General features: G+C 42.2%; 2 protein-coding genes and 5 pseudogenes across 2 annotated transcripts; 4 read left to right on the plus strand and 3 right to left on the minus strand.

Annotated features, from left to right (window-relative positions):
* Positions 1-10397: 10397 nt before the first annotated feature.
* On the plus strand, positions 10398-20146 carry LOC136160943 (intelectin-2-like). Its single transcript, XM_065925245.1, has 8 exons — positions 10398-10409; positions 10624-10687; positions 11303-11413; positions 12347-12594; positions 12757-12915; positions 13321-13441; positions 14433-14536; positions 19994-20146. The coding sequence occupies exons 1-8, from the start codon at positions 10398-10400 to the stop codon at positions 20144-20146; spliced, it is 972 nt and encodes a 323-aa protein (XP_065781317.1).
* A 3097-nt stretch (positions 20147-23243) lies between these two features.
* LOC136171945 (voltage-dependent anion-selective channel protein 2 pseudogene) lies at positions 23244-35722 on the minus strand (annotated as a pseudogene).
* An 81-nt stretch (positions 35723-35803) lies between these two features.
* Positions 35804-42914, plus strand: LOC136160950 (intelectin-1-like). Its single transcript, XM_065925258.1, has 8 exons — positions 35804-35815; positions 36075-36138; positions 36766-36873; positions 38008-38255; positions 38607-38765; positions 39162-39282; positions 40304-40407; positions 42762-42914. The coding sequence occupies exons 1-8, from the start codon at positions 35804-35806 to the stop codon at positions 42912-42914; spliced, it is 969 nt and encodes a 322-aa protein (XP_065781330.1).
* Positions 42915-46443: 3529 nt separating this feature from the next.
* LOC136172030 (large ribosomal subunit protein uL13 pseudogene) lies at positions 46444-47051 on the minus strand (annotated as a pseudogene).
* Positions 47052-55290: 8239 nt separating this feature from the next.
* LOC136172120 (voltage-dependent anion-selective channel protein 2 pseudogene) lies at positions 55291-73224 on the minus strand (annotated as a pseudogene).
* On the plus strand, positions 73223-74100 carry LOC136160955 (protein phosphatase 1 regulatory subunit 14B-like; annotated as a pseudogene).
* Positions 74101-106924: 32824 nt separating this feature from the next.
* On the plus strand, positions 106925-110228 carry LOC136172184 (intelectin-2-like; annotated as a pseudogene).
* The last annotated feature ends 18230 nt before the right edge of the window (positions 110229-128458 follow it).

Below are 128458 nucleotides of genomic sequence, written 5' to 3' on the forward strand. Positions count from 1 at the left end.
CCCTTTTGAACCTCCCTCACATCTCCTGCCCCACCCACCCCTCTAGATTGATACAGAGCCACTGTTTGAGTTTCCTGAGACATACAGCAAATTCCTTTCAGCTATCTATTTTACATATGGTAATATAAGTTTCCATGTTACACTTTCCATACATCTCACCCTCTCTCCCCTCTCCCCATATCCATAAGTCTGTTCTCTATGTCTGTTTCTCCATTGCTGCCCTGAAAATAAATTTTTCAGTACCATTTTTCTAGATTCTATATATATGTGTTGGAATAAGATATTTATCTTTCTCTTTCTGATTCACTTCACTCTGTATAGTAGGTTCCAGGTTCATCCACCTCATCAGAACTGACTCAAATGTATTCCTTTTTATGGCCAAGTAATACTCCATTGTGTATATGTACCACTGCCTCTTTATCCATTCATCTGTCAATGGACATCTAGGTTGCTTCTATGTTCTAGCTATTGTAAATAGTGCTGCAATGAACAATGGGATACATGTGTCTTTTTCAATTTTGGTTTCCTCAGGGTATATTCCTAGGAGTGGGATTGCTGGGTCATATGGTGGTTTTATTCCTAATTTTTTTAAAAAAGAATCTCCATACTGTCTTCCATAGTGGCTGTATTAATTTACATTCCCACCAACAGTGCCAGAGTGTTCCCTTTTCTCCACATCCTCCCCAGCATTTACTGTTTGTAGACTTTTTGATGATGGCCATTCTGACAGGTGTGAGGTGATATCTCATTGTAGTTTTGATTTGCATTTCTCTAATAACGAGTGATATTGAGCATCTTTTCATGTGTTTGTTAGCCATCTGTATGTCTTTGGAGAAATGTCTGTTTAAGTCTTCTCCCCACTTTTAGATTAGGCTGTTTGTTTTTCTGGTATTGAGTTGTATATTTTGGAAATTAATCCTTTGTCAGTTGTTTCATGTGCTATTCTGAGGGTTGTCTTTCACCTTGCTTATAGTTTCTTTTGCTGTGCAAGAGTTTTTATGTTTAATCAAGTCCCACTTGTTTACTTTTGTTTTTATTTCCATTACTCTAGGAGGTGGGTCATAGAGAATTTTGCTTTGATTTATGTCATTGAGTGTTCTGCCTATGTTTTCCTCCAATAGTTTTACAGTTTCTGGTCTTACATTTAGGTCTTTAATCCATTTTGAGTTTGTCTTTGTGTATGGTGTTAAGAGGTGTTTTAATTTCATCCTTTTATATGTAGCTGTCCAGTTTTCCCAGCACCATTTATTGAAGAGACTATCTTTGCCCCATTAAATATTCTTGCCGCCTTTGTCAAAAATAAGTTACCCATAAGTGCATGGGTTTATTTCTGGGCTTTCTATCTTGTTTGATTGGACTATATTTCTGTTTTTGTGCCAGTTACCATACTGTCTTGATGACTGTAGCTTTGTAGTACAATCTGAAATCAGGAAGGATGATTCCTCCAGCTGCATTCTTCTTTCTCAAGATTGCTTTGGCTATTAGGAGTTTTTTGTTTTTCGATATGAATTGTGAGATTTTTTGTTCTAGTTCTGTGAAAATGGTATTGGTAATTTGATAGGGATTGTACTGAATCTGTAGATTGCATTTGGTAGTATGTCATTTTCACAATATTGATTCTTCTTACCCAGGAACATGGAATATCTCTCCATCTGTTTATGTCATCTTTGATTTCTTTCATTAGTTTCTTATAATTTTCTGTGTGCAGTTGTTTTATATCCTTAGGTAAGTTTATTCCTAGATATTTAATTCTTTTTATTGCAATGGTGAATGGGATTGATTCCTTAATTTCTCTTTATAATTTTTCTTTGTTAGTGTGTAGAAATGCAAATTATTTCTGTGCATTGATTTTGTATCCTGTAACTTTGCTAAATTCAGTGATTAGCTCTAGTAATTTTCTGATACCATCTTTAGGGTTTTTATGTACAGTATCATGTCATCTGCAAACAGTATGAGCTTTACTTCTTCATTTCCAATCTGGATTCCTTTTATTTCTTTTTCTTCTCTGATTTCTGTAGCTAGAACTTCCAAAACTATGTTGAATAGTAGTGATGAAAGTGGACACCCTTGTCTTGCTCCTGATCTTAGAGGGAATGCTTTCAGTTTTTCACCATTGAGAATAATATTTTCTGTAGGCTTGTCATATATGACCTTTACTATATTGAGGTAGGATCCTTCTATGCCCATTTTTTGAGGAGTTTTAATCATAAATGAGTGCTGACTTTTGTCAAAGGCTTCTTCTGCATCCTTTGAGGTTATCATATGGTTTTTGTCCTTCAATTTGTTAATATAATGTATCACATTGATTGATTTGCATTTATTGAAGAATTCTTGCATCCCTGAAATAAACCCAACTTGATAATGGTGTATGAGTTTTTTGATGTTTTGCTGAATTCTATTTGCTAAATTTTATTGAGAATTTTTGCATGTATGTTCATCGGTGATATTTGCCTGTAGTTTTCTTTTTTTGTGTTGTCTTTGTCTGGTTTTGGTATCAGGTTGATGGTGGCCTTGTAGGATGAGTTTGGAAGTGTTCCTTCCTCTGCAATTTTTTGAAAGAGTTTTAGAAGGATAGGCATTAGCTTTTCTCTAAATGTTTGATAAAATTCTCTGTGAAGCCATTTGGTCTTGGGCTTTTGTTTTTTGGGAGATTTTTGATCACAGTTTCAATTTCAGTGCTTGTAATTGGGTTGTTCATAATTTCTACTTCCTGATTCAGTCTTGGAAGATTGAACTTTCCTAAGAATCTGTCAATTTCTTCCAGGTTATCCATTTTATTGCCATATAGTTGTTCATAATAGTCTCTTATAATCCTTTGTATTTCTGCATAATCTGTTGTAACCTTTCCTTTTTCATTTCTAATTTGTTGATTTGATTCTTCTTTTTTTCTTGATGAGTGGATAAAAGTTTGTCAATTTTGTTTATCTTCTCAAAGAACCAGCTTTTAGTTTTATTAATATTTACTATTGTTTCTTTCATTTCTTTTTCATTTATTTCTGCTCGGATCTTTACGACTTCTTTCCTTCTCCTAATTTTGGGGTTATTTTCTTCTTTTTCCAGTTGTTTTAGATGTAAAGTTAGGTTGTCTAGTTGATGTTTTTCTTGTTTCTTGAGGTAGGATTGTATTGCTATAAACTTTCATCTTAGAACTGCTTTTGCTGCATCCCATAGGTTTTGAGTTGTCGTGTTTTCATTGTCATTTGTTTCTAGAAAATTTTTGATTTCCCTTTTGATTTTTTTCAGTAACCTGTTGGTTATTTAAAAACGTGTTATTTAATCTCCATGTGTTTGTGTTTCTTACAGTTTTTTTCCTTTTCATTGATACCTAGTCTCATAGCATTGTTATCAGAGAAGATGCTTGATAGAATTTTAATTTTCTTAAATTTACTGAGGTTTGATTTATGGTCTATCCTGGAGAATGTTCCATGCGCACTTGAGAAGAAGGTTTATTCTTGTGCATTTGGATGGAATGTCCTGAAGATATCAACGAGATCCATCTCATCTAATGTATCATTTAAAATTTGTGTTTCCTTATTAATTTTCTGTTTTGATGATCCACCCATTGGTGTGAGTGGGGTGTTAGCATCTCCTACTATTATTGTGTTACTATCAATTTTTCCTTATATGTCTGTTAGTGTTTGTCTTATGTATTGAGGTGCTCCTATGTTGGGTGCATAGATATTTACAATTGTTATGTCTTCCTCTTGGATTGATCCCTTGATCATTATGTAGTGTCCTCCCTTATCTCTTGTAATCTTCTTTATTTTAAGGTCTATTTTGTCTGATATGTGGATTGCTACTCCAGCTTTATTTTGCTTCCCATTTGCATGGAATATATTTTTCCATACTCTCACTTTAAGTCTATATGTGTCTTGAGGTCTGAAGTGGGTTTCTTGTAGACAGCATATATATGGGTCTTGCTTTTATATCCATTCAACCAGTCTGAGTCTTTTGGTTGGAGCATTTAATCTATTTACATTTAAAGTAATTATTGATATATATGTTCCTATTGCTATTTTCTTAATTGTTTGGGGTTGATTTTGTAGATCTCTTTTCTTCTCTTTTATTTCTTGACTACATAAGTCCATTTAACATTTGTTGTAAAGCTGGTTTGGTGGTACTGAATTTTCTTAACTCTGCTTATCTGAAAATTTTTTATTTCTCCATCAATTTTGAATGAGATCCTTGCCGGGTACTGTAATCTTGGTTGTAGATTTCCCTGTTCAATACTTTAAATATATCCTGCCATTCCCTTCTGGCCTGCAGAGTTTCTGCAGAAAGATTAGCTGTTGTGCCTGTGGGGTTTCCCTTGTATGTCGCTTGTTGCTTCTCCCTTTCTGCTTTTAATGTTCTTTCTTTGTGTTTAGTTTTTTTTAGTTTGATTAGTATGTGTCTTGGCATGTTTGTCCTTGCGTTTATCCTGTGTGGGAATCTTTGTGCTCTTGGACTTGATTGACTATTTCTTTTTCCATGTTGGGGAAACTTTCAACTATAATCTCTTCAAAAATTTTCTCACACCCTTTCTTTTTCTCTTCTTCTGGGACCCCTATAATTCAAATATTGGTACATTTGATATTGTCCCAGAGGTCTCTGAGACTGTCCTCAGTTCTTTTCATTCTTTTTACTTAATTCTGCTCTTCAGAAGTTATTTCCATCATTTTATCTTCCAGCTCACTGATTTGTTCTTCTGCTTCAGATATTCTGCTGTTGATTCTTTCTAGAGTATTTTTAATTTCAGTAATTATGCTGTTTGTCTCTGTAGGCTTATTTTTTAATTCTTCTAGGTCTTTGTGAATTGATTCTTGCATTTTCTCCATTTTTTTTTCAAGGTTTTAGGTCATCCTTACTATCATTATTCTGAATTCTTTTTCAGGTAGTTTGCCTATTTCCTCTTCATATATTTGGACTTCTGTGTTTCTAGTTTGTTCCTTCGTTTGTGTAGTATTTCTCTGCCTTTTTAAAAAATTATTTTTTAACTTATTGTGTTTGAGGTCTCCTTTTCCCAGTCTTCAAGGTAGAAATATTTCTTCCTTTTGATTTCTGCCCTCCTAAGTTTGGTCCAGTGGTTTGTGCAAGCTTCCTATAGGGTGAGATTTGTTCTTCTTTTTTTTTTAATTGTTTGTTTTTTCTCTGATGGCCAAGGCTGAGTGAGGTGGTCATCCTGTCTGCTGATGATTTGGTTTGTATTTTTATTTTGTTTGTTGTTTAGATGAGGCATCCTGCACAGGGTGGTACTGGTGGTTGGGTGATGCTGGGTCTTGTTTTCAAATGGTTTCCTTTGTGTGAGTTCTCACTATTTGATACTTCCTAGGGTTAGTTCTCTGGTTGTCTATGGTCTTGGAGTCAATGCTTCCACTCCAAAGGCTCAGGGCTTGATCTCTCTCCAAACACCAGCCTAGGTCCAATCTACCAAGAGGAACTTCACCCAAAATGAAAGGACCTTTATTTGAGTTCCAAAAGCCAGTGCACAAGAACACAATGGAGATCTCTGACTCAGCAGATCTTGTGGACAGTCGTCCTTGGATTCTAAATAGCTTCTTGATGAGGGTAAAGAGGAGTGTGAAAAACCTAGCTTAAAACTCAACATTCAAAAAACTAAGATCATACCACATGGTCCCATCACTTCATGGCAAATAGATAGGGAAGAAATGTAAACATTGGAAGATTTTGTTTTCTTGGGTCCCAAAATCACTGCTGATAGTGACTGCAGTCATAAAATTAAATAATGCTTGCTCCTTGGAAGAAAAACTATGACAAACCTAGACAGTGTATTAAAAAGCAGAGAGATCACTTAGCTGTCAAAAGTCTGTATAGTCAAAGCTATGTTTTTTTCCAGTAGTCATGTACAGATGTGAGAGTTGGACCATAAAGAATGCTGAAAAAAGTGAACGTGTTAGTTGCTCAGTCATGTCTGACTCTTTGCAACCCCAGCTTGCCAGGCTCCTCGGTCCATGGAATTCTCCAGGCAAGAATACTGGAGTGAGTTACCATTCCCTTCTCCAGGGGATCTTCCCAACCTAGGGATCAAACCCAGGTCTCCTGCATTGCAGGCAAATTCTTTACTGTCTGAGCCACCAGGGAAGTCTCCCCAAAAGGCTGAGCCCCAAGAACTGATGCTTTCAAACTGTGGTGCTGGAGAAGACTTTTGAGAGTCCCTAGGATTGCAAAGAGATCAAACCAGTCAATCTTAAAGGAAATCAATCTTGAATATTCATTGGAAGGACTGATGCTGAAGCTCCAATACTTCGGCCACCTGATGCAAAACACCAACTCGTTGGAAATGATATTGATGGTGGGAAAGATTGAAGGCAGGAGGAGAAGGGGGCAACAGAAAATGAGATGGTTGGATGGCATTATTGACTCAATGGGCATGAGTTTGCTCTAACTCTGAGAGATAGTGAAGGATAGTGAAGTCCATAGGGTTGCAAATGTCCATGAGTTCAGACTTAGTGACCAAACAACAGCATCACATTCTTGCGAGTTTTGAAAAATCTGCATCTGTTCAGTTTTACTTACTTATTAAAAAGGCATTTTGGGGACAATTTTGCTGAAGAATTCCTGTGCTATGAATTGTGATAAACTCTGAAATGGATTAAAAGAGAACGAAGATATGTTCATTGAGCTGTGAGTACAGTGGAATGGAGGGTGAAGCCAAGGGAATGGCAGGGAGAGACATACAAGTAAGCACATTATTTAAACTCTGTGAGTACAAGTTTTCCCTACAATCTAAGAGATTAACACAGTAAAAACAGTTTATATTTCTGGATACACAATATATAAAGATGTAATTTTTTGACATCAGCAACAGAAAGAGGTGGGACTAGAGCTATAAGGAAACAGAGTTTTTGTGTGATATTGCAGTTAAACTGTTAAAATTCAAATATGGTGTTATAATTTTAGTAGGTTACATGTAACCTCTATGTTAAGCACAGATAAACTACTATAGAATATACACAAAAGAAAATGAGAAAAGTGTTTAAAAGTTTCACTACAAAAAATTATCAGCTAAACACAAAAGAAGCCAGTAAGGCAGACTATGAGAAAGGAAAATTTTTTACATATTTTTAATTGTAGGGTAATTGCTTAACTATGTTGCATTGGTTTCTGCCATACAACAATGGAGAAAGGAAAATTTATAAGGCATAGAGAAAACAAAGCAAAAGGACAGAAGTAAATTCCCACTTATCAGTAATTACTTAAAACTAAAATGAATTAAATTCTCCAATATAAAGACAGAGATGGCAGAATGGATTAAAAAATCTTGATCAGGATTTCCCTGGTTGTCTAGTGGTTAATATGCCTACCAATGCAGGCGACATGGTTTGTTCTGTGGCCTGGAAAGATCCCACGTGCCATGGAGCAAGTAGCCCTGTTCACCACAACTACTGAAGACCCTGTGCCTAGAGCCCAAGCCGCAAACCAGAGAAGCCACCACAACGAGAAGCTCATGCACCACATCCCTTGAGTAGCCCTCTCTCACCACAACTAGAGAAAGCCCATGCACAGCAACCAAGACCCAGCACAGCCAAAGTTAAAAAAGTCTTGTTCCAACTCTAGGAAATCTCCAAGAGACTCATTTTAGATCTGAAGATGCAAATAGATTGAAAGTGAATGAAAGGGAAAGAAAAAGATATTCCATGCAAATATTAAAAGAGACCAGAGTTGGTATACTAGTATCAGACAAAATAGACTTTAAAAAAAAAAAGTAGTTGCAAGAAACAAAGGACATTATAACTTTAAAAGTGTTCTGGACAGCAAAAAGATACAGCAATTATAAACATTTATGCAACTAATAAAATACCTTTAAAATATATAAAGCAAAGATGGACATAATTGAAAGGAGACATAGTTCTACCATAGGCATACAACCCAAAAGGGTGGGAGATTTAATCATCAAGCCAGAACAGCCCCTGAATTCTCTTTCCAAAGGGTGGAGGAGCTTTCCCTTATTTGTCCCTCATTTCATGAGCTTCTTGGGATGAAGAATTCCCTGCTATGTCGGGATCCTTTGCTTGTTTTATAAAGTCCCTGCGGATTGCTGCTGAGTCCTTTAGGGGAAAAGCCCAGTGCTACCTCTAACCAAGTATTTTGCCCCATGGAGTTGAGGACTTAGGTTTTCTCAGGCCTATACTAGGCTAAACACAGAATCATTGACTTAGAGCTTGTCACGAAGTTCATATACTTCTATGGGGAATGCAAAAAAGTTACAAAATTAAAAAAAATCCCATTAAAGATTAAAAAGCAAAAACAGAACATCTGTTACCAATACCATTTTAAATGAAAGGTACTTTAACAACACCAAAATAGAAAGGCTGTAATCACAGAGTAGATGTAGTTTTTTAGCTTGAATATATCTTGTTCCATAGAAAATCCATATTTCTGTTCTTATATTTTTTATGTTGTATGTCAACCACTAGAAATTGTATTGATCTGCCCCAATCTTCAGAAGGCAATTTGTGAAACTTTGATTTAGTACAAATCCCTCTCATGATAAAAAATGTGACATTATTCATACTCTAGAGTCAGTGAGCTCTGTGAGAACAAATATTTACTTCCCTTTTCGGTGACAAGCTCAACTACTTCCTCATAAGTACTTTTATAATTTTGAGACAAGCTTGTACTATTTAACTGTATTGCACTTCAAATATTTATTTGTCTATTATGGCAATTCTTAAGAAAATGTTGATTGTTTCCTTTGTTTGCTAAGCTAACATTTTCCATATTGAGGATGTCAAGGAAATGAACTTCTCAATAAATCCATAACATTAAAGTTAAAGTCTGAAGTAACATTAAAAAAGAGTTCTCAGATGTATAGGAGTAAGAATTTTAAAAAGTTGCTAGAATAGACCATTACTAGGTCTAAAATCTGGGTCTCCCACAAGGATGTTGTAACTATAAAACAATGTTTCAGTACTCTAGTACACTGTGATATTCTGTAGGATTGAAATGCTAGTGTACTTACTAGTGTAAAACCAATATGGGGTTTGAAGTGAGCAAAGAGTGTGGTGACATTTTTTAAAAAGGAGCATAGTTTTATTCAATTGGAAATTTTAATGCAAATTGTTCCTCTCGTTATATATTAAGATGAACAAATTCAGATTTCATATTTTTGAAAAACACTGAAATAAGTTTATTATACCCAAAATATTGGGATTTTGGGATTTAAAAGCTCTGTGTTTCAGAATGTCAGCACACAAATAAGCATCTGGAAACACACTCAATCTAAATGTAGTTAAAAAGGTATTGCTTTATTCCCTCAACTTTACTAGTTAAATTTTAGAAGTTTGATATACAGTGTAGAAACAATATTTCTCAACTTCCTCAGCTGCTAGATTGTGTCTTTATCACTAGTTACTATATCGCACATGAGATACCAAAAAGTAAATACTTGCTCTTGACTGAGGGGGATGAAGAAAAAGATGTTGGGAGTGATACACACACACGTATATATTAATGTATATACAGTGCTTGTGTGTGTATGTGTCCTGAAAGAAGATGATTTAACAAGGACAATTTTCCCACACCATTTGCCTGTCGAAGACCCAGAAGCAGTTATTCCTTTCACTCCTTGCAAGATGACCACCTTTTCTCCCAGACCCTCCCCTTTGTAACGCAGAACCAAGTCAGCCGCCTCGCAGTGCTGACACTGTTTCCTTGAGGCCTTCCTTTAATGCCCCAGTGCAGTCTGTACATCTCACAGCTCCTGAGACACCACAGGCAGTACGTTTAACATTCCCCCTAAAACAGAACACAGAATGCCATCCTTCCAACCTCCAAGATAAGTCATCTCATCAGCTATAAACATACGACCAGACCAGTGTCCCACGTTTAAGCTATTTTCTAAGGCTCAGAAAAGAAGGATGTAAAGTTGTGTCCTGTCTGGTAAAGCCTTCAGCCTGAAAGTGACCCTTTCTGCTTACATTTTTGACTCAAACAGGTCTCATGGCCTGTTTACCTGCACCCAGAAGAGGAAGAACTGTAACGTCCATCCTGAGAGCCTGGACGGAAGGAACACTGTGTGTGCTCTGACCCAGCAGGGCTCGCCCTGCTCATGGCGAGTGTCCCCTGCGTGCCCAAGAGCGCTGCTCCTGCCTCGCCAGCCAGTCACTCACTCCTTCTCATTGCCGGGGCGAGGCCCTACAGCGGAAGCTCGCCTGAGGGAGGGGCCTGCAGCCCGAAGTGGGCAGGGCTGGGTAGGGCCCGCATGGTCCTTTTCCTGCATAAAGGCTCAGCCCTTCACCCATTGCAGGGCCCTGTAGAGGCAGGAGCTCTGAGTCTCCACCTGGCTGGGAACTCTCAGCTCCTGGCATCTGTGAGGAAGGAAGGAGGGAGTTCTCCATGCTCTCAGGAAGTTGTTTCTGAGTCTGAGACAAGATCCGAGTGTGTGGGGAGCCATGATGCCTGCTCAGGTCTTGGTCTCAGGAATGGGGAGATTTAGAGAACAGAGCCCATGGTCTCTGTTTGTAGTGTTGGATGGGTTGGGGGCTATTCCAGGAGGTTCCAGAATGCCCAGAATCCCATCACTTTCTATCTGAGGTTTCCTAACTCAGAAAGCTCAAAGAACCAGGATACAAGGGAGAGAAGGATGAATCTGCCAATGACTTTGTGCATCTCTTTTCTTAGAGTACTGGGGTCAGATTCTTCCTCCTGCTGTTCCTCCCTGTGGCCACTAGAGAGAGGTATGCAGGTAAGTCAGGAGCAGCAGTTTCATCAGCTCACCCAGGTGTGCAGTGGGGCAGAGGGAGTGGAGCTGGGCTGGATGCTGAAGTCCTGGCCCAGAGGGGAGTCACGGAGATGCAGTCAAGCCACACTTTGCATCTACATGAGCTGTGACTTGGGTGTTGATTTTTGGCCCCTCTTGAGGTCCGATCTGAAGATCTGTCCTGGGGCCCCGATCTATGCCTCTGTGTGGTTGAGGGGGCTCAGAGGAGCCGTGGTGAAGACTGTGCTCCCTTCTGTCTGCTCCTGCTCCTATGGCCTTGGCTTTGGGGTTCCCAGAGGGAGCTGGGTGGTCAGGGCTGTGTCCAGGGAACATCCTTCCCTAGTCCTCATCCTCACAATTCCCTTCCTCCTAGTAGGCATTATGATAGCTTTCATTTTTAATTAGTTGAACAGAAGAATGCAAGTGTCAAGCCTGTACTAAACGGAGGTCAGCTATTTTTAGCAGAGAGGATCTTTACCTCTGGGGCTTCACAGCCCAATGAAGAACCTGTGAAGTGGGCCGGGCCTGGGAGCTGATGATCAGGTTGGCTGGTGTGAGTGGCACCAGACTGTTAATGAGAATTATCCACACATTGTTTAGCAGCGACTCCTTCTGTTGAGAAGTTCTGGGAGGAGGAAACCTGCGTCCCTTACCTGTCTTTCCTGCCTAGAAGCTGCAAGGAAATCAAAACAAGTTGCAGCAGAGCAGGTGGTAAGTAATCAACTGACCCAGCGTCTTCCCCTTTCAGCCACTTTTCAGTTAAACAGATCCCAGTCATGGAGAGCAAGAGGAGTGTGTCCACTAGTGTCTGCTGCTCTGACTCCCAGCTTCCAGCCAAGGAGATTTCCAGTGGGAATTTTGAGGCTTTTCATTCCTATCTAGTTGTAGGAGACATGATCTTCAGAATACAAGGAGAATGTGATGTTCCTGGTGGCTCTTACGGTGGTGACCAGAGCTGCAATGAAGATTTTCTACTCCTTTTAAGTTAAAGTGTTAGCCTGCTACAACTTTATTGATGGAGGCAGAAAACCTGAGCCTCCTGAGGCTGAGACACAGAAATTTGTTACTCACAACCCTAGCAGTAGGCAAAGCATCCACTTTTTATTGTGCTTTTTATTGATTCCCATCTGAACAGGTTAATGTTAAGAGGGCCAGGGGACATTTGCACATGTATTTTGTTTTTCAAGCAGATGACAAATTGGGCTGGTAAAGAAACTACGAGCCTTTTGTAGATTAGTTTACTCCTCTCTTGTTCGACAGGAACTCTGTACTTATGGAATCTGAACCTCATTCAATGAGTAGTGCAATGCCCGCCCTTTGCTCTGAGTTGCAGAGGCCACATCCTGATGTAGACTTGAGATGTGGTTGAGCACTGATTTCTGGCCTCGAGTGGTCAGAAGGAGGGAGATACCATCTCTGTCTCCTAGCATGTTTGCTCTACAATGTGTTTGAAAAGGTAGCATGGAACAAAGGCAGTCAGTGTCCCTGCTCTTAGATGACCCATAGAGAATTGTCCTCCAACAAGTAGGTATGTGTGGGAGCCTCCAGGATATGTTTCTGACTTCCCAAGTTCTTTCTGGTAATGGTGCCTGACAAGGACTCCCTGCTCTCAGACAGAGGGTCTCTGACTGGTTCCCTCTGCAGATGGCCTGTATCACCTCCGCACTGAGAATGGTGTCGTCTACCAGACCTTCTGTGACATGACCTCCGGGGGTGGCGGCTGGACCCTGGTGGCCAGTGTGCATGAGAACAACATGCGTGGAAAATGCACTGTGGGCGATCGCTGGTCCAGTCAGCAGGGCAACAGGGCTGACAACCCAGAGGGGGATGGCAACTGGGCCAATTACAACACGTTTGGGTCTGCAGAGGCTGCCACCAGTGATGACTACAAGGTACTGAGCACCCAGGTGGGAAAGGGTGGGAGCTGAGTGTGGCTGGAGCAGAGGATGTGGAAGGGAGAGTGGGAGATGGGGACAGCCCAGAGCTCTCAGTTCAACCTAAGGCCGCTCCTCTGGGTCTTTGGCCGGTGAGGCTGAGCGTGCGTCCCTCTGCAGAACCCTGGCTACTATGACATCCAGGCCCAGGACTTGGGCATCTGGCATGTGCCCAACAAGTCCCCCCTGCAGCACTGGAGGAACAGCTCCCTGCTGAGGTACCACACCAACACTGGCTTCTTCCGGAGACTGGGACATAATCTGTTTGGACTCTACCAGGTACATGGGGCTACTGGCTGGGGGTTAGGGACACGACCTTTGGTGAACAGAGAGTCAAGTGTTTGGGATGGGGAGTAAGTCTGCTCTGTGCATATCACTAAGTGCCTCTGCTTGGCTTTCTACTATCTCTGGGTCACTGTGAACTAGTGCGCTGCCTCTTTCAGAGGAACTATGAGCCAGGAAGGGGAGGAAGCCTAGGGGAGAGGATTGGGTGTAGCTAGATAGTGAAAAGGATAGGGGTCTTGAGGCTGGTTAGGGTCCTAGCTATGGGTGGTAGGGGGGAAAATGCATCAGCATTATTCATACTGTTTCCTGAATAACGTCACATGGGGGCATTAAATCCTCTACTGCCCAGAATGGCAGTATCTCTATTGTCTGCCACAATCTGTATTTTGGTCCCTGCAGAAATACCCAGTGAAGTACGGAGCAGGGAATTGCTGGACCGACAATGGCCCAGCCATTCCTGTTGACTATGACTTTGGTGATGCTGAGAAAACTGCATCTTATTACTCACCATATGGTCAGCGTGAGTATCTGCTTCCAAAGCCTAGTCGTCAACCCTTCTCTGCACTCTTGGGGAAAGTGTAAATAAGAGAAGTTAATGATTGTTAGCATTTATTAAATGTGTACAACATGCCAAGCTGTTTTCTAGGAATGTGACATGGATTTTTGTTATGTCACAAAAATATTTATCACCATCATGAAAAAACTATAAGCTCAGGCTTCTTAACTAATAACCCTGTTTGATTCTTTTTCCCCCTTAGTTTATTTATTTTTGATTTACTTTCACCTTAGTTTATTTATTTATTTTAAACCAATACCATATTGTGTTGGTTTCTGCCATACATCAACATGAATCAGCCATAGGTATACATATATCCCCTCCCCCTTGAACCTGCCACCCCATTCTACCCCTCTAGGATGTCACAGAGCCCTGATTTGAGTTTCCTGAGTCACTGTAAGAATCTTATAATAGTTAAAAGCTAATTAATGTGCACAGGTGAGAACAACTTGCAAAGTAGTGAGAAAAATTTGTTTTTGTTATGATGGATAGCTCTTATTGTAAGAAGACCTTTTTTTTAGCATGATAAAGCCACAGAACTTGTCTTTGGTGGGAAAATAAGAGTCATTTTACTTTAAAGTCATGGTAATTGGGTGAGCAGAGTGCCAGCAGAAACCGATGGCCACTTCTGATCATTGCTTGTTCCTGCTGGACCTCTGGGGGTCTTCTTGCTGATCTCTCAGTGGACTCCCATTTCTCCTATGAGCCTTAGACAGACAAGTGGCTTTTGTGAGCCTGAGCCTTGGTCTTCTTGCCCCAGATGGAGGGAGGGTCTCTTCTTGCCTTTTTCAAGGTCAGGATGTAGCAGTCATGGTCGAAAAGTGCTGGGCTCTATGCCCACAGATTGACTGTAACCGGACCTGTTGATTTAGGGAATTCCTGGGCTGGTCAAAGGGAAGATATTTCCAGTTCATCCTTTGAATCCTTGGTGCTTTCTCTGTCTCTTCTTTTCCAGGGGAATTTGTTGCAGGGTTTGTCCAGTTCAGGGTGTTTAATAATGAGAGAGCAGCCCACGCCCTGTGTGCTGGGATGAGGGTCACCGGCTGCAACACTGAGCACGTGAGTTTGTGGACGATCCCTGGTGTGTGTGTGTATGTGTGTGCACATGTGTGTGCACATGTGTGTGCGTGTGTGCATGTGTGTGCGTGGATGTGTGTGTGCATGTATGTGCGTGCATGTGTGTGTATGTGTGTGTGTGTGCACGTGTGTGCCTGTCTGGGGTGTTTGATGTGGCTTACATTTTTACTCTTTTCTGGCATTTTGTGGACGTAAGTTTTAAACTGTAGCTATTATTTTTTAATTGACATTCAATTGATCTATATAACATTATATTAGTTTCTGGTATATAGTGTAGTGATTCTATATTTTTATATATTATGAAAGGATCACTGTAACAAGTCTAGCCAACACCCAGCACTACTCACAGTTGCCATTCTTTTTTCTTGTGATGAGAAGTTTTAACATCTACTTTCTTAGTAACTTTTCAATGTATAATATAGTATTATGACTAGTGTCACTATACTGTATATTACATCCCCAGGACTTATTTTATACATAAAAGTTTGGAACATCACTGATGGTCCAGTGATTAGGACTCTGGAATTCCACTCTTGTTGTTGTTCAGTTGCTAAGTCGTGTCCCTCTCTTTGTGACCCCGTGAACTGCAGCATGCCAGGTTTCCCTGTCTTTCACTATCTATTGGAGTTTGCTGAAGCTCATGTCCATTGAGTCAGTGATGCCATCCAACCATCTCATCCTCTGTTGACCCCTTCTCCTCTTGCCTTCAATCTTTACCAGCATCAGGATCTTTCCCAGTGAGTCAGCTCTTTGCATTAGGTGGCCAAAGTATTGGAGCTTCAGCTTCAGGACCAATCCTTTCAATGAAAATTCAGGGTTGATTTCCTTTAGGATTGAGTGCTTTGATCTCCTTACTGTTCAAGGGACTCGCAAAAGTCTTCTCCAGCATCACAATTCAAAAGCATCAATTCTTTGCTTCTCAGCCTTCTTTATAGTACAACTCTCGCATCCATAAATGACTACTGGAAAAACCACAGCTTTGACTATAGGGACCTTTGTCAGCAAAGTGATCCTCTGCTTTTTAACACACTGTCTAAGTTTGTCATAGGTTTTCTTCCAAGGAGCAAGCGTCTTTTAATTTTGTGGCTGCAGTCACCATCTGCAATGATTTTGGAGCCCAAGAAAATGAAATCTGACACTGTTTCCACATTTTTCCCCATCTATTTGCCATCAAGTGGTAGGATCAGATGCCATGATCTTTGTTTTCTAATGTTGAGTTTTAAGCCAGTTTTTCCACTCTCCTCTTTCACCTTCATCAAGAGGTTCTTTAGTTCCTCTTCACTTTCTGCCATTAAAGTCGTATCATCTGTATATCTGAGGTTGTTGACATTTCTTCTGGCAATACTGATTCCAGCTTGTGCTTCATCCAGCCTTGCATTTTGCATGATGTACTCTGCATATAAGTTAAATAAGCAGGGTGACAATATACAGCCTTGACATACTCCTTTCCCAATTTTGAACCAGTCCATTGTTTCACGTCCAGTTCTAACTGTGGCTTTTTGTCCGGCATACAGGTTTCTCAGGAGGCAGGTAGGGTGGTCTGGTATTCCCATTTCATTAAGAATATTTCACGGTTTGTTGTGATCCACAGAGTCAAAGGCTTTAGCATAGTCAATGAAGCAACATAGATTTTTTTTTTTTTGAAATTGCCTTGCTTTCTATGATCCAGTGTATATTGGCAATTTTATCTCTGGTTCCTCTGCCTTCTCTAAATCCACCTTGTACATCTCTGGAAGTTCTCAGTTCACATAATGCTGAATCCTAACTTGAAGGATTTTGAGCATAATCTTGCTGGCATGTGAAATGAATTTAATTGTATGGTAATTTGAACATTCTTTGGCACTGCCTTTCTTTGGGATTAGAATGAAAACTGAACTTTTCAGTTCTGTGACCACTGCTGAATTTTACAAATTTGCTGGCATAATGAGTGCAGAACTTTAACAGCATCATCTTTTAGGATATGAAATAGGTCAGCAGGAATTCCATCACCTCCAACTTTGTTTATAGTGATGCTTCCTAAGGCCCTAAAGGCTTTCTTTTCTCTCCTTGCTATTCTTTGGAACTCTGCATTCAAATGGGCATATCTTTCCTTTTCTCCTTTGCCTTTTGCTTCTCTTCTTTTCTCAGCTATTTGTAAGGGCTCCTCAGACAACCATTTTGCCTTTGCATTTCTTTTTCTTCGGGATGGTTTTGGTCACCACTTCTGGTAAATGTTACAAACCTCATCCATCGTTCTTCAGGCACTCTATCAGATCTAATCTCTTGAATTTATTTGTCACTTTCGCTGTGTAAGCATAAAGGATTTGATTTTGGTCATACCTGAATGGCCTAGTGGTTTTCCCTACTTCTTCAATTTGAGCCTGAAGTTTGCAATAAGGAGCTTATGATCTGATCATGGTCAGCTCCAGGTCTTGTTTTTGCTGACTGTATAGACCTTCTCCACTTTTGGCTGCAAAGAATATAATCAATCTGATTTTGGTACTGACCATTCGTTGATGTCCACGTGCAGAATTGTCTCTTGTGTTGTTGGAAGAGTATTTGCTATGATGAGTGTGCTCACTTCGCAAAACTGTTAGCCTTTGCCCTGTTTCATTTTGTACTCCAAAGCCAAACTTGCCTATTATTGCAGGTATCTCTTGACTTGCTACATTTGCATTTCAGTCCCCATGATGAAAAAGACATCTTTTTTTGGTTTTGGTTTTAGGAAGTCTCGTAGGTCTTCATAGATTCATTCAACTTCAGCTTCTTTGGCATTAGTGGTTGGGAGATAGACTTGCATTGCCGTGATGCTGAATGATTTGTTTTGGAAACGAAATGAGATCATTCTGTCATTTTTGAGATTGCACCTAAGTACTGCAATCCAGACTCTTTTGTTTACTCTGAGGTCTACTCCATTTCTTCTAAGGGATTCTTACCCACGGTAGTAGATATAATGGTCATCTAAATTAAATTCTCCTATTCCTGTCCATTTTAGCTCACTGATTCCTAAAATGTCCACGTTCACTCTTGTCATCTCCTGTTTGACCACATGGACCTAACATTCCAGCTTCCTATCCAATATTATTCTTTACAGCATTGAACTTTGCTTTCACCACCAGATACAACCACAACTGGGTGTCATTTCCGCTTTGGCTCAGCCTCTTCATTCTTTTTGGAGCTATTTTTTCATCTTCCCCAATAGTATATTGGCCGGCTACTGTCCTGGGGAGTTCAGCTTTCAGGTTATATCTTTTTGCCTTTTCATACTGCTCATGGTGTTCTCAAGGCAAGAATACTGAAGTGGTTTGCCATTCCCTCCTCCAGTGGACCACGTTTTTCAGGCCCTAATTAACAGGGACATGCCCTTTAGCCGCTCAGTGTAGCTGGATGACATGCTCAGTGCCCTGGCTGTCCCACTGCTACTCCACAGTGAACATTTAAACCTTCACGGGCCATCAGGTGTCAGTCAGTCTGTGTCTGGGGGTTGAGGCAAAGGCCTTGCTGAAGTGGTTGGGAAGTGGGTCCAGAGAAGGCTGGAGCTGATGTTGGAGGACTCCCAGGAGCAGAGGGCACTCTCCTTCACCACTGCCGCTGGCCACCCTGGAGCCAAGAGTCCACCGTGGAGCTGATCCGCTGCCTGCTTCTTCATATTTATATTCCTGATGCTTTGATGATCAATTTCCCACTGTAGGGGGCCCAACTGGATCCCTAGTTGGGGAACTGAGATCTGTAACATGCGTGGCATGGACAAGAAAAAAGAACTGAAAGTTTATACCTTTTGACCACTGGACATAATTTACCGTATTGAAGTTCAATTTTTGTATATTCTCACATATGATTAGCATTTTTATGTTGTGTTTAAGAAGTATTTCTGCTTGTTGAGGTCACAAAGAAATTCTCAAATATTCTTAGTAAATTCTAGAAGCTTTAGGTTTTTGTTGATTTTCCAGTCTTGTAGAAGAGAGCACCATAGGTGTGTTGACTGGAGACTGTCTTTGATGGGTATTTTGTGGCTGGAGGGGCAAGAAGAAGAGGGTGTCAGAAATATAGGGGGGAGAACATTCACTCAGGCCCTTTTCCTTTCACTCCTGTCAGTCTAAGAAGTGTGATCCTGAAGGACATCTTCATTTCCCCCTCAAATATGTTGCCCATTTGTCAGTCAAAGTGAGACAACTGTGTCCTCATGAAAGAGCCCTTCGGTTGTGATTCTGAGGATAATGCATGTGTGGGCCTTGGGAGTGGGGTGGGTTGTGTCGCCCCCTACATTGGCTTCCATGGAGCCTTATCGTGTTCATTAGTGCTCATTTCATGTACCCTTGCAGCCTGTTTCCATAAAAATACATGATAGAGCACCCACAAAGTGCTCAATATTAGACGTGCAAAGCTGACAGTCATTTTAAGGAAATCAGACTGAATGAGATGGAGACATAAGTGCATGATTGCAATGTGGTATCATCTGTGATAGCAACATAAACAAGGGGCCTGGGGAACAAAATATAGGAGCTTCTACCTCTAATGATGGCACATAGCTGATTCTCCAAGTTGGTGACATTTTTGTTGAATCTCAAAAGCTGTGTGTAGAGTTCAACAAGTAACAAGGGTAGAAAGATGCCTGTCTAGCATGGGTGACTAACATTGTCAGAATCATTGGTGTTTGAGAGACCATGGGGGTGTTGAAGGGCCCTTGAGCTGTTGTTTGCTTTTGGAGCATCTTGTGCATTTAGGTAGAAGCTGGAGCCGAAGCTGGAAATACCTACAGGAAGCAGGGTAAGCAGGGACATTTCCATTCTGTCCAGGATGTAGATTTCATGTTGTAGAAGATGTGACTCATCAGAGGATTTTGAACAGAGGAGTGACCTGATCAGTTTTGATGTTTCTATAATATATAGCCTGGTGGAGGACATGGATCCAAGAGCAGGGAAATTAGGGGCAGGGAGGTAATGAGGCAGGTGTAAAGTTGCAGATGTGAAATGCTGAGGACCTGAGCCAGGGTGTTCAAGGACAATAAGAGAGAGAATTAGCTTTGTTTTGCTCAGCTGGAGTTTTAGATCTAGAGATATGTAGATGGAGACATGCAGTGGCAGTTGCATATGGGGTTTCAAGCACAGAAAACATGGACCTGACTTCTGAGATTTAGGAGTTTCTTGACAATGTATGATTATGCTGATACTAGCAAAAATCATCAGGAGACTGTGGTGTGGACAGAACTGTGGGGAATAGCATTTGGGGGAATCAGTTGAGGGAAAAGGGGGAGCTAAAAGGCCTGAGAATAAATGTGAAGGAAGGTGGAAAGGAATTCAGGCGAGAACATGATTTCAGAGTCCACTGGAGGGAGGATTTTTGGCAGGGGAGTGGTCAAGGCCAAGAAGGAGGAGGACCAAAGATGCTAGGGGATTTAAAGATTAAGATCTCCATGTGTTCATAGTCAACCCCTCACTGTGTCTGCTCTCTGCCCCCCAGCACTGCATCGGTGGAGGAGGATTCTTCCCAGAGGGCAATCCTGTGCAGTGTGGGGATTTCTCCTCCTTTGACTGGGATGGATACGGAACTCACCGTGGTTACAGCTCCAGCCAGGAGATCACTGAGGCAGCTGTGCTCCTGTTCTACCGCTGATACCTGAGTGTATGAGACGTGGAACCCAGCTCCTAAGTCCAGAAACTCAAGAGATAGAAAAATGTTTCCATTTTCTCCAACAAGGAAAGGAGAATAAATTGCATCATCTGTGACTCTTAAGTCTTTTTGAATTCTTTTTACAAATTAACTGACACCTGGAGGATGTATTAGAATAATGCCTCTTATTCTGGTGATTTTTGATTTAGACTTTCTGAGTTGGGAACTTTTAGTCTCAGCTGCCAGAACATAAGTTTGCCCCTCTTTCTAGGCAAATCCTGAGTGAGACTGAGGAGCAAGGGAAAGTTTTCTCATTAATTTTTCCTACCATATTGTTATTGGCTAATCAAATCAAGCCCTCAAAGGAAACATAATGAAGAAAAGATGAATATTATTTAGATTCTGTAGGAAAAAAGTAGAGTTGGGTAGTTGAGACTACCCATTTCCTTTATTTCTCTAGCTTTGACAGTTAAGATGTTATCCCTAAAATGATTCTAGTATGAACTGCAATGTGTGTGTGTTGGGGAGGGTTGTCTCAGCTCCAAGAAATGCACTGATAACTAGGTGGAGGTCCTACAATTTAACTCAATGTTGACCCAATCTACTATGAGAAATCCTCAGACCCCCACATGTGATGGCTCAGTCCTATACATCTGCCCCTTGGATCCCCCACTTCAGACACCAGTTGTAAGTCTGGAAGGACCGGCTATATATTTGAGGGTCCAATGAATCCCTCCTTTGGTTTAACTAATTTGTTAGAGTGACTCGCAGAACTCAGAAACAACTGGTGATTTTTTTATTATAAAAAGATAAAAATTGGGAACTGCCCTATATAAGAGATGCTTAGGGCACAGTATGGGGACAGTGTAAGGAGACTCCATGCCCTCTCAGCGTATCACCAACCCTGATTCACCATCTGTTCCCCAGTCCAGAAACCCTCTGAACCCACTTCTTTGGTTTTTTTTTTTTCTTTTTAACAAAGGCTTCATTACATAGGCATGATTGATTTAATCATTTACCAGGGCAGTTGTTTCCATCTCCAGCCCCTCTTCCCTCCAGGAGGGTCAGGGTTTTTAGTACTGATAGTTCTAATCCTTTAATCATGTGATTAGTCACTTGGCAACTAGCCTACTTCCTTAGGTGTGACTTCATTCACTTAACACAAATTCAAAATTCACAAAGTGAAAATTCAAAAGTCACAAATTCAAAAGTGACTTCATTCACTTAACACAGAAAACTTTTTTTTTTGTTTTTTCGCTCTGATCACTTAAGAAATCCAAGAGTTTTAGGAACTCAGTGCCAGAAACTCAATGAAAACAAAATTTATACTTAGTGTAAATCAATATCACACTCCCCAAGGATGTGAGTGGCAGGATCTGGGCTCCCATCTTCAGTTACTTGTTCAAAAGCAGAGCCACACATTGAATCAGGTCTCAGTGCATCATCTGTACAACGCGAATTCAATGACAACAGTTCTGGCTATGAGCAGAGTGCACATATTTTATTCTATTTTGTTCAAAGCACAAATCTGATGGTAACATTCCTCACCTCCCATCACTGTACTCTTTCTGCATTGCTCCTTGTGGATTAGAGCAGTGGTTCTCAAATAGGGTGGGAGATGGAGGAGACGAAGGTGCTGTTGTCTCTCAGGACGACTGCTAGATTTAGCAAATAAAAATATAGGAGACTCGCCTACGCTTTATTTCAGATAAATAATGAATAATGGTTTTAGTATAAATGTGTCTCTGCAATATTTACCTGGAGACCCTACCCCCAGCGAACTCCTGGGAACATGTGGAGACATTTTCATGGCTGGGAAGTGATGTTGTGAGGCTGGAGTGCCACTGGATAGAGGCCACGGCTGCTGTGAAGCACCATCCGTTGCCCGGGACCCCTCCCTCAAATGGAGAGTGGTGTGATCTGAAATGTCAATAGTGTGTTTGAGAAACCCTGGACACAGGACTTGTTTTATTTGTAGAGTACTGACATCCTGAGTTTCTGAACATTTGTAGCTGAGGGCAGAAAGAAAAATTTAAGAAAATGTGTTTAATTTAAAAATTTCACAAAAATCTATTTCATTATGAGCCCCAAGTATTTAATAATTTTATGCATTTAAATTGATGAAATGGAGATTCGTATTCTAAGAGAAGTCAAGAAAATTTAAGCATAAAAATTTCTCCACCCCTCGGCCTCCTTGGTCTCCTCTACTGTGCATTGTGTATCTGCCTTATTCATCCCCCAGACCTCTGTACTGGCAGAAGTACTTGCTCAGTCATAAAGAGCACCATTTTCCTAGCACCAAGGCAACTCCTTAATAGGCCACATTCCTTCCTGAACTCGTAAGGGGTCACCATGACCCATCCCTTTGCACTTAGAGATCAGGATTTTGCAAACTCTCTACATCACTTAATGTATAGCCGTCTGTCTCATAAACCTATATAGGACTTCCCTGGTGGGCCAGTGGTAAAGAATCTGCCTGCCAATGCAGAGGACATGGATTTGATCTCTGCTCCAGGAAGATTTCACTTGCTGTGGGGCAATTAAGCCATGTGCCACAACTACTGAGCCCAAGCTTTGGAGCCTGGGAGCTGTCCCTTCTGGAGCCTGACTGCCACAACTATTGAAGCCCACATGCCCTAGAGCCCATGCGCCACAACACGAGAGGCCATCACAATGAGAAGCCTGTGCACCACCCCACTGGCCACTGCAACTAGAGAAAGCCTGTGAGCAGCAACCAAGGCCCAGCACAGCCAAAATAAATAAATAAATGAGAAAAGAAAACCTATATAACTAGGCGTGGACCTCTAACTGGTAGAATAGATCTTGGAGCTTTTTGATAGGCTGTTCCTGAGTTACCATCCTCAGTTTAGCTTGAATAAAACTCCATTTCTTTCATAGATCATCTGATTAATTTCTTCATTGACTAAATAATGCTTAGGTGACTGGAGGACTACAGCCTTGGTAACTAGATAGATAATTTCTATGTAGCTAGATAGCCATTTTACTTAAAATTGCCCACACTTTTAAAATACAGTTCTTTTGTAGATTATCCTTTATTTTGATGACTGGGAATCAGAAGAGGGAGAATGAAGTCTACTGGTCACAGGGGAATTGTATCAAGACCCATCTTCTGATATCTCTTCCTAGAAGTTTCCGCATTTAGATAAACCTCCCACCCCAGAGAAACTCCAAGTTCATGGCCTCCAACAGTAATGCTCCTCCTGTTAACCAGAACACACGTCAGCTTCACACCAGACACACTGCCTAAATGTAGCCCATTCCATTTGAACTAGAATTGTTGACTTTTGTAGAAACAGAAGTAATGGGATTCAACTGACATTTAGCTGGAATACCCAAATGAGTGCAGCTGACACCTAATATCCAAGCAACATTCACTCGACTGTCAAGATCTTCGTATTCTTTTTGTTAAACTGATCCTCCAAATTCTGTTCCCTGAATCACTCCATAGCATGTATCTGAAAGTCCCCAGTCCTGTAACGCACTGCAACCTTGTCAGGTTGGACTTGGCCCTGTACCAGGTTACGGGCTGGAACCCAGCAAGCCAGCCCTCATAGTCAAAGACAGCTGAACCATGGGTTGCAGGTCCAGCAAAATCCAAGTTAATATCAAGTTAATATCACAACCAAGGTTTATTGACTCTCTCGCAAGAAGACTTGATTTTACCATTTTTCTTTACCATGTTAGTGAGAGAAGGTAGTACCAAACTCAGATTCAAACCTTGACAAATCTGGTCTTCATTTAAATTTGATTCTGCTCTCAGTTTCATTGTTCTGTGATAGGTGATACAGTATATGTGTTTGATTCTAAGCTGCCAGGCACTTGACCTGTGTTTGTGTTAGATGATCCAAATTTTGAGAATGTTGTGTCAGTGCATGATTTTGTTTTCACATCCAGACAACCCCAAATCAATCCTCCCTTGAAAATGTCTCTGGCAGTCTTCCAATGACACCTCCTGACAGAGGAGTACACATCATTTACACACAGCTCACTGTGTAGGCCTCAATGGCAAGCCTGTGAGAAGAGGTCATCTGGTGTCTACTGAGGGGGATGCTGCAGCCACAGCTGAGGCCGTGGGCTTGTCATGGGTTGGGTGGCAGCTGTCCTGGCTGGAGGGTGAAGTGAAAGCCTTGTGGTTGTTCTTGGCTAAACCAGATTTGTATGGTAGTTAATCAGCCATTATTCATGTACAGTTGACCCTTGAACTATGTGTGGGTTGTGGGCCAACTCTCCCCACAGTCTAAAATCTACATATAAATTATAGTTGACCATCTGTACCCATAGCACCTCCATATCCGAGGTTCCTCTGTGTTTATGGCCAGCACCTGCAGATTCAATGAGTCACAAATTGTGTAGTCTATATTATTTAATATTTGAAAAAAAAATCCATGTGTAAGTGGAATGGTCTAGTTCAAACCTGCTTTGTTCTAGGGTGAATTGCTTTTATCCGCCCCCTAGTATCTTCTCTTTTTTTCCATCTCTTTATTAAATTTTTGTTCTTTACTAGCTCATTCCTGATTTTCCTTACTACTCATTTATTTTTCCTTTCTCTACTTATTTTTGTTACTTCTCGCCTTATTTCTCTCTCCTCATGTCAAGGTGATGCTGAACCAAGACTGGGTCTTGTGTGTAGGAAAACCTGTGGGTTGTGGTGAAGGAAAGCACAGCATTTACTGTAGGTGACAGCAACCATGAGCTCATTTTCTAAGTCTGTCTCTTCCTATTTTGTAAATAAGTTCATTTGTATAATTTCTTTTTAGATTCCACATATAAGGGACATGATATTTCTCCTTTTCTGTCTGACTTACTTCACTCAGTATGACACTCTCTAGGTTCATCCATGTTGCTGAAAATGGCATTGTTTCATTCTTTTTAATGGCTGAGTAATATTCCATTCTCTCTCTGTGTGTATACATATATATGTATGACATCCTATATATATATATATATCATTCATATATATATGATATATATATATATATATGATATATATATATATATATATATATATATATTTCACATCTTCTTTATCCATTCCTCTGTGGATGGTCATTTAGGTTTTTTCCATGTCTTTCCAACATTGTGTAGTTTTGGCTTGTTTATCATAGACTAATTTAATCTGATTAATTAGATTGACTATAGGTGCATGAGTTTATTTCTGGGTTTCCTATCCTGTTCCATTGATCTATGTTTCTATTTTTGTACCAGTACCATACTGTTTTGATGACTATAGCTTTGTAGTATAGTCTGAAGTTGGGGAGCCTGATTTCTACAGCTCCATTTTTCTTTTTTCAAGATTGCTTTGGCTATTTGGGGTCTTATGTGTTTCCATATAAATTTTGAGACTTTTTTTTGGTTCTAGTTCTGTGAAAACTGACACTGGTAATTTGATAGGGGTTACTTTGAATCTGCAGATTTCCTTGGGTAGTATAGTTATTTTGACAATATTTTTATTCTTCCAATCCACGATCTTGGTGTATCTTTCCATCTGTTAATGTCTTTTTGGATTTTTTTCATCAGCATCTTATGGTTTTCGAAGCACAGGTTTTTGTCTCCATAGGTAGGTTTATTCCTAAGTATTTTATTCTTTTTGATGCAATGGTAAATGGAATTGCTTCTCGAATTTCTCTTTTTGATCTTTTGCTGTTCAGTTCAGCTCAATTCAGTCACTCAGTCATGTCCGACTGTTTGTGACCCCATGAACCACAGCATGCCAGGCCTCCTGGTCCATCACCAACTGCCAGAGTCTACCCAAACCCATTTACAGGAATACATTAGATTTCTGTGTATTAATTTTGTAGCCTGCAACTTTACCAAATTCATTGATGAGCTCTGGTAGCTTTCTGGTAGCATCTTTAGAATCTTCTATGTATAGTATCATGACCTCTGCAAACACTGACACTTCAACTTCTTCTTTTTCAATTTGGATTCCCTTTACTTCTTTTTCTTCTCTGATTGCTATAACTAGACTTCCAAAACTGTGCTGAATAAAAGTGATGAGAATGGACATCCTTGTCTTGTCTTGTTCCTGATCTTAGAGGGAATGTTTTCAGCTTTTCACCACTGAGTATGACACTAACTCTAATTCAAGAAAATTAGAGATACCAGGGGAACATTTCATGCAAAGATGGGCTCAATAAAGGACAAAAATGGTATGGACCTAACAGAAGCAGAAGATATTAAGAGGAGGTGGCAAGAATACACAGAAGTAATACAAAAAAGATCTTCATGACCCAGATAATTATGATGGTGTGTTCACTCACCTAGAGCCAGGCATCCTGGAATGTGAAGTCAAGTGGGCCTTAGAGAGCATCACTATGAACAAAGCTAGTGGAGGTGATGAAATTCCAGTTGAGCTATTTCAAATCCTAAAAGATGATGCTGTGAAGGTGCTGCAGTCAATATGCCAGAAAATTTGGAAAACTCAGCAGTGGCCACAGGACTGGAAAAGGTCAGTTTCCATTCCAATCCCAAAGAAAAGCAATGCCAAAGAATGCTCAAACTACTGCACAATTACACTCATCTCACACACTAGCAAAGTAATGCTCAAAATTCTCCAAGCCAGGCTTCAACAATATGTGAACCATGAACTTCCAGATGTTTAAGATGGATTTAGAAAAGACAGAGGAACCAGAGATCAAATTGCCAACATCTGCTGGATCATTGAAAAAGCAAGAGAGTTCCAGGAAAATATCTATTTCTGCTTTATTGACCATGCCAATGTCTTTGACTGTGTGGATCACAATAAACTGTGGAATATTCCGAAGCAGATGGGAATACCAGACCACCTGACCTGCCTCTTGAGAAATCTGTATGCAGGTCAGGAAACAACAGTTAAAACTGGACATGGAACAACAGACTGGTTCCAAATAAGGAAAGGAGTACGTCAAGGCTGTATATTGTCACCCTGCTTATTTAACTTATATGCAGAGTACATCATGAGAAACGCTGAGCTGGATGAAGCTCAAGTTAGAATCAAGATTGCTGGGAAAAATATCAATAACCTCAGATATGCAGATGACACCACTAATGGCAGAAAGTGAAGATCTAAAAGCCTCTTGATGAAAGTGAGAGGAGAATGAAAAAGTTGGCTTAAAGTTCAACATTCAGAAAACTAAGATCATGGCATCTGGTTTCATCACTTCATGGAAAATAGATGGGAAACAGGGGAAACAGTGGCTGACTTTATTTTTTTGGGCTCCAAAATCACTGCAGATGGTGACTGCAGCCATGAAATTAAAAGACACTTGTTCCTTGGAAGGAAAGTTAAGACCAACCTAGATAGCATATTAAAAAGCAGACATTTACTTTGCCAGCAGAGGTCCATCTCGTCAAGGCTATGGTTTTTCCAGTAGTCAGGTATGGATGTGAGAGTTGGACTATAAAAAAGCTGAGCACTGAAGAATTGAAGCTTTTGAACTGTGGTGTTGGAGAAGAATCTTGAGAGTCCCTTGGGCTGCAAGGAGATCCAACCAGTCCATCCTAAAGGAGATCAGTTCTGAATATTCATTGGAAGGACTGATGCTGAAGCTGAAGCTCCTATACTTTGGCCACCTGATGCGAAGAACTGACTCCTTGGAAAAGACCCTGATGCTGGGAAAGACTGAAGGTGGGAAGAGAAAGGGACAACAGAGGATGAGATGGTTGGATGGCATCACCAACTCAATGGACATGAGTTTGAGTAAATTCTGGGAGCTGGTGGTGGACAGGGTGGCTTGGCGTGCTACAGTCCGTGGGGTCACAAAGGGTTGGACATGACTGAGCGACTGAACTGAACTGAACTGATGATGTTAGCTGTAGGTCTGTCATATATGGCCTTTATTATGTTAAACTATGTACCCTCTAGGCCCACTTTCGGGAGAGTTTTTATCATAAATGGGTGCTGAGTTTTGTCGACAGCCTTTTCTGCATCTATTGAGATGATCATGTGGTATTCTTCAAACAGTTGATATGGTGTATCACATTGTCTGATTTGCAGTTGTTGAAAATTACTTGCATCCCTGGGATGAATTCCACTTGATCATGATGTATGATATTTTTAATGTATTGTTGGATACAGATTGCTAGTATTTTGTTGAGGATTTTTACATCTATCTTCATCAGTGATATTAGCCTGTAATTTTCTTTTTTTGTGGTATCTTTTTCTGGTTTTGATATCAGGGTGATGGTGCCCTCATGAAATGAATTGGGAAGTTTTCCTTTCTCTGCAACTTTTTGGAACAGTTTCAGAGGGATAAATGTTTGATAACTCTTCCCTAAGTGTTTGATAAAATTCACCCATGTAGCCATCAGGTCCTGGACTTCTGTTTGTTGGGAAGTTTTCAATCACAGTTTCAATTTCAGTGCTTGGTCTGTTCATATATTTTCTATTTCTTTCTGGTTCAGTCTTGGGAGACTGTACCTTTTTAAGAACTTGTCCATTTCTTCCAGGTTGCCCATTTTATTGGAATACAGTTGTTCACAGTAGTCTCTTATTCTTGGTATTTCTATGGAGTCAGTTGTAACTTAGCCGTTTTCATTTCTAGTTTTACTGAACTGAGTCCTCTCCCTTTTTTTCTTGATGAGTCTGGCTAACAGTTTATCAGTCTTGTTTATCTTTTCAGAGAACTAGCTTTTAGTTTCATTGATCTTTGCAATTGTTTTCTTTGTCTCTATTTCATTTAGTTCTACTCTGATATTTGTGATTTCCTTCCTTCTACTAGTTTTAGGTTTTGTTTGTTCTTCTTTCTCTAGTTGTTTTAGGTGTAAGGTTAAGTTGTTTGTTTCAGATTTTTCTTAGGGTAAGATTGTATGGCTATAAACTTCCTTCTTCAAACTGCTTTTGCTACATCCCGTAAGTTTGGGGCCATTTAGCTTTTGTTTTAATTTGTCTCTAGGCATTTTTTATTCCTTCAGTGATCCAGCGGTTGTTTAGCAGCCACAAGTTTGTATTTCTCAGAGTTTTTTTCTTGTGGTTTATTTTTAATCTCACAACATTGTCATCAGAAAAGGTGCTTGATATGATTTTGATTTTCTTAAATTTACCAAGGCTCACCCTGTGGCCCAGCATGTGGTCAATCCTGGAGAATGTTCCACGTGCACTTGAGAATAATGTGTAGTCTGTTGCTTTTGGGTGGAATGCTCTATAAATATTAAGTTCAACTCAGGAACCAGAGATTAAATAGCTAACATCCGGTGGATCATAGAAAAAGCAAGAGAATTACAGGAAAACATGTACTTCTGCTTTATTGACTATGCTAAAGCCTTTGCTGTGTAGATGAAAACAAACTGGAAAATTCTTAGAGAGATGGGAATAACAGACCACCTGACCTGCCTCCTGAGAAATCTGTATGCTGGTTAAGATGTAACTGTTAGAACCAGATATGGAACAATGGACTTGTTCAAAATTGGGAAAGGTGTACATCAAGGCTGTATATTGTCACCCTGCTTATTTTACTTATATGCAGAGTACATCATGCGAAATGCTGAGCTGGGTGAGGCACAAGCTGGAAACAAGACTGCTGGGAGAAATATCAATAACCTTAGATATGCAGATGACATCACACTTATGGCAGAAAGAAAAGAGAAACTAAAAATCCTCTTGATGAAAGTAAAAGAGGAGAAAAAGAAAGTAAAAGAGGAGAGTGAAAAAGCTGGCTTTGAACTCAACATTCTAAAAACAAAGATCATGGCATCCATTCTGTCACTTCTTGGCAAACAGATGGGGAAACAAAGGAAACAGTGAGAGACTTTATTTTCTTGGGCTCCAAAATCACTGCAGATGGTGACTTCAGCCATCAAATTAAAAGACGTTTGTGCCTTAGAAAAAAGCTATGACCAACATAAACAGCATATTAAAAAGCAGAGACATTACTTTGCAGACGAAGGTCCATCTAGTCAAAGCTGTGGTTTCTCCAGTAGTTATGTATGGATGTGAGAGTTGGACCATAAAGAATGCTGAGCACTTAAAAATGGATGCTTTTGAACTATGGTGTTGAAGAAGACTCTTGAGAGTCCCTTGGACTGCAAGGGGATCAAACCAGTCAATCCTAAAGGAAATCAGTCCTGAATATTGATTGAAAGGATTGATGCTGAAGCTGAAGTTCCTATACTTTGGCCACCTGATGCGAAGAACTGACTCATTGGAAAAGACCTTGATGCTGGGAAAGATAGAAGCAGGAGGAGAAGGGGACGACAGAGGGCAAGACGTTTGCGTGGCATCACTGACTCAATGGACATGAGTTTGAGCAATCTCTGGGAGATGGTGCAGGACAGGGAAGCCTGGCATGCTGTAGTCCATGGGGTCTCAAAGAGTTGGACAGGACGGAGTGACTGAACAACAACAATGAAATTGAAAATAAAAAGGGAGCAGGGATGGTATAGTATTATCAGATGAATTAGACTTAAAAATTTGTAAGAAGCAAAGTACATTATATATTAATAATGGTTCAATATTGGCAAGAAGATACAGCAATTATAAACATTTATGCAACTAACAAAAGACCTTTAAAAATATAAAGCAAAGATGGACATTATTGAAAGAAGGGATAGTTGTATAATAAGCATGTAACCCCAAAGGGAAAGGGGCGGGAGACTTTTCGCAAAACTGTAACTGCCCCTGCATTCTCCTTCTAAGGGGTGAAGGAGCTTTCCCTTATCTTTCTCTCCTTCCATGAGCTTCTTGGAATGAAGAGTTCCCTGCCAAGTTGGGATCTTTTCTTGTATTAAGTTCTCTAGTGTTGCTTCTGTGTCTTTTAGGAGGAAAGCTTGGTGGTGCCTCTGCCCAAATACTTGCCCAATAGAGATGAGGACTTTGGTTTTCTCAGGGCAAGATTAGCCTCAGCACAGAATCATAAACTTACCACTTACATAAAATTCACTTACTTCCATGGGGAACAACATAAAGTTACTGAATTTGTCAGTTAAAGACTGAGAAGCTAAAATGGAACATCTATAATCCATAACATTTTACATGAAAGACATTAAAAATTTTGAGTATAGTTGATCTACATTGTTGTGTTAGTTTAGGTGTACAGCAAGGTGGAAAGAATTTAAACACTAACAAAATAGAAAGGCCATAACCACAGAATAAATATACTTCTTTAGCTTGAATATATCTAGTTCTTGGGAAAAGAATTATGCATGTTGCATGTCAAATTGACGTATCATTACCTACCACAATCTTTAGATGACATTTTGTGAGTATTTGATTCAGCTTAAATTCCCCTTATAATCTAAATATTTGATATTGTTCATACACTGGAGTCAATGATTTCTTTGAGAAAGAAGATTTACCTCCTTTTCCCCATGACAGAATCAACCACTTCATCCAATATATTTTCATAATTTTGAGGCAAGCCTTTATTAAACAATTGATAACATTGTATTCAAATATTTATTTTTCTCTTATAGCAATTCCCAGGAAAGGGTTGATGGCTTCCCATATCTGTAAGCTAATATTTTCTATTTTGAGAGTGTTAAGGAAATGAATTACTCAATAGAACCAGATTAATTACAAAAGAAAAAGACTGAGGCGTCTGGGAGTAAGAATATTTAGCAATTGCAATAACAGACTACATGTAGGTCTAACCTGGGTCTGCCACCATGCTGTGACTACAAAACAAGCTTTCAGTACCCCATTGTTGCTGGTGTTCAGTCACTAAGTCAAGTCTGATTATTTGCAACCCCAAGGACAGCAGCAAGCCATGCTTCCCTGTCCCTCACTATCTCCCAGAATTTACTCAAACTCATGTCCATTGGGTTGGTGACGCCATCCAACCATCTCATCCTCTGCTGCCCTCTTCTTCTTCTGCCTTTAATCTTTCCCAGCATCAGGGTCTTTTCCAATGAGTCCACTGTTCCCATCAAGTGGCCAGAGTATTGGGCCTGCACCTTCAGCATCAGTCCTTCCAATGAACATTCAGGGTTAATTTCCTTCAGGATTGACTGGTTATCTCCTTGCTGTCCAAGGGACTCTCAATAGTCTTCTCTAGCACCACAGTTCAAAAGCATCAATTCTTTGGCTCTCAGCCTTCTTTACAAAATAAGCTTTCAGTATCACAGTACACTGTGATATTCTGTAACGTTGAAAAGCTATTGTACTTTCTGGGATAAAATCAGGATGGGCTTTTAAGTGAGAATAGATAAGGTGACTTTTTTTTTGATGACTTTTTTTTAAAGGAGTGTAGAATTATTCAATTTGAAAATTTAATGCAAAGTGATCCTCAAGATATATGCTGTTACATAAATTCAGAATTCATAGTTTTTAAAAAGACAGTAATACATGTTATTATACCCCAAATATTAGGATTTTGGATATTAGGCACACTTTATTTCTGAATGTCAGCACATGCCAAACCTGTACTATAGACACAGCCCCTCCTTCCCTGGCCGAGGTTTTCGGACTTTTTATGGTGTCATCTGGTATTTACACATCCTTCTGGAAGAGGTCACTGAATATGCCTTTGGCCACGTATTCTCAATTGTCCCATGTTAGAAACAGTATTCAGCAGGGGATGCCATTTGTTGATGGCCAAAGAGTGAACATCTGGAAGGTGATTCAATCCAAATGTATTGCTTTATTCCCCCAAATTTTGCTAGTCAGATTTTAGAAGTTTGATATCATGTAGGAACAATATTTCTCAGCTGCTAGGCTGGGTCTGGGTAACTAGCCAGTTTATTTTACACGGAATATGCTGTGCTTAGTCACTCAGTCGTGTCTGACTCTTCGTGACACCGTGAACTGTAAGTGTCACAGGCTTCTCTGTCCAAGGGGATTCTCCAGGCAAGAGTACTGGAGTGGGTTGCCATACCCTCCTCCAGGGGATCTTCCCAACTCAGGGATCGAACCCAGGTCTCCCACATGGCAGGCAGATTCTGTACGGTCTGAGCCCCCAGGGACGCCCCGCACGTGGGGCACCAAACAGTAAAACTCTTGCTCTTTACTGAGGTGAATATGGAAAAATATTGCGGGAGCTATTATGTGTGCGCATGTGTGTGCCCTTGTTGAAGATGATTTGTGAAGAAAATTTCCCACACTGTTTGCCTGCTGAAGACCCAGGATTAGTTATTCCTTTCACTCCTGCTTGCAAGATGACCACCCTTTCTCCCAGACCCTCCCCGTTGTAATGCAGAACCAAGTCAGCCGCCTCGCAGTGCTGACACTGTTTCCCTGAGGCCTGCCTTTAACGCCCCAGTGCAGTCTGTACATCTCACACCTCCTGAGACACCACAGGCAGTGCGTTTAACATTCCCCCTAAAACAGAACACAGAATGCCATCCTTCCAACCTCCAAGATTAGTTCCCTCCTCAGACATAAACGTGCCACCAAGCCAGGGCCCCGTACTTGCCTTGCTTCCTGAGGCTGAGAAAGGACGGTGTGGACTTGTGTCCTGCCTGGTGAGGGCTTCAGCCTGGAACCGACCCTTCCTGCTCACCTCACTTGGCTAGAACAGGTCCCAGGGCCCATTTAACTTCACAGAGGAGGGGGCAGGCTTTGCTGTGCTCCAAACAGAGGGAATTAATCACAGTGAACAACCCAAATGACGACCTGAGAAATCCCCTGATTAAGTGGTTTTAGTGGTCATTTCCCTATGGCTGTAGCAAACAGCAGAGATGTATGGGTGATAGGTCAGTCCTCTCTCCATCTCTCCCTCCAACCCTGTCCTCTTTGAAAACAAATTCAGATGGTTGTGATGTAGTAGAGTAAGTGTAAGTTGTTAATAATATTCCAGGCCTTGAACTAGATACTGTTTTGTATGGTTGTAAGGCATTTGCCTTCCTCCGCACTGAACAAGCTGGATGGCTCCTGCACCTTGGACATCAAAGAGATGTGGGGCTGGAGGGCCAGGAGTGAGAGGAAGCAGTGCCCTGAACATCAGCATCTGATGCCGAGAGCAGCTCCAGCAGCAGAAGTGACATAAATGAGGTATCAGTGGTCAGCCAGAGCCTGGGCAGTGGACAGAGCTGAAAGCAGTCAGGTTGACATGGGTGTGGAATGGTGAAACCTAGTTGTATGCTGTAATGAACCTAGACACAGTATTAAAAAGCAGAGATATCACTTTTTTGGCCCTGTAGTCCATATAGTCAAATATGGTCAAATGTTCATATAGTCAAAGCTATGGTTTTTCCAGTAGTCATGTACAGATGTGAGAGTTGGACCATAAAGAAGGCTGAGCACTGAAGGATTGGTGCTTTTGAACTGTGGTGCTGGAGAAGGCTCTTGAGAGTCCCTTGGACTGCAAGGAGATCAAACCAGTCAATTCTAAAGGAAATCAACCCTGACTATTCATTGGAAAGACTGATGCTGAAGCTGAAGCTCCAATGGTTTGGCCACCTGATGCAAAGAGCTGGCTCACTGGAAAAGACCCTGATGCTGGGGAAGTTTGAAGGCAGGAGGAAAAGGGGATGATGGAGGATGAAATGGTTGGATGGCATCTCTGATTCAATAGAGATAAGTTTGAGCAAATTCTGGGAGATACTGAGGGACAGGGAAGACAGGCTTGCTGTAGTTCATGAGATCGCAAAAAGCTGGACATCACTGAGTGACTGAATAAGAACAAGAACATCCCCTGAGGATTTTGGGCTTCAGTGTGGACAGGAAATCTCCTAATAATGGGAGGCAATGAAAGCCAGAGAAAATTCAGTCTGATGAATGCTGGCTGAGCTGAGTAGAACTCCCAGGCTAGCGGACCCTAGCAAAGTACCAGTTATATTAAAAAGAATTAATGATAGAAGTTGATAATTGCACTGTGGCTAATATGAGAATATCTGTATTGAGAAAGGACATACTTATCTAGGGAAAAGGCCTTCATATATGTAACTTATTCTCAATATGTTAAATAAAGAAAGGCTGCATGAGTTTTTGTATGCATATAGAGAGAAGGCATACATGATAAAGCAAATTGGGTAGAACACAAACTATCAGTGAATCCAGGTAGAAGCTATATGTGTGTCTTTATACTATTCTTATTTTTGCAATATTCTGTAAATTTTCAATTATTTTAGCCTCCAAATTAAGACAGAATGACATAACAGTGTGGCACATGTCATAATTAGGGTGACAAAGTTCATGGTAGGCCGGGGGAGTATCCGTCAGCTATGACTGGGGGCAGGGGATTCAGGGCAGGCTTCATGGAGAGGTTTCAGGAGAGACTGGAAGGATGACGACCTGACAGGTGTGTGATGCCCTGGAGCATCTGACTGAGGTGGGAGCAGGACAGGCTGCAGGGAAGAACCATGAGGTCCCGTCCATCCTGAGAGTCTGTTACGGAAGGAACACTGTGTGCTCTGACCCAGCAGGGCTGGACCTTCTCATGGTGAGTGTCACCTGCGTGCCCAAGAGCGCTGCCTCCTGCCCCTCCAGCTGGTTACACAATCCCTCTCATTGTTGGGGGCCGAGGCCCAGGAACCTTCAAGGGAAGAAAGCCCGAGGGAGGGGCTTGCAGACCAAAGTGGGCTGGGATGGGCAGGCCCACATGCTTTGCTCTCCCCATAAAGGGTCAGCACTTCACTCCTGTCAGGACTTTGCAGAGGCAGCAGCTCTGAGACTCCTCCTGGCTGGGCGCTCTCTGCTCCTGGCATCTGCGAGGAAGGAAGGGGATAGCTCTCTGTGCTGTGAGGAAGCTGAGTCTGAGACAAGATCCGAGTGTGTGGGGAGCCACGATGCCAGCTCAGGTCTGGTCTTGGCCTCAGGGATGCAGAGTTTCAGAGAAAGGAGCTTGTGGGTCCTTAAGGATTTGAGGGTTGGATGAGGTGGGGTTTATTCAAGGAGGTTCAAGAATGCACAGAATCCCATCACTTTCCATTTGAGGTTTCCATATGCAGAAAGTTCAGAGATCATAATGGGAAGATGAAAAATGATGGATCAGCAAGGATGGAAGGGAGAGAAAGAATGAACCCTCCAATGATGTTCTGCATCTCCTTTCTTCTTTAGGGGCCAGGTGCCAGATTCTGCCTCCTGCTGTTCCTCTCTCTGGCTGCCAGAGGGCGGGGTGCAGGTAAGTCAGGAGCAGCAGTTTCATCAGCTACCCAGGTGTGCAGAGGAGCAGAGGGAGTGGAGCTGGGCTGGATGCTGAAGTTCTGGCCCAGAGTGGGAGTCATGGAGATGCAGAGAAGCTACACTTTGCAGCCAAATTGAGCTGTGGCCTAGTGTTGATTGCTGGTCTCTCTGGATGTGTGGTCTGAAGCTAAGGCCTGTCCTGGGGCCCCAGTCTGTGCCTCTGTGTGGCTGAGGGGGCTCAGGGTAGTCATAGTGACAACAACTGCTTCCTTCTAGCTGCTCCTGCTCTTATGGCCTTGGCTTTGGGATTTCCAGAGGGTGCTTGGTGGTCAGGGCTGTGTCCAGGGAACATTCTTCCCTAATCCTCATCCTCACAATTCCATTTATCACAATAGGCATAAAGCGAATTTTCAAGTTTAATTAGTTGTGGAGAAGAATGCAAGTTAAGTCAAGTCTCTACTAGATGGTGGCTCAGCTAGTCTTAGCAGAGAAGACACTGACCTCTGGGGCTGCAAAGCCCAGTGATGAACTTGTGAAGGGGAAAGGAGCTGGGAGTCAATGACCAGGAAGGCTAGAGTAAGCCGTATGACACTATTAATGAGAATTATCCTCACATCCTCTACAGTGACCCCTTCTGTTGGGAAGTTCTGGGGGGACAAAACCTGTGCCCCTATCCTGTCTTTCTTGCCCAGAAGCTGCAAGGAAATCAAAGAAAGTTGCCACAGCGCAGGTGGTGAGTAATAAACCAACTCAGCATCCTCTCCTTTTGGCCCCTTTTTCGCTACAGATCCTGGTCATGGAGATCAAAAGGGGTGTGCCTACCACTCCTGTCTGCTCTGACTCCAGCTTGCAGCCTAGGAGACTTCCAGGGGGAATTTTGAGGCTTTTGGGTCCCATCTAGTTGTAGGAAACATGATCTTCTGGACACAGGGAGAATGTAGAGTTCCTGGTGACTCTTAGCTTGGCCAACAAAGCTCAGATGATTGTAAAATTCTCTCCTTCTTGTAAGTAAGCTAAGTAGTAGAAAACATGAGCCTCTAGAGTCAGAGACATAGAACTTTATTACTCACTATCACAGAAGTAGCCAGAGCATAGCTTTTTCCTGTGCTGTTTCTCTGGTCCCGTCCCATCACAGTAATGTGAAGAGGTCCAGGAGATATCTGCACATGTAGTTTGTTTGCCAAAAGTGAACAGTGAAAGTGAAGTTGCTCAGTTGTGTCTGACTCTTTGTGACTCCAGGGACTATAGCCTGCCAGGCTCCTCTGTCCATGGAATTTTTCAGGCAAGGATACTAGAGTGGGTTGCCATTTCCTTCTCCAGGGGATGTTCCCAACCCCGGCATCGAACTCTGTCTCCTGCACTGCAGGTAGACTCTTTACCCTCTGAGCAGCTCATAAATTTGGTTCATCAAGCAAGTACAAATCTTTTCTGATATTACAGCTTATTTTCTTTGGGGCTGAGTATGAGGAGGAACTCTGCACTTAGGGAATCTGAATCTCATAAAATGGGCAGTGACCATGCCTGCCCTTAGCTCTGAGTTGCAGAGGCCACATCCTGGTGTGAACTTGAGATGTGGTCGGGTGCTGTTATCAGGCCTCAAGTGGTCAGAAGGAGACTCTATCCAGAGGGAGATACCATCTCTGTATCCTTGGATGTTTGCTCTATAAATCTCTGAAAAGGTAGCATGGAACAAAGGCAGGCAGTGTTTCTGTTCTTAGATGACCTATGGAGGATTGTCCTCAAGAAATGAGTGTGTGTAGGAACCTTCAGGATACATTTCTGACTTCTCAAAATTCTTTCTGGTATTGGGACCTGACAGGGACTCCCTGCTCTAAGACAGGGGGTTTCTGACTGGTTCCCTCTGCAGATGGCCTGTATCACCTCCGCACTGAGAATGGTGTCATCTACCAGACCTTCTGTGACATGACCTCTGAGGGCGGTGGCTGGACCCTGGTGGCCAGTGTCCATGAGAACTATTTACCTGGGAAATGCACGGTGGGCGATCGCTGGTCCAGTCAGCAGGGCAACAGTGCTGACTACCCAGAGGGGGATGGCAACTGGGCCAATTACAACACGTTTGGGTCTGCAGAGGCGGCCACCAGTGATGACTACAAGGTGGGTGGCACTGAGCTTCCAGGTGGAAAGGGTGGGGAGCGGGGTGTGGCTGGAGCAGAGCATGTGGAAGAGAGGGTGGGAGATGGGGATGTGGAGGTGGGGCTGGAGAAGAAGGACAGAAGTCCATGTCTTGAGTCATAGCTTCTTCCCACCAAGGCTGTTTGTGTGGTGGGTCCTCATTGTCTGCTGGAGAGAGGTAGTGGTCTGAGCACTGCTCAGACCCCTACCTCTGGAGCCCTCCACCTGTTCCCTCGAGCCCTGAGCTCTCAGCTCAAGGGAGGGTTGTGTGTGTGGGTCTTTGGCTGGTGGCATCTCCTGGGCCGGTGAAGCTGAGTGTGTGTCGCTCTGCAGAACCCTGGCTACTACGACATCCAGGCCCAGGACCTGGGCATCTGGCACGTGCCCAACAAGTCCCCCCTGCAGCACTGGAGGAACAGCTCCCTGCTGAGGTACCACACCAACACTGGCTTCTTCCGGAGATTGGGACATAATCTGTTTGGACTCTACCAGGTACATGGGGCTGCTGGCTGGGGGTGAGGGCACTTCCTTTGGTGAACAGAGAGTCAGTGTTTTGGATGAGGAGTAAGTCTGCTCTGTTCATTGCACTAGAAGGTGTCTCTGCTTGTCTTTCTCCTACCTCTGGGTCCCTGTGAACTGGTGCGCTGGCTCTCTCAGAGGAACTCTGAGCCAGGAAGCACAAGAAGTTAGGGGAGAGAGGAGGGTGGGTAAAGAAGGAGAAAAACAAGGGTCTTGAGGCTACTCATACCCAAGCTATGAGTAGGGGTGGCAAAGAATCACTGTCATTTGGACTGTTGTCTGAATAATGCCATCCAAGGGCATTAAATTCTCTACTTCCCAGTACAGCAGTGTCTCTACTCTCCTCAATCTGTATTTTGGTCCCTGCAGAAATACCCAGTGAAGTACGGAGCAGGGAAGTGCTGGACTGACAACGGCCCAGCCATTCCTGTTGACTATGACTTTGGTGATGCTGAGAAAACGGCATCTTATTACTCGCCAAATGGTCAGCGTGAGTATCTCCTTCCAAAACCCAGTCATCAATCCTTTGCGGCACTCTTGGGGAAAGGGTAAATAAACAACAATTAATGATGGCTAGCATTTGTGGAACACATATCAATACAACACACCAAACTGTTTTCTAGAAACTTGACATGGTTTTGTGTCATTTAATCGTCCTGAAAAATCTATGGAGTTAGAATTACTGTCCTCTCTATTGTAGAGACTATAAAGCCAGACTTCTTAATCAATACACTGTGTGACATAATAGTTAAGGAAAGAGGCAAACTAATGTTCACAGGTGACAACAACTTGGAAAGTGGTGAGAAAATTTTGTTTTTGTTATGATGGGTTGCTGTTATTTGAAAGAAGACATTTTTTCAGCATGATAAAACAGGAGATGTGGGTTTGATACCTCAGTAGGGAAGGTCCCCTGGAGAAGGAAATCACTAGCCACTCCAGTATTCTTGCCTGGAAAATCTCATGGACGAAGGAAGCTGGCAGACTGCAGTCTATGGTGTCACAAAGAGTCGACCACGAGTGAACTAAAGCCATAGAACGTTAATGTTTGGTGGGAAAATGTGAAGCATCAGTTCTTACATTTACTGTTTCAATGAGAGCAGGTAATGGTAGGTAGGGCAAATAAAGTCATGGTAATTGGATGAGCAGTGTGCCAGCAGAAACTGACGGCTACTTCTGATCAGTGTATATTCCTGCTGGACCTCTGGAGGTTTTCCTGCTGATCTCTCAGTGGACTCTGATTTCTCTTATGAGCCCCAGGCAGACAAGTGACTCTTGTGAACATGAGCCTTCGTCCTGTTACTCCAAATGGAAGGAGGTTCCCTTCTAGCCAAGTTCAGAGCCGGGATGTAGCAGCTGCTGTCCACAGAAGGGCTGGATTTCATCCTCTAAGCTTGGAGTGCTGGGCTGTAACCTGACCTGTTGATTTAGGGAATCCCTGGGCTGGTCAAAGGGAAATTGTTTCCAGTTCATCTTTTGAATACTTAGGCCTTTCTCTGCCTCTTCTTTTCCAGAAGAATTTGTTGCAGGGTTTGTCCAGTTCAGGGTGTTTAACAATGAGGGAGCAGCCAATGCCCTGTGTGCTGGGATGAGAGTCACTGGCTGCAACACTGAATTCGTGAGTTTTGGGACGATCCCCGGCATGCGTGCACATGTGTGTGCATGTGTGTGTGTGTGTTTGTGTGTGTGTGTGCGTGCATGCATGTGTGTGTGTGTGTGTGTGTGTGTATGTGCATGGGAACACTCGATTGAGATGTTCTAATACATATCTCCTTGGCTTGCATTTTATTCTTTTGCTGGTAGTTTGTGGACATACTTTTAAAATTGTTACTATTGCTTTTAAACTGAGATTCAATGGACATAAAACGTTTTATTAGCTTCAGGTATACAACATAATGATTCTATATTTTTACGTATTTTGAAGTGATCATCACAGTAACTCTAGTCAACACCCACCACCACACATAGTTGCAAATTCTCTTGTCTTGTGATAAAAAATTTCAATATCTACTCTTTTAGTAACTTTTCAGTGTACAAATCAGTATTATTAACTATAGTCACTAGTCTATACTTTAAATCCCCAGATCTTATTTTATAACTGAAAGTTTGTACCTTTGACCAGTGGATATAATTTCCTGTATTGAAGTCCAATTTATCTGTATTCCCATGTATGATTTGTACTTTGATGCTGTGTTTAAGAAGTATTTCCTTATCTCGAGATCATGATGATATTCTCACACATTCAATGTAGAAACTTTATGTTTTTATTTTTTTCCAGTATTGAGAAGAGAGCACCATAGTTTGGTTAGTGGAGACTGTCTCTGAAGGACATTTTACGTCTGGGGTGCAGGAGGAAGAGAGTCAGAGCTCTAAGAACAAGAATGTGCACTCAGTACCTTTTCATTCCTCACCTGTCAGTCTGAGAAACGTGACCCTGAAGTCAAGGACATCTTTACTCCCCCCTTCAGCTACCAGTTGTCCATTTCTCAGTCAAGGTGTAATAGCTGTGTCTTCATGGAAGGGCCCCTAGATTATGGTTTAGAGGATGATGGAGGTATAGGCCCTAGGAGTAGGGTGGAGTGTGTTCTCCCTACACTGGCTTCCAAGGAGCCTTATCGTGCTCATTAATGCTCATTTGCATGTACCCTTGCAAGCACTGATTCCTTAAAATACATGCTAGAGAACCTACAAAGTGCAGCTATTAGAGATGCAAAGCTGACAGAGTCATCTTAAGGAACTCAGACTGAGTGGGAGAGAGATATAAATGCACAATTGCAATCTTATATGGTATCCTCTGAGATAGAAACATAAACAAGGGGCCCTGGGGACACAATACAGAAGCTTCTACCTCTGCTAATGGCACACAGTTGATTCTGAAGGAAGGTGACATCTTTGCTGAATCTCACAAGATGTGTGTAGAATTCAATAGGCAGCAAGGGGCAGAGTAGTGTCCTTTGAACATGAGTAACTAACATGTTCAAAACCACTGGGATTTGATAGACCATGGTGTGTTGAGGGGGCAGTGAGCTGTTGTGTAAATTGTATCATGGTACGCACATGGTGTAGAATCAAGAACTGGAAATACTTGCAGGAAGTAGGGCAAGGAGGGGCTTTTGCATTATGTCCAAGACATAGAGTTTATGTTATAGGTGATGGGACACATCAGAGGAGTTTGACCAGATTAGTGACCTGATCACTTTGGTTTAGCAAGGGGGGACATGGATTCAAGAGCAGGGAAATTAGATTCAATGAGATCATGAGGCAGGTGTAAAGGTGCAGATGTGAAATAGTGAGGACCTGGGCCAGGGTGGCCTTGATAAATTTGAAAGAGCAAGCATGGATGCATAGACAGTGAAATCAGCAGTTCTTGATGATTAAATGAATGTGGAGGATGGGAAGTGAAGGAGGCAACAGACTTCAGGGTTTTGTTTTGGGTGACTGAGTGCTATCAATTAAGATGGGTGACAAGAAGAGAAATAGATTCAAGGGCAGCAAGAGAGCGAATTAGTTTTGTTATGCTTAAGTGGAGTTTTAGATCTAGTGATATGTAGGTGGAGACATTCACAGGGCAGTTGGATATGGGGTTTCAAGCCCAGAAAATACCTAGCTGGTCTTCCAGACTTAGGAGTATATCTTGACAGTATATGATTATGCTGGTTCTAGCAAAAGTCATGGGGGGAAGACAGACCATCATTGGGAGAGTGAGGTGTGGACAGAACTGTGAGGGATAAATATCCTTTGGGGGAGCCATTGAGGAAAAAGGCTGGTTGAGAGGTCTGAGAATAAGCATGAAGGAAGGTAGAAAGGAATTCAGGGAAGCATGGTTTCAGAGTCTACTGGAGGAAAAGGTTTTTTGAGGGGAGGGGTCAAGGCAAGTAGGAAGAAGACCAAACTTACAGGGGATTTGACCATTAAGAGCTCACTGGTGTGTTTACAGCCAACCCCTTACTGCCTCTTCTCCCTGCCCCCCAGCACTGCATCGGCGGAGGAGGATACTTCCCAGAGAGCAGTCCCTTGCAGTGTGGGGATTTCTCCTCCTTTGACTGGAATGGATATGGAACTCACGAGGGATACAGCTCCAGCCGGGAGATCACTGAGGCAGCTGTGCTCCTGTTCTACCGCTGAGAGCTGTGTGGTGTGAGTCGTAGAACCCAGCTCCTAAGCCCAGACCCTCAGAAATGGAAGAATGGAATGCTATCAAGGAGGGGAAGGGAATAAATTACATCAGTTTGTGCACTTTGTGACTCTCAGTTTCTTTTAATTCCTTTTACAAATTGAAGTCTGGAGCGATGTTTAACAATAACGCTTTGTAATCTGGTGATTTCCACTTTAGACTTTCAGAGTTTGGAACTTCTTGTCTCAGAGTATCCCAGACACACATTTGCTTCTCTTTCTGGGGAACCCCTGTGGGAGACTGAGGAGCAGGGAAAAATCATTCTTAATTTTCCTACCATTCTATTATTGGTTAGTCAAATCAAGCTCTCTGCATAAGTATCTTAAAGAGGAAAAGCTGATTATTATTTAGTTTCAGTAGGAAAAAAAGAAATTGAGGTCACAGCTGTCCATTTCCTTTATTCCTCCAGTTTTGACAGTTGGGACTGTAAGGCATAGTTCCGGCGAGGCAGAAAAGGAAACACGACCTCAACAGAAGTAGGTTACCTTTATTCAGGCAAGGAAGGGCGACAGTCGGCCAAACGACAAGGCTGAGCGCCGAAAGGGATCAGGGAGGCTTCATACTTATAGGAAGGTTTGTGGAAGCGATAAGGGAAACGTCAATCAAGTGGGATATTTTGAGTATTCTTTTGTTGAGATGACACTTGTAGTTGGGCAGGGGGTGATAAGTCTTCTGAGCGAGTGTAGGGGGTGGAAGGTTTCTGGACAGGGGGTGATAAGTCCCAGATAGATGCAACTGGCCTGGAGCATCAGGATGGAACTAAAGTTATGCTTTGTTTTCTCTGAAGTTAGATGATTCAGCAAGGGGCCTTTGAGACTGTTGTTCTCTTTTCTAGGCCCAAAAGACTCCTTCAGGGACAGTCTCTAGAATGACTTGGTGCTATTTGCAACATCTCTGTTTTGGGGAGGGTCCTCACAATACCAAGAAATTCACTGATACCTAGTGGGATGTCCTACAACTCAACTCCATTTTGACCCAATCTGCCAGGAGACTGCGGCAGATCCCGTGTGAAGGGCTCAGTCCTACAAGTCTGTCCCTTGAATTTTCTACTCCAGACACCGGTTGCAAGTCCAGATTGTCACCTGTGTTGTGACTGGCTGGCTGTAGACTGGAGGCCAGTGAATCCCTCCTTGGGTTCAATCAAATTGCTAGAGTGGCTCAGAGAACTCAATGAAATATTTTACCTACTAGATGATGAGTTGATTAGAAAAGGGTATAACTCAGGAACAGCCAGATGGAAGAGACAGCTGAGCCAGTACAGGTGAAGGGCCCAGAGCTTCCGTGCCCTCTCTGAGCACAGCATTTCTTCCTAATCTCCACATATTCACCAACCCTGAAGATCTCTAAACCACATCCATTTGGGGTTTTACACAGACAGGTTTGATTTAATCATTGACCAGGGAAATTGATTTAACCTTCCAACCCTTTTCTCTTCAGGAGAGTCAGGGTGAATGGGCTTGAAAGTTTCAAACCTCTCATTTCAATGCAGATTCTAGCTTCATTAACATGACTGAAGGTCTCTTAGGCAGAGTCTGAATGTAGCCCATTCCAACTGAACTAGAGTTGTTGGTTTTCACAGAACCAGAAGCAATGGGTTCCAATTGATATTATCTGCAATGCTCAATTAAGTGCAGCTGGTACCTAGTGCCAAGCAAGATTCACCCAAGTGTCAAGATAAATTTCTTTCTGATAAATTGATCCTCCAAATTTTGTTCACAGAATCACCCCAGAGCTTGTAACTGGATGTCCCCAGTCTGTAATGCACTGCAAAGTTATTCCTTGTCAGCTTGGATTGGCACTGTCCCAGGTCATGAGCTGGAATTCAAAAGTCAGACCTCACAGTCAAAGACAGTTGAATCATGGATTGCAGGTTCATCAAAATCCTAGTCAACATCACAACACACTCTCTTGTAAGAAGACTTGATTTTACCATTTTTCTTTACCATGTTAGTGTGAGAAGGTAGTACCAAACTCAGATTCAAACTGACAAATCTGGTTCTCATTTGTAATTTAATTCTGTTCCCAGAGTGTTGTCAGTGTTGCATTGTTCTGTGATTGATCATGCAGTCTATGTATTTGGTCTGCAAGCTGCCAGGAACATGAGCTGTGTATTAGATGATTCAGGTGCTGAACATTCCCTGTCAGTGCTCATTTTGTTTTCACATTGTGACAACACCAAGCCAAATCCTTCATTGATAGTATCTCTGGCAGATTTGCCAAGGTCAGCATATGTAGATGAGTGCACATTGCTCACACACAGAGTTCTGTGTATAGGTCTCAAGGCAAGACTGTGAGAAGAGGTGGTCCGGTGTCTCCTCAGATGAGTTCTGCAGCCACAGCTGAGGCCATGGGGTTTGCTCTGGGTTGAGTCATAGCTGTCGTGGCTGGAGGGTGAAGTGAAATCCCTGTGATTGTTCTTGGCTAAACCTGATTTGTATGGTGGTTGTCAATGATGGTTAATGTACAGTTGACCCTAAACAATGTGTAGATTGTGGGCACCAATCCTCCAAACAGTCTAAAGTCCACGTACAACTTATGTCTGATCATTTGTACCCATAGTTTCTTCGTATCTGCAGTCCCTCTGGTTCTGTGTTCCGCATTTGCAGATTCAACACGTTGAATTGTGTGCTGTGCTGAGCTGAGTATCTCGGTCATGTCCGACTCTTTGTGACCCCGTGGACCCCGTCAGGCTCCTCTGTCCATGGGATTCTCCACGCAAGAATACTGGAGTGGGTAGCCTATCCCTTCTGCAGGGAATATTCATGAATTGTGTAGTACTATATGATTTAATATTGGAAAAAACCCACATATAAGCGGATGAGCACAGTTCAAACCAGCTTTGCTCATGGGTCAGCTGTATTTGCTTTTTTCCAGTATCTTCTCTTTTTTTTCACTTCCCTAATAAATCTTTCCCCTTACTAGCTCCTTCCAGATTTCTGTCCTTCTCCTTTAGCCCTTATTTCTTACTTCTTTTTGTTACCTCTTGCCTTATTTCTCTATGTCAGATGGCTACAAATCCCAGCTTGAATCTGCTAGGTGTGTAAAGCCAATCTACTGAGGCAGGATTGTGGTGAAGGAAAGTCCAGCATTTACTGCAGACACTAAGCAAGGAGTTTGGGTAGCTAATGCTCAAATCCTGGACCCTGAACTCCCTACTGGCTTTCAGGGAAAAAATGTTTAAAGGCAGAATGGCTAAGAGGGTTGTTGTATGCAAGATCGACAGGTGGACACTCTTCTGATTGGTTGTTGGTGGGGTAATTGGAGCTCAACATCATCAACCTTCTCCAACTGATCTGGAATCCACCTGCTTGTGGTCAGCCCCCAGTTACCTTCTTCCATCTACTGTAGATTTCATTATTTGCAAATCATTTTGAAGGATATGGCTCAGAAGGGATTTGTCATCTGGAAAGAATATGTTTGGAGTCCTGGCAAACTTCTGTTTCTTTTCTCTTGAAAACTCAACGGTCAATTTTATGGGTCTCAGGCTAGGAATCCATGGGTCTTGAGGACTTCTGTGAATTTGTCAGTTTTCTTCTCTATGTTCTTTTCAGTTTGCTTCTGTAGCCTCATGAGCTGCTTCCCCTTCCCCATTAGTGGATGTTGCTCTTCTTCTTTCTCTTCTCTTCCAGGGTGGCTGCTACTGCCTGCTACTTCCAATCAGCCTCATGAACCAGGTGCCCTAGGCAGTAAAACTTGTACCTAGGTGTCAGATGCACATAGACGTCAAGATGTCACCTTGAGGATGGCAGGGATCACTGTCCACTTTTTCATATCATGGGAGGGGGGTGGGATCCCATCAAGTCCCGAGTGGCCTGGCCTTGCCTGGTCTTGGGGGTACCATGTTTCACACCGTCAGCCAGAAGATGCAGCTGGGGGTTTTGATTTGGGAGGGGTTGGTGTTTATCTGCTTGCAGAGAAAGGCCAGGCACTTCAACTTGTTTCAGTAGAAACTGCCAGGAAATATTGATTCCCCAGCAGTGCAGGAATACCACCTTCTGGCCCAGAAGCACCTTCTTGGCCAGGATGGCTGCCATGTAGGCCAGGAGATGGTCTCAGCCATCAAACACCAGGACCTGCCCCTCTGCCATCTTTGGCAGTTGTGTGGGAAAGAAACTTTTGTTACTTAAACAGGATGGTGACTCTATAGGAATTTACTTTTTGTAATTCATTAAACTATTTATGCCTTCTATCCTTTACTGTATGTGTATTAATTTTTTACAATAAAGTATTTTTTTTAAACAAAAATCCTAAATAGCTCACTGGGAGAAGCTGGACTGGATGCAAGTTTGGAATGGGGCAGCTTTAAGTCACACTATTCTCTCTCCACACAGACACAGACTGGTAATTTTCTTTATCCTAAAGTATGTTTTGAATTATGCTGTTATGGACTGGTGATTGGTGATGAATCTAAATTCACAAAAAACAATACTCTCTCATAATCAAATATTTATTTACTCTTTTACATTCTTACTAATTCTTGACTGTGAGGATCACAACAAACTGTGGAAAATTCTTCAAGAGATGGGAATACCATACCACCTGACCTGCCTCCTGAGAAATCTGTATGCAGGTCAGGAAGCAACCATTAGAACTGGACATGGAACAATAGACTGGTTCCAAATAAGGAAAGGAGTACGTCAAGGCTGTATATTGTCACCCTGCTTATTTAACTTATATGCAGAGTACATCATGAAAAATGCTGGACTGGATGAAGCACAAACTAGAGTCAAGATTGCCATAGAAATATCAATAACATCAGATATGCAGGTGACTCCACACTTAAGGCAGAAAGCAAAGAAGAATGGAAGAGCCTCTTGATGAAAGTGAAAGAGAGTGAAAAAGTTGGCTTAAAACTCAACATTCAGAAAACCAAAATCATGGCATCTGGTCCCATCACTTCAAGGCAGATAGATGGGGAAGCAATGGAAACAATGAGAGACTTTATTTTTTGAACTCCAAAATCACTGCAGATGGTGACTGCAGCCATGAAATTAAAAGACGCTTGCTCCTTGGAAGAAAAGTTATGAAAAATCTAGACAGCATATTAAAAAGCAGAAACATTACTTTGCTGACAAAGGTCTGTCTAGTCATAGCTATGGTTTCTCCAGGAGCCATGTATGGATGTGAGAGTTGAACTATAAAGAAAGCTGAGTGCTGAAGAATTGATGCTTTGAACTGTGTTGTTGGAGGAGACTCTTGAGAGTCCCTTGGACAGCAAGGAGATCCAACCAGTCCATCCTAAAGAAGATCAGTCCTGGGTGTTCATTGGAAGGACTGATGCTGAAGCTGAAACTCCAATACTTTGGCCACCTGATGCGATGAACTGACTCATTGAAAAAGACCCTTATGCTGGGAAAGATTGAAGGCGGGAAAAGAAGTGGATGACAGAGGATGAGATGGTTGGATGGCATCACCAACTCAATTGACATGAGTTTGAGTAAACTCCGGGGGTTGGTGATGGACAGGGAGGCCTGGTGTGCTGCAGTCCATGAGGTCAATAAGAGTTGGACACAATTGAGTGACTGAAATGAGTTGAACCTTCCTCCACCCTGTAAACATTTCCAGCATGTTACCACACGCAATCCAGCCTCAAACTCTTCCATGTCTCCCCAGTTGAGACTATCCTGTACTAGAAAGATCTGTTGGCTGTAATTGCCATCCCCTAACATTTCCCTCACTTTCCTCAGCTTTTCTACATGTCCAGTGCTCTAAGGTTCCTTGCTGCTTCTATAGTTTCCTTCTTAGCTTCTCTCCTTGATTCCTAACTTCTGGTGCACAGGAAGTTCAGAGATGGGAGAAACTGATCTGCAGGGCACAAAATGGGAAAGGAAAAGTGGAGAGGGCAAGTGCCAGGCGTTCTCATAATCCCACTGACCAGCAGCAGTGGGTCCGTCTTCCTTCCAGGTATGTGAGAAATGTGACTCTAAAGCCCATCCTGACAGCCTGTTTCTGGGACCGTTTCTGATGCTTTTTATCCTAGCCTGTGTCCTCCACTCATGGAAACCTGAGGCAAAGATGAAAGTGCCAACACATGAGTTGCTATATGCAAATTCAGAAAGATAAGGACCAGGAAAAAAATAAAGCAATGAAGGAAAGCATCAGGAACTCTGTGATGTATGATCACTCTGCCTGTCTTTCTCTCTTTCTTTTGCAAATTAGAATTCTTTTTATACATATATACTAAAATACCCACTTGGTTCTGCTGTGTTATTTGCTCTAAAAAGGGGGGTGAGGCAGAGTGAAGAATCCCAGTGCATTTGAGTGGGCCTTTCCACAAAGTAGAGAATGTTAACCCCATCCCCAGACTACTATCCCTCTTGCTTTTCCCAACCCCCAATTCCTGTAGCAGGAAATTCCTGTGGCCTGGCCCTGGCACTGAGAGAGTAAGGGGCACCTGAAGGACTAAGTGAGTGAATGAGGACGTATGGACTTTGAAACATAAAAACACTGCAGTGTTGGGAGTAGGCTCTGTGGCTTTGGCAGCTGACTGGGCCTCCTACTCTGTGGCACAGGTGGGTGGGTGTGGGATGGCCACTCCTTCAGGAGCAAGGAAGCCTCTGTCTCAACAGAATACTTTCTCAAAATTGTTTCTGGTACAAAATAATTGTACCAGATATATGAGGTGTGGAGGTGCAGAGGCCAGGTCAGCCACCCTCCCCAGACCTCAGATCATGGCGGCAAAGGTGAGGCAGGTGGGGTGCTGCTGCTCTGGGAGGACTTGCAGGAGCATCTAGAAGGAAGCACAGTGAGTTTGTGAGTTTGTGTGTGCATTTAGAGAGAGGGAATACATGATAAAGCAAATGGGGTGAGATACAAAAAAATACAATTCACATTCTTACTAAACCTCCTCCACTCTGTAAACATTTCCTGTGAATATTTATTTTTCAAAAAATAGATGAAATTAGGTAGAAACTATATGGATTTTTTTTAGTAATGTTGTTATTTTGGCAATGTTCTGTAAATTTTCAATTATTTCTAACCCAAAAGTAAATGAAAGAATGACAAGACAGTGTGACATGCCACAATTAGGGGTTGGAGAAAGTCCAGTAGTAGGCCAGGGGAGTATCCATCAGCTTTTCCTGGGGGTGGAGATGTCAGGGCAGGCTACAAGGAGAAGTTTCAGGAGAGACTGGAAGGATGATGACCTGACAGGTGTGTGAGGCCCTGGAGCATCTGACTGAGGTGGGAGCAGGACAGGCTGCAGGGAAGAACCGTGAGGTCCCGTCCATCCTGAGAGTCTGTTACGGAAGGAACACTGTGTGTGCTCTGACCCAGCAGGGTTGGCCCTCCTCATGGCGAGTGTCACCTGTGTGCCCAAGAGCGCTGCCTCCTGTCCCTCCAGCCAGTCATACATTCCTTCTCATAGCCAGGGGCCGAGGCCCAGGAACCTTCAAGGGAAGAGTGCTCGAGGGCGGGGCCTGCAGCCCAACATGGGCTGGGTTGGGCAGGGCCCACAATTTGCTCTCCCCAAAAGGCTCAGCATTTCACCCACCTCAGACTCTCTGCAGAGGCAGTACGCTAAGTCTCCACCTGGCAGGGAACTCTTGGCTCCTGGCATCTGCGAGGAAGGAAGGAGGGAGCTCTCTGTGAAGTGATGAATCTCTTCTGAGTCTGAGACAAGATCCGAGTGTGTGAGGAACCACAGTTCCAGTTCAGCTCTGGTCTTAGTCTCAGGGATGGAGAGTTTCAGAGTAAGAAACTCACGGCCGCTTAAGGGTTCATAGGGTTGGATGGGGTGGGGGCTATTCCAGGAGGTTCCAGAATGCCAAGAAGGCCATCACTTTCTGTTGAGTTTCCCTTACTAGGAAGTCGCCGGAACAAGATGGTGGCAAGAGAATGAATGGACTAACCGTTTGCATGTCCTTGAGAGGACACGGCCCAGATTTCGCCTCCTGCTGTTCCTCCCTGTGGCCACCAGAGGTCTGAGTGCAGGTATGTCACTCAGGCGCTGCTGCTCCCTCAGCTCACCCAGGCGTGCACCCAGGTGGACCAGAGGCAGTAGAGATGGGTAGGAGGCTGATGTTCTGGCCCAGAGAGGGAGTCGTGCAGATGCAGAGATGTCATACTTTGCAGCTGACAGAACTGTGACCTGGGTGATGACTGCCTGGCCTCTCTGGATCTGCTCTGAAGCTAATGCATGTCCTGGGGCCCCACTCTGTGCCTCTGGGTGGCTGAGGGAACTCAGGGAGCTCAGGGGAGCTGTGGAGAAGACAGCGCTTCCTTCTAGCTGCTCCTGCTCCTATTGCCTTGGCCTCGAGTTTCCCAGAAGGAGTTGGTGAGGGTTGTGGCAATGAGCAACCTTGTCTAGTTCCCCATCCTCTCAAATCCAAAGGTCACAGTAGAAGTAATGATACTTTTTATTTTTAATTAGCTGAGCAGAAGAATGCAAGTGTCAAGCATGTACTAGATCATGGTCAGCTAGTCTTAGCCAAGAATACCCTGACCTCTGTGGCTTCACAGTCCAGTGATGAACTGGTGAAGTGGGCAGGGGCTGGGAGATGATGGCCTGGAAGGCTGGTGTGAGCAGCTCCAGACTGTTAGAGAATTATATTTGCATCCTCTAGCAGCATCCCATTCTCCTGAGACATTTTGCAAGAGCAGAACTTATGCCCCTTTCCAGTCTTTCCGGCCTCGAAGCAGCAAGGAAATCTAAGAAAGTTGTGGTGAAGCAGGTGGTAAGTAATAAACCAACATGGGATCCTGTCATTTTAGTCACTTTTAAGCTGAACAGATCCCCATCATGGAGATGAAGAAGAGTGTGCTCATCTCTTCTGTCTATCCTGGTGACTCTTGAGCAGTGATGATTGTAAGATTTTCCCCTTCTTCTAAGCTAAAAAATTAGCCACTCACAGTTTCACAGATGCTGACAGAAAAAAAGAAACTCCTGGCAGTGTTGCAAGGAAATTTATTATTTGTAGCAGTTGCCAGAGCATCGGAATTTTCTGGTGCTGGTTTCCTGAGCCTCAGTCCCAACGGAGGAATGGCAAGAGGGCCAGGAGACAGCTGCATAGGTAGTTTGTTTGCCAAGCAGGCTGGTAAATTTGGGTTGTCAAGAAACAGCAGGAGTTTTTCCTATCAGAGAATTTATTCTCTGAAGGATTGGGTCCAGGAGAGGAACTCTGCACTTAGAGAATCTGAATCTCATATAATGTGCAATGACCACGAGAGAGCAGCCAATGCCCCGTGTGCTGGGATGAAAGTCACTGGCTGCAACAATGAGCAAGTGAGTTGTTGGACAACACGGACAACGACCTGTCCATGTGTGTGTGCTTGAGAGGGCACCCACCTTATGGAGTATGATGATATGCTTCTCCATGGCTTGTATTTTTACTCTTTTGCTGATATTTCGTGAACATAATTTTTAAGGTGTTACTATCGCTTTTTAATTGAAATTCGATTGACATTTAACATTATATTAATTTCAAGTGTATGCCATAATAATTCTATATTTTTATACACTGCATATGATCGGTATAATAAGTCTAGTCCACACCCATAAGCATCTGTAGTTACAATTTTTTTTCTTGTGATGAGAAATTAATATCTATTCTCTCACAACTTGTCAATGTATAATATAGTATTAGTCACCATTCTGTACAATATATCCCCAGGACCTCTTTTATAATTGAAAGTTCTTATCTTTTGAATGTTGGACATAATTTCCTGTATTGAAGTCTAATTTGTTTGTATTCTCACATATGATTAGTACTTTTATATTGTGTTTAAGAAGTATTTCCATATGTTGAAGTCATGAAGTTATTCTCCAATATTCACACTAACATGTAGAAGCTTTATGTTTTTGTTGTTTTTCCAGTGTTGTAGAAGAGAGCACATAGTTGTGGTGGCTGGAGACTGCCTTTGAGGGTCATGTTTTGGCTGAGGGGGAGGAGAAAGAGGGAGTCAGAGCTCTAAGAATAAGAAAGTTCACTCAGCACATTTTCCTTCCACACCTGTCACTCTGAGAAATGTGACCCTGAAGTGAAGGACATCTTCACTTCCCCCTTCAATTGTTAGTTTGTCCATATGTCAGTCAAGATGCAGCAGCTGCGTCCTTGTGGAAGGGCCCCGAGCTTATGTTCAGAGGGTAATACAGATGTGGGCTTTGGGGAGGTAGGTGTTTCCCCCCTCCTCTGGCCTCCATGGAGCTTATCCTGTTCATCGGCGCCCATTTGCACGTGCTGTGAGCTGTGAGTGTGTGCTCAGTCGTGTCCAACTCTCTGTAACCCCATGGACTGTAGCCAGACAGGCTCCTCTGTCCTCGGAAATTTTCAGGCAGAAATACTGGGGTGGGTTGCCATTTCCTACTATAGTGGATCTTCCCGACCCAGGATCCCACTCCCGTCTCTGGCATCTCCTGCATTGGCAGGCAGATTCTTTCCCACCGGGACACCTAGAAAGCCCTATTTGCATGTATCCCCGCAAAAACTGATTCTTGTAAAATACATGATAGGTACTTACAAAGCAATAGATAATAGACATGCACAGCTGACAGAGTCATTAAGGAACTCAGATGAAGTGGGACAGAGATGTAAATGCATGATGGCGATCTTCATGAGGTATCACCTGGGGTAGCAACATAAACAAGGGGCCCTGGTTTATGAAGATGAGCCATCATCCAGATGGTGAGGTGTGGACAGAGCCCTGAGGAAAAGCATTTATGGGGGAAGGTAGGCTAGCAGGCCTGAGAATTAATATGTAGGGAGTTCTAAAGGAATTCAGAGAACTACATTGTTTTGGAGTCTACTGGAGGAGTGGGTTTTATGGGCGGGGGGGAGCAAAGCCAAGTAGGAACAGACTAAAGATTCCAGGGGATTTGAAGATCCAGAGCTTGTTGGTGTCCACAGCCAACCCTCACTGTGACTTTTCCCTGCCCCCCAGCACTGCCTCTGTGGAGGAGGATAGTTCACAGAGGGCAATCCAGTGCAGTGTGGGGATTTCTCCTCCTTTGACTGGAATAGGGTACTGAGCTCACTGGGGTTACAGCTCCAGCTGGGCAATCACTGAGGCAGTTGTACTCCTGTTCTACCACTGAGAACTGTGTGGTGTGAGACATGGAAGCCAGCCCCTAAGCCCAGATACTCTGAGATTGAAAAATGGAATGCTAACATGGAGGGGAGGGGAATAAATTACATCACTTTGTGGTTCTGAGCTTCTCTGACTTCATTTTGCAAGTTGACTGAGACCTAAAGGGAGACTTTTAAATAATGCCTCCTTTGGGCTTGATTTCCATTTTAGACATTCTGAGTTTGTAACTTCAAGTCTTGGGTCCCAGACACAAGTTTGCTCCTCTTTCTTTGGACTCCCTGAGGGAGATAAGGAACAGGGGAATCCATTCCTTAATTTTCCTACCCTTCCATTATCGGTTAGTCAAATCAAACCCTCAACATAAACATCTTAGAGCAGAAAAGATAACTGTTATTTAGATTCAGTAGGAAAAAAAGATGGAGGTCACACCTGCCATGTCCTTTATTCCTTAGGACAGTGCCCCTAAAATGATTTTAGTGCTAATTGCAACATCTCTGTGTTGGGGCAGGTTCTCATAACATCAAGTAATTCACTGACAACTAGCTGAGTGTCCTCCAACTCAACTCAAATTTGACCCAATCTACCAGGAGAAATCCTCAGATCCCCAGGTGAAGGCTGCCTCTTGATGGATCCAGTGCAGACACCACTTGATAAGGGGTGACATGAGTACTCCTGGATAGAGGCCAGCTCCTGCTGAGAAACGCCAGGCACGGTACAGGATCCCTTCCCCAAATGCAGAGTGATATAAAACACCAACAGTGCTGTAGTTGAGCAACCCTGGAGAGAGGGTTTTTGTCTTTACTTTTTAAAAAACAATTTTCACAAAGGTCAGTTTCATTTTGGTGGTTAGTACATTTAACAGTTAAATAGATTTAAAAATGCAAGGTGAATACATTTAAAAATGTTCCATGAATGAGGCATTGATAACTAGATAGATAACCAGTTTCACAAGAGATCAGGTAATATGAAATTGTCTAGACTTTTAAAATATAGTTCTTGGGTAGATCATCCTTTGTTTTGATCACTGGGGTTCAGGTGTGTGTGCGTTCATGCTAAGTCACTTCAGTCGAGTCAAACTCTTTGGTTCCCTAGGGACTGTAGTCTGCCAGTCTCCTCTGTCCATGAGATTCTCCAGGCAAGAATACTTGAGTGGGTAGCCATGCCCTTCTCTAGGGGATCTTCCTGAACCAGGGATCGAACCTGCATCTCTTATGCCTCCTGCATTGGCAGGTGGGTTCTTTACCACTAGCACCACCTGGAAACTCAGGAGTAGTTAATCCTACTGGTCACAGGGCAACTGTGTTAAGACCCAATCTTCTGATACCCCTTCCCAGAGGTTTCTACAGCTGGATAAACTTCCAACCCCAGAGAAAGGTCAAGTTCATGGCCTCCAGGCAGTATGCTCTTCCTGTTTACCAGGAGAGTGTTAGGTTCAGACCAGGCACAGAGGTTGAGTGTAGCCTACTCCAACTAAACTAGAGTTGTTGGTTTTTTCAGAAACAGAAGCAGTGAGATCCAAGTGATATTTAGTTGTAATGCCCAAATGAGTGCAGCTGGTACCTAATGTCTGAGCAACATTCACCCAGATGTCAAGATGAATTTCTCTCTGATAAACTGATGCTTCATATCCTGTCCCCATAATCAGCGACACTGGGTTTAGCTGGAAGTCCGCAGCCCTGTAGTGTCCTGCAAAGTTATTCCTTGTTAGCTATGATTTGGCACTGTCCCAGGTCATGGGCTGGAACCCGGCCATCACAATCAAAGATAGCTGAACCATGGATTGCAAGTCCAGCAAAATCCGAGTCAACATCACAACTAAGGTGTATAGACTCCCTCTTGTAAGAAGACTTGATGTTACTATTCTTTACCATGGCAGTGTGAGAAGGCAGCATCAAATCTCAGAGTCAAACCTTGTCAGATCTGGGCCTCAGTCGTAATTCAGTTCTGCTCCCAGAGTTCTGTCAGTTTTGCACTGTTTTGTGACAGTGTCTGGTTTCCAAGTTCCCAGGAACTCGTGATAGTCACTCAGTCATGTCTGACTCTTTGCGACCCCATGGACTATAGCCTCCCAGGCATCTCTGTCCATGGGATTCTCCAGGCAAGAATACTGGAGTGGGTAGCCATTCCCTTCTCCAGTCCCAGGAACTTGACCACTGTCTGTTAGATAATGCAGATGTTGAAAATGTTGTGTCGGTGCATGATTTTGTTTTCTCATCCAGACAAAGCCAAACCAATCCTTCCTTGAAAGTATCTCTGGCAGATTTGCCAAAGTCAGCTCATGACAGAGGAATACATGGTTTACCCACAGCTCAGTGTGTAGGTTTCAAGACAAGACTGTGAGAAGGGGTAGTCTGGTGTCTCCTGAAGGAGAGCTGCAGCCACAACTGAGGCCACGGGCTTGCTATGGGTTGAGAGGCAGACGGCCTGGAGAAGGATGAAGTGAAAGCCTATAGCTGTTCTTGGCTAAACCTGATTTGTGTGGTAGTTGGTAAGCTACTGTTAATGTACACTTAACCCTTGAACAACGTGTGGGTTGTGGGCACCATTCTTTCTCAGAGTCTAAAATCCACATATAAGTTATAGTCAATCATCTGTACCCATAATTCCTCCACATCTGAGGTTCCTCTGTGTTTGTGGTCCACATGTGCAGATTCAACGGCATGAATTGTATAGTCTATATTATTTAATAATGGAAAATAAAACCCACATGTAAGTGGACCAGTACAGTTCAAAGTTGCTTTGCTCCAGGGTTAACTGCACTTTTTTTCTTGTCTCTTCTCTTTTTCCCACCTCCTTATTAAATCTTTGTTCCTTGTTCCAGTTCAGTTCAGTTCAGATGCTCAGTCATGTCCAACTCTTTGTGTCCTCATGGACTGCAGCATGCCAGGCTTTCCCGTCCATCACCAACTCCCGGAGCTTACTTAAACTCATGTCCACTGAGTCAGTGATGCCATCCAAACATCTCATCCTCTGTTGCCTTCAATCTTTCCCCGCATCAGGGTCTTTCCAATGAGTCAGCTCTTCACATCAGGTGGCCAAAATTATGGACCTTCAGCTTCAGCATCAGTCCTTCCAATGAATATTCAGGATGGATTTCCTTTAGGATTGACAGGTTTTATCATCTTGCAGTCCAAGGGGCTCTCAAGAGTCTTTCCAACATCATAGTTCATAAGCATCAGTTCTCCAGTGCTCAGCTTTCTTTATGGTTGAACTCTCACATCCATACATGACTACTGGAAAAACCATAGCTTTGACTAGATGGACCTTTGTCTGCAAAGTAATGTCTCTGCTTTTTAATATGCTGTATAGATTGGTCATAGCTTTTCTTCCAAGAAGCTAATGTCTTTTAATTTCATGGCTGCAGTCACAATCTGCAGTGATTTTGGAACCCAATAAAAGAAAAAAAAAAAGGAGGAAAAGAAAAGAAGAAAATTTGTTCCTTACTAGCTCATTCTTGATTTTCCTGCTAATTTATTTTTTCTTTCTCTACTTATTTTAGTTACCTGTTGCCTTATTTCTGTCTTCTCATGTCAAGGGGTTACTGAACCAAACTTGAGTCTGCTGGCCTGTGTGCAAAAAAGCCAATCTACTGACACAGGATTATGGTGAAGGAAAGTGCGGCATTTACTGCAGGCGACAGCAAGAAGTTTGGGTACCTGCGTCACCCTCCTCCCCCCACCCACTGCCTCTGATCTCCCCACTGGTTTTCAGGGAAAGGGTTTTAAAGACAGGGTGAGGAAGAATGTTGTGTGGTGCAGGATCAGCTAGAGGACATTCTTCTGATTGGTTGTTAGTGAGGTAACTGAGAGTCAATATCACCAGCCTTCTGGTTTCAGTGATCTGGACTCTACCTGCTTGTGTCAGCATATGGTTAACTACCCACTGGAGATTTTTGTATCTGCAAGTGATCTTGAAGGATATGTCTCAGAAGGTATTTGTCATCTGGAGGGAACAAGTTTGGAGTCCTGACAAAATTTTATTTCTTATGGAGGTTAGTGAGTCCATAGCATTTGTTTTTTAAAATTCATTAAATGGTATATTTTTGTTTTATATCCTTCTCTATATGTCATAATTTTTACAATGAAGTTTTCTTTTTAGCACAAGACATAAAAAGTCACTTGGAGAAGCTGGGTTGGATGTGAGGTGAGAGTGGGGGAAAATTTTTATTTTCTCTCTATGCACACACATACTGAGAATTTTCTTTTTTAGCCCAAAGTACATTTTGAGTTCTGTTGACAAGGACTGCTCTTTGGTGCTGCATCTAAATTCAAAAAAGCAGTAGTCTCTTGGATTCAATTATTTATTCCTTCTTTTAGTTCTTCCAAACCTCCACCTTCCAGCAATTTCCAACCAGTCATTACACACAGTCCAGCCTCAAATTCCACCCTGTCTCCCCATTTTAGGCTGTCCTGTGTTAGGATGATTCCTTGGCTTCAGTCACTACCTCCTAATGTTTCCCTCACTTTCCCCTGCTTGTCTTCATGGTCAGTACTCTAACAGTTTCTTGCTTCTTTTTCTACAGTTTCCTTCTTAGCTTTTCTCCCTGTTTCCTAGTTTCTGGTGCCCAGGGATGTTCAGTGTGAGAGAAATTGATCTACAGGGCACAAAGGCACAAAATGGGGAGGAGAAAGGTGGAGAGGGCAGACAGCCTGCGTTCATACAATCCCACCGACCAGCAGCAATGGGTCGCTCTTCCTTTCAGATATGTGAGCACTTTGATTCTAAAGTCCATCCTCACAGCCTGTCTTCAGAACCATTTCTTTGGTGTTTATCCTAGCTTGGGTCCTCCACACATGGAAACCTGAGGCAAAGATGCAAGTGTTAACTCTTGACTGTGGACCTGCTAGCGCAGAGAGATGGCAAGTAGGAAAAAATGGGAGAGATGAAACTTATTAAAAGCTATGTGATTTGGGATCATTCTGCCTGTCTCTTTATACTGATTCTGGAAGAGACATGGAGGAAGCAGAGGACTGACCCGAAATCTGTCCCAAGTCCCATGGTACATTGTCTAGAATGGGACAGGAAGTGGGTGATGACAATTATCCCACATGAAAAGCAAGGACAAGGGTGGGCAGAGAAAGAGGAAGGAGAAAAGGTGGAAGGGGTCAGGGGATTGAAAAAAGCAAAGAGAAAGAGAGAATCTAGGGAGAGTCAGGAAAGAGAAGGTAAAATTGAGGTATTGGGAAGGAAGGTCACTGAGGGAAGAGAGGAGAGAGAAGCACTTCAAATGTCCCAGTGACACCACATGCAGTAGGAACAAGCTGTCCCCACTGAGCTCTGCTCAAACTGTAGACTTATGAGCAAAAGAAGTGATTATTCTTTGTTACACCAGTGTGTTTGGAGTGGCTTATTGTAACTGATCCAACCTCCATGGTGTGGAGTCTGAGCCTGGTGCTCTAGCTGAAGACGTGGGTGTTTTGTTTGCACTGTGTATTTGATTCTGCTTTACAAGGACCGTTGCTGGCAGCAGTGTGGGGAAGGTATTGCCGTGGGCCAACACTGGACACAGAAGATTAGGAAAGGGCAGGAAACCATTTCAGGAATGGAGGCTTCAGCTGGAATTTTTTTTTTTTCAATTTATTTTTATTAGTTGGAGGCTAATTACTTTACAATATTGCAGTGGTTTTTGCCATACATTGACATGAATCAGCCATGGATTTACATGTGTTCCCCATCCTGGTCCCCCCTCCCGCCTCCCTCCCCATCCCATCCCTCTGGGCCTTCCCAGTGCACCAGCCCTGAGCACTTGTCTCATGCATCCAACCTGGGCTGGTGGTCTGTTTCACCCTTGATAGTATACTTGTTTCAAAGCTATTCTCTCAGAACATCCCACCTTCGCCTTCTCCCACAGAGTCCCAAAGTCTGTTCGTACATCTGTGTCTCTTTTTCTGTTTTGCATATTGGGTTATCGTTACCATCTTTTTGAATTCCATATATATGTGTTAGTATACTGTAATGGTCTTTATCTTTCTGGCTTACTTCACTCTGTATAATGGGCTCCAGTTTCATCCATCTCATTAGAACTGATTCAAATGAATTATTTTTAATGGCTGAGTAATATTCCATGGTGTATATGTACCATAGCTTCATTATCCATTCATCTGCTGATGGGCATCTAGGATGCTTCAATGTCTTGGCAATTATAAACAGTGCTGTGATGAACATTGGGGTGCATGTGTCTCTTTCAGATCTAGTTTCCTCAGTGTGTATGCCCAGGAGTGGAATTGCTGGGTCATATGGCAGTTCCATTTACAGCTTTTTAAGGAATCTCCACACTGTTCTCCATAGTGGCTGTACTAGTTTGCATTCCCACCAACAGTGTAAGAGGGTTCCCTTTTCTCCACACCATCCCCAGCATTTATTGCTTGTAGACTTTTGGATAGCAGCCATCCTGACTGGCATGTAATGGTACCTCGTTGTGGTTTTGACATGCATTTCTCTGATAATGAGTGATGTTGAGCATCTTTTCATGTGTTTGTTAGCCATCTGTATGTCTTCTTTGGAGAAATGTCTGTTTAGTTCTTTGGCCCATTTTTTGATTGGGTCATTTATTTTTCTGGAATTGAGCTGCAGGAGCTGCTTGTATATTTTTGAGATTAATCCTTTGTCTGTTGCTTCATTTGCTATTATTTTCTCCCAATCTAAGAGCTGTCTTTTCACCTTACTTATAGTTTCCTTTGCTGTGCAAAAGCTTTTAAGTTTAATTAGGTCCCATTTGTTTATTTTTGCTTTTATTTCCAACATTCTGGGAGGTGGGTCATAGAGAATCCTGATGTGATTTATGTCGGAGAGTGTTTTGCCTATATCCTCCTCTAGGAGTTTTATAGTTTCTGGTCTTACATTTAGATCTTTAATCCATTTTGAGTTTATTTTTGTGTATGGTGTTAGAAAGTGTTCTAGTTTCATTCTTTTACAAGTGGTTGACCAGTTTTCCCAGCACCACTTGTTAAAGAGGTTGTCGTTTTTCCATTGTATATCCTTGCCTCCTTTGTTGAAGATAAGGTGTCCATAGGTACGTGGATTTATCTCTGGGCTTTCAATTCTGTTCCATTGATCTATATTTCTGTCTTTGTGCCAGTACCATACTGTCTTGATGACTGTGGCTTTGTAGTAGAGTTTGAAGTCAGGCAGGGTGATTCCTCCAGTTCCATTCTTCTTTCTCAAGATTATTTTGGCTATTCGAGGTTTTTTGTATTTCCATACAAACTGTGAAATTATTTGTTCTAGTTCTGTGAAGAATACCATTGGTAGCTTGATAGGGATTGCATTGAATCTATAGATTGCTTTGAGTAGTATAGCCATTTTCACAATATTGAGTCTTCCAATCCATGAACATGGTATATTTCTCTATCTATTTGTGTCCTCTTTGATTTCTTTCATCAGTGTTTTATAGTTTTCTATATATAGGTCTTTCGTTTCTTTAAGTAGATATATTCCTAAGTATTTTATTCTTTTTGTTGCAATGGTGAATGATATTGTTTCCTTAATTTCTCTTTCTGTTTTCTCATTGTTAGCATATGGGAATGCAAGGGATTTCTGTGTGCTAATTTTATATCCTGCAACATTACTGTATTCATTGATTAGCTCTAGTAATTTTCTGGAAGAGTCTTTAGGGTTTTCTATGTAGAGGATCATGTCGTCTGCAAACAGTGAGAGTTTTACTTCTTCTTTTCCCATCTGGATTCCTTTTATTTCTTTTTCTGCTCTGATTGCTGTAGCCAACACTTCCAAAACTATGTTGAATAGTAGTGGTGAGAGTGGACATCCTTGTCTTGTTCCTGACTTTAAGGGAAATGTTTTCAATTTTTCACAATTGAGGATAATGTTTGCTGTGGGTTTGTCATATATAGCTTTGATTATGTTGAGGTATGTTTCTTCTATGCCTGCTTTCTGGAGAGGTTTTTTTTTTTTAATATCATAAATGGATGTTGAATTTTGTCAAAGGCTTTTTCTGCATCTATTGAGATAATCATATGGTTTTTATCTTTCAGTTTGTTAATGTGGTGTTTTACATTGATTGGTTTGCAGATATTAAAGAATCCTTGCATTCCTGGGATAAAGCCCACTTGGTCATGATGTATAATCTTTTTAATATGTTGTTGGATTCTGTTGGCTAGAATTTCATTAAGGATTTTTGCATCTATGTTCATCAGTGATATTGGCCTGTAGTTTTCTTTTTTTGTGGCATCCTTGTCTGGTTTTGGTATTAGGGTGATGGTGGCCTCATAGAATGAGTCTGGAAGTTTGCCTTCTACTGCAATTTTCTGGAAGAGTTTGTGTAAGGTAGGTGTTAGCTCTTCTCTAAATTTTTGGTAGAATTCAGCTGTGAAGTCATCTGGTCCTGGGCTTTTGTTTGTTGGAAGATTTCTGATTACAGTTTTGATTTCCTTGCTTGTGATGGGTCTGTTAAGATCTTCTATTTCTTCCTGGTTGAGTTTTGGAAAGTTATACTTTTCTAAGAATTTGTCCATTTCTTCCAAGTTGTCCATTTTATTGGCATAGAGCTGCTGGTAGTAGTCTCTTATGATCCTTTGTATTTCAGAGTTGTCTGTTGTGATCTCTCCATTTTCATTTCTAATTTTGTTGATTTGGTTCTCCCTTTGTTTCTTGATGAGCCTGGCTAACGGCTTGTCAATTTTATTTATGTTTTCAAAAGATCGACTTTTAGCTTTGTTGATTTTTGCTATGGTCGCTTTTGTTTCTTTTGCATTTATTTCTGCCCTAATTTTAAAGATTTCTTTCCTTCTACTAACCCTAGGGTTCTTCATTTCTTTCTTCTCTAGTTGCTTTAGGTGTAAAGTTAGGTTATTTATTTGACTTTTTTCTTGTTTCTTGAGGTAAACCTGTATTGCTATGAACCTTCCCCTTAGCACTGCTTTTATAGTGTCCCATAGGTTTTGGGTTGTTGTGTTTTCATTTTCATTTGTTTCTATGCATATTTTGATTTCTTCTATGATTTGTTCGTTATTCGGTAGTGTGTTATTTAGCCTCCATATGTTGGAATTTTTAATAATTTTTTTTCCTGTAATTGAGATCTAATCTTACTGAATTGTGGTCAGAAAAAATGACTGGAATGATTTCAATTTTTTTGAATTTACCAAGGCTAGATTTATGGCCCAGAATGTGATCTATTCTGGAGAAGGTTCCATGTGCACTTGAGAAAATGGTGAAATTGATTGTTTTGGGGTGAAATGTCCTATAGATATCAATTACATCTGGCTGGTCCATTGTGTCATTTAAAGTTTGTGTTTCCTTGTTAATTTTCTGTTTAGTTGATCTGCCCATAGGTGAGAGTGGGGTATTAAAGTCTCCCACTATTATTGTGTTATTGCTAATTCCCCCCTTCATTCTTGCTAGCATTTGCCTTACATATTGTGGTGCTCCTATGTTGGGTGCATATATATTTATGATTGTTATATCTTCTTCTTGGATTGATCCTTTGATCATTGTGTAGTGTCCTTCTTTGTCTCTTTTCACAGCCTTTATTTTGAAGTCTATTTTATCTGATATAAGTATTGAGACTCCTGCTTTCTTTTGGTCTCTATTTGCATGAAATATTTTTTTCCAGCCCTTCACTTTCAGTCTGTATGTGTCCCTTGCTTTGAGGTGGGTCTCTTGTAGACAGCATATATAGGGGTCTTGTTTTTGTATCCATTCAGCCAGTCTTTGTCTTTTGGTTGGGGCATTCAACCCATTTACATTTAAGGTAATTATTGATAAGAATGTTCCCGTTGCCATTTGCTTTGTTGTTTTGGGTTCACGTTCAAACAACCATTCTGTGTTTCCTGTCTAGAGAAGATCCTTTAGCATTTGTTGAAGAGCTGGTTTGGTGGTGCTGAATTCTCTGAGCTTTTGCTTGTCTGTAAAGCTTTTGATTTTCCTTCATATCTGAATGAAATCCTTGCTGGGTACAGTAATCTGGGTTGTAGGTTATTCTTTTTCATAACTTTAAGTATTTTTTTAAATTAATTTTTTATTTTTCAGTGGGTTTTGTCATACATTGATATGAATCAGCCATAGAGTTACACGTATTCCCCATCCCGGTCCCCCATCCCACCTCCCTCTCCACCCGATTCCTCTGGGTCTTCCCAGCCCACCAGGCCCGAGCACTTGACTCATGCATCCCACCTGGGCTGGTGGTCTGCTTCACCACAGATAATATACATGCTGTTCTTTCGAAACATCCCACCCTCACCTTCTCCCACAGAGTTCAAAAGTCTGTTCTGTACTTCTGCGTCTCTTCTTCTGCCCTGCATATAGGGCCATTGTTACCATCTTTCTAAATTCCGTATATATGTGTTAGTATGCTGTAATGTTCTTTATCTTTCTGGCTTACTTCACTCTGTATAATGGGCTCCAGTTTCATCCATCTCATTAGAACTGATTCAAATGAATTCTTTTTAATGGCTGAGTAATATTCCATGGTGTATATGTACCACAGCTTCCTTATCCATTCATCTGCTGGTGGGCATCTAGGTTGCTTCCATGTCCTGGCTATTATAAACAGTGCTGCAATGAACATTGGGGTGCACGTGTCTCTTTCAGATCTGGATTCCTCAGTGTGAATGCCCAGAAGTGGGATTGCTGGGTCATATGGTAGTTCTATTTCCAGTTTTTAAAGAAATCTCCACACTGTTTTCCATAGTGGCTGTATTAGTTTGCATTCCCACCAACAGTGTAAGAGGGTTCCCTTTTCTCCACACCCTCTCCAGCATTTATTGCTTGTAGACTTTTGGATAGCAGCCATCCTGACTAGCATGTAATGGTACCTCATTGTGGTTTTGATTTGCATTTCTCTGATAATGAGTGATGTTGAGCATCTTTTCATGTGTTTGTTAGCCATCTGTATGTCTTCTTTGGAGAAATGTCTATTTAGTTCTTTGGGCCATTTTTTGATTGGGTCATTTATTTTTCTGGAATTGAGCTTCAGGAGTTTCTTGTATATTTTTGAGATTAATCCTTTGTCTGTTTCCTCATTTGCTATTATTTTCTCCCAATCTGAGGGCTGTCTTTTCACCTTACTTATAGTTTCCTTTGTTGTGCAAAGGTCCTGTCATTCCCTTCTGGCCTGAAGAGTTTCTATTGAAAGATCAGCTGTTATCCTTATGGGTATCCCCTTGTGTGTTATTTGTTGTTTCTCCCTTGCTGCTTTTAATATTTGTTCTTTGTGTTTGATCTTCGTTAATTTGATTAATATGTGTCTTGAGGTGTTTCGCCTTGGGTTTATCCTGTTTGAGACTCTGGGCTTCTTGGACTTGGGTGGCTATTTCCTTCCCCATTTTGGAGAAATTTTCAGCTATTATCTCCTCGAGTATCTTCTCATGGCCTTTCTTTTTGTCTTCTTCTTCTGGAGCTCCTATGATTCGAATGTTGGGGCGTTTCACTCTGTCCCAGAGGTCCCTGAGGTTGTCCCCATTTCTTTTAATTCTTTTTCCTTTTTCCCTCTCTGCTTCATTTATTTCCACCATTTTATCTTCTACCTCAGTTATCCTATCTTCTGCCTCCATTATTCTACTGTTGGTTCCCTCCAAAGTGTTTTTGATCTCATTTATTGTATTATTCATTTTTAATTGACTCTTTTTAATTTCTTCTAGGTCCTTATTAAACCTTTCTTGCATCTTCTCAATCCTTGTCTCCAGGCTATTTATCTGTAACTCCATTTTTTTTCAAGATTTGAGATCATTTTTATTATCATTATTCTAAATTCTTTTTCAGGTAGATTCCCTATCTCCTCCTCTTTTATTTGGCTTGGTGGGAATTTTTCATGTTCCTTTACCTGCTGGGTATTTCTCTGCATTTCCGTCTTATTTAGATTGCTGGGTGTGGGGTGGCCTGTTTGTATTCTGGTAGTCTGTGGTTCCTTTTTATTGTGGAGGTTTCTCCCAGTGGATGGGGCTGGGTGTCTGGCTTGTCGAGGTTTGCTGGTTAGAGAAGCTTGTGTCAGTGTTCTGGGGAGTGGAGTTGGATTTCTTCTCTCTGGAGTGCAATGGAGTGTCCAGTAGTGAGTTTTGCGATGGGTCTATGGGTTTGGTGTGACTTTGGGCAGCCTGTATATTGACGCTCAGGGCTATGTTTCTGCGTTGCTGGGGAATTTGTGTGGTATGTCTTGCTCTGGAACTTATTGACTCTTGGATGGTGGTTGGTTTCAGTGTAGGTATGGAAGCTTTTGGATGATCTCTTATTAATTAATGTTCCCTGTAGTCAGGAGTTCTCTGGTGTTCTCAGGTTTTGGGCTTAAGCCTCTTGCCTCTGGGTTTCAGTCTTATTCTTTCAGTAGCCTCAAGACTTCTCCCTCCATACAACACTGATAATAAAACTTCTAGGTTAATGGTGAAAGGATTCTAGGTTAATGGTGAAAGGATTCTCCACAGTGAGGGACACCCAAAGAGGTTCACAGAGTTACATGAAGAAGAGAGGGAGGAAGGAGATAGAGGTGAGAAGGAGGAGAAAAAGGGGGACTCAAGAGGAGAGAGACAGGTCTAGGTTGTACTCTGTTCCCTAAGTGTTCTCAGCAGCCCAGAATACCCACAGAGATTCATAGAATTGGGTTGAGAAGAGAAGGGGGAGGGAGGAAATAGAGGTGATCTGGGGGAGAAAAAGGAGAATCAAAAGGGGGAGAGAGTGATAAAACCAGTAATCACACTCCTGAGTAAAAATGGGTACTGAAGTTTGGATCCTAAAATGTCCAAAATTGATATAAAATACTGAAAAACAAAGATTAAAAACCTAGAGTAGAGGTTAGATTCTTAAAAATACAATAGTAAAAAACCACAAAAACACAAAAAAATTTAAGAAATATATATGGAGTTTGCTTTAAAAATAGGGTCTTTTTTTTTTTTTTTTTGGCCAGGTTATAGTGAATTATAAAAATAGAAATTAAGGAGTAATAGAGGAGTAATAGAGGACTTTTAAGAAAAGAAAGAGAAAAAAATTTTTTTAAATTAAAAATAAAAAAATAGTAGTAAAAATATATCTAGGAATTTCTCTGGAGCTGTTGTGGGCAGTGTGGGTTCAGTTCAGTTTCAGATAGCTCCTTGTTTGAGCTTATACTTCTCGCTATCTATAGGCCCCTTCCAGTGTGGTCAGTGTTAACTACAGGGATTTTAACCTGTTGTACCAGTCACTTCTGAAGCGGTTCCCTTTGTTCCTTTGGCTTCTGTTTGCCAGTCTCTTCACTGTCTAATTTCCGCCCTGACACACGCGGGTGGAGGTGGTCTCTTGTTTAGGTTCGCTTGTTCAGTCGTGCTGTGGGCAGGGAGGGGCACTGCAGACAAGTGTCACTGGTGTGTGTGGGGAGCACTCGCAGTTTTCCGGCCACACTGGGTTTGCCCCCGCTCAGGGCGGGTGTGTGTGCTTCCCCCCGTCTACATTGCTCAGGCTCCAGGCTGCTCTCTAGGGAGCGGGCCCTGCGCTGCGTGGACTTCCCAGGCCTAAACCGCTCAGATTCAGGTTTTTGGATATTCCACAAAAGCACAGACTCGGTTGGGCCTGCGTTTTGTGCCTTCCCCGGTCGGAGCAGCTCAGGCAGCCAGGAGCTTGACAAGCGCACTCTCCCCGGGTGCAGGGCGCCTTCCCCTTCACAGTCCCAGCCTCAGTTTCCGCGCGTAGGTCGGGTGCGCCTTGTGTCAGTTCTGGGGAGCTGGACTCTAGCTGCGACCCTCCCGGCGGATGTCGACCATCCAGAACCTCAGGAAGTCTTTGGTTAGAAGCTGTAAACCTGTTTGCAGTTTGGTAGGGGGTGCCGTCTCTGGGGCCGAGTTTGCCCCTTTCCCCTACCCTCTGCCTCCTGCTTCCCGTGGGGGGTGGGCCGGTCCGCCGCCGGCTAGCTCTTCTCTGGTATTTGCTCAGTCCTTCGTTCTGGGAACCGGCGGGTAGTGCCTAAGTTTAGGACTTTTTCCAATTTAATTCTCTGTCTCTTGCTATCCCACAGTTTAAATTGCTATCTCACGTTAGCTCCCTCTGATTGTCCTCAGGGCATTCGGGCCCAGTCCTTACCCTAAGCACTGCCGCCCGCTCCTCTCCATTCTGACCCCACTTGCTGGTGACGGATGCGAGCGTCTGGGGTACTTTTCTGCTGGGAGTTGCTTTTAGGCTTGTAATCTGTGGGTTTTATTTATTTTTCCTCCCAGTTAGGTTGCCCTCTGAGATTTGAAAACTTCCCCCAGACCCACCCGTGAGAGGGTTTCCTGGTGTTTGGAAACTTCCTCTATTAAGACTCCCTTCCCAGGATGGATCTCTGTCCCTAACTCTATTGTCTCTTTTTTTATCTTTTATCTTTTGTCCTACCTCCTTTTGAAGACAATGGGCTGCTTTTCTGGGTGTCTGATGTCCTCTGCTAGTGATCAGAAGTTGTTTTGTGGAGTTTGCTCAGGGTTCAAATGTTCTTTCAATGAATTTGTAGGGGAGAAAGTGGTCTCCCCATCCTGTTCCTCCACCATCTTAGCTCCCCTCCTTCAGCTGGACCTGACCTATGGTCACCAACATCATCCCGGAGGATTAATTTGAAGCAATAAAGATTGTTTCACTCCCAGCCAAAGACTGATTCAGGAGTGGTCATGTGTCCTGTCTCTGGCCAATGAGAAATGAGGAAAAGTGTACTGGGGACTCTGGGAAAACCTTCATTTCTTCTCAAAAATAGCCAGAGGAAGAGAATCTTTTCCCTCTGGATGTGTTTTAGTCTTACAGATTATTATAGGCTGTACTTTATTCTCCCCAAATTCATACCAGAACCCCAGTTCTAAGTACCTCAAAACATGACTGCATTTGAGGGTCAGGCCTTTGAAGAGATTATGTACTTAAAATGAGCCCACTAGTGTGGGTCTAATTCACTCATTTCTGTCCTTATAAGTGCAAGCACTTCAACAACACACGTCACTAGGGATGCATGCAGAGAGGAAAGACCATGCATGTGAGGACACAGTGAGAAGCTGGCCATTTGCAAATCAAGAAGGGGGCCTCTGAAGAAACTGGAACCTGCTAACACTTGATCTTGGGCTTCTACTTTCCAGAACTCTGAGAGAAAGAAAGTCTGCTGTTTAAGTTCCTTCTCCTTATGAGTCTGTGGTATTGTGTTATGGTAGACCTGGAAAGTGAAATTATTAGTCGTGTCCGACTCTGGAGTGTAGCCTGCCAGGCTCCTCTGTCGATGGGGATTCTTTGCTGTGTGAGGTGGGTCAGATGGTAAAGAATCCGCCTGCAAGGCGGGAGACCCTGATTCAATCCCTGAGTTGGGAAGATCCCTTAGAGAAGGGCTGGGCAACCCAATCCAGTATTCTTGCCTGGAGAATCCTCATGGACAGAGGCACCTGGTGGGCTACTGTCCATAGGGGTTGCAAAGAGTTGGACACAACTGAGCGAGCAAGCACAGACCTGGAAAAGTATTGCACATCAGCAGATATTTTACCCTTAGTCAGAGGATGAGCCACGGTAGAGAGGCTGAAAGTGCCCAGGTCCTTGAAGACACTGAGCTGGTGCCATCAATCAAGCCGGAAACTGCCTTGCCTCTGAATTTCCTGTTTCATGACGTGATGTATATGCTTTTTGTTCAAGTCGCTTTGAGATAGGTTTTGTATTAGTTCTAGTTAAAAAGCCTTGTAACTGACCTGAAAGTGAAAGTTGCTCAGTCGTGTTCCACTCTTTGCAACCCCATGGACTATACAGTCCACGGAATTCTCCAGGCCAGAATACTGGAGTGGGTAGCCTTTCCCTTCTCCAGGGGATCTCCCCAACCCAGGTCTCCTGCATTGCAGGCAGATTCTTTACCAGCTGAGCCACAAGGGAAGCCCTGCAACTGATCTAGACCTGAACTAATCAAATGTCAGGGGCAGTGCGGCTTAAGAGCAGTGGTGTGGGAAACAGATTGACGAGGAAGTAGGAGGTAGAATGTACAGGACACAGTCACTGGCTGTGTCTGGATGAAGGTGGTCAGAAGGTGTGATGTCCCTAATGTTACTTGTACCGTTTCCCCAGGTGCTTATGTGCCGTCAGCCGTAGGTTGCTCCTTAACTTCATACCACATAGGGTGAGATGCAGAATGAAATGGAAGGTGTCAAAGTATGAAAAGTTATGTCTTAGAAGTAATAAAAGAACATACTACCAGCATAAGTTTTCTTTGGAGTTTTCTTCTTGGGCAGTGTTTTATTTTCCTTTATCAATCTGTTTTGTATTTTGTGTCAGTACTTTGAACCTACAAAGACAGGAAATGTTGGTGTAACAACAACAATAACAAAAGGTTCAGTCTTTCCCCAAGGCTTGAGATATGATCAGTGGTAAAATGAAGTTATGTATTAGGTATGTGGTATCACTGTGGAGGAATGGATCGATTCTATTATAGCTGAAGGAAGAATCTGAGAATGGAGGAGTGCCACTGGAATAGAAATGATAGAGGAAGCTTGAAGCATCAGGGTGGTTTGTACTGACATCCTCCCATGTGTAGTGTCTGCATTTGCTCCTCTGTAGTAAATGTTCACTAGTTTGTGGGAGAAAATGAGAAATTCAAAGATAAAGTATTGTCACTGTGTAAAGCAATTTATTTCAACTGAAGATTTTTATGTTTTCTGAGATGATCATTTCCAATTTTGTTTTTAAAATGTGTTTTTTTCTAGGAAATGGTGATGATGGTCGACGTTCAGTTAAAAACATTTTTTTTTTTTTTTGGTATTTTTTTTTCCAGAAAGAAAGATACAAAGAAGAAACCCAAACCATCACACTCTTATTAACCTTGTACTCAGTGTTTTCACTTGGAAAATACAGAGGTCCACGAAATTCTCAGATCTGAACACTATGCTAAGAGGTGACCTTTAACATGTATCTTTTAGAGCCTGTGGAGTATCAAGAGAGAAAGCTTTCAGTGTTCACCTGAATGTCAGCTCTCAGTTCCTGGCCCCAGTGTGGAGAGAAAAGAGGGTATCTCTATGCTGGAAGCAAGTGCTACTGAGACTCACAGAGGTGTGTGAGTGCAGGAGCCCGGATTCCAGGTCAGAGGTGTGTGGAGGACGAGGGATCCTTAGCCTTTGCATCTCTGTGGGACTGGACAGGAATTAGGGGTAGAGACTGAGAGGTTATCAGGAAGGTAAACCCGTGTTTTTGTTTTTCTTAGATTACAAGGATCCCACCCAGCTTCTTGCTATTTCTCAAACTGGCCACTAGAGGGTGCACTGCAGGAGACTGTCTCCTAGAACAGCACTTCTCACCTCTCCTCTAAGTGTCAATAACAGAACTGGGCTGGGCGGGTCAAGAGTCCTGGTGGCTCTGGGGCAGAGGGGATGTTCAACTTTGAGCTGCACAGAATCCACTTTGTGCTCAGACTTGAGATGTCTGTAGGCTGAGTGATGATTTCTGTTGGCCAGTGGGACCTAACATGGAGACGTATGGTGCTTGGTGAGGAATGCCCTGGGTTGCACCTTTGTGCCTCTGAGTGGCTCTCAGGGGCCTGTGTTAAGAACTGTGTTCCCTCCCAGTCTCTCCCGACTCCAGTGAGCGTGGTCTTGCGATTTCCAGAGGGAGTTGAATGATCTGTTTTGTGCCTGGGACTGCTCCCTTCCTGTCTTACTCCCCACAACAAGAATAACAATGTCATTTAGAAATGTGTGTTCCATTTCTAACACCATACACAAAAATAAACTCAAAATGGATTAAAGATCTAAATGTAAGACCAGAAACTATAAAACTCCTAGAGGAGAACATAGGCAAAACACTCTCTGACATAAATCACAGCAGGATCCTCTATGACCCACCTCCCAGAATATTGGAAATAAAAGCAAAAATAAACAAATGGGACCTAATTAAACTTAAAACTTTTGCACAACAAAGGAAACTATAAGCAAGGTGAAAAGACAGCCCTCAGATTGGGAGAAAATAATAGCAAACAAAGCAACAGACAAAGGATTAATCTCAAAAATATACAAGCAGCTCCTGCCGCTCAATTCCAGAAAAATAAATGACCCAATCAAAAAATGGGCCAAGGAACTAAACGGACATTTCTCCAAAGAAGACATACAGATGGCTAACAAACACATGAAAAGATGCTCAACATCACTCATTATCAGAGAAATGCAAATCGAAACCACAATGAGGTACCATTACACGCTAGTCAGAATGGCTGCTATCCAAAAGTCTACAAGCAATAAATGCTGGAGAGGGTGTGGAGAAAAGGGAACCCTCTTACACTGTTGGTGGGAATGCTAACTAGTACAGCCACTATGGAGAACAGTGTGGAGATTTCTTAAAAAACTGGAAATAGAACTGCCATATGATCCAGCAATCCCACTTCTGGGCATACACACCGAGGAAACCAGATCTGAAAGAGACACGTGCACCCCAATGTTCATCGCAGCACTGTTTATAATAGCCAGGACATGGAGGCAACCTAGATGCCCATCAGCAGACGAATGGATAAGGAAGCTGTGGTACATATACACCATGGAATATTACTCAGCCATTAAAAAGAATTCATTTGAATCAGTTCTAATGAGATGGATGAAACTGGAGCCCATCATACAGAGTGAAGTAATTCAGAAAGATAAAGACCAATACAGTATACTAACACATATATACGGAATTTAGAAAGATGGTAATGATAACCCTATATGCAAAACAGAAAAAGAGACACAGATGTATAAAACAGACTTTTGGACTCTATGGGAGAAGGCGAGGGTGGGATGTTTCAAGAGAACAGCAGTGAAACATGTATACTATCAAGGGTGAAACAGACCACCAGCCCAGGTTGGATGCATGAGACAAGTGCTCGGGCCTGGTGCACTGGGAAGACCCAGAGGGATCGGGTAGAGAGGGAGGTGGGAGGGGGGGATTGGGATGGGGAATACATGTAAATCCATGGCTGATTCATGTCAATGTATGACAAAAACCACTACAATACTGTAAAGTGATTAGCCTCCAACTAATAAAAATAAGTGAAAAAAAAAAAAAGAAAAGAAATGTGTTCCTCTTCATTTTCATTTATGCTTTTTTTTTTTTTTAAAAAAGCAAAGTATGTTTCTTAATATCATGTCATCTGATTTTTAGTAAATTCTAATCACTGTTTACTAGCTTCATTTTTGGTATAAGGAAATAGGCTCAGAAATGTAAAATATAATTGTAAGTCCCTTGACTTTTGTGAATAATGTTGCAATGAACACTGGTGTAAGCATCTGAGTCTTTGTTTCCTTTCTTTTATCTTTTAAAACTTGACTCACGAGGGGGCGGGGCGCGGCCAGGCCAGGCCCGGGGGCTCCGCATGCTGCAGCTGCCCCCGGGCACCCCCGCCGCCGCCCTCGCCGCGGAGCCGCGCGGAGCCGAGCTCACGACCTAACCCGAGCCAGCGGCCGGGAGCCAGCCGGCGGGCGTCCGGGAGGCGGCGGCGCAGGGAGGGGCCCGACGCGCGCACGTGGCCCCGGCGGCCGCCATGGCGGACAGCGGCCCCGCGGGGGGCGCGGCGTTGGCGGCCCCGGCCCCCGGACCGGGGAGTGGCGGCCCAGGGCCCCGCGTCTACTTTCAGAGCCCCCCTGGGGCTGCAGGCGAGGGCCCGGGCGGCGCGGACGACGAGGGCCCAGTGAGGCGCCAAGGGAAGGTCACGGTCAAGTACGACCGCAAGGAGCTACGGAAGCGCCTCAACCTGGAGGAGTGGATCCTGGAGCAGCTCACTCGCCTCTACGACTGCCAGGAAGAGGAGATCCCAGAGCTGGAAATCGACGTGGATGAACTCCTGGACATGGAGAGTGATGATACCCGGGCTGCCAGGGTCAAGGAGCTGCTGGTTGACTGTTACAAACCCACTGAGGCCTTCATCTCTGGCCTGCTGGACAAGATCCGGGGCATGCAGAAGCTGAGCACACCCCAGAAGAAGTAAGGGTCCTTGACCCAGCTGAATGGTGGCTCCACAGGACAATCGCTGCCCCCTGACCTCGTAGCAACAGCAATACCAGGGGGCCCTGCGGCCAGGCCTGGTGCCACGAGCAGGGCTCCCTGTGCCCCTGGCCCAGGGGCCTCTTCCCTGCCCCCTCAGTTTTCCATTTTTGGGGTTTTTTATTATTATTAAACTGATGGGACTTTTTGTGTTTTTATATTGACTGCGGCGCGGGCCCTTTAATAAAGCTAGGATACGCCTTTGGTGCAGTTCAAAAAAAAAAAAAAAAAAAAAAAAAAAAAAAAAAAAAAAAAAAAAAAAACTTGACTCACATTTTTATTTTGGTTGCATTGAGTGACAGGTGGTATCTTATTTCCTATTTCCATGACCAGGGATTTGAACCTGTTCCCCCTGCAGTGGAAGCATGGAGTCTTAACCACTGGTCCTTCAAGGAAGCCTGAGACAAAAGTCTTTATTTGTGGCAAGTGACTCTCAAGATTTTTCTCTTCTTCCTCCTCACCCTTCAGCCTGTCCCTCTCCCAGTGAGGATGAGGCAGCTTTCCTGTCAGGGAGAACCTCAGATCTGATGGGGGAGTGATGAGTGTGTGGGCACAAAAGGGACAGTTTTGTCCATTCCTCCTCCTTGTGCCAGTCTGGTCCCCACAGTTCCCTCCAACCATGGTCCAAAGCAGGTGTGAGGTAATGTGCACATGTGCCTGCGTTCACCTTAACAAGCATGCAAGGAGCAGCTATGTCCTGCTGGTGTGGGAGAGAAAAACATGGATAGCATGTGACTTGGTCAGTGTTTGACAGGACAGACATCCATACAAACACATAATTATCATCTGAATCATATTAATATAACAAAAATATTACTGAGTGGCTACCATGACACTCTAACTCTGCTAGAGTATCAGTGATGATGACTCATGAAAGGTAGCTTCTGAGTGTGTCTTGGAAGATGTACAGGAGTCTATGGGAAATCAGTGCAATTTAGGTTGAGTGAATAGTCTATTTAGAATCATGACTATTTTAGAGAGATCATGTTATGGCAGCAACTTGGTTTTCAATATTGGAGCATGGAATGTGTGTTGGGCAGATGCAGGAGGAGATGCTGGAAATATTAACAGAACCCAGGTGATGGGGGAACTTTTACACGATGCCAATGATTTTGGGCTTATGCTGTATGTGATAGGAGCATTAAAGGATTTTAAAGGAAAGATTGACCTGGTCATCTTTGTTTTAGAAAGATCATGTTGGTGTCACAATAGTGACAGATCCCAGGGAAAGATACTAGAGACAAGGATGAATGAATAGGTTCAACGAATAGGTTCAATAAGCCACATGAAGGCTTGAGTAGGGCAATGCCCATGGAGAGGAATGGTGAGATTTGATGAATTCAAAGATTTTATGTTTATGAGCAGTGGCACATGGGGAAGATGAGAAGGGAAGAAGTTTAGAATCACCACCTGGTTTTCATTTGGGTGATAGAGAGTTTGGATGTCTAGACAATGAACTGGTTTGGGATCAGTGAGGCATAGAACTGTTTTGGTCACATGTGGAACTGAGCTACCCTGAAGATATCTAGGTGACAGTTGGATTTTGAGGTTTAGCCTAAGAAACCTCTGGATCAGAGACAGCAATTTTGGGGCCATCAGTGAAATTTTCTGAAGTCAGAGGTTCATGAAATCTATAAAGGAAGGAATGTGTGTCCTTTCTTGGGGAATGGTTCTTAAGGAACTCATGAAGGAAGAGTCTAGCAAGTAATTTAGAATAAATATTCAGAAATGTTGAAGGGATGTCAGGAGAACCCCATGAACAGTATGAAAAGGCAAAAAGATATGACACTGAAAGATGAACTCCCCAGATAAGTAGGTGCCCAATATGCTACTGGAAAAGAGTGAAGAAATAGCTCCAGAAGGAATGAAAATCCTGAGCCAAAGCAGAGACAACACCTAGTTGTTTGGAGGTGAAAGCAAAGTCTGGAGGTGAAAGCAAAGTCTAATGCTATAAAGAACAATGTTGCATAAGAACCTGGAATATTAGGTCCATGAGTCAAAGTAAATTGGAAGTGGTCAAAGAGGAGATGCAAGAGTGAACATAGACACTTTAGAAATCAGTAAACTAATATGGATGGGAATGGGCAAATATAATTCAAACTACCATAACATCTATTACTGTGGACAAGAATCCCTTTGGAAGAAAATGAGTAACCCTGACTGTCAACAAAAGGGTCTGAAATGCACTGCTTGGACACAATCTCAAAAATTGCAGAATGATCTTGGTTCATTTCCAAGGCAAACCATTCTATATCAAAGCAATCCAAGTCTATGCCCCAACCACTAATCCTGAAGAAGTTGAAGTTGAATGGTTCTATGAAGACCTATAAGATCTTCTAAAACTAACACCATAAAAGATGTCCTTTTCATCATAGGGGACTGGAATGCAAAAGTAGGAAGTCAAGAGATACCTGGAATAACAGGCAAATTTGGCCTTGGAGTACAAAATGAAGCAGGACAAAGGCTAACAGAATTTTGCCAAGAGAATCCACTGGTCATAGCAAACACCCTCTGCCAATAACACGAGAGAGAATTGTACACATGAACATCACCAGATGGTCAATATTGATATCAGATTGATTATTTTTTTTTGCAATGGAAGATGGAGAAGCTTTATACAGGCAGGAAAAGGAGACAGGGAGCTGACTGTGACTCAGATCATGAACTCTTTATTGTAAAATTCAGACTTAAATTAAAGAAATTAGGGAAAACCACTAGGCCATTCAGGTATAACCTAAATCAAATCCCTTTTAATTATACAGTGCAGATGATGGATAGATTCAAGAGATTAAATCTGATAGAATGCCTGAAGAACTGTGGATAGAGGTTTGTAACATTGTATAGGAGGTGGTGGTTACAACCATCCCCAAGAAAAAGAAACACAAGAAGGCAAAATGGTTACCTGAGGAGGCCTTACAAATTGCTGAGAAAAGAAGAAAAGTGAAAGGCAAAGGAGAAAAGGAAAGATATACAAGAATAGCAAGAAAAGATAAGAAAGACTTCTTAAGTGAACAAGGCAAAGAAATAGAGGAAAACAATAGAATGGGAAAGGTTAGAGACCTCTTCAAGAAAATTAGAGATACCAAGGGAATGTGTTATGCAAAGATGGGCCCATAAAGGACAGAAATGGTATGGACCTAACAGAAGCAGAACATATTAAGAAGAGGTGGCAAGAATACACAGAGAAACTATACAAAATAGATTTTAATGACGTGGATAACCATGGTGTTGTGCAAAGTCAGACATCCTGGAGCCAGACATCCTGGAGTGCAAAGTCAAGTGGGCCTTAGGTAATATCTCTGTGAACAAAGATAGTGGGGGTGATGGAATTCCTGCTGAGCTATTTCAAATCCTAAAAGATGATGCTGTGAAAGTGCTGCACTCAATGTGCCAGCAAATTTGGAAAACTCAGCAGTGGCCACAGGACTGGAAAAGGTCAGTTTTCATTCCAATCCCAAAGAGGCAATGCTAAAGAATGTTCAAACTACCACACAACTGCACTCAATTCACATGCAAGCAAGGTCATGCTCATAATCCTTCAAGCTAGGATTCAACAGTACGTGAACTGAGAGCTTCCAGATGTATAAGCTGGATTTAAAAAGGCAGAGGAACCAGAGATCAAATTGCCGACATCCATTGCATCATAGAAAAAGCAAAAGGAAGGTGGGCGGTCCTAAGATGGCAGAGGAATAGGATGGTGAGACCATTTTTCTCCCCCAGAAATTCATCAAATGTTCATTTGAATGCTGAGCAAATACCACAAAACAACTTCTGAATTCTGGCGGAGGATACCAGGCACCCAGAAAGGCAGCCCATTATCTTCAAAAGGAGGTAGGAGAAAATATAAACAATAAAAAGAGAGACAAAAGAGTTAAGGAATGGAGACCCATCCCAGGGAGGGAGTCGTAAAAGAGGAGAAGTTTCCAAACAACAGGAGACCCTCTCACTGGCTGGTCTGTGGGGAGTTTTTGAATTTCAGGGGGCAACATAACCAGGAGGAAAAAATAAATAAATAAAACCCACAGATTACATGCCTAAAGGCAACTTCCAGCAGAGAAGTAGCCCAGACCCTTGTGTTGGCCACCAGGAAGCGGGGCCTGAACAGGGAGGCGTGGGCTGCATTGCTTAGGGTAAGGACCGGGCCTGAATTCCCTGAGGGCAATCTGAGGGAGCTAATGTGAGAGAGCAACCCAAATTGTGGGAGAGCCTGAGAGGGAGAGAGAGAAAAAAGAGGAGAGAGAGAACTATCCTGGGAAAAGCTCTAACCAAGGCACTGCTGGCCAGCCGCTCACAGAACAAAGGACTGAGCGAATACCAGACGAGAGCTAGCCGGCTGTGGACTGGCCCATCCCCCACTGGAGGCAGGGAGGCAGGCGGGCAACAGCCAGAGCCGGAAGGTAAGGGGCAAACTCAGCCCCAGAGATGGCATCCCCTACCAAACTGTGAGCAGGCTCCCAGTTGCTAACCAAGTCTTCCTGGGATCCTGGATTGTTGACATCTGCCAGGAGGGTTGCAGCCAGAGATGAGCTCCCCAGAGGAGACACATGGCACACCAGAGACGATGCTCCCGCTGCGCACCCAGGAAACCTAGGGGCTGGGACAGGGGAGGTGATAAGATGCCCCCCTCGCCCCCACACCTGGGGAGAGTGTGCTCACCAAGCACCTGGTCACCTGAGCTGCTCGGGCCTGGGAAGGGCAGAAAACGCAGGCCCAACCGAATTTGTGCCTTTGTGGAGTACCCGAGAACCTGAACCTGAGCGGCTTAGACCTGGGAAGTACATGCAACCCAGGGCCTGCTTTAGTCAGTTCCCCTGCAGAGCAACCTGGAGCCTGAGCAGTGTAGACCGGGAAAGCACACACGCTGTGAGTGGGGGCAAACCCAATGTGGCCGAGACACTGCAAGTGCTCCCCACAGATACCAGTGATATTTGCCTGCAGTGTTCCTCCCTCGCCGCAGCACGACTGAACAAGTGAGCCTAAATAAGCTGCCATCTTCGCCCCCTTGTGTCAGGGTGGAAGTTAGATACTGAGGAGACCTGCAAATAGAGGAAGCCAAAATAAACAGAGAAGAGGGAACCGCCTTGGAAGTGACAAGTGCAACAGGTTAAAACCCTGTAGTTTTAGCATTGACTACACTGGAAGGGACTTATAGACCTTGAGAAGTATAAACTGGAACAAGGAACTATCTGAAACTGAGCTGACTCCACACTGCCCTCACAGCTCCAGAGAAATTCCTAGATATATTTTACTATTATCATTTTTCAATTTATTTTTACATTTTTTATTACCCTTTAATTTTCATTTTTAAAACCTACTAATACCTTACCAGAAAAGACACTATTTTTAAAGCAAATTTCATATATATTTTTTCTTTAACTTTTGCAATTTTATTTTGTTTTTTTTTTTAATAGTATATTTTTGAGAGTCTAACCTCTACTCTAGATTTTTAATCTTTGCTTTTTGGTATTTGTTACCAATTTTGTACCTTTAAGAAGCCGATCTTCAGTACCCATTTTTACTTAGGAGTGTGATTACTGGCTTGATTGCTCTCTCCCCTTTTGACTCCTTTTTCTCCCCCAGGTCGCCTCTATCTCCTCCCTCCCCCTTCTCTTCTCTACTTAACTCTGTGAATCTCTTTGGGTGTTCCAGGCTGTGGAGAACACTTAGGGAACTGATCACTGGCTAGATTGGTCTCGTTCTCCTTTTGACTCTCCTTCCTCTCCTCCTGGTCACCTCTATCTCCTTCCTCCCTCTTTTCTTCTCTATGTAACTCCGTGAACCTCTCCGAGTATTCCAGACTGTGGAGAGCTCATAGGGAGTTGATTACTGGCTAGATTGCTCTTTCCTCTTTTGATTCCCCCTCTTCTCCTCCTGGTCACCTCTATCTCCCCTCCTCCTTCTTCTCTTCTCCATGTAACTCTATGAACCTCTCTGGCTGTCCCTCACAGTGGAGAATCTTTTCATCATTAACCTAGATGTTTTATCATCAGTGCTGTATGGATGGAGAAGTCTTGAGACTACTATAAGAATAAGACTGAAAGCCAGAGGCAGGAGGCTTAAATCCAAAACTTGAGAACATCAGAAAACGCCTGACTTCAGGGAATATTAACCAACAAGAGCTCATCCAAAAGCCTCCATACCTACACTGAAACCAAGCTCCACCCAAGAGCCAACAAGTATCAGAGCAAGACATACCAAGCTAATACTCTATCAAAGCAGAAACATAACCCTGAGCACAAAAATACAGGCTGCCAAAAGTCACACCGAACCCACAGACATCTCAAAACTCACTACTGGACACTTCATTGCACTCCAGAGAGAAGACATCCAGCTCCACCCACCAGAACACCAACACAAGCTTCCCTAACCAGGAAACCTTGACAAGCCACTCATCCAAACCCACTCACAGAGAGGAACCTCCACAATAAAGAGGAATCACAAACTTCCAGCATACAGAAAACCCACCTCAAACACAGCAACCTAAACAAGATGAAAAGGCAGAGAAATATTCAGCAGGTAAAGGAACATGACAAAAGCCCACCAAACCAAACAAAGGAGGAAATAGGGAGTCTACCTGAAAAAGAATTTAGAATAATGATAGTAAAAGTGATCCAAAATCTTGAAAACAAAATGGAGTTACAGATAAATAGCCTGGAGACAAGGATTGAGAAGATGCAAGAAAAGTTTAACAAGGACCTAGAAGAAATAAAAAAATAAATAATGAATAATGCAATAACCGAGATCAAAAGCATTCTCAAAGGAACCATCAGTAGAATAACTGAGGCAGAAGATAGGATAAGTGAGGTGGAAGACAGAATGGTGGAAATAAATGAAGCAGAGAGGAAAAAAGTAAAAAGAATTAAAAGAAATGAGGACAACCTCAGAGACCTCTGGGACAATGTTAAATGCCCCAACATTTGAATCATAGGAGTCCCAGAAGAAGAAGACCAAAAAAAAAAAAAAAAAAGCCATGAGAAAATACTTGAGGAAACAATAGTTGAAAACTTCCCCCCAAAGTGGGGAAGGAAATAGCCACCCAAGTCTAAGAAATCCAGAGAGTCCCAAACAGGATAAACCCAAGGCGAAACACCTCAAGACACATATTAATCAAATTAATGAAGATCAAACACAAAGAACAAATATTAAAAGCAGCAAGGTGAAAACAGGAAATAACTCACAAAGGGATTCCCATAAGGATAACAGCTGATCTTTCAATAGAAACTCTTCAAGCCAGAAGGGAATGGCAGGACATACTTAAAGTGATGAAAGAGAAAAACCTACAGCCCAGATTACTGTACCCAGCAAGGATCTCATTCAAATATGAAGGAGAAATCAAAAACTTTACAGACAAGCAAAAGCTCAGAGAATTCAGCACCACCAAACCAGCTATCCAACAAATGCTAAAGGATCTTCTCTAGACAGGAAACACAGAAAAAGTTTATAAACTCGAACTCAAAACAATAAAGTAAATGGCAATGGGATCATACCTATCAATAATTACCTTAAATGTAAATGGGTTGAATGCCCCAACCAAGAGACAAAGACTGGTTGAACGGATATGAAAACAAGACCCCTATATATGCTGTCTACAAGACACCGACCTCAAACCTAGGGACACATACAGACTGAAAGTGAAGTGCTGGAAAAGATATTTCACGCAAATGGAGACCAAAAGAAAGCAGCAATACTCATATCAGATGAAATAGAGTTTGAAATAAAGGCTGTGAAAAGAGACAAAGAAGGTCACTACATAATGATCAAAGGATCAATCGAAGAAGAAGATGTAACAATCATAAATATATATGCACCCAACATAGGAGCACCACAATATGTAAGGCAAATACTAACAAGTATGAAAGGGGAAATTAACAGTAACACAGTAACAGTGGGAGACTTTAATATCCCACTCATACCTATGGATAGATTGACTAAACAGAAAATTAACAAGGAAACACAAACTTTAAATAATACAATGGACCAGTTAGACCTAATTGATATCTATGGGACATTTCCCCCTAAAACAATGAATTTCACCTTTTTCTCAAGTGCACACGGAATCTTCTCCAGGATAGATCACATCCTGGGCCATAAATCTAGCCTTGGTAAATTAAAAAAAATTGAAATCATCTCAAACATCTTTTCTGATCACAATGTGGTAAGATTAGATGTCAACAACAGGAAAAAAGCTATTATAAATACAAACACATGGAGGCCAAACAACACACTTCTGAACAACCGACAAATCACAGAAGAAATCAAATAGAAATCAAATTTGCATAGAAACAAATGAAAATGAAAATACAACCATCCAAAACCTATGGGATACAGTAAAAGCAGTGCTAAGGGGAAGGTTCATCGCAATACAAGCCTACCTTAAGAAATAGGAGAAAAATCAAATAAATAAGCTTCCCTGGTGGTTCAGAAGGTAAAGCATCTGTCTGTGATGCGGGAGACCCACGTTTGATCTCTGCGTCGGGAAGATCCCCAGGAGAAGGAAATGGCAACCCACTCCAGTATTCTTGTCTGGAGAATCCCATGGACAGAGGAGCCTGGTGGGCTACAGTCCATGGGGTCACAAAGAGTTGGAAACGACTGACCAACTACACTACTACTACTGCACTACCCCTGAAGCAACTGGAAAAAGAAGAAATGATGCATCCCAGGGTTAGTAGAAAGAAAGAAATAATAAAAATTAGGGCAGAAATAAATGCAAAAGAAACAAAGGAGACCACAGCCAAAATCAACAAAGCTAAAAGCTGGTTCTTTGAGAAGATAAAATAGACAAACCATTAGCCAGACTCATCAAGAAAAAAAGGGAGAAGAATCAAATCAACAAAATTAAAAATGAAAATGGAGAAATCACAACAGATAACCCAGAAATACAAAGGATCATAAGAGACTACTACCAGCAGCTCTATGCCAATAAAATGGACAGCTTGGAAGAAATGGACAAATTTTTAGAAAAGTACAACTTTCCAAAACTGAACCAAGAAGAAACAGAAAATCTTAACAGGCCCATCACTAGCACAGAAATCAAAACTGTAATTAGAAATCTTCCAACAAGCAAAAGCCCAGGGCCAGATGCTTCACAGCTGAATTATACCAAAAATTTAGAGAAGAGCTAACACCTATCCTACTCAAACTCTTCCAGAAAATTGCAGAGGAAGGTAAACTTCCAAACTCATTCTATGAGGCCACCATCACCCTAGTACCAAAACCAGACAATGATGCCACACAAAAAAAGGAAATTACAGACCAATATCACTGATGAACATAGATGCAAAACTCCTTAACAAAATTCTAGCAAACAGACTCCAATAACATATTAAAAAGGTCATACATCATGACCAAGTGGGCTTTATCCCAGGGATGCAAGAATTCTTCAATATTTGCAAATCAAGCCATGTGATACACCACATTAACAAATTGAAAGATAAAAAAAAACATATGATTATCTCAACAGATACAGAAAAGTCTTTGACTAAATTGAACATTCATTTTCCTATACACTAACAATGAGAAAACAGAAAGAGAAATTAAGGAAACAATTCCATTCACCATTGCAATGAAAAGAATAAAGTACTTAGGAATAATCTTAGCTAAAGAAACAAAAGACCCACATAAAGAAAACTATAAAACACTGATGAAAGAAATCAAAGAGGACACAAATAGATGGAGAAATATACCATGTTCATAGCTCAGAAGAATCAATATAGTGAAAATGAGTATACTACCCAAGCAATCTATAGATTCAATGCAATCCCTATCAAGCTACCAACGGTATTTTTCACAGAACTAGAACAAATAATTTCACAATTTGCATGGAAATACAAAAAAAAAAAAAAAAAAAAAAAAACTTCGAATAGCCAAAACAATCTTGAGAAAGAATGGAACTGGAGGAATCAACCTGCTTGACTTCAGGCTCTACTACAAAGCTACAGTCATCAAGACAGTATGGTACTGGCATAAAGACAGAAACATAGATCAATGAAACAAAATAGAAAGCCCAGAGATAAATCCATGCATCTATGGACACCTTATCTTGACAAAGGAGGCAAGAATAGACAATGGAGAAAAGATAATCTCTTCAACAAGTGGTGCTGGGAAAACTGGTCAATCACTTGTCAAATAATGTAACTAGAACACTAACACCATACACAAAAATAAACTCAAAATGGATTAAAGATCTAAATGTAAGACCAGGAACTATAAAATTCCTCAAGTAAAACATAGGCAAGACACTCTCTGGTGTAAATCATAGCATGATCCTCTATGATGCACCTCCCAGAGTAATGGAAATAAAAGCAAAAATAAACAAATGGGACCTAATTAAACTTAAAAGCTTTTGCACAACAAAGGAAACTATAAGCAAAATGAAAAGACAGCTTTCAGAATGGGAGAAAATAATAGCAAATGAAGCAATTGACAAATAATTAATCTCAAAGATATACAAGCAACTCTTGCAGCTCAATTCCAGAAAAATAAACGACCCAATCAAAAATGGGCCAAAGAACTAAACAGACATTTCTCCAAAGAAGACATACAGATGGCTAACAAACACATGAAAAGATGCTCAACATCACTCATTATCAGAGAAATGCAAATCAAAACCACAATGAGATACCATCTCACACTGGTTAGAATGGCTGCAGTCAGAAAGTCTACAAACAATAAATGCTGGAGAGGGTGTGGAGAAAAGGAACCCTCTTACACTGTTGCTGGGAATGCAAACTAGTATAGCCACTATGGAGAATAGTGTGGAGATTCCTTAAAAAAACTGGAAATAGAGCTGCCATATGACTCAGAAATCCCACTGCTGGGTATATACACAAAGGAAACCAGAATTGAAACAGACACGTGTACCCCAATGTTCATTGCAGCACTGTTTACAATAGCCAGGACATGGAAGCAACCTAGATGTCCATCAGCAGACAAATGGATAAGAAAGCTGTGGTACAAATACACAATGGAATATTACTCAGCCACTAAAAAGAATGCATTTGAACCAGTTCTAATAAGGTGGATGAAACTGGAGCCTATTATACAGAGTGAAGTAAGTCAGAAAGAAAAACACCAATACAGTATATTAACACATATGTATGGAACTTAGAAATATGGTAATGATGATCCTATATGCGAGACAGCAAAAGAGACACAGATATAAAGAACAGATATTTGGACTCTGTGGGAGAAGGCAAGGGTGTGACGATTTGAGAGATTAACATTGAAACATGTATATTGTTATATGTGAAATAGATTACCAGTTCAGGTTCGATGCATGAGACAGGGTGCTCAGGGCTGGTGCACTGGGATGACCTGAGGGATGGGACGGGGAGAGAGGTGGGAGAGAGGTTCAGGATGGGGAACACATGTACACCCAGGGTTGATTCATGTGAAAGTATGGTAAAAGCCATCAAAATGTTGTAAAGTAGTTAGCCTCCAATCAAAATAAAATAAGTAAAAAAAAAATAAAACACACACACACAAAGAAAAAGCAAGAGGATTCGAGAAAACATCTACTTCTGCTTTACTGACTCTGCTAAAGCCTTTGACTGTGTGGATCACAACAAATTGTGGAAAATTCTTAAAGAGATGGGAATATCAGACCACATTACCTGCCTCCTGAGAAATTTGTATGCAGCTTAAGAAGCAACAATTAGAACTGGACATGGAGCAACAGACTGGTTCAAAATTGGGTACTGGCACAAAGACAGAAATATAGATCAATGGAACAGAATAGAAAGACCAGAGATAAATACACGTACTTATGGACAACTTATCTTCAACAAAGGAGGCAAGAATATACAATGGAAAAAAGACAACATCTTTAACCAGTGGTGCTGAGAAAACTGGTCAACCACTTGTCAAAGAATGAAATTAGAACACTTTTTAACACCATACACAAAAATAAACTCAAAATGGATTAAAGATCTAAATGTAAGACCAGAAACTATAAAACTCCTAGAGGAGAACATAGAAAAAACACTCTCTGACATAAATCACAGCAAGATCCTCTATGACCCACCTCCCAAAAAATTGGAAATAAAAGCAGAAATAAACAAATGGGACCTAATTAAACTTAAAAGCTTTTGCACAATAAAGGAAACTATAAGCAAGGTGAAAAGTCAGCCTTCAGAATGGGAGAAAATAATAGCAAACGAAGCAACAAAGGATTAATCTCAAAAATATACAAGCAACTTCTGCAGCTCAATTCCAGAAAAATAAATGATCCAGTCAAAAAATGGGCCAAGGAACTAAATGGACATTTCTCCAAAGAAGACATACAGATGGCTAACAAACACATGAAAAGATGCTCAACATCACTCATTATCAGAGAAATGCAAATCAAAACCACAACGAGGTACCATTACATGCCAGTCAGGATGGCTGCTATCCAAAAGTCTACAAGCAATAAATGCTGGAAAGGGTGTGGAGAAAAGGGAATCCTCTTACACTGTTGGTGGGAATGCAAACTAGTACAGCTGCTATGGAGAACAGTGTGGAGATTCCTTAAAAAACTGGAAATAGAACTGCCATATGATCCAGCAATCCCACTTCTGGGCATACACACCGAGGAAACCAGATCTGAAAGAGAAATGTGCACCCCAATGTTCATCGCAGCACTGTTTATAATATTTCTTAGCCGTCAGGTATGATTTAAATAAAATTCCTTATGATTATACAATGGAAGTCACAAATAGCTTCAAGGGATTAGATCTGGTAGACAGAGTGCCTAAAGAACTACGGACGGGCATTCATAACATTGTGCCAAAGGTGGTGACCAAAATCATCTCAAAGAAAAAGAAATTCAAGAAGACAAAATGATTGTCTGAGGAGGCCTTTTCTAAATCCAACTAGTATATCTGGAAGTTCTCGGTTCATGTACTGATGAAGCCTAGCTTGAAGGATGTTAAGTATTACCTTGCTAGCATTTGAAATGAGTACAATTGTACAATAATTTGAATATTTTTGTTTAGAAAATAGAGTTTAGAAAATAGTTGAGAAAAAAGGAGAAGCAAAAGTCAAAGGAGAAAGGGAACAATATACCCAACTGAATGCAGAGGTACAAAGAATAGTAAGAAGAGATTAGAAAGCCTTCTTAAGGGTACAATGCAAAGAAATAGAGAAAACCAATAGAATGGGAGAGATTAGAGGTCTCTTCAAGGAAACATTTCATGCAAAGATGGGCACAATAAAGGATGGAAATGACAAGGGCCTCATAAAAGGAGATGAGATTAAGAAGGAGTGGCAAGAATACATAGAAAAACTGTATTTAAAAGGTCTTAATGATCTGGAAAACCATGATGGTGTCATCACTCACCTAGAGGCAGAAATCATATAGTACAAAGTTAAGTAGATCTTAGGAAGCATTACTATATACAAAGCTAGTTGAGGTGCTAGAATTCCAACTGAGGTATTTGAAATCTTAAAAGATGATGCTGTTAAAGTGTGGCACTCAATATGCCAGCAAATTTGAATAACTCAGCATTGGCCATGGGACTGGAAATTGTCAATTTTCATTCCAATCCCAAAGAAATGCAATGTCAAAAATATTCAAGTTACTGAACAATTGTGCTCATTTCACACGCTAACAAGGTAATGCTCAAAATCCTTCAAGATAGGCTTCAGTAGTACTTGAACCGAGAACGTGCAGATATACAAACTAGATTTAGAAAAGGTAGAGGAACCAGAGATCAAACTGCCAACAGTCACTGCATCATAAAAAAAGTAATGGAATTCCAAAAAACCATCTACTTCTGCTTCATCAACTATGCTAATGCCTTTGTGTGGATCACAGCAAACTGTGGAAAATATTTAAAGAAATGGGAACACCAGGTCACCTTACCTGTCTCCTGAGAAGCCTGTATGTAGATCAAGAAGCAACAGTTAGAACCATACACGGAACAACAGCCTGGTTCAAAATTGGGAAAGAAGTAGGTCAAGGCTAATATTGTCACCCTGCTTATTTAACGTTTATGTAGGGTGCATCATGAGAAATGCGAAGCTGGATGAATCACAAGCTGAAATCAAGATTACCTGGAGAATTATTCAATAACCTCAGTTATGTAGATGATACCACTTTAATGGCATAAAGTGAAGAGGAACTAAAGAACCTTTTGATGAAGGTGAAAGAGGAGAGTAAAAAAGCTGGCTTAAAGCTAAACATTAAAAAAAACCAAACTAATATTATGGCATTCTGTCCTATCACTTCATGGCAAATAGAAGGAGAAAAAGTGGAAACAGTGACAGACTTTATTTTCTTGGGCTCCAAAATCACTGCAAACAGTGATTGCAGCCATGAAATTAAAAGATGCTTGCTCCTTGGGAGAAGGAAAGCTATGACAAACCTAGATAGTGTATTAAAAAGCAGAGATATCACGTTGCAGACAAAGATCTGTACAATCAAAGCTCTAGTTTTTCCAGTAGTCATGTATGGATGTGAGAGTTGAACCATAAAGAAGGCTGAGTGCCAAAGAATTGATGCTTTTGCACTGTGGTGTTGGAGAAGACTCCTGAAAGTCCCTTGGGCAGCAAGGAGATCAAACCAATGAATCCTAAAGGAGATCAGTCCTGAATATTCATTGGAAGGACTGATGCTGAAGCTGAGTTCCAATAATTTGGCTGTTTGATGGGAAGAGCTGACTCATTGGAAAAGACTCTGATTTGGGGAAAGATTGAGAGCAAGAAGAGAAGGGGTTGACACAGGATGAGATGGTTGGATGGCATCATCTACTCAATGGATATGAGCTTGAGCAAACTCCCGGAGATGGCGAAGGACAGGGAAGTTTGGTGTGCTGCAGTCTATTGGGGTGCAAAGAGTCTGACATGATTTAGTGACTGAACAACAAACGATGGATAGCTATTATTTTAAAGAAGCCACAGACTTAAGTTTTTGGTGGGAAAATGAGTCGTTTTACGTCAACGTCATGGTAATTGGATGAGCAGTGTGCCAGCAGAAACTGACAGCCACTTCTGATCAGTGCATATTCCTGCTGGACCTCTGGAGGTTTTCCTGCTGATCTCTCAGTGGACTCTGAGCCCCTATGAGCTGAGCTCTGAGCTCTCCTATGAGCCCCAGGCAGACAAGTGACTCTTGTGAACTCGAGCCTTGGTCCTGTTACTCCAGATGGAAGGAGGTTCCCTTCCAGCCAAGTTCAGAGCCAGGATGTAGCAGCCGCTGTCCACAGAAGGGCTGGGTTTCATTCCCTAAGCTTGGAGTACTGGGCTGTAACCTGACCTGTTGATTTAGGGAATTCCTGGGCTGGTCAAAAGGAAGCTGTTTTCAGTTCATCCTTTGAATACTTGGCCCTTTCTCTGCCTCTTTCTTCCAGGGGAATTTGTTGCAGCATTTGGCCAGTTCAGGGTGTTTAATAATGAGAGAGCAGCCCACGCCCTGTGTGCTAGGATGGGAGTCACTGACTGAAACACTGAGTTCGTAATTTTGGGGGAGAATCATGGCTTGTGCACGCGTGTGTGTGTGTCTGTGTTTGTGTGCACAACCCCTTATGGGGTATATTGGTGTATGTCTCTGTAGCTTGCTTTTTTCTTCTTTTGCTGGAATTTTGTGGACATAATTTTTAAATTGTTACTCTTATTTTTACTTGAGATGTGATCAATATGTAATATTATGTTAGTTTCAGGTGTGTACCATAATGATTTTATATTTTTGTGTATTGTGAAGTGATCATCAGAATAAGTCTAGTCAACATCCACTACCACACATAGTTACAAATTCTTTTTTCTTCTGAGGAAAATTTTTAACATCTACTCTTTTATAATTTTTTAATGTACACTGTAATATTATGACTATAGGAAGCATACTGTATATTACACCCCCAGGAACTTAATTTATAAGTGATAGTTTGTACCTTTAACCATTAGACATAATTTACTTCATGAAGTACAATTTATCTATATTCTCATGTATGATTAGTACTTTTATGTTGTGTTTAAGGAATATTTTCATATACCTAGATCACAAAAATATTATCTAATATTCTTATTAACTTCTAGAATCTTCATGTTTTTGTTGTTTCTTCAGTCTTGTAGAAGTGAGCAGCATAGTTGTGCCAGCTGGAGAGTGTCTTTGAGGGACGTTTTGTGACTGGAGGGGCAGGAGGAAAAGGGAGTCAGAGCTCTAAGAACAAGCATGCTTACTCACAGCTCTTCCTTCCACACCTGTCAGCCTGAGAAATGTGGCTCTGAAATCAAGGGCATCTTCACTTCCCCCTGCAATTATCAGTTTGTCCATTTGTCAGTCAAAAAGAGGCAGCTGTGCCCTCATGATGAGGTCCCTAGATTCTGATCTGGAGGATAATGTGTGTGTTGGTCCTGGGAGTGGGGTTGGGTGTGTCCCTTGCTATTCTGGATTCCATGAATCCTTATTCTGTTCATAAGTGCCCATTTGCATTTACCCCTGTATGTATTGAATCAAAAATTCATGGGTGGGTACCTACAAAGTGCTAGGTATTAGCACTGCAGCTGACAGAGTCATCTTAAGGAACTCAAGAGATTAGGGACAGATTGTAAACTTATGATTGCAGTCTAATGTGGAATCACTTGTGAGAGCAACATGAACAAAGGGCCCTGGGAGCACAATAGAGGAGCTCCTATCTCTACTAATGGCACACAGTTGATTCTGCAGGAAGGTGATATTTGTGATGAATATCAAAAGATGTGTGTAGAGTTCAACAGGCAGCAAGGGGCAAATAGTGTCCTTTGAGGATGAATGACTAACATGTTCAAAATCACTGGGATTTGATAGACCATGGTGTGTTGAGGGGGCAGTGAGCTGTTGTGTAAATTGTATCATGGTATGCACATGGTGTAGAATCAAGAGCTGAAAATACTTGCAGGAAGTAGGGCAAGGAAGGGCTTTTGCATTTTGTTCAGGACATACAGTTTATGTTATAGGTGATGGGACACATCAGAAGAGTTTGAACAGAGTAGTGACCTGATCACTTTGGTTTAGCAAGGAGGGGGACATGTATTCAAGAGCAGGGAAATTAGATTCAATGAGACCATGAGGCAGGTGTAGAGGCGCAGATGTGAAATACTGAGGACTTGAGCTAGGGTGTTGTTGATAAAAGTGAAAGAGCAAGGATGGATGCATAGATGGTGGAATCAACAGTTTTTGATGATTAAATGAATATGGGAGACGGCAGGTGATGAAGACCGAACAGACTTTAGGGTTTTGTTTTGGGTGACTGAATGCTATCAGTTAAGATGTGTAATGAGAGAGGAAATGATTCAAGGACAGCAAGAGAGAATTCGTTTTGTTTTGCTCAAGTGGAGTTTTAGATCTAAAGATATGTAGGTGGAGACATTCATGTGACAGTTGGATATAGGGTTTCAAACACAGAAAATAACAGGCTGCCCTCTGAAATTTAGGAGCATCATGACAATGTATGATTATGCTGGTGTTAGCAAAAGTCATGGGAGAAGGTGAGCCTCACTGGGATAGTGAGAAGTAGAGCTGTGAAGAATAGCATTTGGGGGATTGATTAAGGAAAAGGGGTGAGCCGAGGGGCCTGAGAATAAATGGGAAAGAAGGTAAAAAGGAATTCAGGAGAACATGATTTCAGAGTCTACTGGAGAGTGAGTTCTGTGCAGGGAAGTGGTCAAGGCCAAGTAGGAGAAGGACCAAAATTACAGGGGATTAGACCATTAAGAGCTCACTGGTGTGTTTACAGCCAATCCCTCCTTGTGTCTTCTCCCTGCCCCCCAGCACTGCATTGGCGGAGGAGGATACTTCCCAGAGGGCAGTCCCTTGCAGTGTGGGGATTTCTCCTCCTTTGACTGGAATGGATATGGAGTTCACTGGGGTTACAGCTCCAGCCAGGAGATCACTGAGGCAGCTGTGCTCCTGTTCTACTGCTGAGAGCTGTGTGGTATGAGACACGGAAGCCAGCTCCTAAGCCCAGACCCTCAGAAATGGAAAAATTGAATGTTAACAAGGAGAGGAAGGGAATAAATTATGTCACTTTGTGCACTTTGTGGTTTTGAATTTCTCTGAGTCTATTTACAAATTGACTGAGACCTGAAGACCTTAAGGGATGTTTTGGAACAATACCTCTCATTCTGGTGAATACCTCTTTGAACATTGAGTTTGGAATTTCAAGTCGCAACTTCAAGTTCTTAAACACAAGTTTGCCCAATTCTGGAGACTCTAGTATGAGACTGAAGGGCAGAGGAAAATGATTCTTATGAATTTTTTGTAACATACCATTATTAGCTTATCAAGTAAAGTCCTCAACGTAAACATCTTAAAGAAGAATAGATTACTTAGATTCAGTAGGAAAAATGAGATTAAGGTACAGCTGTGACCTTATTCCTTTATTCCTCCAGCTTTGACACTCAGGACAGTGTCCCTACAATGATTCTAGTACGTGTTGCAATGTGTGTGTGATGGGGAGGGTTCTCACATTACCAAGACATTCACTGAAAAGTATCTGGGAGTCCTCCAAGTCAACTCAATTTTGACCCAATCTACCGGGAGACAGTGTCAGATCGCCACGTGAAAGGCTGAGTCCTACAAGTCTGCCCCTTGAATCCTTCTGAGGGGAGAACTGCAGCCACAGTTGGGGCCCTGGGGCTTTTTTTGGATTGGGCAGCAGCTGTCTTGGCTGGAGGGTGAAGTGAAAGACCTGTGGTTGTTCTTGGCTAAACCTGGTTTGTATGGTACTAGGTCATCTACTGTTAATATATAGTTGACCTTTGAACAACCTGTGGGCACTAATCCCTTGCACAGTTGATCAGCTCATATTTGGCCCTCTGCACCATGGTTCTTCCATATCTGTGGTTTCTGAGCTTGTGATCAGCAACGGCAGATTCAGTGAGTCATGGATTGTGTAGTATTGTGTCAAGGAAACCTGCACATAAGTTGACCAACACAAATCAAATCTATATTTTTCAAGAGTCACCTGTGTTTGCTTTTTCTTTTTTTCTTTCTAGTATCCTCTTATGCTTTCACCTCCTTTGTTCCTTACTAGCACATTCCTGACTTCACTTTTTACTCCTTTATTCTTTCTTTCTCTATTCATTTTTGTTACCTCTTGCCTTTTATCTCTCTCCTCATGTCAGGGTGTTATAAAACCAAACTTGAGTCTGTTGGCCTATGTGCAGGGAAGCCAATCTACTGATATGGAGCTGTGGTGAAGGAAAGTATAACATTTACTGCAAGTGTCCAGCAAGGAGTTTAGGTAGCTAATGCCCACAAAATGCCTAAACTCCCCAGTGGCTTTCAAGGAAAAGTTTTTAAATACAGGGTGAGGAAGAGGGTTGCAGGGTGCAGGATCAGCTGGTGGACTTTCATCTAATTGGTTGATGGTGAAGTTACTGGGAGTCAACATCATCCACCTTCTGGTTCCAGCTGGCCTAGGGTCAGTGTGCTTGTGGTTGGCATACAGTTAACTTCTTCCATCTGGTCGAGTTTCAGTATCTGCAAAACAGCTCCAAGGTATGACTTAGAAAGGGTTTGTTATCTGGAAGTACTATTTTTGGAGCTCTGGCAACCTTTTGTTTCTAGGCAGGATGGTAGTTTTATAAGTCTTTGCTTTTTTGTAATTCACTAAACTGTATATTTATGCCTTATAGCCTTTCCTGTATTTGTGTTAATTTTTATAACTTTTTTTTTTTTTAACAATAAAGCATAAACAATTCACTTAGAGAAGTTGGGCTGGAAAAGGTGGCAGGCGTCAGGGCTTTTATCCCCACTATTCTCTTTCTAGGTAAACACATCTGTTTTTCTTTTGCCTAAGGTACATTTTGAATTATCTTTCTATGGACTGGTGATTGATGGTGAATTTAAATTCACAAAAAGTAATAATATATCAGAATCAATTTTTATCCTTCTTTTACACTCTTACTAACTCTTCTGTACATTTCAACAGTTTCAGCTTGTTGCCAGACACAATCCAGTCTCAAACTTTTCCTTGTCTCCCCAGTTTCCGGTAGTGGAAAGATCAGGGGCTACAATCACCACTTCTACCACTTCCCTCACGTTGTCCATCCGTTCTTCATGGCCAGTGCTCTAATGTTCCCTGCCGGGTCTACAGTTTCCCTCTTAACTTCTCTCCATGATCCCTATCTTCTGGTTCACAGGGAAGTTCAGTGTGAGAGAAATTGATCCAAAAGTCATAAAAGTCACAAAATGGGGAAGAGAAAGATACAGCGGGCAAGTACCAGACGTTCACAAACTCCCAGAGACCAGCAGCAATAGGTCACTCTTCCTACTAGATATGTGAGCCATTTGACTCGAAAGCCCATTGTGATAGCCTGTGTCCAGAACCAATTCTAGTGCTATTTATCTTAGCCTGGGTCCTCCATACATGAAATTCTGGGGCAAAAATGAAAGTGCTAACTAAGACTTGAGTTCAGTCAGTCAGTTCAGTTGCTCTGTCGTGTCCGCCTCTTTGCAACCCCATGGATCGCAGCACGCCTGACCTCCCTGTCCATCACCAACTCCCAGAGTTTACTCAAATTCATGTCCATCAAGTCGGTGATGCCATCCAGTCATCTCATCCTCTGTCGTCCCCTTTTCCTCCTGCCCCCAGTCCCTCCCAGCATCATGGTCTTTTCCAATAAGTCAACTCTTCGCATGAGGTGGCCAAAGAACTGGAGTTTCAGCTTCAGCATCAGTCCTTCCAATGAACACCCAGGACTGATCTCCTTTAGGATGGACTGGTTGGATCTCCTTGCAGTCCAAGGGACTCTCAAGAGTCTTCTCCAACACCACAGTTCAAAAGCATCCATTTTTCAGCGCTCAGCTTTCTTCACAGTCCAACTCTCACATCCATACATGACCACTGGAAAAACCATAGCCTTGACCAGATGGACCTTTGTTGGCAAAGTAATGTCTCTGCTTTTTAATATGCTATCTAGGTTGGTCATAACTTCCCTTCCAAGGAGTAAGCGTCTTTTAATTTCATGGCTGCAGTCACCACCTGCAGTGATTTTGGAGCCCCCAAAAATAAAGTCTGACACTGTTTCCACTGTCTCTGCATCTATTTCCCATGAGGTGATGGGACCAGATGCCTTGATCTTAGTTTTCTGATTGTTAAGCTTTAAGCCAACTTTTTCACTCTCCTCTTTCACTTTCATCAAGAGACTTTTTCGTTCCTCTTCACTCTCTGCCATAAGGGTGGTGTTATCTGCATATCTGAGGTTATAGATATTTCTCCCGGCCACCTTGATTCCAGCTTGTGCTTCTTCCAGCCCAGCGTTTCTCATGATGTACTCTGAATATAAGTTAGGAGCTGCCAATTCAGAAAGATAAAGATTAGGAAAAAAACTGAAGAGATTGAAAAAACAAAACAAAACAAAACTAGAAGCTATGTGGTTTGTGATCACTCTACCTGTCTCTTTATAATAATTCTGGAAGAGATATGGGGGAGGCAGAGGACTGATCTGAAATCTATCCCAGGTCCCATGGTACATTGTCCAGGGTGGGACACTGAATGAGTGATGGCAACTGATTGTTTATGAGAAATGGGGACAAGGGTGGCCAGAAAAGGAGGAAGGGAAAAAGATAGAAGGGGTCAGGGGATAAAGGAATCAAGGAGGAAAAGAGGAATGGAGAGTAGGAAGAGAGAAGGCAAAGTTGAGATGCTGGTGGAAGAAGGTCACTGAGGAAAGAGAGAAGGTCTTCAAACGTCCCAGTGACACCACGTGTGGCAGAAACAAGCTGTTCCCACTGAGCTCTGCTCAAGCTGTAGACTCAGGAGCAAAAGAAAGGATCATTACTGTGTTAAGCCCCTGGGTTTGGAGTGGCTTGTTGTGGCACAGTTGATAACTGATCCCAACCTCCATGGTGTGGAGGTTGAGCCTGCTGCTCTAGCTGATGCCATGAGTATTCTTAGTAAGATTGTGGAGGTACTTGTGGTTTACAAGGACCCTTACTGGCTGCAATGTAGGGAAGGGATTGAAGGGGGCCAGCACTGAACACAGTAAGGATTAGGAAGGGGCAGGAAGCCATTTCAGAAATGGAGTCCTCAGCAGGTCTTTGTTCTATGGTCACCAATGTCATCCTATGTCTAGATAATTTGTTTGAGGTAATCAAAGTAGTTCCAGCCTTCTGGCCAGAGACTGACTTAGGAGCCAGCATGTGTCCTATCTCTGCCCAATGAGACACGAGGAAAAATGTGCTGGAGCCTCTGGGAAAAATTTCATTTCTTCTACAGAAGAGCTGGAGGAAGTGACCCTTGTTTTTGCTCTGGATATTCCTTAGTCTTATAGTTTATTATGGGTTGTCTGATAGAAAACTGGACAGAAGACCTTAATAGACATTTCTCCAAAGAAGACATAGAGATGGCCAGGTAGCATGTGGAAAGATGCTCAATACCACTAATTGTTAGAAAAATGCAACTGAAACTACAATGAGGTACCACCTCACACCAGTCATCATTAAAAAGTCTACAAACAACAAATCCTAGAGACTGTGTGGAGAAAAAGGAACCCTCCTAAACTGTTGATGGAAATATAAGTTAGTTCAGCCACTATGGAAAATACTGTGAAGGTTTCTCAGAAAACTAAAAATAAAATTACCATATGATCCAAGAATCCCACTCCTGGGTGATATCTGGATAAAATTACAATTCAGAAGGATACATGCATTCCTGGGGACTTCTCTGGTGGTCCAATGGTTAAGCATCCACCTTGCAATGAGCTGGATGTGGGCTTGATCCCTGGTCAGGAAGCTAAGATTCTCACATGCCACAGAACAACTAAGCCTGCATGCCACGACTAGAGAGCCCACATGCCACACCTTCTGACCCTGTGTGCCACAATGAAAGATCCCCTCATAATGCAATGAAGATTCCGCTTGCCACACCTAAGATCCAAGAAAGCGAAATAATAAGTAAGTAATCAAAAAACACATCCAAAACTGATTTGAAAGAAATATATGCACCCCATGTTCATAGTAGCACTATTCACAATAGCCAGATCATGGAAACTGCTTAAATGTCCATTGACAGGTGAACAGATAAAGAAGATGTGGAGAGGCGGTCCTAAGATGGCGGAGGAATAGGACGGGGAGACCATTTTCTCCCCCACAAATTCATCGAAAGAACATTTGAACACCAAGCAAATTCCACAGAACAACCTCTGAATGCTGGCAGAGGATATCAGGCACCCAGAAAGACAGCCCATTTTCTTTGAAAGGAGGCAGAACAAAACATAAAAGATAAAGAGACAAAAGAGGTAGGGACGGAGATCTGTCCCAGGAAGGGAGTCTTAAAAAAGATAGAAGTTTCCAAACACCAGGAAACACTCTCTCTGGCAGGTCTGTGGCGAGCCTTGGAATCTCAGAGGGCAAAATAACTGGGAGGGAAAATAAATAAATAATTAAACCCCACAGCCTATGTGCCTAACAGCAGCTCCCAGCGGAGCAGCAGCCCAGGTGCTCCCATCCCCCAGTAGCAAGCGGGGGAGGGACAGGGAGGAGCGGGCTGCATTGCTTAGGGCAAGGACTGGGCCTGAATGCTCTGAGGGCAAAAGCTTGAGATAGCAACCCAGACTGTGGGATATCTATCCCGTGAAAAGCCCTAACCTAAGACACGACCAGACCCGCTCACAGAACAAAGGACTGAGCAGAGCTAGCCAGCTGTGGACCGGCCCATCCCCCACCGGAGACAGGCAGGCGAGGGCAGCCAGAGCTGGAAGAGGGCATTCGGCCCCAGACAGGCATCCTATACCAAACAGCAAGCAGACTTCATTGCTAACCAAGACTTCTTGGGATTCTGGATGATCGACATCCGCCAGGACGGTCGCAGCTCCCCAGAAGAGACAAACGGCACACCTGAGAAGGTGCACCCGTTGTACACCCAGAAAACCGAGTGGCTGGGATGGGGGAGAGGATAAGACGCAGCCTTCAACTGGGGGCGACTACGCGCGCCAAGCACCTGGTCAGCTGAGCTGCTTGGACCAGGGGTGAGCGCAAAACGCAGGCCCAACCAAGTCTGCGCCTTTGTAGAGGACCCGAGAACCTGAACCCGGGCGGCTTAGACCTGGGAAGTGCATGTAAACCGGGGCCTGCATCAGACAGTTTCCGCAGAGCAACCTAGAGTCTGAGCAGTGTAGACTGGGAAAACACACACGCTGTGAGCTGGGGCAAACCCAGTGTGGCTGAATCACTGAGAGCACATGCCAGTGATATTTGTTCACAGTGTTCCTCCCTCCCCAAAGCACGACTGAACAAGTGAGCCTAAAAAAAATGTGACCAGCACTGCGCCCCTTGTGGCAGGGCGGAAATGAGACACTGAAGAGACCAACAAACAGAAGAAGCTAAAATAAACAGAGGGAACCGCTTTGGAAGTAACAGGTTCAATAGATTAAAACCCTGTAGTTAGCATCGACCACATAGGAAGGGGCCTATAGACCTTGAGAAGTACAAACCGGACCAAGGAACTATCTGAAAATGAACTGACCCCACACTGTCCACAACAGCTCCAAAGAAAGTCTTAGGTATATTTTTACTATTATCATTTTTTAAATTAAAAGATTTATTTTGTTTTATTTTTATTTTTTTATTTTTAATTCCCCATTACTCCTCTAATTTAAATTTTTATAATCTACTATTACTTTGCAAAAAAAAAAAGAGAGAAAGACCCTATTTTTAAAGCAAACTTCATATATATATATTTTTTATAATTTTTGTGACTATTTTTTTTTAATATTGTATTTTTGAGAATCTAACCTCTACTATAGATGTTTAATCTTTGCTTTTTGGTATTTGTTATCAACTTTGTACCTTTAAGAACCCAATCTTGAGTACACATTTTTACTTGGGAGCGAGATCACTGGCCTGATTGCTCTCTCCCCCTTTTGACTCTCCTTTTTCTTCACCAGGTCGCCTCTATCTCCCCACTCCCCCTTTTCTTCTCTACCCAACTCGGTGAATCTCTGTGTGTTCCAGACTGTGAAGAACACTTAGGGGACTGACTACTGGCTGGATCTGTCTCTCTCCTTTTCATTCCCCCTTTTATCCTCCTGGCCACCTCTGTCTCCTTCCTCCCTCTTCTCCTCTCTGTGTAATTCCGTGAACATCTCTGAGGGGTGCAGACTGTGGAGAGCACATAGGGAAGTGATTACTGGCTAGATTGCTCTCTCCCCTTTTGATAACCCCTCTGCTCCTCCTGGTCACCTCTAACTCCCTCCTCCCTCTTCTCTTCTCCATGTAACTCTGTGAACCTCTCCGGGTGCCCCTCACTGTGGAGAAACTTTTCATCAGTAACCTAGATGTTTTATCATCAGTGCTGTATAGATGGAGAAGTCTTGAGGCTACTGTAATAATAAGACTGAAAACCAGAGACAGGAGGCTTAAGCCCAAATCCTGAAAACACCAGGGAACTCCTGAATCCAGGGAACATTAAATGATAGGAGCTCATCAAATGCCTCCATACCTACAATGAAACCTAGCACCACCGAAGGGCCAACAAGCTCCAGAGCAAGACATACCAAACAAATTCTCCAGCAACATAGGAGCATAACCCTGAGCCTCAATATACAGGCTGCCCAAAGTCACACAAAACCCATTGACATCTCAAAACTCATTACTGGACACTCCAATGCACTCCAGAGAGAAGACATCCAGCTCCACCCACCAGAACACCGACACAAGCATCCCTAACCAGGAAACCTTGACAAGCCACCCATCCAACTCCACCCACAGTGAGGAACCTCCACAATAAAGAGGAACCACCAACTGTCAGAATACAGAAAGGCCACCCCAAACACAGCAATATAAACAAGATGAAAAGGCAGAGAAATACCTGGCAGGTAAAGGAACAGGACAAATGCCCACCAAACCAAACAAAAGAGGAGGAGATAGGGAATTTACCTGAAAAGGAATTTAGAATAATGATAATAAAAATGATCCAAAATCTTGAGAACAAAATGGAGTTACAGATAAATAGCCTGAAGACAAGGATTGAGAAGATGCAAGAAAGGTTTAACAAGGACCTAGAAGAAATAAAAAAGAGTCTATATATAGTGAATAATGCAACAAATGAGATAAAAAACACTATGGAGGGAACCAACAGTAAAATAAGCAGGCAGAAGATAGGATAAGTGAGGTAGAAGATAGAATGGTAGAAATAAATGAAACAGAGAGGAAAAAAGAAAAAAGAATTAAAAGAAATGAGGTCAACCTCAGAGACCTCTGGGACAATGTTAAACGCCCCAACATTCGAATCATAGGAGTCCCAGAAGAAGAAGACCAAAAAAAAAAAAAAAACACACACACACAAAAAAACCCAAGAAAAAAACCATGAGAAAATACTCGAGGAGATAATAGTTGAAAAGTTCCCTAAAATGGGGAAGGAAATAGCCACCCAAGTCCAAGAAACCCAGAGAGTCCCAAACAGGATAAACCCAAGGTGAAACACGCCAAGACACATATTAATCAAATTAACAAAGATCAAACACAAAAAACAAATATTAAAAGCAGCAAGGGAAAACAACAAATAACCCACAAGGGGGATTCCCATAAGCATAACAGCTGATCTTTCAATAGAAACTCTTCAGGCCAGAAGGGAATGGCAGGACATACTTAAAGTGATGAAAGAGAAAAACCTACAACCCAGATTACTGTACCAGCAAGGATCTCATTCAAATATGAAGGAGAAATCAAAAGCTTTACAGACAAGCAAAAGCTGAGAGAATTCAGCACTACCAAACCAGCTCTTCAACAAATGCTAAAGGATCTTCTCTAGAAGGAAACAGAAAGGGGTAAATGGCAATGGGATCATACCTATCAATAATTACCTTAAATGTAAATGGGTTGAATGCCCCAACCAAGAGACAAAGACTGGCTGAATGGATACAAAAACAAGACCCCTATATATGCTGCCTACAAGAGACCCACCTCAAAACAAGGGACACATACAGACTGAAAGTGAAGGGCTGGAAAAAGATATTTCATGCAAATAGAGACCAAAAGAAAGCAGGAGTAGCAACACTCATATCAGATAAAATGGACTTTAGAACAAAGGCTGTGAAAAGAGACAAAGAAGGACACTACATAATGATCAAAGGATCAATCCAAGAAGAAGATATAACAATCATAAATATATATGCACCCAACATAGGAGCACTGCAGTATGTAAGACAAATGCTAACAAGTATGAAAGGGGAAATTAACAATAACACAATAATAATGGGAGACTTTAATACCCCACTCACACCTATGGATAGATCGACTAAACTGAAAATTAACAAGGAAACACAAAGTTTAAATGATACAATGGACCAGTTAGACCTAATTGATACCTATAGGACATTTCACCCCAAAACAGTGAATTTCGCCTTTTTCTCAAGTGCACACAGAATCTTCTCCAGGATAGATCACATCCTGGGCCATAAATCTAGCCTTGTTAAATTCAAAAAAATTGAAATCACTCCAAGCATCTTTTCTGACCACAATGCAGTAAGACTAGATGTCAATTACAGAAGAAAAACTATTAAAAGGTCCAACATATGGAGGCTGAACAACACACTGCTGAATAACCAACAAATCACAGAAGAAATCAAAAAGGAAATCAAAATATGCATAGAAACGAATGAAAATGAAAACACAACAACTCAAAACCTATGGGACACTGTAAAAGCAGTGCTAAGGGGAAGGTTCATAGCAATACAGGCTTACCTCAAGAAACAAGAAAATAGTCAAATAAAGAATCTAACTCTACACCTAAAGCAATTTGAAAAGGAAGAAATGATGAACCCCAGGGTTAGTAGAAGGAAAGACATCTTAAAAATTAGGGTAGAAATAAATGCAAAAGAAACAAAAGAGACCATAGGACAAATCAACAAAACCAAAAGCTGGTTCTTTGAGAAGATAAATAAAATCGACAAACCATTAGCCAGACTCATAAAGAAACAAAGGGAGAAGAATCAAATCAACAAAATTAGAAATGAAAATGGAAAAATCACAGCATAAAACACAGAAGTACAAAGGATCCTAAGAGTCTATTATCAGCAACTATATGTGAAGTAAGTCAGAAAGAAAAACACCAATACAGTATCTTAATGCATATATATGGAACTTAGAAAGATGGTAATGATGACCCTATATGTGAGACAACAAAAGAGACACAGATGTAAGGAACAGACTTTGGACTCTGCGGGAAAAGGTGAGGGTGGGTGATTTGAGAGAATAGCATTGAAACATGTATATTACAATATGTGAAATAGATCACCAGTCCAGATTCGATGCATGAGACAGGGTGCTCAGGGCAGGTGTACTGGGATGGGAGGGATGGGATGGGGAGGGAGGTGAGAGTGGGGTTCAGGATGGGAACACATGTACACCCATGGTGGATTCAAGTCAATGTATAGCAAAACCAATACAATATTGTAAAGTAAAGTAAAAAAAAAGATGTGGTACATATGCACCATGAAATACTACTCAGCCACACAAAGAATGAAATACTGTAATTTGCAGCAACATGGATGCATCTAGAGATGATTATACTAAGTGAAGTAAGTCAGAGAAAGACAAATACTATATGACACCACTTACATATGGAGTTTAAAATATGGCATAAATGAACATATTTACAAAACAGACACAGACTTACACTGAGAACATATCTGTGGTTGCCAAAGGGGAGAGGTGTGGGGAGGGAAGGGCCGGGAATTTGGGATTAGCACTTTTAGACTGTTACGTATAGGATGGATTAAAAAAAGGCACGACTGTATAGCACAGGAAACTATATTCAATATCCTGCGATAAACCACAATGGAAAAGAATATTTAAAACATTGCCTCTATGCGTATAACTGAGTCAATTTGCTGCACAACAGAGAGTGGCAGATCATTGTAAATCAACTATACTTCAAAAAATTTTAAAAAATTAGAAAAAATAATATAGATGATTATGGGTTAAACTGTGTTCTCCCCCATTTCATGCCAGAACCCTAACTCTGAGTACCTCGGAACATGACCGCATTTGGGGATTGGGCCTTTAAAGAGGTTATGAAGTTAAAGGGAGGGTCCAATCCACTCTCATTCATATTCTTATAAGAGGAAGCACTTTGATGACACACAGATAACTAGGGATTCATGCACAGAGGAAAGGCCCTGTGAGGACACAGGGAGAAGGTGGCCGTCTGCAAGCCAAGAAAGGGGCCTCTGAAGAAACTAGAGCTGTCAACATTTGACCTTGGATTTGTACCTTCTAGAACCGAGAAAATACACTGCGGTTTAGGCTCCCTTGTCCCCACCTGTCTGCGGTATTTTGTGATGGGAGCACACGTGTTGCTTAGATCACCAGAGGACGTTTTATCCTCGGCCAGAGGATGAGCCAGGGCAGAGAGGCTGAAAGTGCCCAGGTCCTTGAAGACCCTGAGCTGGCGCTGTCAATCAGGCCGGAAACTGCCTTGCCTCTGAATTTCCTGTTTCACGAGGTGATGTGTGTACTCTTTGCTTAAGTCAGCTTGAGGTGGGTTTAGTATTAGTCCCAGGTGAAAGCCTCATAATTGATCTAAACCTGAACTAATTAAGTGTCAGGGGCAGTAAGACTTGAGGGTAGTGATGTGGGATACAGATTTCAGAGGAAGTAGGAGGTGGGTCACAGGCTGTGGCTGGATGAAGGTGGTTAGAAGGGGTGATGTCCCTAAAGTTACTTGTACCATTTTCCCAGATGTCTATGTGCTATCGACTGTATGTTATTCCTTGATTTCATACCACATAGGATGATATACACAGTGAAATTAAAGATGTCAAAATAAGAGAAAATATGTCTTAGAAGGAATAAAAGAATGTATTACAAGAAGCATAGCTTTCCTTAGGAGCTTTTCTTTTTGGACAGTGTTTTATTTTCCTTAATCTATCTAGTATTTTGTATAAATCAGTACTTTGAACCTACAAAGACAGAAAATGTTAGCTTAATGACAATGACAACAACAAAAAGCTCAATTTCTCTTATGGTTTGAGATGTGATCAGCAGTATAATAAAGTTATTATGTATTAGGTATGTGGTATCACTATGGAGGAACTTATCAATTCTATTATAGCTGAAGGAAGAATCTGGGAACAGAATACCACTGGGAGAGAAATGATAGAATAAGCTTAAATCATCAGGTTGGTTTGTACTGACTTATCCTCACATGTAGTCTTTTCATTTGCTCATCTCTTGTAAATATGTTCACTAGTTTGTGGGAAAATGAGATCATTTTTTCATTTATAGGCAAAGTAATGTCTGTGTATAAAGTTAAATTTATTTCAGTGGAAGATTTTTATGTATTCTGAGATGATCAGAATTTTGTTCTTTTTTTCCCCCCATTTATTTTTATTAGTTGGAGGCTAATTACTTTACAATATTGTAGTGGGTTTTGTCATACATTGACATGAATCAGCCATGGATTTACATGTGTTCCCCATCCAGATCCTCCCTCCCACCTCACTCTTCAACCAATCCCTCTGGGTCTTCCCAGTGCACCAGCCCTGAGCACTTGTCTCATGCATCCAACCTGGGCTGGTGATCTGTTTCACCCTAGATAATATACATGTTTCACTGCTGTTCTCTCGAAACATCCCACCCTCGCCTTCTCCCACAGAGTCCAAAAGTCTGTCCTGTACATCTGTGTCTTTCTTGTTCTAGTAAATGATGATGATGGTCAATGTTTAATTTTAAATAATTTTTTAATGTGTGTGTTTTGCCAGAAAGAGAGACATAAGCAAAAATTAAAAATCATCACCACTCTTATTAGACTTGTCCTCATGTATTTTCATTTGGAAGATACACAGGTCCATGAAATCCCCATATCTGAACACTGTGCTAAGAAGTGATCTTTAACATGTGTCTTTGAGAGCCTGTGGAGCTTCTGCAGAGAAAGCTCCCAGTGTCCACCTGACTGTAGAGTGCTGAGCTTCTGGTCCGGGTGTGGAGAGAAAGAGGGGGACTCTGTGCTAGAAGCGAGTGCTGCTGAGACTCAGACAAGGTCCGTGAATGCGGGAGTCTGGATTCCAGCTCAGAGACAAGTGGAGAACAGGGGATCCTTAGTCTTTGAGTCTTTATAGGACGATAGTAATTGGACATAGAGAATGAGAGAAAAATGATGATCAGGAAGGTAACTTGCATCTTGTCTTCCTCAGAGTGTGTGTGCGTGCTAGTCACTTAGTCGTGTCTGACTCTTTGCGACCCTATGGACTGTAGCCTGCCCACGCTCCTCTGTCCATGGGATTCTCCAGGCAAGAACACTGGAGTGGATTGCCATTCTCTTCTCCACTTCCTTAGATTACAAGGATCCAGCCCATCTTCCTGCTATTTCTCATATTGGCCACTAGAGGGTGCGGTGCAGGAGATTGTCTCCTGGAGCAACACTTCCTCCGCTCTCCTCCTAAGTGTCAATAACAGAACTGGGCTGGACTGCCCCAGGGTCCCGGGGTCTCTGAGGCAGAGCGGATGTCTTGGAGCTGCAGAGAGGCCACTTCATGCTGCAGACTTGAGATGTCTGAAGGCTGAGTGCTGATTTCTTGTGTCTGGTGGGATGTTGGTTGAGGCATGTCCTGGGTCCCAGCTGTGCGCCTCTGTGTGACCCTCAGAGTGGCCTTCAGAGGCCTGTGTTAAGAACTGTGTCCCCTCCCAATCTCTCCCCACTTCAGTGGGCTTGGTCTTGCAATTTTCAGAGGAAGTTGAATGGTCTGTTTTTGTGCCCAGGACTCCTGTCTTCCCAGTCTTCTTCCCCACAACAAGCATAATAATGGCATTAAGAAATTTGTCTTCCTCTTCATTGTCATTTATGCATTTTTAGAAAGAAGCAAAGCATATTCCTAAGTATCGTCTCATTTGATCTTCACCAAATCACTCTTTACTAGCTTCATTTTAGTTACGAGTGAACAGGCTGAGATATATTAGGTATAACCACAAGGACTCTCAACTCTAAGTGTTGAGCTACTTATAATCGAATACCTCTGACCTCAAAAGCTTGGAATGATCTTCTCAGGTGACTCAGTGGTAAAGGACTGCCTGTCAATGCAGAAGACATGGGTTCGATCCCTGATCCAGGAAGATCCTACATGCCTTGGAGAAACGAAGCCCGTGTGTGACAACTATTGAGCCTGTACTGTGGAGCCTGAGAGTGTAAGTAGTGAGCCCATGTGCTGCAATTACTGAGGCCATGTGCCCTAGATCCCCCGCTCCACAAGAGAGGCCACCACAGTGAGAAGCCCAAGCACTGCAACTAGAGAGTAGCCCCCGTTCGCAGCTACTGGAGAAAAGCCTAAGCAGCAATGAAGAGCAGCACAGCCCTCTCTTCGTCGAAGAAAAAAACAAAACCAAAAAAACTTGGAATGTTTTGTTCTCCCATTCTTTTAGAATTGTCTGCAATTTCTTTAAAATTTAGGCTAGCACAGAAAGTTCTTCATTTAATACCTCTGTTGGCCTGTTGGCCTGCTCTCACCACTTCCTACCTTACACCTCCTGTTTCAGCCGCGTTAAACTACTGACACTTCCTGACAGGTGGACTATGCTGTATTTTTTTTTCCATGCCTAAGGGCATGCTACACTTCTTGCTTTGCATTCTCTTTTCTTTCTACTGTAAAGTCATGCCCATTCTCTCACGATTAGCTAAGGGGTCATAGGACTAGGAGGCCTTCTCTGAGTAACCACTGACATCCTTTCCGCAGACAATCCCCTGTCGCCAGGCTGGCCAGTCCAGTCTCATCTCAGAGTCTCTCATTTTTTCTCCTCAGCTTGTCTTTCTTTTTAAATTTATTTTTCTCAATGTATATTTCTGTGGACGTAAACTCTTGAGAGAATGTATGATTTCTTTGAGAGCCCAGTGCCCAGGGCAGGGCCCAGAAGAAGCATGAGGTCATGTGGAGGGAGGGACACAATAAGCCTGTGGTGGACACTGGGCCAGTGGGATGCTGGACACGGCAGGGCCTTACATCCCAGGCAGTGAGACTTTGCTCCAGTGGAGGAATGGGATTGGGGTGGGAGCAAGGAGAGCCTGGGCTTTGTGTCAAACCAGTAGTAAGAATAAAACTCTGTGTATCATCTAGCTGCGGTCAATGCTTTGGTTATGCCATGGAAAGAGAAATGGACCTGTCATTTTTCTCTCCATCTCTACCCAGAAGCTACAAGAAAATCAGAGTGAGGTGCTGCAGTGCGTGTGGTAGGTGATGAAGTGTTGACCCTGAGCCCAGAAGGACAGTAAGGTTTATGTCCACTGAGAGATTATTTTTTAAATTTTGCCTGTTTATTTATTTTTGGGTCTTTGTTGCTGAGTGAAGGCTTTCTCTAGTCGCAGTGAGTGGGGGCTCCCCCTCTAGTTGTGGTGCACGAGTTTCTCACTGCAGTGGCTCCTCGGGTTGAGCATGAGCTCTAGGGCATGGGAGCTTAATAGTTGTGGCACATGGTCTTAGTTGTCCCGAGGCATGTAAAATCTTCCTGAACCAGGGATTGAACCTGTGTCCCCTGCATTGGCAGGCGGATTCTTAACCACTGGACCACCAGGGAAGTCCCACTAGGAGATTTTTTAGAAATTGTGATAAAAGTTAGGTAGCTTAAAAATCGCTATTTTATCACTTTAAGTGTACAGTTAAGTAGCATCGACTACACAGTGTTGTGCAGCTGTCATCATGATTTCCCATACTTTTTCATCACCTCAGACAGAAACTCTGTACTCGTCCACAATAACTTCATATTCCTCTCCTCCCCCACTCCCTGTTAAATTCTATTCTACTTTCTGTCTCTATGACTTTTCTAAGTACCTCATATATATGGAATAATGCAGTATTTGGAGAAAGAAATGGCAACCCACTCCAGTATTCTTGCCTGGAGAATTCCATGGACAGAAGAGCCTGGCAGGCTATTTAGTCCATGGGGTCACAAAGAATCAGACATGACTGAGTGACTAATACTTGCCTTTAATGTCTCAGTTTACTTCATGTCTTCAAGGCTTATCCATGTAGCAGTGTCAGAACCTTACTGCTTTTTAAAAAGAGTTTATCAACTTTTGATTGTGCTGGGTCTCGGTTGCTGAGCAAATTTTCTCTAGTTGTGGCAAGTGGGGACTACTCTCTGTTGCAGTGGCTTCTTTTGTTGTGGAGCACAGGCTCTAGGTGTATGCGCTTCAGTAGTTGTGGCGCGTGGGCCTAGTTGCTCTGTGGTATGTGGAATCTTGATGCTTTTAAACTGTGGTGTTGGAGAATACTCTTGAGAGTCCCTTGGACAGCAAGGAGATCAAGCCAGTCAATCCTAAAGGAGATCATTCCTGAATATTCATTGAAAAGACTGATGCTGAAGCTGAAGCTCCAATACTTTGGCCACCTAATGGGAAAAGCTGACTCATTGAAAAAGACCCTGATTCTGGGGAAAGATTGAGGGCAAGAGGAGAAGGGGGCAACAGAGGATGAGATGGTTGGACGGCATCATCAGCTCAATGGGCATGAGTCTGAGCAGCTCTGGGAGATAGTGAAGGACAGGAAAGCCTGGTGTGCTGCAGTCCATGGGGTCACAAAGAATCAGACAAAACTTAGTGGCTGAATACCACCAACAACATATGGAATCTTCCCAGACCAGGGATTGAACCTGTGTCCCCTATAGTGGCAGGTGGATCCTTATCCACTGTACTGCCAGGGAAGTCCACCTTCTTATCCATTGTATGTACACACCATGGTTTGTTTAGCCACTCATCTGTTGGTGGGTTCTTGGGTCGTTACCTTCTTTTGGCTGTTGTGAATAATGCTGCAGTGAACACTGGTGTACAAGCATATAAGTTGCTGTTTTAAATTGCCTTGGGTATATATCCAGGAGTGGAATTACTGGGTTTTAATGTTTAAATTGTTGAGGAATATCTTTGGAAGTTTTGATAATTCTATGCTCTGCCTCAGTCATGGGGCATGGTCTTCTGAACTCAGGGAAACTCTTGTGTCAGTAGGGATACTCAGTGATAAGACTCAGTAGAGGAACCCTTTGGCCATGTTTCTTGTTCCCTGGATCATTTTGGTTTTGGGCCTGAGATAGACCCTGTGCTCTCAGACAGGGGGCCTTTGACTGGTTCCCTCTGCAGATGGCCTGTATCACCTCCACACTGAGAATGGTGTCGTTTACCAGACCTTCTGTGACATGAAGGTGGCGGCTGGACCCTGGTGGCCAGTGTGCAGGAGAATAACACACTTGGGAAACGCACATTGGGTGATCAGTGGTCCAGTCAGCAGGGCAACAGTGCTGAGTACCCAGAGGGGAACGGCAACTGGGCCAATTACAACACGTTTGGGTCTGCAGAGGTGGCCACCAGTGATGACTACAAGGTGGGTGGCACTGAGCACCCAGGTGGAAAGGGTGGGGAGCGGGGTGTGGCTGGAGCAGAGCATGTGGAAGAGAAGGCAGGAGATGGGGATGTGGAGGTGGGGCTGGAGAAGGACAGAAGTCCATGTCTTGAATCACAGCTTCCTCCAACCAAGGCTATTTGGGTGGTGGGGTCTCATTATCTACTGGAGGAGGGTGGGTTTCTGAGCACTGCTGGGCACCTGTGCCCTGGAGCCCTGAGCTCTCAGCTCAAGGAAGGGCTGTGTGTGTGGGTCTTTGACTGGTGGCATCTCCTGGGCTGGTGAGGCTGAGTGTGTGTCGCTCTGCAGAACCCTGGCTACTACGACATCCAGGCCCAGGACCTGGGCATCTGGCATATGCCCAACCAGTCCCCCCTGTAGCACTGGAGGAACAGCTCCCTGCTGAGGTACCACGCCAACACTGGCTTCTTCTGGAGACTGGGACAGAATCTGTTTGGTTTTCCCAGGTACCTGGGGCTGCTGGCTGGTGGTGGTTTCCTGAGTGTAGAGACCGAAGAAGTGACTAAGGCTGGTCATATGGTCCTATGGTCCGTGTTCCCCTGACCTAGATTCTCAGATGGCTCCTGTCCTACTTCTCTCTGAAATTCTGAGCCAGGCCAGGGAAGAGACCTGCGAGAGAGGAGCATTCAGTGGAGGCTGGGGGTTGGGGAGAGAGAGAGCATGACTGAGGATGAGTAAGAGCATATATGGTGCCCTAGGCTGTTGGGAATGCAGAGCTCCTGAGTGATTGAATCCAGGAAAATGGAAAGATCTTACTCTGGTCTTGAAATGATATCAGTTACTGAGCAACCACTGTCTCCCCTTTGCCCTCAAAGAATGGCAGCATGTATCAGAGAATGAAAGCTAGTGTCCTCATGTAATGACTTACTTATACCTAGTAAAAACTCCCTGTGAAATGTGGGGGGAAATGTACTGACCACAGCCTGGCAATACCTGTGGTCTGATTTTGTGATGCCCAGAAAACTGCATCTTTTTACTTACCCCTTGGCTATCACAAGTCATTTTGCCCTTCTGAACTCATAATAGAAAAGGCATAAAATTCAGTTACGTTAGGTAACATTTAGCTTACTACAGCAAGATTCTCCTCTATGGATATTATGTGTACTGTCTCCTTTAACCTACTCTTGACCTCTGAGCTTTTACCAGATCCATTTTGTAGATGAGGAAGCTGAAGCTCTGAGGTTCAGGAATGTGCCCCACACCCCAGGGTATACATGGGAGAGTCATGGTTTGGAATGAAGAAATCTGGCTCCAGACTCTTTATTCCTCACCTTCAGCCCCTTGGTAACTTCCTAAGACCAGCATGGAGTCATGTGTAACCAGCAGAGTAACCAGCCCAATGGAGAGACAGGTTTATTTCTATTGTAATGGGTAATAGTTAATTTCAGTGAACCAGAAGTTGGCAGCATAATAGCCTTCATGGGAGCTGAGCCTTTGATGTAAAAAGCAAACCAGTCATTATTTATTGTTGAGAATCTGAGACTTTAAAGGAGAACAAGAAAAGTGTGGCCAGGATCAGAGTGAGTAAACCTGCTAATACGGTCACGGCGCCTTCGTAGGTGTTTGGCGATATTCTTCCAGTACACGTGAATTTCTCCTTTCAAGCCTCTGGCAGACCAGGGGCCCTCTCTGAGGACTGGCTTTTGGTCTTAGGGTGGGGAAAAGTCCAAGTCTGAGGTCAGATGCACCACCATTGTCTACAGAGCGAATGGGTTCCAAGTCAGGCTGGAGTACTGGGCACAGAGAATCGCTAAGGTGACCTAAACAGGCTGTTTCTAGCACATTTCTTAATACGTTTTCTGCCTCTTGTTTTCAGAGGAATTCACTGTGGGTTTGTCTAGTGCATGTATTTAATAACGAGAGAGTAGTCAGAGCCTTGTGTGCTGGAGGCAGTCACCAGGTGTAATGTGGATCATGTGAATCCTTGAGGGGCCCCTGGGTGCTTAGGGATTGTCTGTCCATGTGTGTGGGTATGGTGTGACCACGGTGTGAATGTATGTGGGAATGTGGTCTTCCTTTACTCCTTGCTGGGTCTCCAGGGCCAGGGCTATAGGACCCTCTGTCCAGGCACTGACATCGTGCACCTTTGAGGACTGAACTGGAAGGGCTGGGGCTTCAGAAGCACCACTGTTTATGCTCAGCCTTGGGATAAGCTGCTCAGTTGCCTGAGTTGGGTGAGGCTTGTGTACAGGAGCAGTCTGTGGGGAACTTTTGGAGCCGAGACTGCTTGAGAAACACAAGATGTTGTCATTTTTGACCCAAGGTTTAGCTTTTCAGAGCAAAACTTGACCTCTTCGCTCCTGACCAGTGTCTGCACAGATTCTCACTGTGCAAGGGGCTTACTGGAAGAATCCTGGACTCCTCTGGCCTCACTCAGGCCACCCTCCTCCCCACCAGGTGCTCTCTGTCTGGTCATCAGTCACATGTGCGCTGATGTCAAGGGCAGGCGGACTCAGCTCTCACCTGTGGCAGCCTCTGTGTCCGCCCAGGCCAGGGATCACTCACCTCCTGTTTTTCCTAGTTGCTGTGGGATGTCTCATGGCCAGAGGCAGGATGAGCAGGGAGCCCTTGGGCTGCTCAGGGCCTGAGTTGTCAAGAGTAAGCAAGTTTACTTAGGACCCATCCCTCCACAAGTGTACAGTCTGCGACAAGGGTCCTTAGCTGCTGGCACATGACTCTGAGATCCTGTCTCTTTTTCCTCCTCAGCTTGTCTCTCTCCCAGGCAAGATGAGGCAGCTCGCCTGGCAGGGAGAACCTCAGGTCTGATGGGGCAGTGACGAGTGTGTGGCATCCCCCATGAAGGCTATTATACTGCCAACTTCTGGTTCACTGAAATAAACTAATTATTACCCATTACAATAGAAATAAACCTGTCTCTCCATTGGGCTGGTTATTCTGCTCTGAGCACATGACTCCAGGCTGGTCTTAACAAATCACCAAGGGGCTGAAGGTGGGGAATAAAGAGTCTGGAGCCAAATGCGTGTGTATTCCTCCTCCCTGTGACAGCCTGGTCCCCATGGCTCCTTCCAGCCATGGTCAAAGCAGATGTGAAGTTGTGTGCACATGTGCCTCCATGCGCTTTAACAAGCATGCAGGGAGCAGCTACACTCTGCTGGCATGGGAGACACAAAGATTGCACGTGATTTGTTCAGTGTCTGGCAAGACAGACATTCACACAAAAACAGAAGTATAATATGAAGGATCTTAGGTATAACAGAAATACTACTGAAAGGCTACATGACACCTAATTCTACTGGAGTATAAGAGCTGGTGACCACAGTACTTCTGAGCTGAGTGCTGAGAGATGCATATGAGTTTATAGGGCCAAAGCTTCACAATGCTGAATTTGGCAATGATTTCTTGAATATAATACTAAAGGCACAGGCAAAAAAAAAGTAGACAAATTACACTTCATGAAAATTAAAAATATTATATGTTATAAGACTGTTAACAGAGCGAAAAAAGGCAAAATGGGAAAAATATTTGCAAATCTTATAGTTGACTTGAGATTAATGTCCAATATACATAGAGAACTCCTAAATAACAGCAACAACAACAACAACAAACTCAATTCAAAGATGGGCATAGGACTTAAGTAGACGTTTCTCTAAAGAAGATATAAAAATCCAATCACGCACAAGAAAAGATGGCCTACACAACTAATCACTAGGAAAATGCTAATCAAAACTATAATGAGATATCACCTCATATCCTTAGGATGGTCTTTATTAAAAAAGAAGAAAATGATAAGTGATGAAAAGAATGTGGAGAAATTGAACCCTTATGCACTGTTGGTGAGGATGTTACATGTATGGCCCCTATGGAACAAAATATGGCAGTTCCTCAAAAAAATATTGGTAGAATTACCATATGATATAGCAATTCCACTTTTGGGTATATACCCCAAGGAGTTGAAAGCAGGGTCTTGAAGACATATGTATGTCTTGTCCATAGAAGCATTCTTCATTGTAGCCAAAACAGGAACACAACCAAATGTCCACTGACGGATAAATGAATAAGCAAGAATGTGGTAACAGAGATAATGGAATATTACTCAACCTTTAAACGGAAGGAAATTCTGAAATGCTGCAACATAGATGAACCTTGAGGACAACATGTAAATTAATGTAAGCCAGTGATGAAAAGAAAAATTCCTGTACAATTTTGTTTAAATACTTAAATGTATTTAAATCATAGAGACAGAAAGTAGAATAGTGGTTCCTGGGAACTGGAAGGAGGTTTAAAATGGAGAGTTATTATTTAATACATATAGAATTTCAGTGTTGCAAGATAAACAGTGCTGACTGTTGAGCTCACTGTTGTATAACCGTAAGAATGTAATTAATATCACTGAAATACACTCTTAAAATGGTTAAGATGGTAAATTTTGTTATGTGTATTCCAACAGTTTCAGATCCCCATTTTCCAGAGTCCTTCCCACTGTCCAGGAATGTGGAATTTTCCAGAGCTGTGGTTCTCAAACTGTAATGCATCAGAATAATCTAGAAGACACCTTAGAACACCCCAGGGTTGCTGATTCAGAGATATAGAGGAGGACTCAGGAATTTGCTTTTGTAGCAAGTTCCAGGTGATTCTGATGCTGCTGGTCTTGGAACCACACTTTGAGAACAATTTCTTTTCTCTAGTTAGGATCCTGTGTCAGATTATTGGAGCTACCATAGAAAAACACCACAAACTGGGGGCTCAGACAGCAGACAGTGGCTTAGATGGTAAAGAATTTGCCTGCAATGCAGGAGACCTGGGTTCAACCCCTGGGTCAGGAAGATCCCGTGGAAAAGGAAATGGCAGACCACACCAGTATTCTTGCCTGGAGAATTCCATGGATGGGAGCCTGGTGGGATACAGTCCATGAGGTTTCAAAGAGTTGGACACGACTGAGTGACTAGTGTGTATGTGTTGTTTCATAGTTCTGGAATCTGAAAGTCTGAGATCAAGATTTCAGAAGGGCTAGTTCCTTCTGAAGGGTGTGAGGGAAAATCTGTCCCATGCCTCTCCCCTAACTTTTGGTTGTTTTCCACCAAACTTTGGCATCCCTTGACTTGTAGATGCATCACTGAGATTTTGCCTTCAACTTCACAAGATGTACCTGTCTCTGTGTCCAAATTTTCCATTTCATAAGGACATCAGTCATATCGGATTTGGGCTTACCCTAAAGACATATCTTAATGTGATTTTCTCCAGAGACTCTGTTTCTGAATAAGGTCCTATCCTGTGGTACTAGGGATTGGTACTTCAGTATCTTTTGGGGGGACACAATTCAACCCATAATAGGTCTCATATATATTAGTCTCCATATGGCAGAGCAATTCACTCAGCAGCACATTAAGCCTTTTTGCAGGCAACTTTGACCTTTCCTTTTTTGCAATCCTGTCCTGGACTCAGCCATTTTTTAACTGTAAGATGCCTTTGTCTTCCTTCATATGTTAGGCTTGCAACAGAGTTTTGTTTCTGGTTCTGCTCTCTTGGAATCTTAGAGAAGGAATACTCTCTTCTTTGTATATTATTTCTACTCCTTTAGAATCAAGAAAAAACTGCAACCCATAACAGTGGGGCCATGAGAAAACTGTATGTATGGAAATCAGTAACTCTCCCTTTTATTTAAATAACAAGTCAGAAAACATAACGGAACAAAAAATTCCACTTATGATAACAATAAAAAATAAGATATTTGGGGATAAATTTAACTAGTAATGTGTGAGATCTAGGTGGCAAAACTATGAACATTGAGATATTTTAAGGAGAAAAGTGGTTCAGTCTTGGAATAACTAGGGTGAAGGGACCAACAAAGCATACCAACAGATGTTATATGGAGTCAGCCTGTTGTGATAGTCTTCACAGTTAAAATAGCCACGCCTTCTGAAACTGTTTCCGTTGATAACCCAGAGAACACAAGAAGTAAGGAACAAAAAAGAACAACAAAAACAACCCCAAAACAATGAACAAAATGACAACAAGAACGTCAGTTCAGTTCAGTTCAGTTCAGTCGCTCAGTTGTGTCTGACACTTTGCGACTTCATGGACTGCAGCACGCCAGGACACCCTGTCCATCATGAACTCCCAGAGTTTACTCAGACTCATGTCCTTTGAGTCGGTGATGCCATCCAACCATCTCATCCTCTACTGTCCCCTTCTCCTCTCACCTTCAGTCTTTCCTAGCATCAGGGTCTTTTCCAAGTAGTCAGTTCTTCGCATCAGGTGGCCAAAGGATTTGAGTTTCAACTTCAACATCAGACCTTCCAATGAACATTCAGAACTGATTTCATTTAGGATGGGCTGGTTGGATCTCCTTGCTGTCCAAGAGATCCTCGAGAGTCTTCTCCAACTCCACAGCTCAAAAGCATCAATTTTTCAGTGCTCAGCTTTCTTTATAGTCCAACTTTCATATCCATACATGACTCCTGGAAAAACCATAGCTTTGACTAGATGGACATTTGTTGGCAAAGTAATGTCTCTGCATTTTAATAAGCTGTCTAGGTTGGTCATAACTTTTCCTTCAAGGAGCAAGCATCTTTTAATTTCATGGCTGCAGTCACCATCTGCAGTGATTTAGGAGCCCAAAAAATAAATTCTGTTACTGTTTCCACTGTTTCCCCACCTGTTTGCCATGGAGTGATGGGACCAGATGCCATGATCTTAGTTTTCTGAATGTTGAGTTTTAAGCCCACTTTTTCACTCTCCTGTTTCATTTTCATCAAGAGACTCTTTAGTTCTTCTTGGCTTTCTGCCATGAGGGTGGTGACATCTGCATATCTGAGGTTATTGATATTTCTCCTGAAAGTCTTGATTCCAGCTTGTGCTTCATCCAGTCCAGCGTTTCTCATGATGTGCTCTGCATGTAAGTTAAATAAGCAGGGTGACAATATATAGCCTTGATGTACTCCTTTGCCAATTTGGAACCAGTCTGTTGTTCCATGTCCAGTTCTAACTGTAGCTTCTTGACCTGTATATAGATTTCTCAGGAGGCAGGTCAGGTGGTCTGGTATTCTCATCTCTTGAAGAATTTTCCACAGTTTGTTGTGATCCACACAGTCAAAAACTTCGGTGTAGTTAATAAAGCAGAAGTAGATGTTTTTCTGGAACTCTCTTGCTTTATCGATGATCCAACAGATGCTGGCAATTTGATCTCTGGTTCTTCTACCTTTTCTAAATCCAGTTTGAACATCTGGAAGTTCATGTTTCAAGTACTGTTGAGAAGCCTGGCTGAGAGAATTTTGAGCATTACTTTGCTAGCGTGTGAGATGAGTACTGTTGTGCAGTAGTTTGAGCATTCTTTGGTATTACCTTTCTTTGGGATTGGAAGGAAAACTGAACTTTTCCATCCTGTAGCTACTGCTGAGTTTTCCAAATTTGCTGACCTATTGAGTGCAGCACTTCACAACATCATCTTTCAGGATTTGAAATAGCTCAACTGGAATTCCAATACCCCCACTAGTTTTGTTCATAGTGATGCTTCTTAAAGCCTACTTCACTTCACATTCCAGGATGTCTGGCTCTAGGTGAGTGATCACACCACAGTGATTATCTGGGTCATGAAGGTCTTTTTTGTATACTTCTTCTGTTTATTCTTGCCACCTCTTCTTAATATCTTCTGCTTCTGTTAGGTCCATATCATTTCTGTCCTTTAGTGTGCCCATCTTCCATGAAATATTCCCTTGGTACCTCTAATTTTCTTGAAGAGAGCTCTAGTCTTTCCTATCTTATTGTTTTCCTCTATTTCTTTGCATTGTTCATTTAAGAAAGCTTTCTTATCTCTCTTTGCTATTCTTTGGAACTCTACATTCAAATGGGTACATCTTTCCACTTCTCCTTTGCCTTTCACTTCTCTTCTTTTCATTGCTGTTTGTAAGGCCTCCTCAGACAACCATTTTGCCTTTTTGCTTTTTTTTTTTCTTGGGAATGGTCTTGATCACTGCCTCCTGTATAATGTCATGAACCTTCATCCATAGTTTTTCAGGCACTCTATCAGATCTAACCCTTGAATCTATTTGTCACTTCCACTGTGTAATCATAAGGAATTTGGTTTAGGTCATACCTGAATGGTCTAGTGGTTTTCCCTACTTTCTTCAATTTAAGTCTGAATTTGGAAGTAAGGAGCTCATGTTCTGAGCCACAGTCAACTCCCAGTCTTGTTTTTGTTGACTGTATAGAGTTTCTCCATCTTTGGCTGCAAAGAATATAATCAATCTGATTTCGTTATTGACCATCTGGTGATGTCCATGTGTTTTATTGGAAGAGGGTGTTTGCAATGACTGGTGTGTTCTTTTGGCAAAACTCTGTTAGCCTTTGCCCTGCTTCATTCTGTATTCCAAGGCCAAATTTGTCCATTACTCCAAGTATTTCTTGACTTCGTACTTTTGCATTCCAGTCCCCTGTAATGAAAAGGACATCTCTTTCACTTGTTAGTTCTAGAAGGTCTTGTAGGTCTTCATAGAACCACTCAACTTCAGCTTCTTCAGCATTACTGGTTGGGGCATAGACTTAGATTACTGTGATATTGAATGATTTGCCTTGGAAAGGAACAGAGATCATTCCGTTGTTTTGAGATTGTATCCAAGTGCTGCATTTCAGACTGCTTTGTTGACTATGATGGCTACTCCATTTCTTCTATGGGATTCTTGCCCACAGTAGTAGATATAATGGTCAGCTGAGTTAAATTCACCCATTCCAGTCCATTTTTGTTCGCTGATTCCTAAAATGTTGATGTTCACTCTTGCCGTCTCTTGTTTGACCAATTCCAATTTGCCTTGATTCATGGACCTAACATTCTAGGTTCCTATGTGATATTGCTCTTTACAGCATCAGACTTTACTTCCATCACCAGTCACATCCACAACTGGGTGTTGCTTTTGCTTGGCTCCATTTCTTCACTCTTTCTGGAGTTAGTTCTCCACTGATCCTCAGTAGCATATTGGGTACCTATTGACCTGGGGAGTTCATCTTTCAGTGTCCTATATTTTTGCCTTTTCATACTGTTCATGGGGTTCTCAAGGCAAGAATACTGAAATGGTTTGCCATTCCCTTCTCCAGTGGATCACGTTTTGTCAGAACTCTCCACCATGACCCGTCCATCTTGGGTGTCCCTACATACCTATCAATAATTACTTTAAATGTTTAAATGGTCTAAATGGTCCAATTAAAAGACGTAGAATGGCTGAATGGATACAAAAACAAGGCTCATGTGTATGCTGCCTATAAAAGAATCACTTCCGATCTAAAGGCACATCCAGACTGAAAGTGAATGGATGGGGAAAATGTATTCCATGCAAATAGAAATCAAAAGAAAACTGGGTTAGCAGTACTTATGTCTAAGTAGATTTTAAAACAAGACTGTAACCAGAGACAAGCCATTACCAAATGATCAAAGGATCAATCCAAGAAGATGTAACAGCTGTAAATATATACGCACCCAACATAGGAGCACCAAAATACATAAAACAGATATTAACAGATAAAGTGAGAAATTGACAGTCTCATTTTGTTGATTAAATTACTCTTAACAATTACACTCACATGATGGCAATCATGAAAGTGGAAGCCTCTCAGTCATGTCAGACTTTCTGAGACCTCGTGGACTGTATAGTCCATGGGATTCTCCAGGCCAGGCTTTTGAGGTGGGTAGCCGTTCCCTTCTCCTGGGGTCTTCCCAACCCAGGGATCAAACCCTGGTCTTCGCATTTCAAGCAGATTTTTTACCAGCTGAGCTGCAAGGGAAGCCCAAGAATACTGGAGTGGGTAGCCTATCCCTTCTGCAGCAGATCTTCCTCACCCAGGAATCAAACCGGGGTCTCCTGCATTGCAGGTGTATTCTTTACCAAATCATGCCTAAATGATACAGTGTTTAATTTCTGTTTTCAGACTGTATAAAATCATATCATATGTTGTCTTTTGGGAGCATACTTTTTTCCTATGTTATATTGCTATGATTCTTCTATGTTGTTGTGCAGTTGTTCACTTATTTGTATTGCTATTGATATTCCACTGTATGGATATGTGTACATGCTTAGTCACTCAATTCTGTCTGACTCTTTGTGATCCCATGGACAGTAGCCCACCAAAATCCTCTGTCCCTGGGATTCTCCAGGCAAGAATACTGATGTGGGTTGCCATTCGCTTCTCCAGGGGATGTTCCCAACTCAGGGATTACACTTGGGTCTTCTGCATTGCAGGTGAATTCTTTACCATCTGAGCCACCAGGGAAACCTTTGTATGCATTTGTCACAATTTATATTTCTACTGTCTCATTACTGAGCATTTGTTTTGTTTTTCTGATTAAGAGCAATGCTGCCAAGAACATTGTTGTATGTGTCTTTGGGTACATATGTGCTAAAGGTCTCTTGAGGATATGACTAGAATTCAAATTTCTGGGTCATTAGAATTTGTGAATATTCAACTTTATAAGATAATACTCTTCACTCTCCCAAGTGTACCAAGTTATATTTCCACCAGCATACATAACAATTTCAATCAGTACATATCTTCTTGAATACTTGGTATTATCAGACTTTATTTTTTATGAATTAAAAATTCATAATTTGAATTTTCTCATCGCTAGTGAGGTTGAATAAATCTTCATATGTTTATCAGCTATATGTATCTCTCTTTCTGTGACGTCCTTGTTCATATATTTTGCAGAATTTCCTATTAGATTGTTTATCCTTTTATTAATCGATTGATTAATAAAATTTCTTTATATAATAGTATTAACTAATACTAACTTTTGTTGGTCATACACGTTGCAAATATGTTCTTTCAAATGTGTATCATGTATTTTTACTTTAGTGATAGTATATGTTAAGGAACAGTAGTTCTCAGTGTCAAAGATTCTTCAATCCCTCCTTTTATGATGAACATAGAATTAGGAAATAAGAAAGGTGTTATAGTCTGTATTAATTGCTGTTATTTCCTGTGCTCAGGATCTTTTGCTGGTCCCATGAAGAATTTACTATGGTCTTTGCTACGAAAAATTCTGATGTCAGAATAGTTCATTCCACATTTCTCAAGATTTTGATGATTCAGAGGAAAAGAGGTTGGGTAAATCTGTTGGTAATTGGTATACCAAGTTCACTTAAAGCTTGAAATCTTCTTGGGATCATAGGGAAGGTGAGAAAGAAAATGAAAGGATGAGAGTATCTTTTTACATTGTTTTGAAATTTCAAGGAAGTGATTAACCATAGGACCCTATAGCAAATTCCATAGACAATGGGAAAAAACAACTCATCAAGATTGTACTTCCATGATTCTCTTACATGACTTCTCTGCACTACTCCCTCCAGGCAGAACCTCACAGCTTTCATTCTTCACGAGGCAAATATACAACTAAATTGGTTGAAATGGTAGAAAAAGAGGAAATTTCATTGTCTTTCTTTAAGCATTACCTGTAGATAATGTTATTTCATTGATAATATCTAAAGATTCAGACTAGTGGAATTCCAACTTGTTTTTCCCACAAGTGTGGTGGAAGTTTTAATTAATCAAAAGGGGCTCGATGTGAAAAATAAAACAGTATTTTTTTCAGACTTGAAGAAGTGAATAGGAGTATAACTTATGGGGTCCAAGACACAAAAGTTATCCTTTGACACAGGCTGGAAAGAACTGCTAAAATTGAGACACCATGCAACAAAAGTCTCCACTTAAGATTTATAAATCTGAAATGATACTTTAAAACCATCAGTTGGAATGAGACTGATGTACTTTTAGACACTTAATGATGTGTCTAACTGCCTGAGTTTGTGCTGAATTGCCCTGACTGGGATAGGAGACAGAAACAAAGTATCAGATAAGAGATTGCGGTGAGGGGAGGTCCCAGCATGTAATCACCAAGACTCTATCCTCACAAGAAGAAAGCACATAGATGTGCTAAGGAATACCAGCAGAGACAGGTAGAACAGTCTGCCAGAAGACAGGGAACTCATGAGAGTGATGTAAGGAGGTGGTATTCGGGGGGAAGTAGAGAAAAGGGGAACTCCTGGGGGACGGGAAATCCCATCTAGGCTCTTCATTTTTTGTGGCCTAGTGAGTGGGTATGTGAGCACATGGTAGATACAACTGCACAAAGAATCAGGGGATCTGCCAACACTGATATGGATTATACATGACGGACAAACAACAATGTGAAGAAAAGGAAATATTCCAGAACAGAGTTTATCAAATCAAGAAAATTTCATTTATGGTTAACTGGTTAATGAATGCTCATGTCATTAAAATGACAAGATAACTTGGCTATAAGCTTCAAACTGCAAGTTGAAACTTTGATCCCAAGTATTTGTTTTCAGAAGTGACAGTGTGGCGATCCATTCAGCGTCACAGCAATCCAAGTCTGTACCCCAACCACTAATGCTGAAGAAGATGATCTTCTAAAAGATGTAGAAAACGTTCTAGAACTAACACCAAAAAAAGATATCTTTTTCATCCCAGGGGACTGGAATGCAAAAGTAGGAAGTCAAGAGATACTGGAGTAATAGGCACGTTTGACCTTGGAGTACAAAATGAAGCCGGTCAAAGGCTAACAGAATTTTCCCAAGAGAAAACACTGGTCATAGCAAACACTCTCTTCCAACAACACAAGAGATGACACTACACATAGACATCACCAGATGCTCAATACTGAAATCAGATTGATTATATTCTTTGCAGCTGAAGATGGAGAAGCTCTATACAGTCAGCAAAAACAAGACTGGAGGCTGACTGTGATTCATATCATGAGCTCCATATTTCAAAATTCAGACTTAAATTGAAGAAAGTAAGGAAAACCACTAGGCCATTCAGATATGACCTAAATAAAATCCCTTATGATTATACAGTGGAAGTGACAAATAGATTCAAGGGTTAGATCTGATAGAGTGCCTGAAGAACTATGGATGGAGGTTTATAGCATTGTACAGAAGGTGGTGACCAAAACCATCCCCCCCAAAAAGAAATGCACCAGTGCAAAATGGTTGTCTGAGGAGGCTTTACAAATAGCTGAGAAAAGAAGAGAAGTGAAAGGCAAAGGAGAAAAGGAGAGATATACCCATCTGAATGTAGAGTTGCAAAGAATAGCATGGAGACATAAGAAAGCCTTCTTAAGTGATCAATGCAAAGAAATAGAGGAAAACAATAGGATGGGAAAGACTAGAGATATCTTCAAGAAAATCAGAGATATCATGGGAATATTACATGCAAAGAAGGGCTCAATAAAGGACATAAATGGTATGGACCTAACAGAAGCAGAAGATACTAAGAAGAAGTGGCAAGAATACAAAGAAGAATTGTACAAAAAGATCTTAATGACCCAGATAACCACGATGATGTGATCACTCACGTGGAGCCAGATATCGTGGAGTGTGAAGTCAAGTGGGCCTTAGGAAGCATCACTACAAACAAAGCTAGTGGAGGTATTGGAATTCCAGTTGAGCTATTTCAAATCCTAAAAGATGATGCTGTGAAAGTGCTGCACTCAATATGCCAGCAATTTTGGACAACTCAGCAGCGGCCGCAGGACTGAAAAAGACGTTTTCATTTCAATCCCAAAGAAAGGCAATGCCAAAGAATTGTAGTTCAAACTACTGCACAGTTGGGCTTATTTCACATGCTAGTAAGGTAATGCTCAAAATCCTTCAAGCTAGAGTTCAACAGTACATGAACAGAGAACTTCAAGATGTACAAGCTGGATTTAGAAAATGCAGAGGAACCAGAGTTCAAATTGCCAACGTTCGCTGGATCATCAAAAAAGCAAGAGAGTTCCAGAAAAAACATCTACTTCTGCTTCACTGACTACATGAAAGTATTTGACTGTGAGGATCACAACAAACTGTGGAAAATTCTTCAGGAGTTGGGTATACAGATCACCTTACCTGCCTCCTGAGAAACTTGTATGCAGGTTAAGAAGCAACAGTTAGAACTGGACTTGGAAAAACGGACTGGTTCAAATTGAGAAAGGAGTAGATCAATGCTATGTGATGTCACACTGCTTATTTAACTTCTACGCAGAGTACATCATGCAAATTGCTGGGCTGCAGAAATCACAGGCTGGAATCAAGTTTTCCAGGTAAAATATCCACAACCTCAGACATGCAGACGACACCATTTCACAGAAAGACGACACTGCTTCACAGAAAGCGAAGAGCAACTTAAGAGCCTCTTGATGAAGGTGAAAGGGGAGAGTGAAAAAGCTGACTTAAAACTCAACATCAAAAAACTAAGATCACAGCCTGCAGTTCCATCACTTCATGGCAAATAGATGGGGAAACAATGGAAACAGTGACAGACTTTATTTTGGGGGCTCCAAAATCACTGCAGATTGTGACTGCAGCCATGAAATTAAAAGATACTTGGTCCTTGAAAGAAAAGCTATGACAAACCTAGACAGAGTGTTAAAAAGCAGAGCCATCACTTTGCTGACAAAGGTCTGTCTGGTGAAAGCTATGGTTTTTCCAGTAGTTGTACGGATGTGAGAGTTGGACCATAAAAAAGGCTGAGAACTGAGGAATTCATGCTTTCAAACTGTGGTGCTGGGGATGACTCTTGAGTCCCTAGACAGTAAGAAGTTCAAATCAGTCAATCCTAAAGGAAATCAAGCCTGGATATTCATTGGAAGGACTGATGCTGAAGTTGAAGCACCAATAATTTGGCCACCTAATGTGAAGAGTTGATTCATTAGAAAAGACCCTGATGCTGGGAGAAGGAAGGCAAGTGGAGAAGGGAACAACAGAGGATGAAATGATTGGATGGCATCACTGACTCAGTGCACGTGAATCTGAGCAAACTCCGGGAGATAGTGAAGGAGGCCTGGTATGCTGCAATCCGTGGGGTCACAAAGGGTCAGACATGACTGAGCAACTGAGCAACAAGTGAGCACAGTTTTAATAAGTGAAAGGGAACATTGGTTTGCACAAATTGCCTTATCATTCAGTTTTGGTCTTTTAAATTTATAATTCACAAAATAGATGTAATTCACAAAATGGTGGCAGGACACCTAGAGTCATTATATTTTCTTTCCATTTTTGTAAAACACTCTGATATATTATTGTCAAATGTAACAACTTAAGTACATAATATATGGAAATCTGATTTTGATTTCTATACAGTTGACCTTTGAAAAATGAACTATGTCGGGGTGAATGGTGCTGATTCTGCCCCCACCAGTCTAAAATCTGAGTATAACTTTATAGAGTTGGCCCTCCATTCAGGCTGTTGTACATCCGTAGATCCAACCAGTCACAGATCATTTGTACTGCAGCACCTTTTCAATGAGGCCGGGGCGGGGGAAGGTGTACTCTCCCTCAAGTAAGAGAAAGTTCTCCTGCCTAAGGACCTTCAAACTGAGACATTAGCTCAGCAGATTTTGGGTTTGTCAGTCTCCATAACTTGTTGAATCAGTTCTCTTTATCTCTATTTCCATCTCTATCTCCCTATGTCTATATAGCTTGTATTGGTTCTGCTTCTCTGGACAACAGTTCCATGAATACATTGATCTTATGTAGGTGAAAATCTAGAAACCTGGGGAACTGCTATATTATACACATATTTTTTACATTCTTTTTTGTTTTGATCACACCTCAAGGCATGTGGCATCTTAGTTCCCCCACCAGCCATGGAGCCCTAGTGGAGTCTTAACCACTGGAGCACCCACGGCAGTCTGAGAGCTGATATTTTAAATTGTTGCATACGTAATATAGTCATTGTAAAAAGTTCTGAACAGGAAGCACAAGTGGAATAATAAGTAAAACTCACTCTCACTTACCTCTACTCAAAATTCTATTTCTTTATCTAAATGTTATCATCATGAATATTTTTCCCCCAGGCATGTTTCCCTACATTTACAACCATTCAGAGAACATAAATATACACACATTCATTTCGTCCACCTAAACAGAATTATATTATGCAGATGGTTTTGTGAATATCTTAGGGCTCTTTTCACATGAGTATGTAGACATTTATTTTACTCTTTCATTTTTTTTTTTTTTTTGTTTTTAATTGAAGGATAATTACTTTACTGTATTGTGTTGGTTTCTGTCAAACATCAACATGAATCAGCCATAGGCATATATATGTCCCCTCCCTCTTCAACCTCCCTGCCACCTCCTTCCACACCCTACCTCTTTAGCTTGTTACAGAGTTTACTCTTTTAAAAGGCTTCCTACTATACTATAATATAGAATGAATATATTGTATTTATAAAATTGTTCCTTATGATTAACATATAGATTATTTCTGACTTTTTACTTAACAATGCTATAAGGAAGAACCTTTGAGCATTTGTGAAAATATTTTAATGCGTTAATGACAGTATTTCTGTGAATAAACTCAAAGAGTGGGTATTACTAGCTGAAAGGGCCATTTTGTTTTTGGCTGTGTTTGTTGCAGTGCACAAGCTCTTCATTGCTGCACACAGGTTTTCTCTAGTCTTGGTGAGCAGGGGCTACTCTCGAGTTGCAGGGCATGGGCTTCTCACTGAGTTTGGTTCTCTTCTTGTGGAACACAGGCTCTAGGGCTTCAGCAGTTGTAGGATGCGGGCTCTAGAGTATGGGCTCAATACTTGTGGTGCACTGGCTTAATTGCCCCATGGTGTGTGAGATCTTAGAGACTGAATCTGTGTCCCCTATACTGGCAGGCAGATGCCCAACCACTGAACCACCGGGGAAGTCCCAGAGCATATGTAATTTCTGTTAAATTGCCTTCTAGTAAATTACCAAAATTGAAGGTAGTCTTAGTGATCCCAAATTTACAATTAGTCTCAGTACTGGGACTATTCCATCTTTCATGGGAGGAAATTTATCCTCCTACTGTATCATCCCTTGAGCACCATCTCAAGGGATGGCCAGATCAACTCTGAGGAAACTTCCCAGGGCTAAACGGCTGCCTCTTGGGAGGGGGGAAAAAGAAAGAGATGATAACCATTAGATCAACAGGAAAAATCTGTGTAGGTCTGCGTTTAAAAAAATGAACAAAACTTTATTGTTCAGCATTTTTAATATGCATACTCTCAGGTACAGTTTTTAATTTGATTCTTTTTAAAAAAAATACATTTGTGTAATATGCATTTACATATTAAAATAACTTGTTAACCTGCTTGTTTTTCTTTACTTCAATTAATGGGGGTTATACATCTAATTTGATTCTGAAAACTACCTTGTGAGGGATGGGAGCCAAATACTGTTGACCCCACAGGCTCAGAAAATAATTTGGTCAGGATCACACAGGCTGTGAGTTGCTGAACTGGAACTCAAGTCTACATGCGTGTATGTGCCAAGTCGCTTCAGTCGTGTCCAACTCTGTGTGAGCCTATGGACTGTAACCGGCCAGGCTCCTCTGTCCATGGGATTCTCCAGGCAAGAATATTGACCTCCTCCAGGGGATCTTCCCTACCCATGGGTCAAACTTGTGTGCCAGGAGCCGCACACGAGATCCCACCCATGACAAGGTCATGAGGGAGAAAACCTGACAGGCAAGGCGGATCAGGTTTTCAGGGGTTTTGAAAAGGCCAGCTCACGAGATCCCACCCATGACAAGGTCACGAGGAGAAAGCCTGACAGGCAAGACAGATCAGGTTTTCAGGGATTTCGAAAAGCTGCTCCCGGCGCTCACCTTAAAGATGATATCTGTCTTTCTGATGCCTGCCTCAATAGACTACTGCCTAATTTCTGTGACACAGGCAGAAGGCCTTCCTTGATCTCTTCCCAAATAAGAATCAATTTAGAATTTTAATCAATAAGTTTCCCGGGTGGTGGTATTTTATGAGATTATCCAGGGTGAAAGGAGTGTTTTAATTTAAACTCCTTTGCTGGTATTTTAGTTTGTTTGGCAAATGCTTTATGCCCTTGGTACTAATATGCATGATTGCTTATAATACCCTAATCATAAAATAGCATAAAGAACCTGATCATATAAAGGTTATGCCCTTGGTACTAATATGTATGATTGCTTATAATACCCTAATCATAAAATAGCATAAAGAACCTCATTATATAAAGGCCCTAGTAGACATAGAGCCCTTCGGGGAGTGAGGAAGTCCTATTAGAAAACATAAGAAAAATTATTCTAAAGGTGGTTATTAGGTTGACATTTGCTTGCTGTGTTTTGCTTGCTGTGTTTTTGCTTTTAATGTGCTAAGGTTGTGTTAAAGAAACCATTGTTAGTATAGTTAAAGATCTAGAGAAATAAGAGCTTAGCCCTAGTGTGATAACAATGAGATTGTTGTTAATTATCAGCCAGGAGTGCTAGGCAGAAGCTGCCTCACCGAAGCCGCAGACTCTGGGTGGGGTAAACTTAGATAAATGCAACTGACAACTTCTGCAGAAGGATTAATTTTTGTATTAACAAGGTTATACTTCTACTCTGTACTGTTGCCCTATGAGACTGCTACCTTTCAGTTAAGGTCACCATAGAAACAGAAAATAGGTTTACATTCACCTGACCTGCATAAAATATTAATAGGCCCCAAGGCCAGAAGATAATGTACAAGACCCTCATAAACAAAGAAGTATGCAGAAAACACCCTGGTTTTGTGAAGAACAAGCTGACATAATGTTAAAACTATCTTCCCCTTAGAAACATACTAATTTAGGGTATAAAAGCCACGGTAAAAAATAAAGCATTGCCAGACTCTGCCAGACCCTGCTGCACCCCCCGTCTGGCCTCGCTTTCTTTCTCTCTTTCTCTCTCTCTCTCTCTCCCTCATAGACTTGGCCCTATCAAGGCTGGTCTCACGTCTCTCTCTGTCTCTGTCTCTCTCTCTCTCTCTCTCTCTCTGTCTCTCTCTCTCACTGACACTGTTCATCCTGAGGGTACCCCCTGGATCCTGCCGAGGCTGGACTCTGGCACTTGTGTCTCTTAGGTCTCCTGCATTGGCAGGAATCTTTACCACTAGTGCCACCTTAGACTGCAAATCCAGTGTTTGACCCAGAAAATCATTGCTGCCTTTTTTTTTTTTGGCAGGCAAGTCTTTCAGTCTGCCTCCCCTCAGCCCAACTTCAGATACAGTGACTGGAAATGGATCAACAGATGGAAAAGGAGAAGAAGGACTGGATTGAAGGGAACTGAAAGTATTTTCTGCTGAGGGGAAAGCAGAAGAAAAAGAAGGGCATAGAACTCTGGGTGTGGTCTCAAAGCAATTGAGTTCTGGGGAAAGTTGGATGCCTCCATCCCTCCATGCGGGTGTGAAGAGAGTCAAATGCTGCCTGGCCTTTCTGGAGGGTGAATCAAAGTTTGTGTTGGGGGGCAGCAAAAATGGGTCTACATGCTGTCTGGGTGAGAGAAGCTGAGA

The sequence above is a fragment of the Muntiacus reevesi genome, chromosome 1 (genome assembly GCF_963930625.1).
Source record: "Muntiacus reevesi chromosome 1, mMunRee1.1, whole genome shotgun sequence".
NCBI classification, from domain to species: Eukaryota; Metazoa; Chordata; class Mammalia; order Artiodactyla; family Cervidae; genus Muntiacus; species Muntiacus reevesi.

Coding starts and splice junctions, on each gene's coding strand:
- LOC136160943 (XM_065925245.1), top strand. Junction 12,595..12,756: donor CCACCAGTGATGACTACAAG/GTACTGAGCACC, acceptor GTCCCTCTGCAG/AACCCTGGCTACTATGACAT. Junction 13,442..14,432: donor TTACTCACCATATGGTCAGC/GTGAGTATCTGC, acceptor CTTCTTTTCCAG/GGGAATTTGTTGCAGGGTTT.
- LOC136160950 (XM_065925258.1), top strand. Junction 36,139..36,765: donor TGCCAGAGGGCGGGGTGCAG/GTAAGTCAGGAG, acceptor CATCCTCTACAG/TGACCCCTTCTGTTGGGAAG. Junction 39,283..40,303: donor TTACTCGCCAAATGGTCAGC/GTGAGTATCTCC, acceptor CTTCTTTTCCAG/AAGAATTTGTTGCAGGGTTT.